The sequence below is a fragment of the Sorex fumeus genome, unplaced genomic scaffold (assembly GCF_029834395.1).
Source record: "Sorex fumeus unplaced genomic scaffold, SorFum_2.1 ptg000171l, whole genome shotgun sequence".
Taxonomy (NCBI): domain Eukaryota; kingdom Metazoa; phylum Chordata; class Mammalia; order Eulipotyphla; family Soricidae; genus Sorex; species Sorex fumeus.
Genome location: NW_026606228.1, coordinates 85,932 through 230,110, shown reverse-complemented (window position 1 = coordinate 230,110; position 144,179 = coordinate 85,932).

Below are 144,179 nucleotides of genomic sequence, written 5' to 3'. Positions count from 1 at the left end.
GTAACACTCTCGGAAGTGGGGTCGGTTGAGTCCCCAACAACCACACCCACAGTTGCCTTCATGCCAATTGCCCAACTACATTGTTTCATGACTACTCTCTGAGATACCAACCTATAAAAATTCCAGGTACACCATTTTTCAGATTGGAAACTCTTGGATCTTCTCAGAGAGTGGGTGTAGGTAGCCTCTCCCCAACCCCCATACTTCGAGAAACCCTGACAACCACACCCACATCCCACACTTACTGCCAGATAAATTCATCAGCCCATCTTACAGGTCTTGGGGTCCCCGGAATGGGCATCCCCCAGACACTTCCAATTTCCACAGTATAGACAGCCTAGTAGCAACATAGCAAATTAGATGGGGAACATAGCATAAAAGCTAATCTCAATAAACAAGCAACAAACAGCTTAGTAAACTACTAGAAAATGACTTGACCCCGTGGTGAGATATAACAATTTTCACAAATTTTCTCTTACTAAAGTATTATCTGATAATTGCATTAGCCATTTAGTTGTAACAATTAATATAAAATAAATTATTTGTGCCTGCTAAGGGGCCAGGCATGGGTGTGGGTGGGAAATTAGGGACAATGGTGAAGGAACAATAACACTTGTGGTGGAATTGGTATTTGAAAATTGAATACCCTGTCAGTTGTATTATGAACAACTTTGTAAACCATGGTGTTTAAATAAAGTTTTAAAAAGACAACTCTTTGTGATTTTTTTATTAGGAAATCATTTCTCTCTTTTTCTTTTTTCTTGTTTTTTTTAGTTTATGGGCCACACCAAGCTATGCTCAGAGATAATTCTTGGATCTGTGTTCAGAAATTACTCCTAACAGTGCTCAGGGTACCTTTTGGGATGCCAGGGATCAAACCTGGGTTGGCCACATGCAAAGAAAAGGCCTTACCCACTGTACTATAACTCCAGCCCTGGCAATAATATCTTATAGTGAATAAAGGAACAATGAATGATATAAAAATTAATGCACTGAGCTTTATCAAAATTTCAGACTTCTGTTCTTCAAATGATGCAGTTAGGAAATTTAAAGAGTAGTCACCAATTAGGAAAAAAGTTTGTGAAACATCATTCTGATAAATGCACGTATTCAGACTATATGAAGAACTCAAAACTCAATCATAAAAAACTTCTCAATTTCAAAATAGACAAAAAAGGGAGCCAGAGAGATAATACAGCATATAAGGCACTTGCCTTGCAAGAAGCTAACCCAGATTAGATCCCCAGCACCCATATGGTTCCATGACCCCCACCAGGAGTGAGTTCAGAGCCATGAATAAGCTCTGAGCATCTCTGAGTGTGGGTCAAAAACAAAGTGCAGAGCCAAGCAGTCTCTTCCTGGCTCTCTGTCCACTCCTGATGCCAGATGTCACACCCAAAACCCACCTCCAGGCGCCATCTTGGCACACCAACAGCCTGGGCCTAGAAACGCAGCAGCAGCAGCAGCAGCAGTGAGTCCCAGAGGGCACCACAGTGCTAGAGATTTCTCCGGGCCCCACACTGAGCTGATATCACTGGGGCATCACAGATGCAGCAGGTGCAGTCTTCCTGCCTATTCCAGATAGAATCCCAGCGACCGTGAGCTTACACAAGCAAGACCCAGGTATGGAGTTTCAGAACTAAATTTACAAGCTACATGGCAGCAGCAGAGCGGGGAAGTCTCTATCAGGCTCCCCTTCGGCTCCTGATGCCAGATGTCACACCCACAATCCACCTCCGTGCGCCATCTTGGTGAACCAACAGCCCAGGCCCAGAAACTCCCAACTGAATCTCAAAATGGATTAGCTCGCTACAGAGATGTCTCTGGAACCCAACCATTTACAATCTTAGAATTTGGAAAATAATATGCAAAATGAGCAATGGAAAATAAATGATCTAGCATCTGCCCCTGGAAGGCAGGCTTGAATGGTATTGGTAAAATTTGGTCAAAATATAATGGGGGGGATGGGGGTGGGAGGGATATTGGATTTGTGGTGGTGGAGAATGGGCACTGGTGGAGTGATGGGTACTCGATCATTGTATGACTGAAACTCAAGCACAAAAATTTGTAAGTCTACAACTGTACCTCATGGTGTTTCAATAATAAAAATTTAAAAATCTATAATGCCCAAAAAAGAGAGAGTATCTGAGAAATTGTCTTCCATAGAGGCAGGATGAAAACTGGGATGGGAGCGGGGTGGAGGGGTGGGATACTGGAGACATTGGTGGTGGAAAGTTTGTACTAGTGGAGGAATGGGTGTTCAATTATTGTATGGCTGAATCTCAAATATGAAAGCTTTGTAATTGTATCTCACAGTGGTTCAATAAAATAAATACATTAAAAAACAAAGCCAAAAATAGTGAAAATATTTGTGTGTTTTTAATTTATCAATATTTATTTTGTTTCTACATTTTAGCTGTTGGAAATTAAGTTGCAATAATGGACATTGGGGTGGATATAACATTTTAATGAAATAAAAACTGTGAAATAAAATATTAAAAGCAAATTTCTAACTTCTTCCAGTACACAAATGAATTTCTTCCAACCTAAGACAGACTTTGTTCCAGCCTAGAATGTTGCCTATTTTCCTTTTCCTTTTTTATGAAGCAAGGTAGTTTTTATTGGATGAAACTTTGTTAGAAAGAAGTGAGTAGAGAGAAGAGAGAAAGTACATGTTCAAAAGAGAGGACAGGCTTCTCCAGAGTGGATAAAGCAAAGAGATATATAGATAAGCAAGCCAGACTCATGCTCAAGGGAGAACATGGGCTTGAAGAGCCTAAAATGTTATTCTTAAATCAGAAAACTGTTTTCCTTCACTCATGCTGTCTTTGCCTTACCTAAAAAGTGACAACTGTTATTGTTATCCTGGCCCCTAATTAACATGAGTGTTAATTCCCCCTCATATCTATGAATTGTAAAGGGCTTTTTTAATGAATAGTTTTTATTGATTTTTATTTTAAAAAACTGTGATTTACAAAGTTGTTCATTATGCAGTTGTTCTAAGCATTTAGTGTTCCAACACCACCAGTGTGACCATCCCTTCACCGATATCCCCAATTTCCCTCCCAATCCTGACCTTAGGCAAAAAGATTTGAATAGACACTTCAACTGACAGTGAGTCGTGGAATTGCAGTTGGAACCTTATATCTAAAACTCAGTGATTAACAGTAAAAGAAATTATAGTTCCTAAATTAAAATTTAAAAAATAATAAAATGAGGTGGGGAGACAAGAAATGCATGTAGCAAATAAACACACAAAAGAACTGTCAATGTTATTGGTCATTAGGAAAACACAAAGTCAAACTACAATAAAATAAATACAAAACTATTAGAATCACAAAAGTTCAAAAGAATGACCTTATTCAAGTACCATGGATGTTGAATAGCTATAATGTTATAATTGCTAGTACAATTCAAAATGATATAGTAAAATTAAAAATGGTTGATCAGGCCTCTTCGCCCCCCAAGCTGTGCTGATCTTCTCCCAAACCCAGGTCAGTTCATCCGCCGGTACTCAAACCCGGGACTTAGATTTCTCTCTGAAAGCCCCCCATGTGTCCTCTTGGACAAGCGGTGCTGGTCTTCTCCCCTACCCAGTCTTTACTCCCTCCCACACACCAGGTACCCGTGGGGACGTGGCTTTTTCAGAAGTGGGAGTGGCTTCTGTAGAAGTGGGCGTGGCCTAATTTCAGTGGGCCAACACTCACGCGGTCACAGGTACTTTAGCCATACCAAGTAACCTAGTCCCCAATCCTACACACCAAAATGAAGAAACAACGCAAATCCCCACCACATAGAGAGGACAACAAAAAGAATTGAGAAGCCTCTGTCGATACTGCTCACCTAAGCACCTTTCTGACAAAGAATTCAGATACGAAGTCATGAAGATGTTCAGTCAACTCAATGAAACAGTCAGACAGATATTCAGTAACATGACAGAAAAAAATAGAAAAATTATGGGAAGAAATGAGAGCAGAAATGTCACGAATAAAAGATTTCGTAGATGAAATGAAAAACTCAGTTTGTGCCCTCAACAGTAGAATGACCGCAGCTGAAGACAGAATCAGTGAGCTTGAAGATCAGCTGCACCAAGCCAACAGGCAACAGCAAACAGTGGCAAGGCACCTCAAAATAGCTCAAGAGAGAATCAGAGTTCTAGGAGATGATTCCAAGAGGAACAACATTAGAATCATTGGACAACCAGAAGCTCAAGGAAACAATCCCAATGAAAACAACATGGTTAAACAAATCATTGCTGAAAAATTCCCAGAGTTCAACAATGCAGCCATTCAGGTTCAAGGAGCCTGAAGGGTGCCAGCTAAAAGAGACCCAAACAAAAACACTCCAAGACATATCATAGTTAGAATGACTGATGCTGCTGATAGAAATACAAACTGCAAGCAGCAAGGTCAAAGAAGGAAATCACATACAAAGGAGCACCCCTTCATTTCACAGAAGATATATCAGAGGAAACCCTCCAAGCCCAAATAGTGAAAAAAACTCACTTAAATGAATGCTTCACCAAGAATACTCTATCTAGCTAAATTCTCACTCAAAATCGAAGGAATGGTACACGATTTTCTAGATAAACAGCAGCTCAGGAACTTCATAGACTACAAACCAAGCCTAAAACAAGGGCTAAATGGTCTACTATAAGACAAGACAAACCGTACAAGCACAACAGACCCTTACAAAAAGATGACACAAAACCCCGTAACAATAATCTCTCTCAACGTCAACGGTCTAAATTCACCAATTAAGAGACACAGAGTGGCAAAATAGATTCAGAGACAGAACCCAACATTCTTCTGCCTACAAGAAACTCATCTCAGCAGTCAGAGCAAACACAGACTCAAAGTCAAAGGATGGGAAAAAATTCTGCAAGCAAACAGCTCCCTCAAAAAAGCTGGGGTGGCCATACTAGTATCTGACAGCATTAACTTCGCGTTGAAAAAGATTAGAAGGGACAGCGAAGGCTATTTTCTCTTCATCAAGGGATATGCACAACAGGAAGAAATCACACTCTTAAATGTATACACACCTAATGAGGGAACAACTAAATATTTAAAACAACTGTTAACAGATTTTAAGGAGGACATTGATAGCAACACAATAGTAGCTGGAGATTTCAACATCACCTTATCACCTCTGGATAGATCAACAAGAACAAAACTCAGCAAGTAAACATTGGCTTTGAAAGAAGAAATAGAGGAAACCTTAAGCATAAGAGAAAGAACACATGGAGGGTGCGGGATCCCGGAGGAAAAAAAAAAAGAAAAAACAGGTTCCAAAAAGAGCCAAGTTCACCCGCAAGTTCCAGATGGAGTAGGCGCCGCATCTCGCCTCCCCCAGATGGAACCCTGGTGACCAGAAGCCTCTACAAACACAGCTCGAGTATGCGGGAACGAGGACTTTTTCTCAAATCTGCCGGACTACACCTCCCAGGTAACCTCTGATTCCGGAAGTCATGCCCACAGCCCGCCCCCCAGCGCCATCTTTGAAACCTTAAGCATAAGAGAAAGAACACATGGAGGGTGCGGGATCCCGGAGGAAAAAAAAAAAGAAAAAACAGGTTCCAAAAAGAGCCAAGTTCACCCGCAAGTTCCAGATGGAGTAGGCGCCGCATCTCGCCTCCCCCAGATGGAACCCCGGTGACCAGAAGCCTCTACAAACACAGCTCGAGTATGCGGGAACGAGGACTTTTTCTCAAAACCGCGCGGCTGCTTACGCGGCCGCGCGACATCTCTCTATATACAAAGTGATCAATGAGAAGTAAACCACCCAATCTTTCTCCCTGAAAGTCAGAGTTAAGTTTGGAGCACGGCCACAGCCCCAGAAACACAAGGACTTAATGCAGAACCCAGCAGCTTAGAGCAGAAAAGTGAAAGGACTATGCGTTAATCCAGGCCATCAAGTCTGCCGGAGGGGAAAGGGTGTTGCCCCATTCGCCCTCTCTTCTCTGGAAAGAAGGATGGCGGCCGCATGGGAGCCTTGTGGACAGCAGGTATGAGCCGGGGGTGTGGGGGCGACTAAAACCTCATGGGAAGGGGGGGCGTTCCGGTCCGTCCTTCACGCCCTACCGAGGTCACCAGTTGCCCCCCACGAGCGGCTCTCCAGCACGGCCACAGCCCCAGAAGCACAAGGGCTTAATGCAAAACCCAGCAGCTTGGAGCAGAAAAGTGAAAGGACTATGCGTTAATCCAGGCAATCATTTCTGCCCAGAGGGGAAAGGGTGTTGCTCCCTTCCGCCCTCCTCCCTCTGGAAAGAAAGATGGCGGCCACATGGGAGCCTTGTGGACAGCAGGTATGAGCCGGGGGTGTGGGGGCGACTAAAACCTCATGGGAAGGGGGGCGTTCCGGTCCGTCCTTCACGCCCTACCGAGGTCACCAGTCACCCCCCACGAGCGGCTCTCCAGCACAGCCACGGCCCCAGAAGCACAAGGACTTAATGCAGAACCCAGCAGCTTGGAGCAGAAAAGTGAACGGACTATGCATTGACCCAGGCCATCAAGTCTGCCGGAGGGGAAAGGGTGTTGCCCCATTCGCCCTCTCCTCTCTGGAAAGAAAGATGGCGGCCACATGGGAGCCTTGTGGACAGCAGGTATGAGCCGGGGGAGTGGGGGCGACTAAAACCTCATGGGAAGGGGGGCGTTCCGGTCCGTCCTTCACGCCCTACCGAGTTCACCAGTTGCCCCCCACGAGCGGCTCTCCAGCACGGCCACAGCCCCAGAAGCACAAGGGCTTAATGCAGAACCCAGCAGCTTGGAGCAGAAAAGTGAAAGGACTATGCGTTAATCCAGGCAATCATTTCTGCCCAGAGGGGAAAGGGTGTTGCTCCCTTCCGCCCTCCTCCCTCTGGAAAGAAAGATGGCGGCCACATGGGAGCCTTGTGGACAGCAGGTATGAGCCGGGGGTGTGGGGGCGACTAAAACTTCATGGGAAGGGGGGCATTCCGGTCCGTCCTTCACGCCCTACCGAGGTCACCAGTTGCCCCCCACGAGCGGCTCTCCAGCACAGCCACGGCCCCAGAAGCACAAGGACTTAATGCAGAACCCAGCAGCTTGGAGCAGAAAAGTGAATGGACTATGCGTTGATCCAGCCCATCAAGTCTGCCGGAGGGGAAAGGGTGTTGCCCCATTCGCCCTCTCCTCTCTGGAAAGAAAGATGGCGGCCACATGGGAGCCTTGTGGACAGCAGGTATGAGCCGGGAGTGTGGGGGCGACTAAAACCTCATGGGAAGGGGGGCGTTTCGCTCCGCCCTTCACGCCCTACCGAGGCCACCAGTTGCCCCCCACGAGCGGCTCTCCAGCAAGGCCACGACTCCAGAACACAGAAACCAATTTCTTAACTAGCTGACTTTCAGTAGAAATACTTCCAGGGTCAATAGGTAAAATAGCAGAAATCCAAAACCAACATTTAATTCTTGAACCCAGCTGTAGAAAGCAAATCACTTCACAATGCTTTTTCAGCATGTCTGATTGGGGGGGGGGGGGTAAACTCTAAATAATAGTGGCGAATCTTTTATTGAAACAATCTAATCAAAGCGGATAGAGTGTTAACTAGAATTCATCTGCCTCACAGGGACGGGGAGGGGTGGGGGGTGGGGTTTTATTGGGGTTCTTCATGGGAAAAAATAAGTATTGGTAAAGGGAAATGTGTTTGATATTTGCATGACTGAGACATAAACCTGAAAGCTTTGTAACCTTTCCCACAGTGATTCAATAAATAAATTAAAAAAAAAAAAAATTAAAAAAAAAAAAAAAAAAAAAGAAAGAAGAAATAGAAGAGAAAGGGCTTATAGACCTATACAGGGATTACGCCCCGAAAAGAAAGAATACACATTCTTCTCCAGTGCGCACGGTACATTTTCCAAAATAGACCATGTCCTAGGCCACAAAACATACGTCAATAGAATCAATAAGATAGAAATAGTATCAACAATCTTTTCCGACCATGATGCACTGACAATAAATGAATCACACACAGACACGGAGAACCAAATCAAACACCTGGAAATTAAACAACTCAATGCTGAACAACGAATTTATCAGGAAGTAAGTCAAGGAAGAAATCAAAAGATACTTGGAAACAAATAAGAATTAAGACACAAGCTACCAGAACTTATGGGATGCAGCTAAAGCCGTATTATGTCGAAAATTTATAGTGCTGCAAGCTTATCTCAGGACGCAAGAAAGGATGCACATAAACAACTTGACTTCACAGCTCAAGATCTTAGAAAAGGATCAACAGAAGGAGCCCAAATCAGGCAGAAGGAAAGAGATCATAAAACTTAGAGCAGAAATCAATGACAGGGAAACTATAGAAAGAATCAGAAAGATTAATGAAACCAAGAGCTGGTTCTTTGAGAAAATTAATAAGATAGATAAACAACTAGCAACATTCACAAAGAAACAGAGATAGAGAACCCTGATAATGGAATCAGAAATAAGAATGGGGATATCACAACAGAGACCAAAGAAATTGAAAAGATCATCAGAGACTACTTTGAAAGTCTGTATGCCACGAAACAAGAGAAACTAGAAGAAATGGATAAATTCCTGGATTCCTATAATCTCCCAAAGCTGAATCAAGAAGATATAGAGTACCTGAATAGACCTATTAACATCAAGAAATTGGAACTGTAATCAAAAGTATTCCCAAAAACAAAAGCCCAGGTCCAGATAGATTCACCAGTGAATTTTTCCAAACATTTAAAGAGGACCTACTTCGAGTTCTTCTCAAGCATTTCCAGGAAACTGAAAAAAAAAAAACAGAAATTCTCCCAAAAAGTTTCTATGAAGCCCATACCTCTCTAATACCAAAAGGACACAAAGACACCACCAAAAAATAAAACTACAGGCCGATATCCCTGACGAACACGGATGCAAAAATTCTCAACAAAATGCAAGCAAATAGTAAAGTAAAAGGCCTGGAGCGATAGCACAGCAGTAGGGCGTTTGCCTTGCACGCAGCCAACATGGCCGACCCGAGTTCAATTCCTCTGCTCCTCTCGGAGAGGCCGGCAAGCTACCAAGAGTATCTCGCCCGCACGGCAGAGCCTGGCAAGCTCCCCGTGATGTATTCGATATGCCAAACACAGTAACAACAAAGTCTCCAATGGAGACGTTACTGGGCCCGCTCGAGCAAGCAAATAGAATTCAACAAATCGTCAAAAAGATCATACACCATGACCAAGTTCGATTCATCCTGGGGATGCAAGGATGGTTTAACATTCAAAAATCAATCAACATAATCCATCACAACAACAAAAGAAAAGATAAAAATCATATGATCATATCAATAGATGTAGAGAAAGCATTTGACAAGATCCAGCACCGGTTTATAATGAAAACCCTCACCAAAATGGGGACAGAAGGGACTTTCGTCAATGTAGTTAAAGCCATCTACCACAAGCCTACAGCAAGCATCATCCTCAATGGGGAAAAACTGAGAGCCTTCCCCCTAATATCAGGGACGAGACAAGGATGCCCAGTCTCTCCACTATGTTCAATATAGTACTGGAAGTACTTGTAATAGCGATTAGGCAAGAAAAAAGTATTAAAGGCATCCAGATGGGAAAGGAAAATATCAAGCTCTCACTGTTTGCAGATGATATAATACTATACTTAGAGAAACCTAAAACCTCTACCAAGAAACTCGTAGAAACTATAGACTTGTATAGTAAAGTCGCACGCTATAAAATAAATACCCAAAAGTCCATGGCCTTCCTATACGCAAATAGTGAAAGAGAACAAAGTGACATGAAGAAATAAATCCCGTTCACAACTGTGCCCCAGAAAATCAAGTACCTAGAAATTAGCTTAACTAAGGAAGTAAAGTACCTGTACACAGAAAACTACAAAACACTACTTCAGGAAATATTAGACGACAGGAGGATCTGGAAAAATATCCCCTGTTCATGGGAGAATTAAAATTGTCAAAATGCCAATTCTTCCCAAAGCACTGTACAAATTCAATGCGATCCCTATTACTATACCAATGTCATTTTTCAAAGAAATGCAGCAAACACTCTTGAAATTTATATGGGACAATAAGCCCCCACGAATAGCTAAAGCAATTCTTGGGGAAAACAAAATGGGAGGAATCAAACTCCCTAACTTAAACTTTACTACAAAGTAGTAATAATTAAAACACCATTGTACTGGAACAAAGACAGAGCTGTAGACCAATAGAACAGAGTTGAATATACTGACATCTCCCCCCCCAAGCATGTGATCATCTAATCTTCGATAAAGGGGCAAGAAAAGCGAAGTGGAGCAAGGAAATCCTCTTTAACAAATTGTGCTGGCAAAACCGGACAGCTACATACAAAAAAGTGGGTTCAGATCTCTGCCTAACGTCATGTACAAAAGTAAGATCAAAATGGATTAAAGACCTCAACATCAGACCTGAATCCATAAAGTTCATTGAAGACAAAATTCGCAAGACCCTCCATGATATTGAAGCGAATGGTATCTTCAAAGAAGTCACACCACTGGCCAAGCAAGTGAAAACAGAAATAGACAAATGGGACTATCTTTAATTAAGAAGCTTCTGCACCTCAAGAGAAACAGTGACCAAAATAGAAAGACAGTCTACAGAATGGGAAAGGATATTCGCCGAATACACATCCGACAATGGGTTGATATCAAGGATATACAAGGTACTGGTTTAACTCCACAAGGAGAAAACATCCAACCCCATCAAAAAATGGGGTGATGAAATGAACAGAAAATTTCTCAAAGAAGAAATCCAAATGGCTAAAGACACACAAGAAAATGCTCTGTATCATTAACCATCAGGGAGATGCAGATTAAAACAACAATGAGATATCATTTCACACCACAGAGACTGGCGCACATCCAAAAGATCAAAAGCAACCGGTGCTGGCATGGATGCGGCGTGACAGGGAACCTCCTTCACTGCTGGTGGGAATGCCGACTAGTTCAGCAATTTTGGAAAAAAGTATGGACGATTCTCAAAAAGTTAGAAATTGAGCTCCCAACCAAATAAAGGGTGCTTGGAGGATACTCCAAGGATGGGAGATGTATGTTGAAAGTAGACTATGGACAGAACATGATTGCCACTCAATGCCTCTTTTCAGACCACAACACCCAAAAGGAGAGAGAAAACAAAAGGGAATTCCTTGCCACTGAGGCAGGGTGGGATGGGGGGATGGGGGCGGGAAGGATACTGGGATCCATGGTGGTGGACAATGGGCACTGGTGGAGGGATGGGTATTTGATCATTGTATAATCGAAACCCAAGCACAAAAATTTTTTAGTCTACAACTTTACCTCATGGTGTTTCACTAATAAAGATATAAAATAAATAAGTAAATAAATAAATAAAATATTCTACAATATTATAAAAAAAAGAAATTGAGCTCCCATTTGACCCATCAATACCACTCTGGGAATATATCCCAGAGAGGCAAAAAAGTATAGTTGAACTGACATCTGCACTTGTTTGTTCATTGCAGCACTCTTTACAATAGCCAGAATCTGGAAAAAACCTGAGTGCCCAAGAACAGATGACTGGTTAAAGAAACACTGGTACATTTACACAATGGAGTAGTATGCAGCTGTTAGAAAAGATGAAGTCATGAAATGTACATACATTGGTACTAAATGGAAAGTATCATGTTAAGCGAAATGAGTCAGAAAGAGAGAGATAGACATAGAAAGATTGCATTCATTTGGGGAACATAAAGTAACAAAATAGGAGACTAACAACTAAGAAGTGGCCAAGATTAGTATCAGGTGGTTTGCTCCATGGCTTGGAGGCCAGCCACACATGCTAGGGGAAAAGGGAGATCAGACAGAGAAGGGTGCACCAAATAAAGGGTGTTGGGAGGATCCTCCCAGAATGGGAGAAGTATGCTGAAAGTAGACTATAGACCAAACATGATTGCCACTCAATGCCTCTTTTGCAAACCACAACATCCAAAAGGAGAGAGAGAACAAGAGGGAATGCCCTGTCACAGAGACAGGATGGGATGGGAGGGATTGGGGGTTGGATGGACACTTGGACCCGTGATCGTGGAAAATGGGCACTGGTGGAGGGATGGGTACTTGATTATTGTGCCAATAACTCATAAGCCTATCTCAATTCACACTGCATAGCAAGCAGAATAGTAATAGTGAACGTGAAGGACTAAACCACACTTGTCACAATGGTAAAGCAACGCAAAAGCCCACCAAACATTCTTATTGAAGAGTCTAGCCCAGATAACACCAACAGTACTGTAGTCTTAGAAAATCTCTCTAACAAGAAATTCAGAAGGGAGCTACTTAGGATGCTTAGGGAACTAAAAGAAACAATGGAAAGCAATGCCAATAGAAGACAAGAGGATTTGAAGGCATAAAAGAGGAAAATGCAATCGGAAATGTCAGATCTGAAAAATCTGGTAGGCGAATTGAAAAACTCAGTGGAAGGCCTCAGCAGCAGAGTAACAGCCACTGAGAACAGAATCAGTGAGCTCGAAGATGAAGTTCAGAGACTCTCCAGAAAAGAGCAGAAAATGGAAAAGAGACTCACAATTCAGGAACAGATGGCAAGAGAAGATCGTGATGAAGCCAAGAGGGGTAACATAAGAATTACTGGAGTCCCAGAGGGACAGGAAGAAGACCTTGATGAAGAAGAAACTTTCAAAGACATCTTTGCTACAATGTTTCCAGAGCTGAAGAAAACTTGTGACCACATTCAGGAGGCCCGAAGGGTACCAGCTAGAAGAAATCCGAATAAAAATACCCCAAGACACATTCTGATCAAAATGACCAAAACCTTAGACAGAGACAAAATTCTGAAAGCAGCAAGATCGAAGAAAGAAATCTCTTACAAAGGACCATCCTTAAAATTCACAGCTGATTTTTCTGATGAAACCCTCATGGCCCGAAAACAGTGGTGGGACATAGTAAAAAAACTCCATGAAATAAATGCCTCCCCAAAAATACTTTACCCAGCAAGACTCTCATTCATAATAGAAGGAACAACACACAGTTTCACAGACAAACAACAGCTCAGGAACTTCATAGACTCAAAACCATGGTTACAAGAACAACTAAATGGGCTACTTTAAGGCAAGAAAGGCCCCTCAAATACACCTTATTTCAACAGAACAATGGGACAAAATCCCATAACAAAAACATTCTGCTGCCTGAAAGAAACACATCTCAATAGTCAAAGCAAATACAGACTCAGAGTCAAAGGCTGGAAAACAATCCTACAGGCAAACAGCTCCCATAAAAAAGCTGGGGTAGTCATCCTAATATCAGACCACCTCAATTTCAGAGTAAAGAAGGTCATAATAGAAAGTGAACGCCATTTCTTATTGATCAAAGGATCTGTAAAACAGGAAGAACTTACAATAATAAATGTATATGCACCTAATGAGAGACCAGCAAAGTACTTAAAACAACTACTCATCGATTTGGAAAAAGACATCAATAGCAACACAATAGTAGTGGGAGACTTCAACACCGCTTTGTCACCTCTTGATAGATCAACCAGACTCAAGCTTAGCAAGGACATACTTCATCTGAGGGAAATAATGGAAGAAAGGGACTTAGTAGATATATACAGGACACTTCATCCTCAAAAAGCTGAATACTCATTCTTCTCAAGCATACATGGAACATTCTCCAAGATAGACCACATGCTGAGCCACAAAACATGCCTCCATAAAATTAAGAAGAGATTGTATCAACAATCTTCTCAGACCATAATGCGCTGATATTAGAAGTAAATCACACACAAAAACAGAAAACTAAATCAAACACCTGGAAATTAAACAGTGCGCTATTGAACAATGAGCGGCTTAGACAGGAAATCAAAGAGGAAATCAAAAGATTCCTAGAAACGAATGAAAATGAGAACACGAGTTACCAAAACTTATGGGACACAGCAAAAGCTGTGTTAAGAGGAAAGTTTATAACTCTACAAGCATTCCTCATGAAGGAGGAGCAAGCACACATAAATAACCTAACCTCACAGCTTAAGAGCTTGGAGAAGAACCAAAAAAAGGAGCACAACCCGAACGGGAGAAAGGAAATAATGAAACTCAGAGCAGAGATTAACGAGATGGAAACCCAAAAAACAATCCGAAAGATCAATGAAACCAAAAGCTGGTTCTTTGAGAAAATTAACAAGATCGATAAGCCTCTAGCAAAACTCACAAAGAAAGGGAGAGAGAAAACCCTAATAAACTGAATCAGAAATGAAAAGGGGGTCATTACAACAGAAACTACAAAAATTCAAAGGATCCTCAGGGAGTACTTTGAGAAGCTTTATGCCACAGAACATCAAAACCTCGAGGAAATGGATGAATTCCTAGACTCCTACAGACTCCCAAGGCTGAAAAAAGAAGACCTGGAATACCTGAACAGACCTATCACCATCAAGGAAATTGAAATGGTAACAAAAAGTCTCTCCAAGCACAAAAGTCCTGGCCCGGATGGATTCACTAGTGAATTCTTCCAAATCTTTAAAGAGGACTTACTCCCAATCCTTTTTAAACTTTTCCACGAAATTGAAATATCAAAAATACTTCCGAACAGTTTCTACGAAGCAAATATCACACTGATACCAAAAGCAGACAGAGATATCACAAAGAAACAGAATTTCATACCGTTATCCCTGATGAACACAGATGCAAAGATCCTCAACAAACTACTAGCAAATAGAATCCAACTACTCATACTCATCAAAAAGATCATACACCATGACCAAGTAGGATTCATCCCAGGGATGCAAGGATGGTTCAACATTCGGAAATCAATCAACATAATCCATCATATCAACAAAAGAAAAGATAAAAAGCATATGATCATATCAATAGATGCAGAGAAAGCATTTGACAAGATCCAGCACCCATTCATGATGAAAACCCTTGCCAAAATGGGTATAGAGGGGACTTTCCTCAATATAGTTAAAGCCATCTACCACAAACCTACAGCAAACATAATCCTCAATGGGGAAAAACTGAGAGCCTTCCCCCTAAGGTCAGGGACGAGACAAGGATGCCCACTCTCTCCACTGCTGTTCAATATAGTACTGGAAGTACTTGCAATAGCGATTAGGCAAGAAAAAGATATTAAGGGCATCCAGATAGGGAAAGAAGAAATTAAGCTCTCATTATTCGCAGATGACATGATACTATACTTAGAGAACCCTAAAACCTCTACCAAGAAACTCCTAGAAACAATAGGCTTGTATAGTAAAGTGGCAGGCTATAAAATCAATACCCAAAAATCCATGGCTTTCCTATATGCAAATAATGAAAGAGAAGAAAGTGACATGAAGAAAACAATTCCATTCACAATTGTGCCCCAGAAAATCAAGTACCTAGGAATCGCCTTAACTAAGGAAGTAAAGGATCTGTACAAAGAAAACTACAAAACGCTACTTCGGGAAATAAAAGAGGACACGAGGAAATGGAAAAATATCCCCTGTTCATAGATGGGGAGAATCAACATTGTCAAAATGGCAATACTTCCCAAGGCACTTTACAAATTCAATGCAATCCCTATAAGGATACCCACGACATTCTTCAAAGAAATGGAGCAAACACTCCTGAAATTTATATGGAACAATAAGCCCCCACGAATAGCTAAAGCAATTCTTGGGAAAAAGAAAATGGGAGGAATCAACCTACCTAACTTCAAGCTCTACTACAAAGCAGTAATAATCAAAACAGCATGGTACTGGAACAAAAGCAGAGCTGCAGACCAATGGAATAGAGTTAAATATACTGACATCTCCTCCCAAACATATAATCATCTAATCTTCGATAAGGGGGCAAGAAAAGTGAAATGGAGCAGGGAAAGCTTCTTTAATAAATTGTGCTGGCAAAACTGGACGGCTACATGCAAAAAAGTGGGCTCAGATCTCTGCCTAACGCCATGCACAAAAGTAAGATCGAAATGGATTTATGACCTCAACATCAGACCGGAATCCATAATGTTTATTGAAGACAAAGTTGGCAAAACTCTCCACGATATTGAAGTTAGTGGTATCTTCAAAGACGTCACGCCACTGGCTGAGCAAGTGAAAACAGAGATAGGCGAATGGGACTATCTTAAACTAAGAAGCTTCTGCACCTCAAAAGAAACAGTGACCAAAATACAAAGACAGCCTACAGAATGGGAAAGAATAATCACCGAATACACATACGACAAGGGGTTGATTTCAAGGATATACTAGGTACTGGTTAAACTACACAAGAAGAAATCACCCAACCCCATCAAAAAATGGGGCAAGGAAATGAACAGAAACTTTCGCAAAGAAGAAATCCGAATGGCAAAAAGGCACATGAGAAAATGCTCTACATCACTAATCATCAGAGAGATGCAGATCAAAACAACAATGAGATATCATTTCACACCACAGAGACTGGCCCACATCCACAAGAACAAAAGCAACAGGTGCTGGCGCGGATGTGGCGAGAAAGGGACCCTCCTTCACTGCTGGTGGGAATGCAGGCTGGTCCAACCCTTTTGGAAAACAGTATGGACCATTCTCAAAAAATTAGAATTCGATCTCCCATTTGACCCAGCTATAGCACTCCTGGGAATATATCCCAGAGGGGCAAAAATGTATAGTCGAAGTGACATCTGCAATTGTTTGTTCATTGCAGCACTCTTTACAATAGCCAGAATCTGGAAAAAACCTGAGTGCCCGAGAACAGATGACTGGTTAAAGAAGCTTTGGTACATTTACACAATGGAGTACTATGTAGCTGTTAGAAAAGATGAAGTTATGAAATATACATACAAGTGGTACTACATGGAAAGTATCATGTTAAGCGAAATGAGTCAGAAAGAGCGGGATAGACACAGAAAGATTGCATTCATCTGGGGAACATAAAGCAACAAAACGGGAGACTAACACCCAGGAAGGGCTCAGATTAGTACCAGGAATTTTGCTCCATGACTTGAAGGTCAGCCACATGTGCTAGGTGAGAAGGAAGCTCAGATAGAGAAGAGAGCACCAAATAAAGGGTGTTGTGAAGACCCTCCCAGGGTGGGAGAGACATGCTAAAAGTGGTCTATAGACCAAACATGACTGCCACTCAATGCCTCTCTGGCAAAACACAGTACCCAAAAGAAGAGAGAGAGAACAGGGAAGAATGCCCTGCCACAGCGGCAGGGTGGGACGGGGGTGGGGGATGGAGGGTGGGAGGGATGCTAGGACCCGTGGTGGGGGAGGATGGGCACTGGTGGAGGGATGGGTACTTGATCATTGTATAACTGAAACCCAAGCACAAAAATTTGTAAGTCTATAAGTGTACTTCATGGTGTTTCACTAATAAAAAATATGATAAAAAAATACTTCCGAACAGTTTCTACGAAGCAAATATCACACTGATACCAAAAGCAGACAGAGATATCACAAAGAAAAAGAATTTCATACCGTTATCCCTGATGAACACAGGTGCAAAGATCCTCAACAAACTACTAGCAAATAGAATCCAACTACTCATACTCATCAAAAAGATCATACACCATGACCAAGTAGGATTCATCCCAGGGATGCAAGGATGGTTTAACGTTCGGAAATCAATCAACATAATCCACCATATCAACAAAAGAAAAGATAAAAAGCATATGATCATATCAATAGATGCAGAGAAAGCATTTGACAAGATCCAGCACCCATTCATGATGAAAACCCTAGCCAAAATGGGTATAGAGGGGACTTTCCTCAACATAGTTAAAGCCATCTACCACAAGCCTACAGCAAGCATCATCCTCAATGGGGAAAAACTGAGATCAGGGACGAGACTAGGATGCCCACTCTCTCCACTGCTGTTCAGTATAGTACTGGTAGTACTTGCAATAGCGATTAGGCAAGAAAAAGATATTAAGGGCATTCAGGTAGGAAAGGAAGAAATCAAGGTCTCACTATTTGCAGATGATATGATACTATACTTAGAGAACCCAATAACCTCCACTAAAAAACTCCTAGAAACAATAGACTTGTATAGTAAAGTTGCAGGCTATAAAATCAATACCCAAAAGTCCATGGCTTCCCTATACACAAATAGTGAGAGAGAAGAAAGCGACATGAATAAAACAATCCCATTCAAAATTGTGCCCCAGAAAATCAAGTACCTAGGAATCAGCTTAACTAAGGAAGTAAAGTACCTGTAAAAAGAAAACTACAAAACGCTACTTCAGGAAATAAAAGAGGACATGAGGAAATGGAAAGATATCCCCTGCTGATGGGTCGTGAGATTTAACATTGTCCAAATGGCAATACTACCTAAAGCATTGTATAAATTCAATGCAATCCCTATAAGGATACCCATGACATTCTTCAAAGAAATGGAGCAAACACTCTCAAATTATATGGAACAATAAGCCCCCACGGATAGCTAAAGCAATTCTTGGGAAAAAGGAAATGGGAGGAATCAACCTCCCGAACTTCAAACTCTACTACAAAGCAGTAATAATTAAAACAGCATGGTACTGGAACAAAGGCAGAACTGTAGACCAATGGAACAGGGTTGAATACACTGACATCTCCCCTCAATCATACGATCATCTAATCTTTGATAAAGGTGCAAGATATGTGATGTGGAGTAAGGAAAATCTCTTTAACAAATTGTGCTGGCATCACTGGACGGCTACATGCAAAAAATGGGCTCAGAGCTCTGCCTAACCCCATGTACAAAAGTAAGATCAAAATGGATTAAAGACCTCAACATCAGACCAGAAACCATAAGATACATTGAAGACAAAGTTGGCAAAGCCCTCCATGACATTGAAGCTAATGGTATCTTCGAAGATGCCACGCCACTGGCCGAGCAAGTGAAAACAGAGATAGATAAATGGGACTATCTTAAACTAAGAAGCTTCTGCACCTCCAAAGAAACAGTGACCAAAATACAAAGACAGCCTACAGAATGGGAAAGGATATTCACCAAGTACACATCTGACAAGGGGTTGATATCAAGGATATACAAGGCACTGGTTGAACTCCACAAGGAGAAAACTTCCAACCCCATCAAAAAATGGGGCAATGAAATGAACAGAAACTTTCTCAAAGAAGAAATCCGAATGGCAAAAAAGCACATGAGAAAATGCTCTACATCATTAATCATCAGGGAGATGCAGATCAAAACCACAATGAGATACCATCTCACACCTCAGAGACTGACCCACATTCAAAAGAACAAAAGCAACCGATGCTGGCGTGGATGTGGCGAGAAAGGGACACTCCTTCACTGTTGGTGGGAATGTCGACTGGTTCAGCCCTTTTGGAAAACAGTATGGACAATTCTCAAAAAATTAGAAATTGAGCCTCCATTTGACCCAGCAATACCACTCCTGGGAATATATCCCAGAGAGGCAAAAATGTATAGTCGAAGTGACATCCGCACTTGTTTGTTTATTGCAGCACTCTTTACTATAGCCAGAAACTGGAAGAAACCTGAATGCCCAAGAACAGATGACTGGTTAAAAAACTTTGGTACATCTACACAATGGAGTACTATGTAGCTGTTATAAAAGATGAAGTCATGAAATTTACATACAAGTGGTACAACATGGAAAGTATCATGCTAAGCGAAATGAATCAGAAAGAGAGGGATAGACATAGATAGATTGCATTCATCTGGGGGATATAAAGTAACAAAGTATGAGATTAATACCCAAGAATAGCTGATATCAGCTCCAGGAGGATTACTCCATAGCTTAGAGGCCAGCCAGGCATTCTAGGGGAAAGGGCAGCTCAGAAAGAGAAGGGAGCACCAAATAAAGGGTGTTTGGAGGATCCTCCCAGGAGGGGAGATGCATGTTGAAAGTAGACTATGGACTGAACATGTTTGCCACTCAATGCCTCTTTTGCAGACCACAACACCCAAAAGAAGAGAGAGAACACAAGGGATTGCCCTGCCACAGAGGCAGGGTGGGATGGGGGGGATGAGGGTGGGGGGGGGATATTATCCATGGTGGTGGAAAATGGGCACTGGTGGAGGGATGGGCATTTGATCATTGTATAATAGAAACCCAAGCACAAAAAAATTGTAAATCTACAACTGTACCTCATGGTGTTTCACTAATAAAAAAAAAAACTGTACCTCATGTTGTGTCACTAATAAAAATTTTAAAAAATGGTTGATCAGGTCATTTAATTTTACTGAGGTAAAAACATTGGTTACAATACTCTAAATGGTGAAGCCAGAGATATAATGGGTAAAGCACTTACCTTTCATGTATTCAAGTACAGTTTTATTCCAGGCTTCTTATATGGACTCCCAAGGAATCACTCACCAGGAGTGATTCCTGAGCACATAGTTATGAGTAACCCCTGACCATAATCAGTATGGCACAAAATCAAAAACAAAGACTATATATGCTGTAGGGATAGAATGTTACCACATCATGACCACCACAAATTTTAGAAATTTTAAAATATATATATATAAATTTAAATATACATATATCATCTATGACCCAGCAACTCAACAATTAGGTTTCTGCCCAAGGGGAATAAAGATATACACTTATACAAATAAATCTAAACAAGAATTACACAGCTTTACCAGTTAACACTCCAAGATAGAAACAACAATGATGTCTATAAACATGAATGTATAAATAAATGGTAGTACATACATACAATAGAATATTACTTGGCATTAAAAATAAATTAAAACCTTGTTGTATCTCAAAAGCATTATGCTAAATAAAAGAAGTTAAACCCCAGAATATACATATTGTATGATTTCATTTATGTAATATTCCAGAGAGGTCAATCTACAGAATAGAAAATGTATCAGTGGTTGCCAAAGACTAGATTAGAGTGAATGGATTGACTGCAAAGTGTCACAAGAGAACTTTTTGAAATTATGAAAACATTTTGCATCTTGTTTCTGTGTTCTGTATTGGTACAATTCATCGTACTATACAATTTATATATAATAAAAGAAATAGAAAGAAAGAGAAAGAAAGAGAGAAAGAAGGACAGAGAAAGAAAGAAAGAAAGAAAGAAAGAAAGAAAGAAAGAAAGACAGAAAGAAAGAAGGGAAAAGGGAAAAACTCACCTCTGCAAGATACATGTGAATTCCAAACAGAAATTTTTCCATGATCACAGTGGTTCTTGTATCTGTGTTGCCCAACCCCATTCCTTGTCCACTCATCTCTCATTCTCTTCTCCATTTTCCAGAGGTGGCAAAGGTTGAAAAAAACTTGCCTCTCCAATCATCAACTGGGACTTAAAGGAAGGCAAATGTATTTTTTGGTTCAGCAACAACCAATTTCTTTTATTTTTAGCATGGGATTTTCAATACCTATTCACAGCCACCATTTTATTTTATTTTGGGTTCACACCTACCGCTGCTCAGGGTTTACTCCTGGACTGTGCTCAAGGATAATTCCCTATGGTGCTTAGGGGACCATATGAGATATCAATTGCTTAAACCAAGGTCAGTCACATGCAAGGCAAGAACCCTACCTGCTCTACTACGACTCTGATCAACAATATCTTATTTTTTTAAATTTTATTGAATCGCCATGAGATAGTTTCAAGCTTTCATGTTTGGGTTACAATCACACAATGATCAAACACCCATCCCTCCACCAGTGCACGTTCTCCACCACCAATATCTCAGCTAAACTCCCCCTTTCCCACCCTTCTCCTGCCTCCATGGCAGACATGATTCCCCATAATCTCTCTGTACTTTTGGGCATTATGGTTTGCAATACAGACACTGAGAGGTTATCATGTTTGGTCCTTTATCTACTTTCTGCACAGATCTCCCATCCCAACAGATTCCTCCAGCCATCTTTTTCTTAGTGATCCTTTCTCTATTCCAGCTGCCTACTCCCCTTTGCTCACGAGGTAATGGAGCTCAGCTATGGAGCAATCTATCTGTCCCATGTATCTACTATCCTTAGGTGTCAGCCTCATGTTATGGACAACACCTTATTTTAATTAATGGAAAAACTTTATCCATTGCTGATCCTGTAGGTATGCAAAAGTAACTCCATGGCTTGGAGGCCAGCTGTACATGCTAGGGGAAAAGGCAGCTCAGATAGAGAAGGGAGCACCAAATAAAGGGTGTTGAGAGGATCCTCCCAGGATGGGAGATGCATGCTGAATGTAGACTATAGACTGAACATGATTACCACTCAATGCCTCTTTTGAAAACCACATCACCCAAGAGGAGAGAGAGAACAAAAGGGAATGCCCTGCCACAGAGGCAGGGTTGGGAGATGTTGGGATGGGCAGTGGGAGGGATACTGGGATCAGTAGTGGTGGAGAATGGGCACTGGTGGAGGGATGGATACTCGATCATTGTATAACTGAAATCCAAGCACAAAAATTTGTAACTACAAATGTACCACATGGTGTTTCACTAATAAAAATTTTAAAAAGTAACTTCTTTCTTTGAAATCAAAAATAGCTTCTTCCTTTGAAATTCCTATTGTAAAATATATTAGTAGGGCACAATAACATTGTCAGACTCCTGTTTTGCACGGGAAAGTACTGTTTTCGATATAGGAATATTTTCTTTGAGCTACGAAGAGATCACCCTTTTTCCTTGCTTTGTGACTCAGCTCCTTTGAGTCAATACCCAATGATTGCCAGTGAACTCTACCTCTGTCCCCAGAACAGAAGACTGAGGGCAGAACCTCAGGAAGCCTGCAGAATCAAGCAACTCAAGTTGAGACTTCATAAATCAAGAGAGCAAGAAATAATATCCAGTTATAAGTCAATTTTATAGCTTCATTTTTTCTAACAGCTTCATATAATTCCATTGTGTAGAAGTACCATAGTTTCTTTAACCAGTCACCTGTTCTTGGGTGCTTTGGTTGTTTCCAGATTCTGGACATTGTGAGTAGTGCAGAAATGATAATAGAAGTGCAGATAGCATTTCTGTTTTGTGTTTGTGAGCACTGGGGTATATTCCCATAAGTGGTACATAAATAGATGGACATAAAGAGTATCATGATGAGTGAAATGAGTCAGTAGGAGAGGGATAGAAACAGAATAATTGCACTCATTTGTGGGATATGATAAAACATAATGAAACTATTACCCAAGGACATTAGAAACAAGGGTCAGGAAGATTTGTCCACAGTTGGAAGCCTGCCTCAAGTTCTGGGGGAGAAGGCAGTTGGGATATAGAAAGGACTACTATGACAAAGATAATAGGAAATTATCACTCTGGATAGGAACTGCATGCTGCAAATACGTAAAGGAACAAAAAATGATAGCCTCTCAGTATCTGTATTGCAAACCATAATGCCCCAAAGAGGTGAGAGATAGAGAGAAGGAAAGTGTCTGCCATAGAGACAGAAGGGGGGAGGGTGCCATGAGGGAAACTGGGACATTGGTGATGGGAAATGTACACTGGTGGAGGTATGGGTGTTGGAACACTGTATGACTAAAACCTGACCATGAACAACTTTGTAACTCTGTATCTCATGGTGATTCAATTTAAAAAATTGTGGACACAGCTCTCTAAGAAGACTAGTCAGGACCAGTTTCTACACCATAGAAACAAGTAGATTTCCAGGGAAGCTTAATAATTTCCATGAATAGCTGGTGGGAAGCAAGCTTCCATGAACTATAGTAGAATTTACCAGTGCTGATCATGCCAGACATTTTCCCAGGTGGCCAAAGTTGGGTTAGCAGAGATCTGGAAGTCCTGTATTGGGTTTTTTTAAAATGTAGGAGTACTGCTATTTATTCAGCCATTGATTAAGCTGATTGAACTGAGCATGAACTCCACATTACTTTTTAAATATTTTTAATTGGATATTCATTATATAGACCATTACAAAGCTGTTCATAGTTGGTTCCAGTCATACAATGATCAAGCAACCATCCCTGCACTAGAGTACATTTCCCCATCACCAATGTACCCCATTTCCACACCACCATCCCCCCAGCCCCGCACCGTCTATCCCCAGCCTCCCTCTATGGGAGGCACTTTCCTTCTTGCTCTCTCTATCCTTTTCTTTTTATGCATTCTGATTTGCAATACAGGTGCTAAGAGGTCATGGTGTTTGCTCAGGGCATTCAGAATTTTTATCAGAATGGTAAGCCTGGGGAGCTTGCCAGATTCTGCCATGCGGGCAGGATACTCTTGGTAGACTGCCGGGTTCTCCTAGAGTGAGAACTAGACTATAAGAGGTTGCATGGCCACAAATACAGCTACACACTTCCGGGAGGTTAATTTCATAGTCTCTGGATCATGGCTGTTGATGGGATTACACGGTGCCGGGGGCGGGGGGCAGTTGGTGGGTGTAACTGTCTAGCTACTGGAAGATGGGGGATCTGGGTGAGGAGGCCCAGTCCCGATCCGAGCAGGCTTGGAGATCTCAGCCATGGGTCTCGCACACCTGGGTTCCTCTGTCAGTTTCTTCATGCATGAGACTCATCCGAGCATGTGGAGAGTGGTCTTGAGCATGGCTGTGGCTGGGTTCTGGAGGTCTTCAGCTTCCAGGGCTCTGCTTGGGGCAGGGAGGGAAACTCAACCTGGCCCCCTCCAAGGGGCCCCGGTGAAGACAGCCAGGCCAGGGGGGCAGGAGACTCTGTGTTGTTCTCTTCCCGTGGCATATTCTATATGCCAAAACTCAGTAACAATGATGGATCTCTTTCCTCTGACCCTGAAAGAGCCTCCAATGTGTCACTTGCTAAAATCTCAGGACTAGGACAAATGGAGAAGTTACTGGTGCCTGCTCAAGGAAATCGATGAACAGAGGGATGACAGTGATACAGTGATTATAAAAGAATATTTTTAAAGTAACCTAGGTATGCAGGACCTGGAGCTAAGATCTCCAAACCTGCTTGCATCGGGACTGGGCCTCCTCCACCCAGATCCCCCATTTTTCAGTAACTTGGCAGTCACACCCACAAACTGCCCCTGGCACCATGTAATCCCAACAACGGACAAGATCCAGAGGCTATAAAAAAAAAACCTCATATAGTCTAGTCCACTGATGTATCTAAAGCAGCACACATGTGTATACTTGCTTGTATTCTCTTATACATATTTACTGTCCCTCTCAGAGAGCCCGGCAAACTACCGAGAGTATCACACCCACACGGTAAAGCCTTGCAAGCACCCCGTGACATATTTGACATGCCAAAAACAGTAACAATAACAAGTCTCATTCCCCTGACCATGAAAGAGACTCCAATATGGTACCATTAGGAAGGATGAGTAAGGAGAGGCTGCTAAAACCTCAGGGCTGGGACAAATGGAGACATTACTGGCTCCTGCTCGAGCAAATAGATGAACAACAGGATGACGGTGACAGTGATACAGTGGTAAGCCTGGAGTAGCTTTTCAATTAGGTGGCAACTTTGTGGTATGGATGTAACTGCTATGGCTTTCAGAAGTACAGGGAGGTAGGGTGAGGTGGCCCATCCCAAACCCAAGAAAGCCTGGAGATATCAGACACAAAACCCACATACCAGAATTTTCAACAGATTATATCTTGGTGAGGTCCATCCTGAGATGGTAGAGTCAGGCCAGTAGTAAGGAGGTGATTTTTGACCGTGGGAATCAAGTGGCTGCCAGGGTCTCTGTTTGGGTGAGCAGAGCCAATACACCCCCCTCCAATTTATCTGGTTTGTTCAGCCACTCACAGGTCCAAGCTTAACTTCAGCTTCTCATCTTTTTTGAGATTTATTTATGGGTCTCTGAAACAAGGCCAGTAGTGGAGCTTACAGGGTGGTACTGGAGTTGGTTTGTGGGGGTGACTGCCAGTGCTTCCATGAGTAATGGGAAGTTAGGGGAGGTAATCCACCCCAACTCTGAGAAAGCCTGGAGATTTCAGTCACAACAACTGCATATCAGAATTTTCAGCAGATTATATCATGGTGAGGTCCGGGATGGAGTCAGGCCGGGGGTACGGTGGTGATTTTGGATTCTGGAAACAAGTGGCTACTGGGAGCTCTGCTTTGAAGGCTACAAGGCCAACACCCCCTTTGATTTACCCCAGTCTGTTCAGCCATGTGCGGGTCCGAGATTAATTGTGGCCTTTGTGGTCTCTGAAATAAGGCAAACAAATAAGCTTGTATAACAGCCAGAGGTGGTTTGCGGGCATGGCTCCCACATACCTAAATTTTTGTCATTTAATTTCTAGGTAAACTTTGTCCCAAGTTGTTGGAATCTTGCCAAAAGCACAGTGGCAATTTGGGGATGTCAGGAAACCTGAAGGCATCATCAGGCTGCTGATGCACTCGCCCACAGGTACACATTGACCTGTTGGTGACACCATGCCCTTGCCCTCTTTTTTTAAGGATATCTCCCTCTCACCCCCATTTCACCCAAGTCACCCACAGGAATGTGTCAAGACAGTCAGGAATCAGCCAGCGACACAACCCACAAGTCACTTCAGGGCTCCACTTTTTCTGGTGGCAATCACCTCTCTCACCTCCAACAGCACTGTTTGAGAGAGGAGACGGGGCCTCTAATTGTCTAGAATCTAAACTCTGACCCCCGTCTGCAGGTAGGTAAATTGAGGACCTAAGAAGGGGAGCAACTTGCTGAATAACAGTTGGGGTAGTTGGAGAGACGGGTGTTAAAAATCAGCTTCATGCTGTTTATTCTACCACACATGGCTGCCTCTGGAGGGAATCAATAACATTTGTGTACAAAGCACTTGAGGAAAAAGACAAGATAGGAGATTAAATGAGATCACAGTAAGCTACAAAGCCTATACAAACAGTAGGGGTTTTATTGTTAGGCTCCTCATTTGTAGGAGATATTTTTAAAAGATCCAAGATAATTGCAAAATTTAACCTTTATCAGTGTAAAAGAATTCTGCAAAGGCACTGAGTTTCTGGACAAAATATTTTTAATTTTACCTGGTGGGAATGTGGCTATGTGGTTGCATCAACACTTCACCTTCCCTGGGGAGAGAAAATAACACGACATTAGAAACTACCATCAAATTACAGATAACCAATTCATATCCAGACTGGGGTGCACCAAGACCCACAAGAAATGTGGAGTACAAAGGCCAGACTTCTAGAGAGATTACAAACTGCTTAATAGGATATTTCCGCTCTGCAGTTTGATCATAAACTCCTTCGTGCAAAACCCAGGTATCCTTGGTAACTTTCCAGCATAGGCAAGCTCACAGCAGGAGTCTTATCTATCCCTGCTGATTGCCTGGTTGACTAGCATAGATATGCCCTCCTATACTGACTCTCAAGTGTTCACAGTGTTGCTTTTCCTCCATGTTTGGCATAGAGGAATCTGTACTGCATTTCAAACAAACAGTTCCCCTGGGGGCGCTGAGAGAACTTCAGTGATTTCCAGTATGTTTGGCCCTCTCTGGTCCTCAATAAGAGAGGGAGTTTCCCCTGAGGTACCTGAAGAAGTCATGTTTCAATGCCATCTAAAGATAATGCATGGTAGCACTGTAGCACTGTCCTCCCATTGTTCATTGATTTGCTCAAGCAGACACCAGTGACATCTCCATTGTTAGACTTGTTACTGTTTTGGCATATCAAATACGCCACAGGGTGCTTGCCAGTCTCTGCTGTGTGGGCGGAATACTCTCAGCAGCTTGCCAGGTTCTCCGAGAGGGATGGAGGAATCGAACCTGGGTCGGCTGAGTGCAAGGCAAACGCCCTATCCTGCTTTGCTATTGCTCCAGCCCATCTAAAGATAATAATTTAAAAAAATACATAGCATAAAATCAAAAGGTAAGATTTCCTTGGGCTGGAGCGATAGCACAGCGGTAGGGCGTTTGCCTTGCACGCAGCCAAGATAGCCGCCCCGAGTTTGATTCCTCCGCCCCTCTCAGAGAGCCCTGCGAGCTACCGAGAGTATCTCGCCCACTCGCCAGAGACTGGCAAGCTACCCGTGAGGTACTCTATATGCTAAACACAGTAACAACAAGTCTCATGATGGAGACGTTACTGGGCCCGCTCGAGCAAATTGATGAACAATGGGAGGACCCGTGACCTCGTGAAGATTTCCTTCATCTTCATAGCACTTTATCATATCACAAACCTTGCATCCTTGGAGCCGGAGGTACAGCAGGTACAGCACTTGCTTACTTGGGTTCAGTCCGTGGCATCTCATATGGTCCCAAGAGCACTGCCAGGAGTAATTCCAGTGCAGAGCCAGGAGTAACTCCTGAACATCACGAGGTGTGTCACAAAAAACCCCAAATAAACAAAAAAGAAACCTTACATACTAGAACAAAAAGGCGATAGATTAGCCCTCCTTAAGATGTTCAGAATAAGCCTTGCCAAAGCATGTCACTTTGGCACGTTGATTATTTTAAACTGGGGTCCATCAAGGCCCTGCAGTCTCATGAAAAATTTGAACCACTCCCTTACCTCCCTAGAAGAATGATCATTACAGGTATTATCTACAATTTGGATGATTGGTCTTTTGAAGTACCAGGGAATGACCCAGGGCCTCATCAGGCAAAGCCTGAACTCTCCTGCTTTGCCATCTCCTTACTCCAAAGAATTCGACCTTTTAACTGAAACAAAATTTCTATTTTTTTAATCACTGTGAGATAGATGATTGCAAAGCTGCTCATTACTGAATTTCAGTCATACAATATTCCAACACCCATCCCTCCATCAGTGTACAGTTCCCACCACCACTGTTTTCAGTTTCCCTGCCATAATACTCAGAACACTCCTCCTCTCAACTGTCCCTATGGCAGGCACCTTTCTTCTTTCTCTCGCTCTTTCCTTTTGTTTATTATACTTTGCAATACAGGTGCTAAGAGGACAATGCATTTGTTCAGGGAGTCCAGTATTTTTATCAGGGAGGTGCGGTTGGAGTAGCTTTTTTAACTTGGTGGCAACTTTGGGGTGTGGATATTACTGTGAGGGATTTAGAAGTACAGGGAAGTGGGGGAACATAGGCCATCCTGGCCCCAAGAAAGCCTAGAGAATTGTCACAAAACTCGCATACACAAATTTTCAGCAGATTTTATCAGTAAGGTTCAACCAAAGACAGTGAAGTCCAGCTGGGAGTCTGACAGTGATTTTGGATTGTGGGAGCAAGCACTTGCCAGAGGCTATGTTTGGGCAGGCACTAGGCTGACCTGATCCTCTCTGATCTACCCTGGTCTGTTCAGCCTTGTGCGGGTCCAAGATTAACTGCAGCGTTTGATCTCTTTCAAAATTTATTTATGGGTCAGTAGAAGAGGTTAAATGGTGGCACTAGATTTGGTTCATGGGCGTGACTGCGAATGCTTCTAGGAGTATAGGGGAGTGGGGGAAGGTAGCCCATCCCCACTCAGAGAAAGCCTGAAGATATCAGTCACTAAATCTGCATACCTGAATTTTCACCGGATTAGTATCTTGACAAGGTCAGGCCAGAGACAGTCGTATTTGACTGGGGCCTTGGAGGCAATTTGGATTGTGGCGGCAAGTGGTTTCTGGGGGCTCTGCTTCGGAAGGCAGTGGGCTGACCCATCCCACTCCAATCTAACCCAGTCTGTTCAGTTTTGTGTGGGTCCGAGATTAACTGTGGCTTTTGATCTCTTTTGAGATTCAGTTATGGATTTCTGGGGCAAGGCCAATAAATAAGCTTGTATGGCTGAGCAGGGAGTGGGTTGGTTTGTGGGCGTGACTCCCATATATCTAGGTTTTGGCTGCTAACCTTCTTGGAAAATTTGGTCCTGAGTTGTTGAATCTGGCCAGAGGCATAGTGGTGACTTCCTGGTATCAGGAAGACCAAGGACACCATCAGCTGTTGATGTACTTGCCACCCCATGTCCAGGTTGACTCATCAGTGGTGCTGCACCCTCTGAACCCCAGTAGTGATGTCAGTAGCGGCTCCAGCAGAGATCAGAACAAGACCAGGGCTTCTTTTTTTTCTTTTTTTTTATTAGTGAAACACCATGAGGTACAGTTGTAGGCTTACAAATTTTGTGCTTGGGGTTCAGTTATACAATGTCTCAGGTGTTCTAGGTTGGCCATAGCTCCAGTGAGACAGAATCTGACTGGGGGCACACACCCCCATCCTCAGTCTCCAGACAGCACTCAGGGAGGTTTTCTTCCATAATATGTTAAGGAGGGCACTGGAAGCGCTGTCTGGTCTGGGAAAAAGTGGTGGTGGAGATGCCCTGCCAGCAGTAAGTTGCGGTAGTCGGCCTCTTATCGTGGAAACCTGGGCACTCCCTCAATTCCAGAATCCATGCTCCTCAGTTATGCCAAGTTGGACCCGGAGAACCCTATTCATGCAAGCTAAACCCCTGCCATCATGGTGGCTGGCTGCCTATAGAGCTAAGAGCTGTGGTAGGTCTAGTAGCTCCATCTGTTTCGGAGTCCACAGGGCATTGCCACCATCTTCATGAGTCCTACTCTGGCTGATCCTTTGCCACAGGCACCAGTTTGTTTCCGCTTAAAGCCACTCTTTTTGTGAGAAAATATTTAAAGGGCACTTACAGTTATTCACACAGAAATTCTATGACCCCATCAGCCCACAGTTCAGAGCGCTGAGAGTTGCCACTGCTCTGCCAGCTCTGGCACCTGCTGCTGCTCCGCCTCCATCTTATCTCCCCTGAAACAACCTTTCTATTAAAGAAAAATTATAGGGTAAGGGCAAATAAGTAATTTCAGAGGAGCCAGTCTTCATCATATGAGTCACCCTCTCTTGGTTATGTGAGTCCCCTGCACCTACCTACTCTTTCTGTTAAACCTCAGAGCTCTGTCTGTCCCTTAACTCAGGATACTAACATTCTTATCTTACCCCATTGGCTTTAGAATCTACATCATATAGATACTATGTCTACAATCATATTTGTTTTTTTCTTCTCCCAGTAGACTATTATTTGCCCAGCCAAAGAAGAACACAGAGAGATCAGAGAAAATTTTCCTTCAAAGAAACACTTCTCCTACAGAGGAGTAGGAGGAAGGAGACCTGGGTTCACACCTTAAATTTGTCCTTCACTAGTTGTGAAATGTTGACACATATTCCTCCTCTCTGGGCCTAAGTCAGTAAAATGACATAAACCAAATTTTCCCGAGCTGAGTTTTGGAAGCTTAAATCTTTTCAAATATGGATATTTGAGAAAATAAGTGAATATATAATAAATTAGGCTTCTGGTGATAAAAGGAAATAAGATCTGATGCATCCAGGGCATAGATTATTATTTAGCACCTGCAATAAAATGTGCTGTTGGGGCAAGGGAAATAGCTCATAGACTGAAACATATGCTTTTCATACAGGACACATGAGTTCAATCCCCAGCGCCTCATGGTCCCCTAATCCCTACTGGAAGTGACCTGAGCACTGAGCTGGGAGCAACCCCTGAAAACCATGCAGTGTGGCCAAAAAAATTAGGCACAAAAGGAGCTATCAAGCCATGAAACAAGTGAGAGGAGGCTATAGACACATTGTTAAGTCAAATAAGCCAATTCTCAAAAGGTCTGTGCTTCGTGGTTCTAACTATATGATATCTTTGATAAAACTGAACTATGTTTATGGAGATAATATAAAAGTGTTTGGATAGTTATACATATTACAAACAGAAAAAGAAAAGATAACTTTAGAAAGTTAATTTAACCCAGAAAAAATGACAGATACAACACTGGAGAAATAGGGTATCAAATGTGGTAGGTATCATAGGTCATAAGAGATTTTTAGTTTTAGCCTAAGGAACAGAAGGTCATCCAAGGGTTCTGAGTAAGAAAACTACAATATAGATTTTCATTTTTATATATTACTATTATTGGTATTATTTATTTTGACCTACAACTGGTAGTTCTCAGGAGCTACTTCCAGCTCAGGCCTCAGTGGTGCTCAGTGGACCATGCTAATAATAAAACGTGGGGCATTCTAATGCAAAGCATGATCTCGGCCCTCTGAGATATATTCCAGACCCATCAAGTTTTCATTTAAAAGATGATTTAAATGAGCTAATGCAGATGTTCTAAGTCAGATAACACTAGACCTCTAATTTTTAGTTTCAATCCTGTTAAAATATAATTGCTTAATTTCCGTTTCAAGCTTGACATAATGACAGTGCAGAGAATTGCCACATAGAAATACAGAAGCAAGGGCCAGAGGGATAGTACAGCAGGTAGGGCATTAAATCCCCAACATCCCATATGGTCCCCAAAGCATCACCAGGGGTAATTCCTTCATGCAGAACCAGACATAACCCCTGAGCATCTCTGGGTGTGACGCAAAAAAGCATAAAATAATAAATAAAGGGGTATGACGCAAAAAAGCATAAAATAATAAATATAGAAGTGATCGCGGGCTGGAGAGATAGAACAGAGGGTAGAGTACCTGCATTGAATCATCTCGAATCAACTTGAATCAATAAATAAAGTGTTTGAATAACTTGGACTGATTTAATCAAGCTGGTGTTGATCTCCAGCACTCCATATGATCTCCTGAACCCATCAGGAGTGATACGTAAGCACAGAGCCAGGAGTAAGCCCCCACCATGGTTTTGTGTGCCCCCTCCAAATATAGAACTGGTATACCTGCTGATGGCAATGCTTCCCAAGGTGGGTGATACTCTCCCCTCAAAAAAACTCTGGAATAATCCTGGGGGACAGTCTCTTATGCAATTGAGGGCACTCTTTATTTACTGAAGAAAATATACTTATGGTTGAGGGTGTTGCTTAGTGATTCTTTTTCTGAAGACAGGGCTAATTTTGTTTGAGAATCCTCCTGTAACTAAAAAGAATACAATAGAAATCAAACAAAATTTTGCTATCATATTGAAGCATAGACCTCCCCAAAATATTCAAAACAGGTCCTTTCCAAGATATATCACTTTGACATATGAATTATTTCAACCTGAAGTTAGTCAAAGCCATATTGGCTCATGAGAAATTTTTACCAGTTCCTTAACTACCTAAAAGAATAAAATTGGTATTTTGCAAAAATTAAAAATTTTAAAGATGGGGACGTTGAGCCACACCTAGTGGTACTCAGGAGTCTCTCCTGGTGGTGCTTGGGAACCATATACAGTGGCAGTGACGCAATAGGGGTAAGCTAATAATCTTTCTATAGGAAAAACTTATATCTGTGGCCATACAAACAAATTTGCAGTTACAAAGCATCTGATATTTGTCATGAGTCACCTTCTCCTAGTTATAAGCATCCTCTACTTTTTGCTTGAAGTCCCAGGCACTCCCTTCCTAAGCTCAAAATATACACACTGTATTTTCCCATAGTTAATTTTGAAATCCTTATTTCTATGTAATTCCACCATATGAATATTCAATTGTTTTCTTTTTCTCCTACCAGCCTATCTAATGGTAATTTGAATAATTGGCCAGTCTGAAAAGAATCCAGAAGGAAACTACACACTTCTTTGCGATATACTCCCTGAAATGACTTGACCACCCCCCTATTATACTTCTTCAGGGGACTTTCTGGATAGCTTAGTGGCAAAGCATGAGGCCACATGTGTGATCCTGAACATTAGTGTTCTAGATCTCCAACACCGCATCAAAGCATAAAATTCCAATGTGCTGCAGCCAAGTTTGTGTGAATATTCCAACTAAAGTGCAGCCTTATGGGAAATCATCCCTTTAATAATAACCTCAAGGTTGTGATAGTCTGCTGAGTAAAATAAGTTTAGTTTATAATTAGGACTGCAAACTTGCACCCAAGCAAAATACAGGATAGCCTTTCAGCATCTTTATTGAAAACCATAATACCTAAAATGAGAGAGAGAAAGAGAGAGAGAGGGAGAGAGAGAGAGAGAGAGAGAGAAGAGAGGTACCTGCTATAAAGGGAGGCAAGGGTGTGGGCTGATTTGGGAGGGTGGGAGGTAAATTACACTGGTAGAGGGATAGGTGTTGGAACATTATATGACTGAAACCCATCATGAACATCTTTGTAATGCATAGTAGGGGGTTAACTAATGTACGACGGTGATAGAAATGAAGAGGGGGTTAACTTGTCCCTAGCAAAAAGCTTGTTGCTTGTCGTTGGGGTAGAGGAGTGACATAAGTCAGGGAAGGGATCACCACAACAATGATAAAGGGAAGTGATTACTCTGGATAATGCATAGGTGCTAAAAGGAGGTAAAGTGATATGCATGATACCCTATAAGTAACAATATTGTAAAACACTGCATAATAGGGAAAAGAAAAAGAAATGCCTCTCATAGAGGCTGACTAGAAGGCAGGAGGGAAACTGGGGACACCGGTGAAAGGTTTGGTGTTGGAAGATTGTACACCTGAAACTCAATCATGCATAACTTTATAGCTTTTTAATTCACAGTGATTCCATTAAAATTTAAAAATACATAAAGGTGCAGGGGTTAGAGCAAATGTACAGCAGGTAGGGCATTTGTCTTGTATGTGGCCAACCCAGGTTCAATCCCTAGCATCCTATATGACTCCCAAGTACCACTAAGAGTGATTCCTGAGAGCAGAGCCAGGAGTAAACCCTGAGCATCACCAGCTGTGGCCCCCAAATAAAACTAAATTAAATACATAAATAAATAAAGGTGCTTGCTGATTGTATATCATCTTATGGCCACTGCTATGTAAATATCCCAGCCCTTGCTCTACATGTACCTGCTAAAAGTCTGAATGTACTGTTAACGGAAACAATGGCTCCTGTGTCTGGAGCCTGGTCACTAATATGGGGAAGTAAAATTTGTGTTCAATAAATAGGCAGCTTGGACTGCCATCAGGTCTACTCACTCACCAGCCCTACTCCAGCAAATCCCAACTAAATCTCCCAGGAGATGCACACCAAGCAGCTAAACCTATGGAATTGCCTCCTCTCTCATCTCCTCCCCCCAGCTGCTGAAAACCTAGCAGGCTGGCAGGCAGGCCAAATGCTCTGGCAGCAGCAGCCATCCACTCCACTACAGCTACTCCATGAACCCAACTCCACCGCCTCATGTCTATTCCCTAGAGACAACAATCTCCAAATAATTTCAGATACCAGCGCTGGGGCCGAGAACTCTGATGTTTATTTCAGAGTTGAGGTGGGTAGATTCTCTACACCTCCCCCCATATTTCTGGAAGTCATAGCAATCCCATGCACCACCCACATCTGCCGCCTTGTTGACTCTTTGGCCCAGACCATAGATCTGGAAGTGTCTGGATTTGCAAAAATCTGCAGCACCTCCTGAAGCAACAAAAACTTAATAAAATCTTAGACAAGGACTGCCAACCTTGCAATCAAATATAACAATGTCCACATAAATTTATTTTCTATATATTTTGATATTAATATTGCAACTTTGTTATCTAATCAATTTTAATCCTGGAGTTGTATCAAAAGTTGTCGTTTTTTCTTCATTAAATAAATATTTAAAAAATGGGTAGCTTATTCCCTTGTTTGGGATTTTTGAGGCTAACTTGCAACCTGGATATTCCACAGACCACCTCATTCTTTGCTACTGACCCTGATGGACAGAGGTTAAAGGTGCCGACCCAATTATCTTTACTGTAAATTACCACACACCCCTTCTTCCACAAATATTGCAACCAAATTGTGTGAGCAACATAACCAGGAGACATCCTTCTACCCAAGTTATCTATAACAAAAGAAAAGAGAAGGGAAATACAACGAATACTCTTCACTTAGAGAAAATTAGTGAATTGTGTTGAAGATAGTAATTACAAGAATTCTCATTGTTGGAGTAGATACAGGAGTAATCCCTGAGCATTACCAGGTGTGGCCCTCCAAAACAAAACCAAAACGGAATTTAAACAATGATAGTTGTGAATTATTACCAATATATAAAATAGAAATCTGTGTGTCCATATTTATATAAACAATTCAATGAATAAGTACATAGGGAAGAAGTTGGCTCTATGTCACAAAGGTGCCCACTACACAAGCAAGAGAGATAGCTCAGAGTTAAGTACATGCTTCACATGTGGGAGGCCAAGGTTTGAACACTGGAACCCCCATGATCCCCTGAACATATGAGAAGCAACCTCTGATTACTGAACCAAGAGTAGTCCCTGCACTGGTCCCCACAAAAATGAAACAGAAGAAAGATGCCAAAAAATGTATTCTATCCAATATGTTGATCTTATGGTATGATGTCAATAATTTCCCCATTGACTACGAAGAGTTACGGTCCTTGAAACTGGATGCATACTTATCACTGTTTCATTAAATAGAGTGTAGTGGGGGGATGGATAAATGATACGGTGGGTGTGGCATTTGCTTTGCACATGACCGACCCGTGTTCAATCCCCAGCATTTCATCTGGTGCCCTGAACACCGCCAGGAGTGATGATCACTCTTGACTTGGAGTAACCCCTAAACTACGTTGGGTATGACACAAAACAAAATATATAAATATATATTAATTAAGTACAAAGAGAAAAAACAGTTATCTGTGTGATGAAGAAACCTGCAGACAATGAGATGACCAGGTGATCAAAGTTAACTTTATCACTGCCACAACAGTCTTGTGTTGTGTGCCCTGTCAAGACACACTGAGAAGACCACAGCATGTCTGGTATACTCCTGCGAAGAAAATATGTGGACAGATCTCCAAAAACTGATGTAGTACTCTGCAATTATAAATTAACAAATTGCGAGCTATTGTAAACTAAGACACCTCTATTAACATATTTTAAAGAAGAAAGAAAGTATGTGACTGAGTTTAGTCCTAAGGAAATGTGAGCCATCTTTTAAAACGTAAAACCAGCAGTTTCTAACATTTTGAGGGCATGAAAGGCCAAAATGACAGAAATATTTTACATTAGAGGGGTTGAAATAGACAAAACATCTAAATGCAAACACGTTCCTCAATGGAAACTTAAACCAGAAAGGAAAAAGAAGCATTGTTTGCAAAATTTCAAAGGGGTCTGGGGATTGGTGAGAAAGAGAACAAGTGAGCAAACCCTGTGAAATATTAACAGTTAAGAAATTATGGAAAGGAATGTGAAAGTTCTTTGTACTCTGCTTTGTGACTTTTAAACTATTTCAAAATATGTTATTTTTCAAAAACACAATTGCTTCTATTACCAAACCATTTCAGATTAAAGGTTTATTGCTTAACTCAACCATTGAACCAATTATGTTCTCTAGGACAAAGAGGTAAAGATATGGAATGCACAGCCCCAGATCACAGATATGCAAATCACATTGCTAACCAGGCCCCAATTCATACTAATTCATCAACATCTCCATGCCCTGTGCTGCATCAGCTCTCTGAAAGCCTACAAAGACAGCAGGAAGTGTGGAGTTCACTTCTAAAACTGCAGGTGCCCAGTGCACAAAGCAACCCTACCCCTGATGTGACGCAACAGAGGTATTCCTTAGTAATAATGATGTTTTTCTTTCATCTGTTTGTCTCTTGAAAAACTGTAACATCTCTCTCCACTCTCTCTCTCTAATTTACTTTCCAAATCGCTCTTATTTAAACAATATGAATAACTAAAGAATAGAAATTAAACCATCATGTGACAGACATTACATTTAAATTAGTATGGTCTTTACAATGATCTTGTAGAAGGTGTGGTCTTCTTTATAGAACTTCTCCAGCTCCATGTAGAACTTCTCAATTTCTCCTTCATCATAATTAGATGTTGGTGCATAGACAACGAAGATAGAAACTGCCGGCAGAGAGCCACAGCTATTCAAATGAAAACATCCTATTCGGGTTGTTAGGCATTCAAATGAATCAATGCTCATGGCCAAGTTTGTGTTGACAAGGACACCGACGCCTCCGACACCTCTTTTATCGCATGTTCCGAGGAAAAGTTCTTCTCCAATGTCGAAAATGGCACGATGAGATTGGTGCCTTCTTGTCTCGGTCAGACCAAAGATGTCGTACTTGATCTTTTGCGCTTGTATCATCAGGTCCTCGATGGATGTATCTGATGCTAGCATAAGTGCATTGAAAGTACAGATGATCATTTTTGTATTCCTTCGTTGTGGCAGCCTAGTTCTGCCTTGATATTTTATCGGCCTCTTCTTTCTCATCCTTCTCAATGCTGCCATATTGGTGAAGCCTTCAGTGTCAGGGGAATGAGACCCATTGTAATTACTGGTTTTGAAATATCCAATACACAACGGATAGCTTTTGAGGCTCTGCCGTGCAGAGGGAGTACTCTCAGTAGCTTTCCAGGCTTTCCGAGAGGGATAGAGGCTTTTGGGGCGACCTCTAATCACCCTTGTTGGTGTTACCATATTTGAACCCTATAAAATATGGTATGGCAATTCTGGAAGATGGGTATTTAGTGTCTTATAATGTGTAGCGAAGCGGCCGCTCGGGTCCAGAAAGCGTCCTGGAATGTGGCGGCGGCTGGGTAGTGGAGGTAGTGTCGGTAGTGGAGGTCTGCCAGTGAGGTATTTATCTGGTCCCGGTAGGGGTAGGGTGGGCAGAAGCCAGGAAAAGCATTCGTAACACCCGCCTGTCCTTCGCCAACTGCAAGACCAAGATGACTGCCCTCTTACGTCCTGATGGATCTATCACATCTTCCAGAACGGCAATGGAGAAGATTAACCATGACTTCTACTCAAATCTCTTCGATAGCCATGTCCACTTGCCGACATACCAAATTCCGCTGGATGGATATGTCGTTCCCAATGTTCTCCCTTCTGAAATCTGACACGCCATTTCGTCAGTAAAGAAACGAACAGCACCCGGCCTAGACAAGGTCAGACCTGAACACCTGAAGAACCTGCCATCAGTACTCATCAATACGCTGGCTCGGCTCTACACACGCTACCTGTCTGAATGCAAGGTTCCGGCCCAATGGAAAACCAGCAGGACTGTACTACTGTACAAGAAGGGAGACATCCACGACATTGGCAACTATCGCCTGATCTGCCTATTGTCTGTCATCTAAAAGTTGTTCACTCGAATCATCCTAAATAGGATTGGCAGAACACTAGATGAAGGACAACCATGTAAGCAAGCCGGGTTCCACAAAGGATTCAGCACCATCGACCATAGCCACATGATAACCAAGCTCATTGAGGTTTCTCGGGAGTTCAAGATGCCGCTCTGTCTAACGTTCATTGATTTAAAGAAGGCTTTTGATTCTGTTGAGATGGAAGCGGTCATTGAAGTCGTAGCCAATCAGGGCATTCAAGCTCAATACATCAAGATCCTCCGTGAGCTCTATTACGGATTCACTACCAGGATCTCACCATTCTACAAGGAAGTGAGCATCCATGTCAAGAGAGGGGTTCGGCAGGGTGATACCATTTCACCGAAACTCTTAAGTGCCACCCTCGGGAACACCATGCGATGACTGGAATGGGAAGGTATGCGAGTGAAGATAGACAGTCGGCAACTACACCACCTCCGCTTTGCTAATGTCAATGTTTTAATACACCAAACATTAGCCAAGCGGCACAAATGCTGGCCGACTTCGACCATGAGTGTGGAAAGGTCGGACTACAGCTGAATCTTACAAAGACAATATTTATGAGAAACAGTCTCGTTCCTGACGCCCCATTCGCTCTCAATGGAATGACCATCTCTGAATGCAACAGCTATGTGTACCTAGGTCGAGAAGTCAATGTGACAAATGACCTGGCACCTGAGCTGCGCAGGAGGAAGAGAGCAGCTTGGAACACCTTCAAGAGCATCAAAGAAATAGCTAAGAGACGAAGAACCTCCCTCTCCAGGCACATCTCTTTGATTCCACTGTTCTTCCTGCATTAACATACGCCTCAGAGACCTGGGCCCTACGCAAACAGGATGAGAACGCTATTCGGGTCTCCCAAAGAGGAATTGAAAGAGCTATGCTTGGAATATTACGTTTCACTCAAATGAGAAAAAGAATCCGGAGTTCCGACCTCCGTCGACGATCAAGAATCAGGGATGCTGTCTCATTTGCCAAGGTGTCAAAAATCAGATGGGCTGGTCACGTAATGAGATTTAAAGACGACCGCTGGACTAGAGCTGTTACCGACTGGATTCCACGGGATGTCAAAAGACCGCGTGGCCGCCCACCTACCAGATGGTCAGATTTCTTCATCGAGATCATGAACGATTGGTTTGAGGCTCTTCGTGTTCCTAGAGTGAACAGATGCCATTGGGCTACACTACCATGCGACAGGGCAAATGGAGATGTTACTGGCGCCCGCTCGAGCAAATCAATGATTAACGTGAAGTCAAGTGATCAAGTGATCAAGTGATGGTCTTTATAGCCTTGTAATGGTAATATACATTTAGGAATATGAACACATTCTCTCCTTGCACCATGAATTTTGATATATAATACTATTTTTAGAAAATGTAGCAGAAAATGCTGATAAGAATATGCTATATATAATAAAATGATGCAAATATGGGGCTGGAGAACAGCACAGCAGATAGTTTGCCTTGCATGCAGCCAACCCAGGTTTGATCCCTGGCATTCCATATGGTTTCCAGGAGTGATTCCTGAGGAAAGAGCGAGGAATAAGCCATGAATAAGCAGAGTGTTGCCCAAGAACCAAAGAGAAATGAAATGATTCAAACTATACTAATGTTTGCTATTTGTGCATTCTTTCAACAATTATTTACCAGTGAACTACATGAACCAAGTATGAAATAGAGTAATGTTCAAGTGTTGACATAATTGACATAACCAAATGTTTCATAACTATTAAAGTACTTAGTACAGAGGCCATGGTAGTAATAGCTCAAATGATGGAACTTGCATATCTAGTGTGTGCAAGACTCTGAGTTCAATACCCCACACCACATGATATTCCCCCCCAGAATTGCTGGGTATATCCATGGTACCCTCAGATACACCCGAGCACATTTTTGGGAAAGCTCCCTATAGAAACTACTGAATAAACATACTCACAGGAAAGTTAATGAAATTAATCAAGTAGTACTTGATATTAATAACAATACTAATTAATATTACTATTAATTGATATTAATACTAATACTTGATACTAATATTGTTTTAGTATTGATGTTGATAATTATACTTGATATTAATCAAGTAGAACACAAATTTTTTATGATAGATGTAAAATGATATCTAAACTGACTATTAGAACTCTAGAGACTTTATTAGATACTTGAGTATCTCATTTAAAAGTTCATTAATGGGGCCAGAGAGATGGCACAGCAAATTGAGCACATACTTTGCATCAGAGGGCTCAGATTTGATCCCCTGCACTGTAAAGTCCCCTCAGTACAGATGGAAGTCACCCCAAGGACAGAGAAAGAAAACAATCTGGAAGACAACACCACGTGCAGTCCAGTTAGAAAGACATACTCTTCCAAGGGTAAATGAAGGGACCATAACCCCTAAGCACAGATGTGATTAAATATTTTTTATTTAAATAAATAAATGATCAGAGAAAAATAGTATTATATTCCCCAGGCTACAGATATAGAAACTGAGACTCACGTGGATTATGAAAATACAACACCGAAGTTAGTTCTGCAACTAAGTTTCTTCCTCTTTTTTCTTTGGTGGCAAGGATCAAACTCAGCTCCTCATACATGCAAGGTATTTGCTCTCGTTTTAAGCTATATGTACAGCCTGCAAACTAGTATTTTTATCTGTCTTGTTTACTCCTCTATCCCTAGTGTCTGGAACAATGCTTCAAAGTGTAGCAGATTTTCACTACCTGAAGTGATTTAAACCTTATTTTGGACCCAGTGTCCCTGTAGATAAAAAAAAATACCCTTATTCAAACATGCTAGACAGACCAGAAACACAGGAAAGTGGGTTTTGAGGAGGGCTTAGTTACTTTCTAGACGGTTATGATTTGAAGGCCTTGCAGCCTTTTCTCTCTCTTTCTCTTTTGCTGCCTGCCCTCTGGTGGAGACAAGAATGAGTAGCAAGCATCAAGGAAGAAAGGGTCAGGGTCATCACTGACTGTATAGATTGCCAGTGTCTGTATGTCTAGGTGGTATTATTTACTATCTATATGTGAGTATTTAACTAGCATCCGACTTTATCTATTTCTCCTTAGTATGCAGACAGCTATCTAGGCTTTCACGTAATTTGGAGATTAAGATTGAGATGGGTAGCGCAGAACACATTCTACTGACAAAATTTTAAGAACTCTGTTAATAACCTGCATAATTTTTCTCCTAAGATTGATTTGTGTAGCCTATCATTTTAATTTCTTTATTTTTTATTTTTGTGCCACATTCTGCAGTACTCAGGGCTACTCCTCACTCTGTGTTCAGGCATTACTCCTAGCAGGCTCTAGGGATCAAATAGGGTTCTGGGTATAGAATCCAGGTTGGCTGCATGCAAGGCAAGTGACCTACCCACTGTACTATCTCAGGCCCCCTCCTATAATTTTTAAAAATATCTAAGAGTCAATAAATTTATACTTTAGGGGCCAGAGAGATCATACAAATGTTAAAGTGCTTGTCTTGCTCTTAAGTAATGTCAGTTCAGTCCCTGGCACTACATATGATCCCCCAAGAACCACTAAGAGTGATCTCTGAGCTCTGCTGTATGTCGCCCCCAAACCAAACAAAAGCATCAACACAAAGATAAAAGTATGCTTTATGGTATTCCCTTGTGAAAATGCTCACACCCCCATACTCTGGGTATATCCGAGTATCTCTATTCCCAGTTACTAAAATTATTAATTGGGCTCCAAACAGAATTACAAGATCTTCAAGAAAATGTCAGAGTTTAAACTGTGTATTTTCGTGGGATGTAGAAGACACCTTTCTCCTCTCCTTTAAAAAAACTATTCTACTTCTACAAAAATAACTAAAATAAATTCACACTTTATGAATTTTGTTTTAATTTCATGGATAAAGACATTTTTCATATTTAAAAACCTATCGATTTATCTTTTTTCTGAACACACACAAAATAAATATCACAAAAATTACTGCAAAGCTTTTGAATAAATTTTACCAAAAGTATGTTTAAATGAGACTTTTCAGAGAATTGTAAACACAATTTTGAAGAAACCACCAACTGCAGTCCAGTTGGAAAGACAGACTCTTCCAAGGGCAAATGAAGGGACTATGACAAGAATGCTGGGTGAGGAGCAGAATCATGTTCTTTCATAAGCAGTTGAAATCAAAGTCCAGTTCAAAGAGAAATTTTGCTGCTGAGCAGGAGATATGTGATCTGTGAATTCAGATGCTTCAACCAGAGAAGCAGTGCATTAAATTTGAGCTCCAAATAAGTTATGCCAAAGAATCTATGCCAGTTCTATGTCTGGAATCTCAAAGGAGAGCCTAAATGTTCCAATGAAAAGGTCATGTTGGAACCAATTACTCAGCCTCCAAAGTTGTTAAAATCATTATTAATGGGATACCAACCAGAATTCTAAGATCTTCAAGAAAATGTCAGAACTTAAACTGCATATTTCTATGGGGTGCAGAAGACAAAAAATTGTATTTATCTCTGAAAACCACTGGTTTTCTCAAACTACCCCTTCATCTTTTAAATGCCTGAAATACCAAGTAAATGCTTTCTCCCCCACCCCATGGCTATTAATACATCACAAGCACAGATGTCTCCATAATCAGTGTTGTTTATGATAGAGCTGCTTTTCAGACAAGCAACCCTATGTCATGTATTCCTGAGTGGTTAATAACAATATAGTCCAATATCCGCCAGGTTATAACAGTACATATGACCTCTAAAAATAAATTTTATGAAGCTGAAAAATACTACTATTATGAATTATTTCAATTAGAGAAACTAGTGACAATTTCTACATTAATGTTTGTGCTATTTTTGTTAAACTTTATTCAATGAAAGTTGTTTTCTGAGAGTGATTGAGAGTTTCCTAGAGTCTCTCTTTTCTGTCACTTAATGAAAGCATGTGGAGTTAACTCCCATGATTGACAGAAAGAGATCAGCCTATTAAGCAGTTGGAAAGCCCTCCCCAGTGATTAGCACGGTGCTTGGCAAATAGTAAATATTTAATAAATATTTGCTGAATGATGGAATGAATCACCCTTATATGAGCTGTAGATTTTGGGGTTTTGAATAACAAAAGACAGCTTTAGCTAACTTAGGAAAAAAGAGGAATTTATCTAATGAATACAGAAAAGCAAAGAGTTTTAAGAAGAAGGTCAAAGCAATCACAGCAGGTAGGGCATATGCCTTTCATGCAGCTGATCCCGGTTGAATCCCTGTCATCCTATATAGTCCCCAAGGCCTGCCAGGAATGATCCTTGAGCACGGATCCAGGAGTAAGTAAGCCCTGAGCATGGGCTGGGTGTGATTCATAAAAAATAAAGTATTGAAAGAAGAGACTAGATGACTGAGGAAATGGCTCAGATTTCTGTTGTGCATGCTTTTCATGGAAGAGCCCCAGATATTGTTTCCTGGCACTACATGTCCTCCTGAACACTACCAGTAATATCCCCCTCTAAAAAGCAAAGGCTGTAGCACTCAACTCTGCATAAACCAGAGAAGTACAAAAGGTATCAAGCAAGAACCACTTAAGCCTTCAGGCAGTCTTATTTCTTCCTTTTTCTTGCGGGAAGATCCACACCTGATTATACTCAAGGACTAACCCCAGCCAGGTGCTTAGGGTCACTCCCAGTGGAGCTTGGAGACCAACCGGTGTCAGGAATAGAATTCAGGATTTCTGCATGCAAAGCATGTTCCATTGAGCCATCTCCCAGCCCGAAGTTTGTTGATCTTTTTACTTATGAATCAAATTTAAGATAAAGCATCTAATTAATCTAGCTTGGGTACACTTTGCTGCTCTAAAGGCAGGACAGGACCTTGTGTCCTAATATTTCCTTAGATTTTTATCTAATGTAGGGGGGTGTGTTACCTAAAATAAAATTAGAGTGCTATTGTCCAAAGAAGGTAGAATGAATGAAGAAATTTAAGGAGGAAAAGGGAGGAAGAAAAGGAAAGAAGCAAGGAAGGAAGGAAGGAAGGAAGGAAGGAAGGAAGGAAGGAAGGAAGGAAGGGAGGGAATGAAGGAGGAAAGGAAGGAAGGAAGGAAGGAAGGAAGGAAGGAAGGAAGGAAGGGAATGAAGGAGGAAAGGAAGGAAGGAAGGAAGGAAGGAAGGAAGGAAGGAAGGAAGGAAGGAAGGGAATGAAGGAGGAAAGGAAGGAAGGAAGGAAGGAAGGAAGGAAGGAAGGAAGGGAGGGAGGAAGGGAGGGAGGGAGAGAGGGAAGAAGGAATTATTATTTTTTGATGTCAGAAATTGAACTCAGGGCTTCACACATACAAGACAAGTGTTCTACCAGTGAGCCACATTCCCAGCAGGATAAATTATTTTTCTAAGAACTAATTAAGATAAATTTAGGCACAAGTTAAAAAGTAAGTACTTAGAAGAAGAAATTGCTAATGAATATTTTATAGTATTTCCCCGGAGATCTAGGCTTTTGAAAATATTCACAGGGAGTGCCATAGACTCCAGAACAAAGAAATTGCTTTTAAGAGGGTATTAGCGTAGGTGCATCTTGCTACATGTTATTAATGCAATTCAGGGAACCAAGTGGAGGTTAAATTTGTTCACAATTGTTGATAAGGTTGTTGATAAGGTGTAAAGATTCTTGGTTCCTTTCCCCACCTTTACACCATTCAGTGTACACCCTGCTTAGATAACCCTAATAGCACACAAGCGGGTGGAGAGATTCAACAGCATAGCTTTCTCTTGGTTCCTATCCAAGTGTACACCCATCATGGCTAGGATCTATAGGACCTTCCTGAATTGCCCTTGCCCACAACCAACTGGAAACCATACAACCACAGATGCAAACACTCAACAGCTGTCTTTTACCCACTTCACACACTCAGAGGGCTGCTGAGAACCCACAGGATTTATTTGAATGCTAACAGATCTATATAAAAGTGTCTCTAATTAGAACAGAGGACAAAACTATACCCCTGCCTGTCCTGCTAAAATATCTTCACAAGGCAGTGGAGACAGTCAGAGATCATCAGACTCAAAAAAAAAAAAAAACATCAGCCTAATAGTGTAAGCAACATGTTGAGTTGACACACAGATCTTCTAAAATCTGAAGCTCCATAGTCAGCACCCACAAAAAATTGAAACAATGAAAAAGCAAAGGAATTCATCTGCCTCAGAGGACAGGGACAGAATTCCACGTAAGTCTTTGAGCAAATTCTACATCCTGGATGAGGAGAACCCTATCCATACGATGGTAATGAAATTTAAGGGAATAAGGTCGAAAGAAAGAATTCAGTATGTAGGGTGTCTTGCATGCAGTACACCTCGGTTCAATCCCTGGCACCAAATATGGTCCCCCAGCATCACCAGGGGTGATCCCTGAGTGTAAAATCAGGAGTAATACCTGAGCACTCTCAGGTGTGCCCCTCCCCAATGTTTTATAAAAATATTAAGGAAACACTGGATGATAAATTCAAGAAGTCCAAAGAATAATTGGTTCAGGATATTAAATAATTCATGCAAATAGAAATGAAGGGGATAAATAATAAAATAGCAAGTCACAGTCACAGCAACAGAATGTTAAATATCAAAAAACTGTCAGAACTTAAAGACAAAGCACAAGCTATGAACAATAATCAAACGGGGGGAAGAGAGAGATAGATTTCATCTATTTATAATTGAATCACTGTGAGATACACAGCTGCAGAGCTGTCCATGATTGGATTTCAGACATACAATGTTCCAACACCCATCCCTCCACCAGTGTACATTTCCAACCACCAATGTCGAGAGTTTCACTCCCACCACCCTCCCCCTGCCTTCCACCAGCCTGTCTCATGGCAGAAATTTTTCTTCTTTCTCTATCGCTATTCTTTTGGGCATTACAATTTGGAATACAGATACTGACATATTATCATGTTTGTTCCTTTACCTACTTTCAGCAAGCAGTTCTTAACCAGAGTGATCATTTCCAACTATCATTGTCATAGTGGTCCCTTCTTTATCCCAACTGCCTTCTGCCCCAGCATATGAGGCAGGTTTCCAACCATGTACCAATCCTCCTCGTCCTTGTTTCTAATGGAGAGACCATTTTTAAAACGGAGCAAGCATAAGATAACTAATGGACAAGAGCAAGGGAAATGATCTTTGAATTATAGGAATACTCAAAAGAAAAGAAAAAAAGAAAGGGGAAGAACAAGACCATCTCTGGAGGAAGATCTGTGCACAGATTTAAGAGACCCAAAGTTTACAAAACAGAATAGACTTGGGCCCAAGTGATAGTACAGAAGTGATAGTACAGCAGGTAGGGCATTTGCCTTGCATGCTTCCAACCCAGGTTCAATCCCCAGCATCCCATATTGTCCTCCAAGCACACCAGGAGTAATTCCTTTGTTCATGAGTAACACCTGAGCATCACCAGGTGTAAGCCAGAAAGACAAAAAAAAATAGACTCAAACAGAACAGCACCAAGACACAATGCAATAAAATGCCAAGAACCAAAGAGAGAAAGATTACTTAAAGCATCAAGAGAGAAGAAAAATCATATACATGGAAAATAATATGAAATTCACAGAGTATCTTTCATGCAAAACTGTACAAGCTAGAAGGGTTTTGAAGTACTGAATGCTTTTGAAGCAAGAATGACATATTTGAGTAACAAGGTTCAACATAGAATCCACTACCCTGCAAATTTATCATTTAAACTTAAGGGAGGGATAAAAATATTCTCAGACAAATAAGAGCTGGTGAAATTTGCTACATGTAAATAAACATTGCAAGGATTACTTAAGGGTCTTCTATAAAAAATAATTAACTAAAAAAAGAACCAAATCCCACATAGAAAAGTAGCAACACATTCCTTTTTATCAATAATCTCTGTGAATGTCAATAGACTGAAATTCCCCTTAAGGGGCATAGAGTTGACCGAATAGATCAGGGAAAAAATGAACTTTCTGTTGCTTACAGAAAAAACACTTACATTCACAATATAAATAAAGGCTCAGAGAGGATAGGAAACATTTATATAATCTAATGGTAGGAGATGAGGACAGAGACAGCTATACTTACATCAAACCAAAACAAAAATCAAGCTAAAGAAAGTAATGAGATAGTTAAGGTTCTGTTTATGCTATGTGCTTATTTTGTGAAGCTAGTAAACTTCTGGTTAAGGGAGTACTTCATCAAGAAGCCCTGATTCATCAACATATGTGCACTGAATGAAAGGGGCTACAAATTTTAGAAAGATATCGCTGATATAACTGAAAAAAAGCATCTACCATAAGTGCCTTGGGGAAACAGTGCAGAATCCCATCACAAGGAGTGGATGGAGATAGGAGCCCTCAAGCCTCAATAGGAATACCCACCTACATAATCTCTCTGACAAGGAATAGAGAGAAAATGGTGAGGGTGTTTAATGAGCTCAAGAAAACAGCACTGAAACCTGCATATGCACTTTCACCCCTGGCTACTCTGGCGACTTCTCATCTCTGGGATCCCTGAAACCACACCAAAACACTACCTATCTTACCTTGGTATTAGCTAACTAACACCCATGGCAGGCCTCCTTTACTGCAATGAAACCTACCATAAAACACAGGCTGGCTTGATCTTCATTAGCCTCTCTAGAGGCTTATAAAATTCGCTCAGGAGTGCTCTCTTTCCAATGAATCCCATTTCAGCCTAATTCTCCTCTTGGACTCTTTTTCTTATTTTTCCACAACCCCATCCCTAGACCTTTTATTTACCGGGCTCAAAAAAAGTGGAATCCGGTAAAACACAGGAGGATATGATAGGAAAATTAAGAAAACTACAAGTAGGAATGTCATTAATTTTTTAAAAGGTAGGTGAAATAGATGAAATGAAAAACTCAGTAGATGCCCTCAACGGCAGAGTAACATCAGCTGAAGACAGAATCAATGAGCTTGAATATGAGATGTAGAAAACCTACAGGCAATAGTAGAAGATGAGAAAAGACTTCAAAATAAATCATGAGCAAACAAAAGAACTATGTGACGAATTCAAGAAGAACAACATAAGAATCACTGGAGTCACAGATGAAGGCAACTCCAATGAGGAAATAACAGTCAAAGACATAATTGCTGAAAAGTTTTCAGAGCTGGAGAATGCAGGCATCCAGATCCAGGAAGCCCAAGGGGTAACAGCTAAAAGAGACCCTAATAAAAAGATTCCAAGATGTATCATAAACAGAATGATGAAAACTATAGATAGAGATACAATACGGGAAGCAGCAAGATCAAAGGAAGAAACTACATTTTTCAGAAAAGAGTATCTCTTAGATTTACAGCAGACCTTTCTATTGAGACCCTCCAGGCCCAAGGTCAATGGTGGGATATAGTAAAAAGAGTTAATGAAATGAAGGCCTCACCAAGAACACTTTACCCGCTAGACTCTCATTCAGATTTGAAGGAATCATGCACAACCTCACAGATAAGCAACATCTGTGATCAGTATTTTCATATACTCAAAGCCAATTTTCTTTTCTTTTTTCTTTGATTTTCTTTTTGGGTCACACACAGCACTGCACAGGGGTTACTACTGGCTCATGCACTCAAGAATTACTCCTGGTGGTGCTTGGGGAACCATATGAGATAATGGGAATCAAACTGGGTAGGACACATGCAAGACCAAAACCCTACTGACTGTGCTATCTTTCCAATCCCTCGAAGACAATTTTAAAAGAAGACCTGAAGTGGCTACTTTAAGATAAGACAAACCACACAAATACACCAACTTTCTCAGAAAGATGGACAAATAATGACAATAATCTCTCTCAATGTCAATGGTCTAAAGGTGCTAATTAAGAGAAACAGAGTGGCAAAATGAACTTTAAAATGGAATCCAACATTCTGCTGCCTATAAAAAACACATTTATTTTATTTTTTAGTGGAGGAGCACTGCTATTTATTCAGCCATTTATTAAGCTAATTGAATTGTACATGAACCCCACATTACATTTTTTAATTGTTAAGAAACACATTCAAATAGTCAGAGCAAACACAGTCTCAAAGTGAAATGCTGTAAAGTAATACTTCAAGTAAATAACTCCTTAAAAAATCCTGGGGTAGCCAGATTGTATCCAATGACATACATTTCAGGCTCCATAACCTTACAAGAGACAGCGAAGATCATTTCTTAATAACAAATATGGACATCAGAAGAAATTACACTCCTAAGCATATATGCACTTAATGAGGAACCAAAAACACTAAAAACAACTGCTAATAGACTTCAAGTAGGATATAGATAGCAATGCAATAGTAGTTAGAGAGTTTAACACAATTTTTTCACCACTTGATAGATCAATGAAAAATGGAAGTAGATATATACGGGGCTTTTCATCCCCCAAAATCCATATACACATTCTGCTTCAGTGCACACCGGACTTTATCCAAGACAGACTACATGCTGGGACACAAACATACCTCTACAAAATCACTGTCACTGTCCTCCCGTTGTTCATCGATTTGCTCGAGTGGGCCCGAGGGTGGAAATTGTATTAAATATCTTTTCAGATCATGATGCACTGAAAATAGAAGTTAATCACACACAAAAATGGAGAATCAAATCAAGCACCTCGAAATTAAGCAGGTCGCTACTGAGCAACCAGTGGGTCAGAAAGGAAATCAAAAGATTCCTTGAAACCAAAGAGAGTGAGGAGACAAACTACCAGAACTTGTGAGACATAGCAAAAACAGTGTTAAAAGGACAGGTTATAGCTCTATCCTGATGAAGCCTGGCAAGCTACCCATGACGTATTCAATATGCCAGAAACAGTAACAGAAAGTCTCACAATCCGTTGTGAGACGTTACTGGTGCCCGCTCGAGCAAATCGATGAACAACGGGAGGCAGTGCCACAGTGCTACAGCGCATCCTGTAGCATTCATCAGGAAGGATAAAGGACCCACATCAATAACTCGACATCTTAGCTTAAGATTTTGAAAACTGACTAGCAAAAGGAGTCCAAACCAGGCAGAAGGAAGGAAATAAAACATAGAGCAGAAATTAACAAGCTGGAATCCCCCCAAAAAACAATCCAAAAGATCAATGAAACCAAGAACTGGTCCTTTGAAAAAATAAACAATATTGATAAACCACCAGCAAGACTCACAAAAAGGGGAGATAAACCCTAATAAACCAAATTAGAAATGAAAGGGGGCATCACAACAGAAATTCAAAAGATAATCAAAGATTATTTTGAGAATCTTTACACCACGAAACAAGAGAACATAGAAGAAATGAACAAATTCCTGGATTCCTACAACCTCCCAAAGTTGAACCAAGAAGATTTGGAATACCTGAACAGACCTATCACTATCAAGGAAATTGAAATGATAATCAAAAGTCTTCCCCCAAACAAAAGATCCGGCCCTGTTGAATTCACTAGTGAATTATTTAAAACTTTTTAAGAAGACCTAATGCCAATCCTTGTTAAGCTTTTCTATGGAATTTTTTTTTGCTTAGTCTTTTGACAATGAAAAGTTATTTTATTTTTTATTTTTATTTTTTAATTTATTTTTACCATTTTTTAACATTTATTTAATTTTTAGTATTTATTTATTTATTTTATTTTGATTAGTGTGTGACTCAAAAAGCAAAAAAAAATAGTCAAAGTGACCTCTGCACTTGTTTGTTCATTGCAGCACTGTTTACAGTAACCAGAATCTGGAAAACACCTGAGTGCCCGAGAACAGATGACTGGTTAAAGAAACTTTGGTACATCTACACAATGGAGTACTATGTAGCTGTTCGAAAAGATGAAGTCATGAAATTTACATACAAGTGGTACTACATGGAAAGTATCATACTAAGCAAAATGAGTCAGAAAGAGAGGGACAGACATAGAAACATTGCATTCATCTGGGGAACATAAAGTAACAAAATAGGAGACTAACGCCCAAGAATAGCTGAGATAAGTACCAGGAAGTTTACTCCATGGCTTGGAGACCAGCCACACATGCTAGGGGAAAAAGCAGCTCAGATAGAGAAGGGGGCACCAAATAAAGGGTGTTTGGAGGATCCTCCCAGGATGGGAGAAGCATGCTGAGAGTAGACTATAGACTGAACATGATTGCCACTCAATGCCTCTTTTGCAAACCACAGCACCCAAAAGGAGAGAGGGAACAAAAGAGAATGCCCTGTCACAGAGGCAGAGTGGGATGGGGGGAATGGGGGGTGGGAGGAATACTGGGATCCATGGTGGTGGAAAATGGGCACTGGTGGAGGGATGGGTACTTGATCATTGTATAATTAAAACCCAAGCACAAAAATTTGTAAGTCTGCAACTGTACCTCATGGTGTTTCACTAATAATTTTTTTTTAAAAATGATACTTCATAATTTATATCTTTACCTACTGAATCAATATATTTCCTCATTCTTATCAAAAAAAGTCCATGCCTTTCCTATATACAAATAATCAAAGAGAAGAAAAGATATTTAAAAAATCCTGTTCATATAAAATAACATAATATGAGAATAACATCCAAGGACAGTAGAAACAATTGCCAGAAAGATTTTTTTATTGAAGCACCATGACATACAGTTACAAACTTTCATGGCTGAGATTCAGTCATACAATGATCGCGCACCCCATCCCTCCACCAGTGCGCATTTTGTACCATCAGTGTTCTCAGCATCCCTCCCACCACCCCCACCCCATCCCACCCATGCCTCTGTGTCAGGCACATTCCTTCTTACTCTTTCTTTAATTTAGGGCATTATGGTTTGCAATACAAATACTAAGAGGTCATCATGTTTGGTCCTTACTCTACTTTTGCACGCACCTCTGATCCCAAGCGATCTCTCCAAATATCATTGACTTAGTGGGCCCTTCTCCATTCCAACTGCCTTTTCCCCCTGCACATGAGGCTGTCTTCCAAACTATCCTCAAGGGCTAGGAAGATTGCTCCGCTGTTGGAAACCTGCCTCATGAACTGGGGGAGAAGGAAGCTGGGATAGTGAAGGGATCACTAAATCAATGATGGTTGAAGGGATCACTCGGGATGGGAGGTGTGTGCTGAAAATAGATAAAGGACCAAACATGATGGCCTCTCAGTATCTGTATTGCAACCATAATGCCCCAAAGTAGAGAGAGAGAGTAAAAAGGAAAATGCCTGCCATAAAGGTAGGGGGTGGGATGGGGTGGGGGGTGCAGAGAGGAGTACTGGGGACATTGGTGGAGGAAAATGTACACTGGTGGAGGGATGGATGTTCGATCATTGTATGACTGAAATTCAATCATGAAAGCTTTGTAACTGTATCTCACTGTGATTCAATAAAAAAAATCCTGTTCACAATTGTGCCTCAGAAAATCAAGCACCTTGTAACCAGATTAACTAAAGAGGTTAAGGACCTATACAAAGAAAACTACAGGAGGCTGGAACAATAGAACAGGGGGTAAGGCATTTGCCTTGCACGCAGCCGACCCAGGTTCGATCCCCAGCGTCCCATATGGTCACCCGAGCACCGCCAAAAGTAATTCCTGAGTGCACAGCTAGGAGTAACCCTTGTACATTGCCGAGTGTGACCCCTCCCCTCAAAACAACACCAAAAAAAAAGAAAACTACAAAACACTACTTCAAAAAATAAAAGAGAGCATGAGAAAATGGGGACACATCCCTTGCTCAGGGATTGGAAGGATTAATATCACCAAAACAGCAACAGTCCCCAAAGCATAATGCACTCCCTTTAAGGATATCCATGGCTTTAAAAAATAGATCAAATACTCCTGAAATTTATATGGAATAATAAATCCTTAGGAATAGCTAAATCCATCATTGGGATAAAGAAAATGGAAGACATCACAATCCGCAATGTCAAACTGTACTACAGAGCAGTAATAATTAACACAACATGGTATAGGCCCTCAGATTGTTGAGATAAAGTTGAAAATCCTGACACAGACTCTAAAATGTATGATCATTTAATCATTGACAAAGAAGCAAGAAATATTAAGTGTAGCAAAGAAAGCCTCTTCAATAAGTGGTGCTGGGAAAACTGGGCAGCTAGATGCAAAAAAATGAACTCACACCTCTTTCTAATGCCATGAACAAAAGTCAGATCAAAATGGATTGAAGACCTCAATATCAGGCCTGAATCCATAAGATACATAGGGGATAACATAGGCAGAGCACTTCATGAAATTGAAGCTAAAGACATCTTCAAAGATGAAACAGCACTGACCAAGCAAGTGAAAGCAAAGATAAACGGGACTACATTAAACTAAGATGCTTCTGCACTTCTAAGGTAATGGTGACCAAGATACAATGACAGTCCACAGAATAAGAAAATTTATTTACCAAATACCTATCTGATAAGGGGTAAGTGTCAAAGATATATAAACACTGGTAGAATTTTATAAGAAAAAACATCCAACCCCATCAAAAAATTGGGAAAATAAGTGAACAGAAACTTCCTCAAAAATGAAATTCAAATGGCCAAAAGGCACATAAATAAAATGCTCTTCATCACTAATCATCTGGGAGATGAAGAGCAAAACAAGAACAAGATATCATCTTACACCACAGAGACTGGCACACATCCAAAAGAACAAGAAGAACCAGTGCTGGCTCAGATGTAAGTAGAAAGGGGCTCTTATTCATTGCTGGTGTGATGCTGACTGGGCCAGCCTTTATGGAAAACAATATCTGTATAACTTAAAAAGCTAGAAATTGAGCTTCCATATGACCCAGCAATACCCCTCCTGGGAATATACCTTAGGGGCCAAAGAACACAATGCAGAAAAAACATCTGCACTTCTATGCTTATTGAAGCACTATTAACAATATCCAGAATCTAGAAACAACCCGAGTGCCCAAGAATAGATGACTGGATAAAAAAAAACTATGGTGCATCCATACAATGGAATACTGCACAACGCCAGGAAAAATGAAGTCATGAAATTTGCTTATAAACGAATGGACACAGAAAGAGAGGGACAGACATAGAATGACTGCATTCATTTGTGGCATATAAAGTAACATAATAGGAGAATAACACCTAAGTATTGTAGAGATAACGGACAAGAGGATCGCTCCAAGGCTCAGAAACTGATCTCATATGCTGGGGAAAAAGACAGGTGGGATGGATAAGAGACCACTAAGTAAATGATGGTTGGAGGACCACTTTGGATGGTAGATGCGTGCTGAAAGTAGACTATGGACCAAACATGATGCCTGCTTAGTACCTATATTGCAAATCATAAGACCCAAAAGGAGAGAGAGAGAGAATAAGAAGGAATGTGTCTGTCACAGAGGCAGGGGGTGGGAAACGGTGGGAGTGGCGGGAGGGTTACTGATAACATTAGTGGTGGAGAATGGGCACTGGTGGAGGGATAGGTACTCAAACATTGTTTGAATGAAACATAATCGCGAAAGTTTGTAAATCTGTAATTGTATCTCATGGTAATTCATTAATATTTTAAAAATTTAAACTAACTCTATAAAGCAGTTATTTCATGAAACAGAAATAATTAGAGATAAGTCATCATAATAACAATTGTTTGGGGCTGGAGCAATAGCACAGTTGGTAGGTTGTTTGCTTTGCATGAGGCCAACCCAGGTTCGATTCCCAGCATGCCGTGAGGTCCCCTGAGCACCGCAGGGGTAATTCCTGAGTGCAGAGCCAAGAGTAACTCCTGTACATGGCCAGGTGTAACCCAAAAAAAGCAAAAAAAAAATTGCTGCTAGCATTTATTAGATTCTATGTTACTCACTATTAGTCAACAATTAAAAAATTAATTTATTCTCAATAAATAAATAAATAAATGGGCATGGATAGATATGGAGAGTATCATGTTGAGTGAAGTGAATCAGAAGGAGAAGGATAGATATAGAATTATTGCGTTCATTTGCAGGATGTAAAAAAGCATAGTATGTGACTAATACCCAAGGACAGTAGAAAGGACAAGGTGGACTGGCCCATGGTTGGAAGCTTGCCAAAAGCATGGGAGGATACGGCAGTTAGGATATAGAATGCACTATTATGACAATGATAGTTGGAAATGATTGCTCTAGACAAGAACTAAGTATTGAAAGGCGAGGTAAAAGGATACACGATAACTTTCAGTACATGTATTGCAAATTATAATGCCCAGAAGAAAAGAGCAAGAGAGTAAGAGTGTGAGAGAGAAGAAAAGTGCCTTCCATAGAGACAGGTTGGGGTGGAGTAGGGAAATTTGGTACATTGGTGGTGGGAAATGTACACCGGTGAAAAGGGATGGGTGTTGAAACATTGTAAGCTGAAACTCAATCATAACCAAATTCGTAAACTTGTATCTCACAGTGATTCAGTTTAAAAAATAAATAAAGCACATTGGTAGAAAAACAATAGTAATAGGATACTTAAATACCCAACTTTCTCCACTGGAAAGATATATCAGTCAGAATATCAGCAAAGAAACGAGAATTCTAAATGATAAAGTGGAAGAACTGGGAATGAGTGATATGTGCAGGGTCCTCTATCTTCAAAAAATGAATATCCATTCTTCTCTAGTGCACACAGATCAGTCTCCAGGGTCACCCACATACTAGGGCATGACAAAACAAACATAAAGTCATAAAAAATATAAATCATATTAAGTACTTTCTCAGATCACAGTGATATGAAGGTTGAAATTAAACATAAGAGAACATTATGGGGGAGGCGAGTCAATATTACAGCCTGTAGGGCATTTGTGTTCTACAAGGCTAACCTGGGTTCAATCCCAGGCACATCATATGGTCCCTATAGTCAGCCAGAAGTGATTCAAGAGTTCAGAAAAAGGAGTAAGTCTTGAGCACTACAGGAAGGAGAAGGAACAGGAGGAGCAGGAGGAGGAAGAGGAAGAGGAGGTAGAAGAGGAGAAGGAGAAGGAAGAGAAAAAAGGAGAGGAAGAGGAGGAGGAATAGGAGAAAGAAGGAAAAAGTAGAAAGAGGAAGAGGAGAGGTGGCGGAGGAGGAGTGGAGTAGGAGGTAGAGGAGGAGAAGGAGAGGAGTTGGAGAAAGGGAGGAAGTGGAGGGGTAGAGAAAGAGAGAGGAGAAGGATAAGAGTTGGAGAAAGAGGGAAGAGGAGAAGAAGAAGAAAGAAGAAAGAAGAAGAAGAAGAAGAGGAGGAGGAGGATGAAGAAGAAGAAGGAGGAGGAGCAGGAGGAGGAGGAGAAGCGGGAGGAGGAGGAGAAGGAGGAGGAGGAGAAGGAGGAGGAGAAGGAGGAAAAGAAGAAGAAGAAGAAGAAGAAGAAGAAGAAGAAGAAGAAGAAGAAGAAGAAGAAGAAGAAGAAGGAGGAGGAGGAGGAGGAGGAGGAGGAGGAGGAGGAGGAGGAGAAGGAGAAGGAGGAGAAGGAGGAGAAGAAGAAGAAGAAGAAGAAGAAGAAGAAGAAGAAGAAGAAGAAGAAGAAGAAGAAGAAGAAGGAGGAGGAGGAGGAGGAGGAGGATAAGGAGGAGAAGGAGGAGAAGGAGAAGGAGGAGAAGGAGGAGAAGGAGGAAAAGAAGAAGAAGAAGAAGAAGAAGAAGAAGAAGAAGAAGAAGAAGAAGAAGAAGAAGAAGAAGAAGAAGAAGAAGAAGGAGGAGGAGGAGGAGGAGGAGGAGGAGGAGGAGGAGGAGGAGGAGGAGGAGGAGAAGGAGAATCTATAGGACACAGTGAAGTTTGTACTAATGGGGGAAATTCATAGCAATAAATGTTTACATCAGCAAAAAAGAAAATTCAAATATCAACATCCTAAACACACATCTTAAGAGCCTAGAAAATGAACAAGTAAAAAATGAGTAGAAATAAGGAAGTAATAACAATTAGAACATAATAGGCAGCGCGTCAGTCTCATAATCTGAAGGTCCTGAGTTCGAACATATATATATATCAAGTAAAGTATACAAAGGCAAATAAAATCAGGCGCTGATTATTTGAAAAGATAGATAAATCCTTCACTAGGTTCATAAGAAATAAATAGAAATAACACTAAAGATCTAAACAGAGAAGAAATGAGAGAAATTATAACAGACCCTTCTGAAATACAAAGTATCATCAGAGATTATTAGGAAAAACTCTATACTGTGGAGCTAGAGAAACTTTAATAAATTAGACTAATTCCTAAAATCATATAACCTCCCAAAACTGAGTGTAGAGAAAGTAGAAAACTTGAACCGGATAATTATAAGCAAGGATTTGAACAGTAATTTAAAATCTCCTGGTCAGATGGGTTCACTGACAAGTATCATAAAATCTTCAAAGAAGCCTTATAACCCATACTCCTCAAGGTATTCCAGAATATTAAAGATCCAAAATAGGGGATAGTGCTGCCAGCAGGTCAACCTGTACCTGTGGGGTATCAGCAGTCTTCAGCAGTGCATCAGCAGTCTTCCTGACACCCCCAAATTTCTTTCAGACTTCCTGATACCCCCAAATTGCCACTGTGCCTTTGGTCAGACCCAAACATCTTGGGGCCAAGTTTACCAAGAAATTAAATGGCCAAAAGTTAGGTATGTGGGAGCCATATCCACAAACCACCTCTGGCTCAGCTGTACATGCTCATTTATTGGCCTTATTTTAGAGACGCATAAATCTTGATGGAGATCAAAAGCCGCATTTAGGGCCAGCAGCACAGTGCGCTGTGGGCAAGCGGGCATGCACTGCAGGACATATGCCAGTAGTTTATTTCTCTGGAACAGATGGAAACAAGAGTCACAATCGAGAGATACACAAAAGAATTCTAACCAAGCAGCTCACTGCAGAGATGCCCCTGGACTTTAAGACAGGCTGACTTCACTGGGGTGCCTCAGACGTGGGTGGGAATCTCTCCACCTGCCCTCTAAAAACCCCAGTGGCCGCCAACTTCCCAGTGAGAAGTGCAGGTACACGGGTTCAGTGACACCAGGCCTCAATGAATAGGGGATGGGTGGTTCTTCTCAATCTCCATCCCCATGCGACCTTGGAGGTCAAACCCACAAACTGCCTCTGGCTGCTACTTATGCTCCTTAATGGCCATGATCCAGAGACAGACAAAAGAATCTGAACCGAGCAGCTTGCTGCAGAGATTTTTCCAGACCCTAATTATCTAAAAGTTTAGAATTCCAGGAGCACGAGGCCACTCTTGTGGCTGTGCGAAATCTTGGGGGAGATTGTCTGCCATAGAGGCAGGGGGAGGGGTTGTAGGTGGGGGATACTGGGGACCTTCTTGGTGAAAGCTGTGCACTGGTGGAGGGTTGGGTGATCGATCATTGTATGACTAAAACTCAAACGGGAAAGCTCTTACTGTATCTCACAATGATTAAATAATAATAATAATAATAATAAAAAAATTAACATTCTGAATTTTAAAAAAGTAATGAGGAGTTCATGCCCAATTCAATCAACTTAATCAATGGCTGAACAAATAACTCCTACATTAATAAAAAAAAAAGGTCCAAATTAGCTAATCCTTCCCGACAACTTCTACAAAGCCAGCGTTACTTTATTATTCGAAAGAGATAAAGATATTACTAAAAAAGGAAACCAGACCAATTTCACTGATGGATATCAATTTTTAAAATCTTTTAAAAAATGTTAACAAAGGAAATCCAACAACGTACCAACAGAATCACTCACCATGATCAAGTGGGATTCATACCAGGAATGTAAAGATGTTTTAACATATGCAAATCAATTAATGTAATACACCATATCAACAAAATGACAGATAAAAATCATAGGATTACATCAGTCATTTCAGAGATGGATTTTGACAAAATCCAACACCCATTCATAATAAAACTTTCAACAGAATAGAATAGAAAGAAACTTCCTTAATATAATAGCAACCACAAAAATCCACATCCAGTATTATAATCATTGGTGAAAAATCAAAACCTTTGAAATCTGGCACAGAAAATAATGTCCACTTTCTCTGCATAGTAATATTCAGTATATTACTAAAAGTCCTAGCTGCAACAATTAGACAAGAAAAAAGAAATCAGAGGGATCCAAGTTGGAAAGAAAGTCAAATTGTCTGTTTGCAGATGACATGATGAGATACATAGAGGACACTAAGGATTCCACCAAAAGCTTTTAGAAACACACAGCTAAGTATCAGGGGAAAAAGTCTTTTGCATTTCTATATGCATATAGTTAACTAGAAGAGAACATGAAGAATACGCAATTTAAAATATTGTACAAAAACAAGTACTAAGAATCAACTTAACAAAAGAGATAAAAGACCTTTACCTGTGGAACTAAAAGTAAGTAATAAAAGAAATAGAACAGTACCATAGTAAATGGAAATATATTCCATGTTTATTAAATAGAAGAATCAATGTTGTCAACATAAACGTCCTACTTAAATAACAGTATAGATTTAAAGCAAGCCCAATAAAATTCCTGATGATATTCTTTTTTTTCCTATTTGGTCTTTTACTCATTTTTATTGAATCACTGTGAGATATAGTTACAAAGCTTTCAGGATTGAGTTTCAGTCATACAATGGTCAAACACCCATTTCTCCACCAGTGTGCATGTTCCACCACCAATGTTCCCAGTATCCCTCCAGTCACCTCCACCCCATCCCACCCCCTGAGTCTGTGGCAGGCATCTTCCTTCTCACTCTCTCTCTACTTTGGGGCATCATGGTTTGCAATACAGATACTGAGGGGCCAGTTGATAATATTGTTCAAGGACTGAGAATGGTCATTAATGAAATTTGTATGGAACCATAACATACCCCAAATAGCCAGTCATTTTGAAAAATAAAAAAAATTGATAGGTATATGTTTTTGTGTTGGGGCCATAACTAGTGATGCTCAGAGGTTACTATGGCTCTGCACTTAAGGATCACTCCTGGGGGAGCTCAGGGGACTCTATGGGGTGCCAAGAATAGAACCCGGGTCAGATGTATGCAAATCAAGTGCCCTACCTGTTGTCCTATATCTACAGCCTCCTAAAACTGAAAGGCATTATGTTTCCTGAATTGAAACTATAATTACAATACTATAGTAATCAAAACACCATGGTACTGGAATAAGATTAAGGACCAATATGATAGAACTGAGAATCCAATAATGAAATCTCTGACATATCAACAGCTAACTTAGAACAAAGTAGTTGCTTCCATGAACTAGAGTAAAGATATCCTCTTCAACAAACAGTGTTGGGAACACCAGATAGCTACATAGAGAAAAACATAAAACTGGGTCCATGGCTCATACCTTACATAAAATTAAATTCAAAGTAAATAAAAAAATTTGAGATAAGACTAGATTCCATAAATTCAAGCAGAATATACCAGGACTTGGACATTAAAGATATTTCCAACAATATGATCCCATGATCTGCACTACCTCCACTACCCAGCCACCGCCACACTCCAGGCTGCTTTCCAGATTCTCGAGCCGAGACTCATGCACAGGTGAAGCCCCACAGAACCAGGTAAGCAGTGCTCTGTGACCTTGGATACCAGGCTCAAAGAAAACTGGAAATAGAAATCCTAGGCCTGCTAACACCAATCTCCAGCGACCAGGGATTAAACAAGAAGCCCCACCCTACCCTGCCCTACCTGCTTCCACCAATCTCCAGCGACCCAGGGATCACACCCAAAAGCCCCACACTGCCAGTGCCAGATAAATACTTCCTCTACTGAACTCCACTAACTCTGCTACCCAGCCACAACCACGCTCCAGGCCACGTTCTGGACCACGTGACACATCATAAGATACTTAATACCCATCTTCCAAGATTACCGCACCATATTTGATGGGCTTCAAATATGGTTTGAACCATGGGAACACCTGAGAGGGTGATTAGAGGCCACCCCAAAAGTCTCTATCCCTCTCGGAGAGCCTGGAAAGCTACTGAGATCATCCCTCCAGCAGGGCAGAGCCAGTAAGCTATCCATGGCGTATTTGATATGCCAAAAGCAGTAATTACAATGTGGGTCTCATTCCCCTGACCCTGAAAGAGCCACCAATATGGCAGCATTAAGAAGGATGAGGAAGGAGAGGCTGATAAAATCTCAAGACCAAACTAGGCTGCCAAATCGAAGAAGGACAAAAATGACTGTCTGCACTTTCAATGCACATATGCTGGCATCAGATGCATCCATTGAGGACCTGATGGTGCAAGCACGAAAGATCAAGTAGCACATCATTGGTCTGACCAAGACGAGAAGGCATCAACCACATCACGCCATTTTCAGCACTGGAGAAGAACTGTTCATTGGAACATGAGACAAAAGAGGCATCTGTAAAATCTTAGCACATTGAAGGTTGTGAGTTCACGGGCTCTCTGGATGGCTCTGTCTCACTGCCCGCATGCGGTGCTCTTGAGCCACTGTGTGTGGCCTGGATCAGGATGGCTGTTCTCTCTCTAAAGCTTGAGCCCCTCTCACTCTGACTCTGGATCTCTGCAGCCCGAGCTCTCTCACTTCTGACTCTCTTCTTCCAAGCTTACTGTCTTAGTTTATATAGCAATCACATAAGCCGGTGACACAAAGGTAGATTCACTTAACTTAATCACTTAACTTCCCGTTAGTCGTCGATTTGCTCCAGCGGGCGCCAGTAACGTCTCCATTTGTCCCTGTCGCGTGCTAGTGTAGCCCAATGGCATCTGTTCACTCCGGGAACATGAAGGGCCTCAAACCGATCGTTCATGATCTTGACGAAGAAGTCTGACCATCTGGTAGGTGGGCGGCCACGCGGTCTTTTGACATCCTGTGGAATCCAGTCAGTAACAGCTCTAGTCCAGCAGTCGTCTTTAAATCTCATTACGTGACCAGCCCATCTGATTTTCGACACCTTGGCAAATGAGGCAGCGTCCCTGATTCTTGATCGTCGATGGATGTCAGAACTCCAGACTCTTTCTCTCATTTGAGTGAAACGTGATATTCCAAGCATAGCTCTTTCTATTCTTCTTTGGGAGACCTGAATAGCATTCTCATCTTGTTTGCGTAGGGCCCAGGTCTCTGAGGCATATGTTAATGCAGGAAGAACAGTGGAATCAAAGAGATGTGCCCGGAGCCGGAGGTTCTTCGTCCTCTTAGCTATTTCTTCGACTTTCTTGAAAGCGTTCCAAACCGCTATTTTCCTCCTGCGCAGCTCGGGTGCCAGGTCATTTGTCATGTTGACCTCTCGACCTAGGTATACATAGCTGTTGCATTCGGAGATGGTCGTTCCGTTGAGAGCGAATGGGGCGTCAGGAACGAGGCTGTTTCTCATAAACATTGTCTTCGTAAGATTCAGCTGTAGTCCTACCTTTCCACACTCACGGTCAAAGTCGGCCAGCATTTATTGGACACTACTTCCACTACCCAGGCGTCGCCACACTTCAGGACGCTTTCTGGACCCGCGCGGCCGCTTTGCGGCCACGAGACACATCATAAGACACTAAATACCCATCTTCCAGAATTGTCGTACGTATTTGATAGGGTTCAAATATGGTAACACCTACAAGGGTGATTAGAGGTCGCCCCAAAAGCGTCTATCCGTCACGGAAAGACTGGCAAACTACCGAGAGTATTCTGCCCGCACGGAAGAGCCTGGCAAGCTATCCGTTGTGTATTCGATATGCCAAAACGAGTAACTACAACTGGTCTCATTCACCTGACCCTGAAGGCTTCACCGACATGGCAGCACTGAGAAGGATGAGAAAGGAGAGGCCGACAAAATCTCAAGGCCGACCTAGGCTGCCACAATGAAGGAAGACAAAAATGATCATCTGTACTTTCAATGCACGTACGCTAGCATCAGATGCATCCATCGAGGACCTGATGGTACAAGCGCGAATGATCAAGTACGACATCATTGGTCTGACCGAGACAAGAAGGCTCGAATCTCACCATGCCGTTTTCGACACTGGAGAAGAATTGTTCCTTGGAACATGTGATAAAAGAGGTGTTGGAGGCATCGGTGTCCTTGTCAACACAAACTTGGTCAAGAGCATTGATTCATTCGAATGCCTAACAACCCGAATCGGACGTTTACATTTGAATAGATGTGGCTCACTGCCTGCGGTTTCTATCTTCGTTGTCTACGCACCAACATCTCATTATGATGAAAGAGAAATCGAGAAGTTCTACATGGAGCTAGAGAAGTTCTATAAAGAAGACCACACCTTCTACAAGATCATTGTGGGTGATTTTAATGCCAAGATAGGACCGAGAAGATCAGCTGAAGAACTTCACATCGGGACCCATGGCCTAGAATGGAACGAACAGGGTGAGAGACTGTCTGAGTTCATCATGTCGACCAAGACCATTCATGGTAACTCACAGTTCCAGAAGGCAGAATCTAAACGATGGACATGGGAGTCTCCCGGTGGACGATTCCACAACGAAATAGACCACATCATATTCAATTGACGGTTTTGCCTGACTGATGTCGCTGTTGTCCCAAAATTTCGAAGGGGATCGGACCACCGTCTCCCTCATGCAAAATTCTACTTCATAGAGTGGGGAGAAAGTACTGCAAAGTTCAAAAAGAGAACTCCCAGAATGACCACCAACTGGGAACTCTTTGGTACTATTGCGGCAACATGGGAAGATGCCATTGTTGACAACATTGATGAGGAATACGATCGACTGGTTCAGCACCTCCATGAATGTGCGAGGAATGCCAAGAGAGAGACAGCCACAAAAAATCGCCTATCTTCGAAAACTCTTGAGCTAATTCGCCAGCGTGGTTTGGCACATGCCTCAGGCAACTGCAAGCTAATGTCCGAGCTCGCAAAGCAGTTTAGAGATGCGATCAAGGAAGACCTCAAAGAGAGAAGAGCAGAAGTACTGGTAGATGCGGCAGAGGCCAGGAAAAGTATTCGTAACTCCCGCCTGTCCTTCGCCAACTACAAGACCAAGATGACTGCCCTCCGACGTCCTGATGGATCCATCACATCCTCCAGAACAGCAATGGAGAAGATTATCCATGACTTATACTCAAATCTCTTCGATAGCCATGTCCACTTGCCGACATACCAAATTCCACAGAATGGATATGTCATTCCCAACATTCTCCCTTCCGAAATCCGACACGCCATTTCGTCGGTAAAGAAACAAACAGCACCCGGCCCAGACAAGGTCAGACCTTAACACCTGAAGAACCTGCCGTCAGTACTCATCAATACACTGGCTCGGCTCTTCACTCATACCTGTCTGAATGCAAGCTTCCGTCCCAAAGGAAAACCAGCAGGACTGTGCTACTGTTCAAGAAGGGAGACATCCATGACATTGGCAACTATCACCCAATCTGCCTATTGTCTGTCATCTACAAGTTGTTCACTCGAGTCTTCCTAAATAGGATTGGCAGAACACTAGATGAAGGACATCCATGAGAGCAAGCCGGGTTCCACAAAAGATTCAGCACCATTGACCATATCCACACGATAACCAAGTTCATTGAGGTTTCTCAGGAGTTCAAGATGCCGCTCTGTTTAACGTTCATTGATTTAAAAAAGGCCTTTGATTCTGTTGAGATGGAAGCGGTCATTGAAGCCCTAGCCAATCAGGGCATTCAAGCCCAATACATCAGGATCCTCCGTGAGCTGTATTGTGGATTCACTACCAGGATCTCACCATTCTACAAAGAAGTGATCGGTGATGTCAAGAGAGGGGTGCAGCAGGGTGATACCATTTCACTGAAACTCTTCAGTGCCACCCTCGAAACATCATGCGATGACTGGAATGGGAAGGAATGGGAGTGAAGATAGATGGTCGGCAACTACACCACCTCCACTTTGCTGATGACATTGTTTTAATAACACCAAACATCAGCCAAGCGGCACAAAAGATAGATTGAACATCACAAATCAACAATGAGAGGTAAGACCATTCCTCCAGGAGATTAACTCAAGGATAAAATCTCATCTAAAGAGATTACTCCCTATTACTAGGAGATCCACTCAAGGGTGAGATCCCAACGAGGGTGTCTTCTTTCCTCAGCTAGTAATTTACTTAAATAATTGTAGTAAATCTACTTCTAATATTTCTAGAAATGCCATTCTGCATGAGCACAGTAAGAGATATAAACATCTCAGTATGCATTCCGCAGTTCTCAGACCAGGTTAGTCTTCATAGCCCCAGCAGGGTCCTAATCTCGTCGTTACTTACTTTTGGATCATGACAGCATTTGCCCATTACCATGCCCTCAACTTATAGTTGAGTATTATGGCACGTTGGCCTGGCCCATTTCCATGCCAGGGTATCTCACAGCTTGCCCTTAGTCCATTCAATCCCTCGTCGGGACCCTGCTTTTGGGGTGCTAGGAACTAAGGGCAACTGAGTCAAGAAAGCAGATGTCCAGGAGTAAATATTATATGGAGTCAATCAACTCCAAAGTTACAAAGCATAGTATTAACTGTCTTCCTGTGTCCATACAGAAAGGACATTGCTTACAATACAAGTTCAGTGTCCTTAGAAGGATCTGATCTTACAAGCTAACAGAAAATGACTAGGGGGAGGAGAGTATAGAGACGAGTTTACAGATAAAAAGAGGAATGGGAGTGACTCATGAGCACTGGTATGGGTGTGACCTAGGCTACTTGAGGAAGGAAAAAACAGTGTTATTCTACAGTGTTATTCTACAACCCAAATTGGATGATTACACTAGAATAGATGTGGCTCACTGCCAGAAATTTCTATCTTCATTGTCTACACACCAACATCCAATTATGATGAAGAAGAAATTGAGAAGTTCTACATGGAGCTGGAGAAGTTTAATAAAGAAGACCACACCTTCTACAAGATCACTGTCAGTGATTTTAATGCCAAGATAGGACCGTGAAGATCAGCTGAAGAACTCCACATCGGGACCCATGGCCTAAAATGGAACAAACAGGGTGAGAAACTGTCTGAGTTCATCATGTTGACCAAGACCATCCATGGTAACTCACAGTTCCAGAAGCCTGAATCTAAACATTGGACATAGGAGTCTCCCAGTGAACGGTTCCACGATGAAATTGACCACATCATATTCAATCAACGATATTGCCTGACCGATGTCTCGGTTGTCCCAAAATTCCAAACGGCATCAGACCACCATCCCCTTCGTGCAAAATTCTACTTCATGGAGCAGGGAGAAAGGGCTGCAAAGTTTAAGAAGAGAACTCCCAGAACGACCACCAACTGGGAGCTTTTTGGCACTATTGCGGCAACATGGGAAGATGCTGTCCTTGACAACTTTGACAAAGAATACAATTGACTGGTTCAGCACCTCCATGATTGTGCGAGGAACACTGAGAGAGAGATAGCCACAAAAAGATGCCTGTTTCCAAAAACTCTAGAGCTTATTCGCCAACGTGGCTTGACACAAGCCTCAGGCAACTGCAAGCGAATGTCCGAGCTCTCAAAAACAGTTTAGAGAAGCGATAAAGGAAGACCTCAAAGAGAGAAGAGCAGCAGTGCTGGCAGATGTGGCAGAAGCCAGGAAAAGCATTTGCAATGCCCACCTGTCCTTTGCCAACTACAAGATCAAGATGACTGCCCTCCAACGTCCTGATGGATCTATCACATCTTCAAGAAGGGCAATGGAGAAGATTATCCATGACTTCTATTTGGATCTCTTTGATAGCCACGTCCACTTGCGCACATACCAAATTCCACAGGATGGATATGTCATTCCCAACGTTTTCCCTTCTGAAATCCAACATGCCATTTCATCAGTAAATAAACGAACAGCACCTGGCCCAGACAAGGTCAGACCCGAACACCTGAAGAACTTACCACCAGTACTCATCAATACACTGGCTCGGCTCTTCGCATGCTACCTGTCTGAATACAAGGCTCCATCCCAATGGAAAACAAGCAGGACTTTGCTACTGTACAAGAAGTGTGACATCCACGACATTGGCAACTATCACCCTATCTGCCTGCATTCTGTCATCTACAAGCTGTTTATTTGAGTCATCCTGAATAGGATTGGCAGAACACTAGATTCAAGACAAGGTGGGTTCTAAAAAGGATTCAGTATGATCGACCATATCCACGTGACAACCAAGCACACAAGCACATTGAGGTTTCTTGGAGTTCAAGATGCCGCTCTGTCTAACGTTCATTGATTTAAAGAAGGCTTTTGATTCTGTTAGGACTGAAGTGGTCATTGAAGCCCTAGCCAAATAAGGCATTCAAACTCAATACATAAGGATCCTTCATGAGCTGTATTACGGATTCACTACCAGGATCTCACCATTCTAAAAGGAAGTGATCATTCATGTCAAGAGAGGGGTCAGCAGGGTGATACCATTTCACGGAAACTCTTCAGTGCCACCCTCGAGAACATCATGCGATGACTGGAATGGGAAGGTATGCGAGTGAAGATAGATGGTCGGCAACTACACCACCTCTGCTTCACTGATGACATCATTCTAATAACAACAAGCATTAGCCAAGTGGCACAAATGCTGGCTGACTTCGACCGTGGGTGTGGAAAGGTCGGACTACAGCTGAATCTCATGAAGACAATGTTTATGAGAAATGGTCTCGTTCCTGACGTTCCATTCACTCTCAATGACATGAACATCTTCGAATGCAACAATTATGTGTACCTAGGTTGAGAAGTCAACAGGACGAACGACCTGGCACCTGAGTTGCGCAGGAGGAAGAGAGTGGCTTGGAACACCTTCAGGAGCATCAAAGAAATAGCTAAGAGGACACAGATCCTCTGGCTCTGGGCACATCTCTTTCATTCCACTGTTCTTCCTGCATTAACATATGCCTCAGAGAACAGGGCCCTACGAAAACAGGATGAGAACGCTATTCAGGTCTCCCAAAGAGGAATCAAAAGAGCTATGCTTGGAGTATCACACTTCACTCAAATGAGAGAAAGAATACGGAGTTCCAACCTCCATCGATGATCAAAAATCAGGGGTGCTGTCTTGTTTGCCAAGGTGTCAAAAATCAGATGGGCTGGACATGTAATGCAATTTGGAGATGACCGATGGACTAGTGCTGTTACCAACTCATTCCACAGGATGTCAAAAGAACGCTTGGCTGCCCACCTACGAGATGGTCATACCTCTTCTTCAAGACCCTGAACGATCGGTTTGAGGCTCTTTATGTTCCTAGAATGAGCAGACACCATTGGGCTACACTAACACATGACAGGGACAAATGGAGACATTACTGGCGCCGACTCGAGCAAATCAATGGTAATGGGATGCCAAGTAATCAAGTTATCAGTTCAACTATTTCTTTGAGCTCATTGAACATCCTCACCATTTCATCTTGAATTCTTTATCAGGGAGATTTTATTTTGGGAATTTCTGATGAGCCTTCGGGGCTTCTTTTTTATACACTCCTCATGGTTGGGATCTGTGCTGTTTCCCCATGTTGTTGTGGTAGTATGGAGATGGATCCCTCCAATTCACTATCAGTGTCCCCCTCTCACTGCAAGGGAGGACTCTGGATGAGCTCAGACAATGCCAGTCTCCTCTTTCCCCTTGAAGGATATTACCTTTCTCTTTGGTGCTGTTGTGTTACTTACGTGGGTCCTTTTGTGCAGCCTTGGGGGATGTGTTCTTTTAGATTAGGATTGTACAAATTCTTCTGTTCACCATTATTTTGGGGAGTTTCGGGAATATTTTTATTGTAGTAGGCTAGTGGACTATTTATTAGCCTAGTGTGGTTGGGGTAGCTAGGCTGCCCTCGTAGAGTTAGGTAAAGAAGGCTGAGATATTAGACCAATGCACTATGAAAGAGGAAATTAACTGATGGTTGCATGAGCAACTGTGGTCAGAGGCCATGCCCACTGCCTCCACTGTACCTGTGGGGGAGGGGTCGCACATTGGTGATGGGCCTGGGTTACAGTTCCACTTCTGGTACATTTCTAAAAATTGCAGGTGTCCCCTCTCCCTTTGTGCTCATTTGGACACCTTAGTTGAGGAGGGATCTTCCATCTCACTGTTGCTGCTCACTAGGTCCACCACCCCAGAGAAGCTCTGTTGTTTGGGACCCCTGGTATCACAATAAGGCAAGCAGTCTCTGGTGCACAATAGCCATATGTGTGCAAATATCACACTTGAAGTGTATGATCCTGGGAAATGTGAGCAAGCAATGCAACTTAGAGTGTGTAACACCTGGTGAGCACCATAACCAAAGTGTGTGTGAGAGAGGGGGGAGAGAGGGGGGGAAGAGAGAGGAAGAGCGAGGAAGGAAGAGAAAGATTCCAGGTTATCCCAACAGAAGTAGAAACAGTAAAATGAATGGAAGTGATAGGAAAATTTAAAAACAGTCACTGTCACTGTCCTCCTGTTGTTCATCGATTTGCTCATGTAATGATGGGCCCAGTAACGTCTCCATTGTGACAATCGTTACTGTGTTTGGTATATCAAATACGTCACGGGTAGCTTGCCAGGCTTTGCCGTGCAGGTGAGATACTCTCGGTAGCTTGCCAGGCTCTCCGAGAGGGGTGTAGGAATCGAACTTGAATCGGCCATGTTGGCCACTTGCAAGGCAAACGCCCTACCACTATGCTATCACAAACAGTAATTACATGAAACTTTATTCTCTGCTTCATCTAGGAAATATGATAGGAGGCAACAGGTAAACATTCTAGGAAAAGTAGCAATGACACCTAGAGAAGTCGATATTTAGAGACAGAGAGTAAACTAATAGTGATCATGTCCCTTCATCCAGTCACCACTGAGGTCAATTCACTCTCCCATTTTTGCATTTTTGGGTTTTGACTCAATAAATGTGCTCCCTTCCACCCACAGCTGAATTCACTTCAACCTAGTTCCAGTTGAATCTCTGCCACCTGTGACTTCTAGAGTCCCAATTAAGAAAATGGTTTAAACAATTATCTTCCTGTTACCTTAAAGTTATTTTATCTCAGTATTTCCCAAATCTTTTATCAGTACAAAAATGTTAACTGATAACATTTGTATGGAAAACTGGACAGGCTTTGTAAATGTCTAGATGGAACTCATTGATGAGCCCCATTACTGTTTTGTATCATATAAGATAAAAAGAAAATTTTAAAAAATTAAATATTTGCTATGACTTAGAAATTAAAAAATTTCAAACATTCTATGGAAAACTGAGTTTTTATTCTTCAATATCAGTGTGTATGATATTCACTCTCCCATTTTTGCATTTTTGCAAATGCAAAATGAGGGTTGAGTTTTCCTCCCCGCCCTGAGCAGAGCTCCGGCAGCCGAAGACCTCCAGAACCAGCCACAACCATGCTGAGACCATTCTCCACATGCAGGAAGGTACTGGCAGAGGAACAAAGGCATGCGGGTCCTGGGGCTGAGATCTCCAAGCCTGCTCAGATCGGGGCTGAGCATCCTCCACCCAGATCCTCCATCTTCCATTAGGCAGGGATCACACCCACCAACTGACCCCCTGGTGCCCTGTAATCCCATCAACAGCCAAGACCCAGAGACTACAGAACCCAGCTCCCGGAAGTGCACAGCCGCATTTGCGGCAGCACGACATCTTATTATCTCATTCTTACTTTTGGACAACCTGGCAGGCTACCGAATGTAACCTGCTCACACGGCAGAGTCTGGCAAACTCCCTGTGGCGTACCCAATGTGCCAAATACCAGTAACAATGATGGGTCTCATTCTCCTAACCCTGAAAGGGCCTTGAATATGGCACTTAAAAATCTCAGGGCTAGGATGAAGGAGACGTTACTGGTGCTTGCTCGAGGCAATTGACGAACAACAGGATGATCGTGATCGTGATCAATGTGTAGTTTTTTTGTTAGTTTGTTTTGATTTTTGGGGGCTGGAGCTATAGCACAGCGGGTAGGGCGTTTGCCTTGCATGCGGCCAACCCAGGTTACATTCCTCAGTCCCTCTCGGAGAGCCCGGCAAACTACAGAGAATATCTTGCCCACACGGCAAAGTCTGGCAAGCTATCCATGACATATTCGATATGCCAAAAACAGTAACAACAAGTCTCACGATTTGTTGTGAGATGTTACTGGGGCCCGCTCGAGCAAATCGATGAACAACGGGAAGACAGTGCTACAGTGCTACAGTTTTTTTTTATTTTGGGCCATACCTGGTGGTGCTCAAATCCTACTTTTTGTCTGGAAGTTATTCCTAGTGTTGCTTTGTGAACTACAAGGTTCTGGGGATTGAACCTGGGCCTTCTGCATGCAAAGAATGTTCATAACCCATTGAACCATTTCCCTGGCCCTCACTATAATAATTATACAGGTGATGTGCCTGAAATTATTATACATCAATTCCTATTGATAATTTAGTCACATCTCTGTTAATTCTTCATGGTCACATTTACAAAAAAAAAACTTTTGTTTCAGCAAATAGTTAATAGACAATATAATCCTTGTTTTACAATCATTCCAAAATATATGACAGATGCATTACAAACTTCCCCTTTGTATTCCTTAATTGATAAATAGTATGATGAATATCTTGTGATAACACAAATTGATTTCAAACACAACAAGACTTTTTCTTGTCAAGCATAGTATTTCAGAATAATGAAGTTGCTACAATTTGAAGAAAGCATATGTGGTAACTTTGTGGCTAACTTGAGTGAAACTAAAAAGATATATCTGGGGTTGGAGCTATTTTGTTCATCCAGGTAGGGCAAGTACCTTGCCTGTTATCAACTGGGTTTAATCCCTGGCATCCCAAATAATGCCCCAAACACTGCCAGGAGTAAATCCTGAGTGCAGAGACATGAGTGACCACTGAGCATGGTCAGGTGTGGCTTAACATTTCCCCTACCTACCAAAGACATATTGACAGGAAAAAGAAATAAGAATTGTTATACGTGAAGACAGGGATCTGAGTTTGAGTTTGGTTCCTGGAGCTGCATGTACCTGGAATTCCTCTCTCCTTATTCCTTCCTAATCTCCTCAAATCTGTCGCGTGATAGTGGAGTATACCTTGTTGGCAGTTTAGTATGTAGCACTGCTGCAGTGAGCCTATAAGTGCCCTTAGTATTAGTTGCTAATGAAAACTATAAGGCAAATTTCCAGAATATGTTCTACAGCACTAATCTTCTGTAAAAAAAACACATGAACTAGACTACGAGCTGCTGGTGGTGGCTCATTTTGGCTCACCACGCCCTGCCTGATTACTACAACCCTAATGTATCAAGGCCTACTGAGTTGAAAGCTCTGAATCATCTATTAAATCTTTCATTAGAACTACACAAGGAGGTGAGGAGAACTCTCACCAAAAGAGGTGTATCCTGGGGACAGAGAGATAGCACAGCAGGTAAAGCACTTGTCTTGTACACGGCTGAACTAGTTTGATCTCCAGCATCCTACATGGTCTCCCGAGCCCACAAGGAGTGATCCCTGAACGCAGATCCAAGAATAAGCCTTGAGCACCACTGCATTTGCCCTCAAAACAAAAACAAAACAAAAACAAGAGGGGTATCTTTCAGGAAAGAAGTATCCCAATTGCATACTTTCAATCTCTAAAGTCAAATTGATGCTTTTCTGCAGTCCCACCAGCATTCCGATGCTCTTCCTTGTAAAACTATACTCTTCTTCTCAGGAGAAAGAGTTTCAAAGTTTAGATTGCTTCTTCTAGATGCAGATAGAGGTTTTCCACAAACCAGTCTTGGCAAAATTTGAAGCGGAGAACTCTGGGTGCCACAGCCAATTCATAGATGAATGCAACATGTTTTCCATTATGACCTTCAATACCCAAGGAAACTGTGCATGTGCAAAACTAAACCACTACAGTAGCAGGGATGGATTTGGACTACTTAACTTCTAGCAGTGTTGTGTTGTAGCAAAAGCAACAGTAAGTGGAGAAAACATTTCTAAGTGGGCTAAATAGGCTTTTAGCTTGCTTTTCTCAGATCAACAGAAGCCAGTATTCATTCTTTGAAATGAATGTGCACAGCTAATATTCATAGAACTCTTGTGAGAGGGAACATACTCAAGAAGGAAAAAATATATTTCAATAACAAGGGAGATAAAGGGTTAGGGATTATTTAATTAGAAAAGTAATCATTTTTTACTTTGTCCTAAACATATATTTCAAATATGTTCTTTTCCAAAACAATTGCCCTCAGTTACAGCTTCTAGCACATCTGGCCTATGAGATGACATACTATAGCAGTGAAAAAAGTATAAACATTGCCTTTGTGGACTTCAAATCTCACTGAAAACCTCACATCCCCCAGGAGACTCTGTTAATCCCTGCTCCTTCGATCTCTTTAATCCTAGGTGTTTTTGGTAAATGAACACAGCTACTGAGTTCTCTCATCTGTTCAAATTGATGGACTTAATCCAATAGTTGATCACTCAATCTGTTTAATTGTTTCCCTGTGCCTCTGGTCTACCTAGACAATTTGAAGAAAAGACACAAGTACAAAGGTTTGTTGGCACAAGGATCAAGCTCCTGGGAGTTTCCTTTTCTTCTCCCTGGAGTTACAAATGTCATTTAGGTCGATAAACTTCTACCTGGATTCATAGCCAAGCCTCTATCTACTTTTAGCTGGGCTGGTTTTTAGCTCATCCATCTGGTATTCATGTCATGTCAACTCTCATGCTTTCTTCTCTATACTACTCTGAGCAGTTTAAGATTTCCCCACAATAGCATTTACCTACTTCTGTGTCTTTCCCATTGTGCTAAAAATTAACTGAATTCATACTTCATTCTTCACTGTTCTTCCTAGCATAGTAGCACTTGATAAATGTTTGTTATGTAGTAGCATTTGATAAATACTAGTTGCACAGTGACCCAAATTATTTGACTTGGTACCCTGAGGCTGGAGCAATAGCACAGCCGATAGGGCATTTGCCTTGCACTTGGTCAACCTGGTCGACCCTGCCGACCCAGGTTTGATTCCTTCGCCCCTCTCGGAGAGCCCGGCAAGCTACCAATAGTATCTCACCCGCACGGCAAAGCCTGGCAAGCTACTCGTGACGTTTTCGTTATGCCAAACACAGTAACAAGTGTCACAATGGAGACCTTACTGGAGCGCTCAAGCAAATCGATGAACAATGGGAGGACAGTGACAGTGACAGTGACCCTAAGCAAATTTTTTCCTTTCCTCAAGTCTCAATTTCCCAATCTATAAAAAGAGATCTGTGGGTTAGATTTTCTCCAAAGGCCTTTCTGCTTTGACTTTTTATGGTTTACTTTCCTGAAACTTCAGTTTCATTCCCATTAATATTCCTCACAAATAACTTTTTTTAATATTTATTTATTTTTTAATAGTGAGGCACCATGAGGTACAGTTGTAGACTTACACATTTTTGTGCTTGGGTTTCGATTATACAATGATCAAACACCCATCCCTCCACCAGTGCGCATTTCCCACCACCTCGGATCCCAGCATCCCCTCCCCCCACCCCCAGCCCCTATCCCACCCTGCCTCTGTGGCAGGGCATTTCCCTCTCTCTCCTTTTGAGTGCCATGGTCGGCAAAAGAGGCATTGAGTGGCAATCATGCTTGGTCGACAGTCTACCCTCCGCATGCTCTCCCATCATGGGCGGATCCTCCCAACACCCTTTATTTGGTGTTCCCTTCTCTTTCTGAGCTCCCCCTTCCCCTAACATGTGTGGTTGTCCTCCGGGTCATTGAGTAAAATTCCTGGTACTAATCTCTGCCATACTTGGGTGTTAGTTTCCTATTTTGTTACTTAATGTTCCCCAGATGAATGCAATCTTTCTATGTCTATCCCTTTCTTTCTGAGTCATTTCGCTTAACATGATACTTTCCATGTAGTACCACTTGTATGTAAACTTCATGACTTCGTCTTTTCTAACAGCTACATAGTACTCCATTGTGTAAATGTGCCAGAGTTTCTTCAACCAGTCATCTGTTCTCGGGCACTCAGGTTTTTTCCAGATTCTGGCTATTGTAAAGAGTGCTGCAATAAACAGACAATTGCAGATGTCACTTCGGCTATACTTTTTTGTCTCTCTGGGTTATATTCCCAGGAGTGGTATTGCTGGGTCAAATGGGAGCTCAATTTCTAGTTTTTTGAGAATCATCCATACTGTTTTCCAGAAGGGCTGAACCAGTTGGCATTCCCACCAACAGTGAAGGAGTGTCCCTTTCTCACCATATCCGCGCCAGCACCGGTTGCTTTTGTTCTTGTGGATATGGGCCAGTCTCTGTGGTGTGAGGTGATACCTCATAACTTTACCTTCCACTTTCAAGTAAAGTAAAAGTAAAGGCCCTCCCGTTGATCATCGATTTGCTCGAGCGGGCCCAGTAACGTCTCCATTGGAGACTTTGTTGTTACTGTGTCTGGCATATCGAATACTCTCGGTAGCTTGCTGGGCTCTCCACTTTCATATTACCAAAATTATCTGAAGTGAGATCTTGCAAAATATTCAGTTGATTTCAAAATTAGTTTGCATAGCTACCCCATCTTCATTTTATTACTTCTTGTCACAAAGAAAAAACTTCCTGTTCTATCTAAAACTCAGTCATCTATCTGTACTCTATTGCTTGCTGCTGTTTTTATTTGGCTCTTTTCATTCATTAATTCAATAAATATTTGTTGAAAATATACTATGTGCTAGACACTTTATTAGGCCTGAAGCATTAAATTATAAGCAAGTTTTTTTTTTTGGCGGGGGGGCATACACAGCAATGCTCATGGACTCACTCTTGGTGCTGCTGTGGCTTCCTCCTGCCTCTACGCTCAGATTCAGTGATCACTCCTGGCTAACTCCGAGGATTATATGGGGTACAAGACACTGAACCTAGGTCAGTCACGTGCGAGGTAAGTGCCCTGACTGCTGTAATAACTCTCTGGCCCCTCAAGATTCTTTTTTCTTTTAGTAAGACAAAATTTAAAAAGATGATGAATGGTGAAGGAGGAAGCTTATCCTAAATTGTCCAGGTGAATCTGATGTAATATCAAGTGATCTTGGAAGAGAAAGGCTGAAGGAGATTTGAGACAGAAGAATAGAAAGCAACAAACCATGGAGATGTATTAGAATGAGGTGGCCCCAAAGCAATAAATTCTGGCAGGCACCAGAAGTTGGAAGAGGCAAAGAGTAGAATCTCCCCTCAAATTTCCAGAAAGTCCTGTGAAAGCTTTTCTTTTTGAGTGGTGGGGGAAACACCCAGCGGTGCTTAGTGCTGACTCCTGTCTCAGTGCTCAAAAATTACTCCTGGCTGTGTTTGGGGGATCATACGAGATGTTGGGAATAGAATCCAGGTTGACTGCCTACAAGACAAGCACCCTACCTGCTGTACTATCAGTACAATCCTGAAAGTCTTGAATTTGGTACTGTAAAATACATTTGGATTTCTGTCCTCCAGAGATACTGTCTGTAGCACTGTAACACTGTCCTCCCATTGTTCATCGATTTGCTCAAATGGTCACCAGTAACATCTCCATTGTGAGACTTGTTGTTACTGTTTTTGGCAGATCCAATACACCATGGGGAGCTTGCCAGGCTCTGCCATGAGGGCGGGATACTCTCAGTAGCTTGCCAACCTCTATGAGAGGGACGGAGAAATCGAACCCGGGTTCGCCGGGTGCAAGGCAAATGCCCTACCTGCTATGCTATTGCTCCAGCCCCTCCAAGAGATACAAGACAATGAAATCTGTTGTTTTGGTGGAGTAATTTGTGGGGGTGGGATTTGGGGCCACTTCTGCTGTGTTAAGAGCTTACTCCCAGCCCTGTGCTCAGGGGTTACTTCTGGTGATGCTGGGGAAACCATATATAGCACCAGTTATTATGGAAATAATTTCAGCTATGTGCAATGCAAGTGCTCACCCACAATAATATCTCTGTAGTCCGAAACTACTAAGTTTTTGATAGCTTGTCACAATAGCCCTGGGAAATAAATGCACTCCTCCAATTCATTCATCAGAATAACTGTTTTTAAAACTGTGTTAAACTGAGCTGAAAGTACAAAAATGTGCAAGTTCTGTGGAAGTGGGGCTCCTGGCTAGTCCTTGAGCAAGCCAACACTGCAGCAAGCCCCAGTGAGTATTACAACCATAAGATGCATGGCTCAGATAGTCTGATCCTCCAGGGAGTACAGGTGCAAACACCTGAAACTAAAAGAGTACAAACCTCAATGAGCACCTAGGAAAGGTGACATATTCATCATGTGTCTGTGCATGTAGCTTGTTCCTTCAGCTCTATCCAGAAGTCCACTTTCCCATAATCAAGTGTTTTTAATCCATTAAGGAACCCCAGATATTCTTTTTTTACTCCAGAATATTCTGTCCTTATTAGAGCCCTTCCTAGTTCTGTTTGGACTACATTGTGCTGTGTTCTCAAGGTGAAATTTATTCTACCATTTGAACAGCATAGAAAAAAATCACTTACTCTTTCTCCCAAAGTTTCTTTGGAAATTTTATCTTGTTTTCTTTATTATTTTGTTTCGGACCACAGCAGGCAATGTTTAGAGTTTAATTCAGGCTCTGTACTCAGGCATCACTCCTGGTGGACTTGGGGGACCATCTGGGGTGTTGCAGACTGAACCTGTATGTGCCACATGTGTGTACTATCACTCCAGCCCTTTATTTATTATTAGATTTTTTATTGACTGATACTCTGTGCTTTATAATACTGTTAATAATGGTTTCTCTTTTACCTAATTCCAACACCACACCCATCACCAATGTACCCACCTCCTTCCTCCAAGGACCCCAAAGCCCCTCTTTTTCAACCCCCTCTTTCCTACCACCAACTTAGTTGTGTGGATCAGTTCTCCTGTTTCCTTTAAATACTATAAATTTAGCCTTTGACTCTGTGTCACCTCTTCTCTCCCTCCAACCTTGCAGCCATCTCTTTTTCAGACTAAACACACTTCTGAGGTCCTTCAGTTAATGGAAATTCCATAACTGACTAGAGTCAGCTTTTGAGGGAATGAACTAAATCTTAAAATCAAGCATGTAGTATGTGTTTATGAATTGCCTTATTAACATGATTTCTGTACTAATTTTTCTCCTGGTCAGCCTTCTTAATGCAGTAAAATTGTTATTGGGTTAAATCATGTACATAGACTGGTGTAGGAGATAGTGGGTGTCTGGGATGCTGAAGAGAGTCCAGTGAGCTCAGGACAGTAATGAGGACATGGCAATAATAACTCCTTAAAAACTGTTGGTCTCGGCCATCTTGACAGCATTCAGCCGAAGAGAAGGACTACATGGAGGGCGGGATCCACAGATCCCGAAGGGGGAAAAAAAAATAAACAGTTTCCAAAAAGAGCCGAGATCATCGGGAAGTCCGAGATGGGGTAGGTACCGCATCCCGCCTCCCCCAGATGGAACCCCGGTGACCAGAAACCTCTACAAGCACAGCTCGAGTATGCAGGAACTAGGACTTTTCCTCAAAACCGTGCGGCCGCTTATGCGGCCGCGCGACATCTCTCTATATACAAAGTGATCCATGGGAAGTAAACAACCTAACGTTTCTCTCTGAAAATCATAGTTAAGCTTGGAGCACGGCCACAGCCCCAGAAACACAAGGACTTAATGCAGAACCCAGCAGCTTGGAGCAGAAAAGTGAACGGGCTATGTGTTAACCCAGGCCATCAAGTCTGCCAGAGGGGAAAGGATGTTGGTCCCTTCCGCCCTCCTCCCTCTGGAAAGAAAGGTGGCGGCCACATGGGAGCCTTGTGGACAGCAGGTATGAGCCGGGGGTGTGGGGGTGACTAAAACCTCATGGGGGGGGCGTTCCGGTCCGTCCTTCACGCCCTACCGAGGTCACCAGTTGCCCCCCACGAGCGGCTCTCCAGCACGGCCACAGCCCCAAAAGCACAAGGACTTAATGCAGAACCCAGCAGCTTGGAGCAGAAAAGTGAACGGGCTATGCGTTAATCCAGGCCATCAAGTCTGCCAGAGGGGAAAGGGTGTTGGTCCCTTCCGCCCTCCTCCCTCTGGAAAGAAAGATGGCGGCCACATGGGAGCCTTGTGGACAGCAGGTATGAGCCGGGGGTGTGGGGGCGACTAAAACCTCATGGGAAGGGGGGCGTTCCGGTCCGTCCTTCACGCCCTACCGAGGCCACCAGTTGCCCCCCACGAGCGGCTCTCCAGCACGGCCACAGCCCCAAAAGCACAAGGACTTAATGCAGAACCCAGCAGCTTGGAGCAGAAAAGTGAACGGGCTATGCGTTAATCCAGGCCATCAAGTCTGCCAGAGGGGAAAGGGTGTTGGTCCCTTCCGCCCTCCTCCCTCTGGAAAGAAAGATGGCGGCCACATGGGAGCCTTGTGGACAGCAGGCATGAGCTGGGGGAGCGGGGGCGACTAAAACCTCATGGGAAGGGGGGCGTTCCGGTCCATCCTTCATGCCCTACCAAGGTCACCAGTTGCCCCCCACGAGCGGCTCTCCAGCACGGCCACAGCCCCAGAAGCACAAGGACTTAATGCAGAACCCAGCAGCTTGGAGCAGAAAAGTGAAAGGACTATGCGTTAATCCAGGCCATCAAGTCTGCCAGAGGGGAAAGGGTGTTGCCACATTTGCCCTCTCTTCTCTGGAAAGAAGGATGGCGGCCGCATGGGAGCCTGTGGACAGCAGGTATGAGCCGGGGGTGTGGGGGCGACTAAAACCTCATGGGAAGGGGGGCGTTCCAGTCTGTCCTTCACGCCCTACCGAGGTCACCAGTTGCCCCCCACGAGTGGCTCTCCAGCACGGCCACAGCCCCAGAAGCACAGGGACTTAATGCAGAACCCGGCAGCTTGGAGCAGAAAAGTGAAAGGACTATGCGTTAATCCAGGCCATCATGTCTGTCCGGAGAGGAAAGGGTGTTGCCCCAGTCGCCTTCTCCTCTCTGGAAAGAAAGATGGCGGCCGCATGGGAGCCGTGTGGACAGCAGGTATGAGCCGGGGGAGTGGGGGCGACTAAAACCTCATGGGAAGGGGGGCGTTTTGGTCCGCCCTTCACGCCCTACCGAGGCCACCAGTTGCCCCCCACTAGCGGCTCTCCAGCACGACCACGACTCCAGAGCACAGAAACCAATTTCTTAACTATCTGACTTTCAGTATAAATACTTCCAGGGTCAATAAGTAAAATAACAGAAATCCAAAACCAACATTTAATTCTTGAACCCAGCTGTAGAAAGAAAATCACGTCACAATGCTTTTTCAGCATGTCTGATTTGGGGGGGGGTAAACTCTAAATAATAGTGGTGAATCTTTTATTGAAACAATGAATCTAATCAAAGCAGATAGAGTGTTAACTAGAATTCATCTGCCCCACAGGGACTGGGAGGGGTGGGGGATTGGGTTTTATTGGGGTTCTTCATGGTAAAAAAAAAGTATTGGTAAAGGGAAATGTGTTTGATATTTGCATGACTGAGACCTAAACCTGAAAGCTTTGTAACCTTTCCCACGGTGATTCAATAAATAAATAAATTAATTAATTAATTAAAAAAAACTGTTGGTCTCACTTTTACCAAATCCTCACAAATCATACCAAAATACCTGAAGTTTGTTTTACTGGCTTTTCTTTAAATTGCTTCTGAGGCATATGGTAGCATTATGCCAGTTGTACCTGTGAAGAAAGACATCATAGTCACCCCCACTGTCATATCCGCAATGATTGGCTGCCAAGAAATATTAATTAATTTTTCCTTAGTTAGTTTTTGGTATTTAGGGCACAATCAGTGGTACTCAGAATTTACTCCTGACTCTGTGCTAAAGGATAACTCCTGTTCAAGGGACCATTTACAGTGCCAGGGGTTGAATGAGGGCCACCAATGAGCAATACAAGTTTTTTATCCTCTACACTATTTCTGTGGCCCAGAATGTTGATCACTGAAAAAAATTTCCTTTAAAAGTGTGCAAAATGTTAGACTAGGAGTTATCTCAAGTGGTAGAACATAAACCTTACATTTCTGAGATTCCAAGTTTGTTAACCAGGATCTTTTGGCTATGGTCCTGGTGGCCCTCAATCATCATTGAGCACTACCAGGAGTGATAATGTTTCATCTTCCTCCCCACAGCACTCCCTCCTTTTCCTCCTCTTACTCCACATAGCACTGCCTCCCCATACTGTTAGAATGAAAGCAGATTTTCCTGTGCTGAGGGGTTCTTAAGAACTGTATGAAAAATTTGCATACAAAACTTGGTAGATGAAAAGTTAGAGTTTACTGCACAGATAAAGGTAGATGGGTCCGGGTCCCTCCCCAGATATCCAGGCCTCTCCTTTTATCTGTGAACAACATCACCATTCCTGTCCCACACCGTCTACTTGCTTCCTGTAAACAATGGTCTGGTCCTGTCCCTGCACCGCGCGCTCTCTGTCTCCCATGTACTCATTCCTCAGTCTCCAGCCACCACATACATGTGGGTGAGATCCCTGTGCTCTACATCTGTCTCTGGGAGTCCTAGCTTATACCCTGTCATTCGGATTGACTTTCCCTAGTTTCTAGCCATGGTTACGTGTGCATGGTTGAGACTCTTGTGCTCAGTACCTTGTCACTACCTGGGCGTCGGAGCCCTGTCTATACTTGAACTACTCTGGGTTTCTGAGCTCTATCTGCATTCTGCCTCTCTTTGGGCCTATGAAGCCTGCCTATACTTGGCCATGTTTCTGGAGTGCACAGCCCTACTGGAGAGAAGAGAGAGTCTAGAGGGCATTGTTGAGAGAGTGAATGAGAGAGAGAATGAGAGACAGAGAGAGAACGAGCAAGAGAGAGAATGAAAGAGAGAGATGGGTCTGGGGATTTCTTTTAACTACTGCCACACTTCTGCTCCTGCTGTAACACCACTGCCTTTTCTCCTCCACATAGTACACCTTATGTTTCTCCTCACTGCACTCCCCTATATTATAAAAATGTGAAGAGAACAAAAACCCATAATATCATAATCCAAAGGCAACCATTGCAAACATTTTGTGTATAGAATTTATGTTTTTCCAAATTTAAATTTTGGGTCAGAGTGGGTAGGACAGTGGGAAAGGAGCTTGCTTTGCATGTGGCTGACCTGCATTTGGTCTTGGCACCCCATACAGTTCTCTGATCCCTGCCAGATGTTATTTCTGAGCACAGACCCAGGAGTAAACTCTGAGCACTGCTGGATGTGACTCCCAAACAAAAAAAACACAATTAAATAAGTCAATAGAGCAGAGTGCATACTTTTGCATTCAGTAGGCCCAGATTACGTCTCTGGCACCACACATGGGACCCTGAGAATCACCTGAGTGACCCATGAACCACAAGCCAGAAATAGTGCCTGAGCACCACAAGGTGTGGCCCCCAGATCAGAATTAAATAGACCAAAAAATTTAAATTCTGAATGCTATTTGACTACAGTTTTTACTTTTTCTGGCCTTAGTTTTCTTATATGAAAATGGAGATGATAATGATAGTCTAGCAGGGCCATTGTGAATAACTGAGGAGATAATTCACATAAAGAACCTGACCTACAGTTTCTCTTAAGTTTATATTTATTATTCTTTTTATCAGGTTATTGCAATTTCAAATAATTATATTAACCACTCTTCTTATCCTTCTTATAATTCTTTTCCTACTTAAAAAATAGGCGACATGCCTCAGAGATGACTCTGGACCCTCTGTCAGGCTGTCTCACAAGGGGCAACCTGGGGGGGGTGATTGAGTTCCCCTCCCCACCCCAACAGAGTGCGGGCAGCCAGAAACCTCCACAACTCAATCACTGCCATGCTCATGGCCGATCTGCACAAACTCAACTGAGCCTCATCCATGAGCTAATCGACTGAAAGACCCAGGTATGTGGACTTGTGACTGAAATCTTCACACCAATTCAGGAATGGGAGACCTCCCTCAGATATTTCTGCTTCTGGTAGCTTGGCAGTCAGCCCAAGAACTGCCTCTGGCACCATAAAAACTCATTAACAGCCATAATCCAGAGAATCACAAATGAATTTCTAGAAAGAGAGCAACAGAAAAGCAACATGCTGCAGAAATGCCTTCAGACCCCAAAGTTACCATACATTTAAAAGCAAAAATTAAATTTAACCTCAGCTTTTAAAAAAGCCCAGCAATAGAGATTGGGCAAAATAGTTACTATTTTGACTATTGGGAATGTAGATTCATTGTTTGATTTTCTCTATTTGAGTTTCCCACAGCAACAACAAAACCTTTTTTTATTGAATCACCATGAGATACAGTTACAGAGCTTTCATGTTTGAGTTTCAGTCATACAATGATCAAACACCCATCCTTGTACCAGTGCATATTTTCCACTACCGATGTCCCCAGTATTCCCACCATTCCAACCCTCCCCTTGCCTCTATGGCAGAAAATTTCCCCATACTCTCTCTCTACTTTTGGGCATTATGGTTTGCTATATAGATACCGAGAGGTTATCACATTTAGTCCTTTATCTACTTTCAGCACACATCTCCCATCCGGAATGTGTGATCCCTTCTCTATTTTAACTGCCTCCTCCAGCTCATGATGCAGACTTCCAACTGTGGCACAATTTTCCTGGCCCTTGTATCTACTGTTGTGGGTATCAGTTTCATATTACAACAAAAACTTTTGAGGGGTCCAGGATATGACTCAGTGGTAAAGGACTTGTCCTGCATATGTGAGATCCTCGGAGCAATCACTGGCACCACCAAAAATGTATAGTTTAAAAGACAAAAATGGAAAATTACATGGATTCATATTTTCCATAATCCCTTGTTACAAACTCTTTCTATGACACAGGAGTCCAAGGGAACAGATATTGAATATTAGGACTTACAAATATGAACTGAAGCCCATAACTCAAGTTATTTTGAGTGGTAGCTTTGTGACTATGAGCATTACTTTTTGATAACATAGTTTGTGGCTACTGAGGCATAATGTTCTCCATAAAAGGCATATGGCCTGTGAGAATTGGCCAGGGAAGCAGAGAGGTCTGCGTGGAAAGGCTAAAGTGTGATGATCTGACAGTACTGTTGAATAGTTCTGGCAGTGGGCATTTTCTGGTTCTAACTAGTTGCTGATTTTCTTTTGCTTCATGTGAGCATCTCCTTGTCAGCTCTGTGGGACTATTATTAACATTCCGAGAATTTCACGTGCCAAATAATATACCACTGATAGCTTGATATCTTGCTGTGTGCATTTTTATAATAGAAATAAATATGCACTACAAATTTGATATTGTTGGTGTGAAGAGCTGGCTGTTAAAATTTTTGTTTTGTTTTGGTTTAGGGCCACACTTGGAAGTGCTCAGGACTTATTTTCTGTCTCTGTTCTCAGAAATCACTCTGGGGTGTTTAAATATAAAATAAACTATTGTGGGCAGGCTATGTGGGCAGGCTTGGAAAAATTGGAGACAATACTGGAGGGAAAGTAATAATGGCGATTGGATTGGTGTTGGAATATTGAATGCCCACAACAAATCATCATAAACAACTTTGCAAACCACCATGTTTTAAAATTTTTTAATATCTAATTAATTTTTAATTGAATAACAATGAGATACACAGCTACGAAGTTGTTCATTATTGGTTTCAGTCATAGAATGTTCCAACACCCATCCCTTCACCAGTGCACATTTCCCAACACCAATGTCCCCGGTTACCCTTCTTCCCCCACTCCCATCCTGCCTCCGTGGCAGGTACTTTTCTTCTCTCTCTCTCTCTGTCTCTCTCTATCTCTCCTTTTGGACATTTATGATTTGCAATACAGATACATAAAGGTTATCATGTAACTTTACTTACTTTCAGCACTTAGTTCTTGTCCAGAGTGATCATTTCAAACTATTATTGTCAGAGTGGTCCCTTCTCTATCCTAACTGCCCTCTGCCCCCGCCACCTCCACATGTTTGTGGGAGGATTCCAACCATGGACCAGACATCCTGACCCCAGTTTTCCCTGGCCTCCTTGTATATTAGTCTCATACTATGTTTTTATATATCCCACAAATGAGTGCAGTCATTCTATGTCTGTCCCTCTCCTTCTGACACTCTTCACTCATTATGATACTATCCATGTCTATTTATGTCCATCCATTTATAAGCAAATTTCGTGACTTCATTTTTGGCTTATGGCTGTATAGTATTCCATTGTGTAGAAGTACCAAACTTTCTTTATCTTGTCGTTTGTTCTTGGCAACTGGGATTACTTTCAGATTCTGACCATTATGAATAGTGCTTTGATGAACATAGAAGAGTAGATGGTGTTTCAGCTGTTTTTTGGGGGGGTTGTTTTGTTTTGTTTTGTTTTGTTTTGCATCTAGGGCATATTCCCTGAAGTGGTGGTATTGTTGGGTCAAACGGGAGCTCGGTTTCTGGTTTTCTGAGTTATATCCATATTGTTTTCCAAAAAGGCTGAACCAGTCAGCATTCCCACCAGCAATGAATGAGAGAGCCTTTCTCCTCACATCTGAACCAGCACTGATTGTTCTTGTTCTTCTTGATATGTGCCCATATCTGTGGTGTGAGAGGATATCTCATTATTGTTATGATTTGCATCTTCCTGATGAATAGTGATGAAGAAAATTTTTTTCATGTGCCTTTTGGCCATTTAAATTTCTTCTTTGAGGAGTTTTCTGTTTCTTTTCTCCACTTTTTGATGGGGTAGGATGTTTTTTCTTATAAAGGTCTACCAGTGTCTTTAATGTTTACACCTTATCAGATAGATATTGAATAAATAAATTTTCCCATCCTGTGTACTGTCTTTGTATCTTGGTCACCATTTCCTTAGAGGTTTAGAAACTTCTTAGTTTAATATAGTCCCATTTGTTTATTTTTGCTTCAACTTGCTTGGTCAGTGCTGTTTCATCTTTGAAGATGCCTTTAACTTCAGTGTAATGGAGGACTCTGCCTACATTTTCCTCCATGTACTTTATGATTTTGGATCTGATGTTGAGGTATTTAATATGTTTTGATCTGATTTTTGTGCATGGCATTAGAAAGAGGTCTGTGTTCATTTTTTGCATGTAGCTACCCAGTTTTCCAGAACCATTTGTCAAATAGGCTTTCCTTGCTTCACTTAATATTTCTTGCTCCTTTGTCAATGAGTAAATGATCACATATTTGAGGGTCTGTGACAGGATATTCAACTGTATTTCATTAATCTGAGGGGTTGTCTTTATTCCAATACCATTAGTGTTTTATTTACTACTGCTTTCTAATACATTTAATACAGTTTGAAGTTTGGGGAAAAGTGATGCCTTCCATTATTATTTTTCCCAAGAATTGCTTTTGCTTTTTGTGGGGTTTATAGTTCCATATGAATTTCAGGAGTGTTTGATCTATTTCTTTGAAAAATGTCATTGGTTTCTGTGAGTTTCAAATAAAAGCATGGGCACCTGGTCACGCGGGGGACTCGAGCAATCGGTGGCTGAGAACTGCCTCCCCTGGCTGGCCCATGGTGATGGACGGATGAGTGACTGAGGGAATGGAGGAACAGGAACTGAGCCCTAGGCTGGTTCTTAGACAGTTTATTTCTCTCTCTTCCTCAGCATAGTCCGATCTCTTCCTTATGGTGGAATCGTAGTCATAGTTTTCGTTGTAGTCCCAGTCATCATAGTTCTATCATCCTAGTCTCCTCATAGACCTCAAAGTCCTCTACTTCATTATATCTTCTTTCTCATCTTGTTTTAGTCTTATAGTCCTCTACTTCCAGTAATTGTTGTCATCTAGTCCCCATCTAGCCCTCATAGTCCCAAAGTCCCAGAGTCTCCAAAGTCTCAGTTCTCATTCTCCTTCTAGTCGCTGACTTTCTGGTCTCCTCGTACTCCTTACAGCATAGTTATATAGAAATCATGAAGTGTGAGGATACACAAAGGTGGGGTTGAACATTTTCATAACAAGAAACAGAGGTAAAGCCACTCCTTCGGGGGAAGTTCTAGAAGATTTACTGAAGGACAAAATCTCATCTGAGGGTTCAGCACTACAGATTATTAGTAGATCTGCTCAAGGAGGTACTCCATCCAGGGTGTATGGCTTTATCCTTTCCTCAGCTTGTAATCAATTTAAAACAATCGTAACAAATTCACCTCTTACTAATATATCTAGCAATGTCATTTTGTATGAACACAGTAAGAGATATATTAAGCTTAAAGGTGGCTCTTCCTGGGGACATCTCACTGTATATTCCAGACCACAGTCCTCAGGCCAGGTTAGTCTTTCCTAATCCCAGCAAGGTCCTTATTCAGTTACTTCTTTTTGGGTAATGACAGTTTGTCCATGACTGTGCTCTTAACTTGTAGTTAAGTATTATGGCACTTGGCCTGACCCATTTCGATGCCATGGTAGCTCACAGCTTGTCCTGAGTCCATCCAGTCCCTCATCGGGACCCTGCTTTTAGAGTGCTAGGAACTAAGGGCTAGGAACTTGACTTAACTGAGGCTTAAGTCAAGTAAATATGGAAGTCCAGGAGTAAATATTATTTGAAGTCAATTATCTCCCATGTTAAAAAGCATAGCATAAATTATCTTCCTGAGTCTATACAAAAAGGACATTGCTAAATAAACCATGCAAATGACATAAAGCAAAGAGAAAAAGCAATATAGGATTATTAGTGCTTGATGGAATTGGGTGTGCCTCAGGGGCACTGTTGTGGAAGTGGTTTAATAAACCTTAAGCCTTGTGGGAGGAGTAAGGACAACCCAATGTTATGCAGCAGGATATTTATAGATACTTCATTGAATCTGTATAATGCTTTGGGGAGTATTACCATTTTGACAATGTTAATCCTCTCAATCCATGAGCAGGGGAATTGTCTCCTCATGTTCTCTTTTATTTCCTTTCCTTTTGGGGGGGTGTCACATCCAACGATGATCAGGGGTTGCTCCTGCATTCAGAAATTTCCCCTGGCAGCGCTCAGGGAACCATATGCTGGGGATCAAACCGGGGTTGACTACTGCTGGGCAAACACTCTACCAACTGTTGTGGACAACCTCTCAGATTAATGGAATAGAGTTGAATATCCTGACACTACAAATGGTGCTATTGCTCCAGGCCCCTCTTTTATTTCTTTTTTTTTCCCTCCCACCCCCATCCCCCCATCCCCCCTGTCTCTGTGGCAGGGCAATCCCCTGTATTCTCTCTCTCCTTTTGGGTGTTGTGGTCTGCAAAAGAGGCATTGAGTGGCAAACATGTTCAGCCCATAGTCTACTTTCGACATGCATCTCCCCTCCTGGGAGGATCCTCCAAACATCCTTTATTTGGTGCTCCCTTCTCTATCTGAACTGCCCTTTCCTCTAGGATACCCGGCTAGCCTCTAAGTTATGGAGTAATCCTCCTGGTGCTGATCTCAGTTATTCTTGGGTATTAATCTCATACTTTGTTACTTTATATCCCCCAGATGAATGCAATCTTTCTATGTCTATCCCTCTCTTTCTGACTCATTTCGCTTAGCATGATACTTTCCATATTGTACCACTTGTATGTAAAGTTCATGACTTCATCTTTTCTAAGAGCTACATAGTACTCCATTGTGTAGATGTACCAAAGTTTCTTTAACCAGTCATCTGTTCTTGGGCATTCAGGTTTCTTCCAGTTTCTGGCTATTGTAAAGAGTGCTGCAATGAACAAACAAGTGCAGATGTCACTTCGACTATACATTTTTGTCTCTCTGGGATATATTCCCAGGAGTGGTATTGCTGGGTCAAATGGGATCTCAATTTCTAATTTTTGGAGAATCGTCCATACTGTTTTCCAGAAGGGCTGAACCAGTGGACATTCCCACCAACAGTGAAGGAGTGTCCCTTTCTCGCCACATCCACGCCAGCATCGGTTGCTTTTGTTCTTTTGAATGTGGGCCAGTCTCTGAGGTGTGAGATGGTATCTCATTGTGGTTTTGATCTGCATCTCCCTAATGATTAATGATGTAGAGCATTTTCTCATGTGCTTTTTTGCCATTCGGATTTCTTCTTTGAGAAAGTTTCTGTTCATTTCATTGCCCCATTTTTGGATGGGGTTGGATGTTTTCTTCTTGTGGAGTTTAACCAGTATTTTGTATATCCTGGATATCAACCCCTTGTCAGATGTGTATTCGGTGAATATCCTTTCCCATTCTGTAGACTGTCTTTGTATTTTGGTCACTGTTTCTTTGGAGGTGCAGAAGCTTCTTAGTTTAAGATAGTCCCATTTATCTATCTCTGTTTTCACTTGCTCGGCCAGTGGCGTGGCATCTTTGAAGATACCATTAGCTTCAATGTCATGGAGGGTTTTGCCAACTTTGTCTTCAATGTACCTTATGGTTTCTGGTCTGATGTTGAGGTCTTTAATCCATTTTGATCTTACTTTTGTACATGGTGTTAGGCAGAGTTCTGAGCCTATTTTTTTGCATGTAGCCGTCCAGTGATGCCAACACAATTTATTAAAGAGGCTTTCCTTACTCCACTTCACATTACTTGCACCTTTATCAAAGAATAGATGAGCATATGATTGAGGAGAGATGTCAGTGTATTCAACCCTGTTCCATTGGTCTGCAGTTCTGCCTTTGTTCCAGTACCATGCTGTTTTAATTATTACTGCTTTGTAGTACAGTTTGAAGTTCGGGAGGTTGATTCCTCCCATTTTCTTTTTCCCAAGAATTGCTTTAGCTATTCGTGGGGGCTTTTTGTTCCATATAAATTTCAAGAGTGTTTGCTCCATTTCTTTGAAGAATGTCATGGGTATCCTTATAGGGATTGCATTGAATTTATACAATGCTTTCGGTAGTATTGCCATTTTGACAATGTTAAGTCTCCCGAACCATGAGCAGGGGATATCTTTCCATTTCCTCATGTCCTCTTTTATTTCCTGAAGTAGCGTTTTGTAGTTTTCTTTGTACAGGTCGTTTACTTCCTTAGTTAAGCTGATTCCTAGGTACTTGATTTTCTGGGGCACAATTGTGAACGGAATTGTTTTTTTCATGTTGCTTTCTTCTCTCTCACTGCTTGCGTGTAGGAAAGCCATGGACTTTTGGGTATTGATTTTATAACCTGCAACTTTACTATACGAGTCTATTGTTTCTAGGAGTTTTTTGGTGGAAGTTATTGGGTTCTCTAAGTAGAGTATCATATCATCTGCGAATAGTGAGAGCTTGATTTCTTCCTTTCCTACCTGAATGCCCTTAATATCTTTTTCCTGCTTAATCGCTATTGCAAGTACTTCCAGTACTATATTGAACAGCAGTGGAGAGAGTGGGCATCCCTGTCTCGTCCCTGATCTTAGAGGGAAGGCTCTCAGTTTTTCCCCATTGAGGATGATGCTTGCTGTAGGCTTGTGGTAGATGGCTTTAATTATGTTGAGGAAGGTCCCCTCTATACCCATTTTGGCTAGGGTTTTCATCATAAAGGGGTGCTGGATCTTATCAAATGCTTTCTCTGCATCTATTGATATGATCATATGCTTTTTATCTTTTCTTTTGTTGATATGGTGGATTATGTTGATTGATTTCCGAATGTTAAACCATCCCTGCATCCCTGGGATGAATCCTACTTGGTCAAGGTGTATGATCTTTTTGATGAGTAGTTGGATTCTATTTGCTAGTAGTTTGTTGAGGATCTTTGCATCTGTGTTCATCAGGGATATCGGCCTGTAATTCTCTTTCTTTGTGGTATCTCTGTCTGCTTTTGGTATCAGTGTGATATTTGCTTCGTAGAAACTGTTCGGAAGTGTTTTTGATATTTCAATTTCGTGGAAAAGCTTAAAGAGCATCGGGAGTAAGTCCTCTTCAAAGATTTGGAAGAATTCACTAGTGAATCCATCCGGGCCAGGGCTTTTGTGCTTGGGGAGACTTTTTATTACCATTTCAATTTCCTTGATGGTGATAGGTCAGTTCAGGTATTCCAGGTCTTCTTGGTTCAGCCTTGGGAGTCTGTAGAGGTCTAGGAATTTATCCATTTCCTCGAGGTTTAGATGTTCCGTGGCATAAAGCTTCTCAAAGTACTCCCTGAGGATCCTCTGAATTTCTGTGGTTTCTGTTGTAATGACCCCCTTTTCATTTCTGATTCGGTTTATTAGGGTTTTCTCTCTCCCTTTCTTTGTGAGTTTTGCTAGAGGCTTATCGATCTTGTTAATTTTCTCGAAGAACCAGCTTTTGGTTGCATTGATCTTTCGGATTGTTTTTTGGGTTTCCATCTCGTTAATCTCTGCTCTGAGTTTTATTATTTCCTTTCTCCTGTTCGGGTTGTGCTCCTTTTTTTGGTCCTTCTCCAAGCTCTTAAGCTGTGAGGTTAGGTTACTTATGTGTGCTCGCTCCTCCTTCCTGAGGAATGCTTGTAGAGCTATAAACTTTCCTCTTAACACAGCCTTTGCTGTGTCCCATAAGTTTTGGTAACTCGTGTTCTCATTTTCATTCGTTTCTAGGAATCTTTTGATTTCCTCTTTGATTTCCTGTCTAATCCACTCGTTGTTCAATAGTGCACTGTTTAATTTCCAGGTGTTTGATTTAGTTTTCTGTTTTTGTGTGTGATTTACTTCTAATTTCAGCGCATTATGGTCTGAGAAGATTGTTGATACAATCTCTACCTTCTTAATTTTATGGAAGCAAGTTTTGTGGCTCAGCATGTGGTCTATCTTGGAGAATGTTCCATGTACGCTTGAGAAGAATGTGTATTCAGCTTTTTGTGGATGAAGTGTCCTGTATATATCTACTAAGTCGCTTTCTTCCATTGTTTCCCTCAAATGAAGTATGTCCTTGCTAAGCTTGAGTCTGGTTGATCTATCAAGAGGTGACAAAGCGGTGTTGAAGTCTCCCACTAGTATTGTGTTGCTATTGATGTCTTTTTCCAAATCTATGAGTAGTTGTTTTAAGTACTTTGCTGGTCTCTCATTAGGTGCATATACATTTATTATTGTAAGTTCTTCCTGTTGTACAGATCCTCTGATCAATAAGAAATGGCCTTCACTGTCTCTTATGACCTTCCTCACTCTGAAATCGATGTGGTCTGATATAAGGATGGCTACCCCAGCTTTTTTATGGGAGCTGTTTGCCTGTAGGATTGTTTTCCAGCCTTTGACTCTGAGTCTGTGTTTGCTTTGACTATTGAGATGCGTTTCTTGCAGGCAGCAGAATGTTGGGTTCAATTTTCTAATCCATCCTGCCACTCTATGTCTTTTAATTGGTGCATTTAGCCCATTGACATTGAGAGAGATTATTGTTATGGGATTTTGTCCCATTGTTCTGTTAAAATTTGGTGTATTTGAGGGGCCTTTCTTGCCTTAAAGTAGCCCATTTAGTTGTTCTTGTAACCATGGTTTTGAGTCTATGAAGTTCCTGAGCTGTTGTTTGTCTGTGAAACTGTGTGTTGTTCCTTCTATTATGAATGAGAGTCTTGCTGGGAAAAGTATTTTTGGGGAGGCATTTATTTCATTGAGTTTTTTCACTATGTCCCACCACTGTTTTCGGGCCATGAGGGTTTCATCAGAAAAATCAGCTGTGAATTTTAAGGATGCTCCTTTGTAAGAGATTTCTTTCTTCGATCTTGCTGCTTTCAGAATTTTGTCTCTGTCTAAGGTTTTGGTCATTTTGATCAGAATGTGTCTTGGGGTATTTTTATTCGGATTTCTTCTAGCTGGTACCCTTCGGGCCTCCTGAATGTGGTCACAAGTTTTCTTCAGCTCTGGAAATGTTGTAGCAATGATTTCTTTGACAGTTTCTTCTTCATCGAGGTTTTCTTCCTGTACCTCTGGGACTCCAATAATTCTTATGTTACCCCTCTTGGCTTCATCACGATCTTCTCTTGCCATCTGTTCCCAAATTGTGAGTCTCTTTTCCATTTTCTGCTCTTTTCTGGAGAGTCTCTGAACTTCATCTTCGAGCTCACTGATTCTGTTCTCAGCCGCTGTTACTCTGCTGCTGAGGCCTTCCACTGAGCTTTTCAATTCGCCTACGAGATTTTTCAGGTCTGACATTTCTGATTGCATTTTCCTCATTTCTGCCTTCAGATCCTCTTGTCTTCTATTGGCATTGCTTTCCATTGTTTCTTTTAATTCCCTAAGCATCCTAAGTAGCTCCCTTCTGAATTCCTTGTCAGAGAGGTTGTCTAACACTACAGTACTGTTGGTGTCATCTGGGCTAGACTCTTCAATATGAAAGTTTGGTGGGCTTTTGCGTTGCTTTACCATTGTGAGAGGTGTGGTTTAGTCCTTCACGTTCACTGTTACTATTCTGCTTGATATGCAGTGTGAGTTAATATAGGCTTATGAGTTATTGGCTACTGTGTTTCTAGTGGCTGAGCTAAAATAGAGAAGTTTCCATCTAAGAAGTTAGCTTATGATTCCTATGGCATATGTAGTGGGAAAATATTTCGCGGCCGTGTTAGCGGCCGCGGCTCCGGAAAGAGTCCCTGGCACTGGGCGAGGAGTTGGGAACGCCTCCTGTTTGGAATTGGAGCCGTTCAGCTTTGTTGCCCAGAGCTGGGCCTCTGTGCCCGTCCCACGCAGATCAGGGGTTGAAAACTGGCTGTCTAGGTGCTGTTTCTAGCTGCACGTGCCCAGAGAGGGACCCAGGCCCTTGGGGGCGGGCTGTACCTGTTGGAATTGGAGCCGTTCAGCTTTGTTGCCCAGAGCAGGGCCTCTGTGCCCGTCCCACGCAGATCAGGGGTTGAAAACCGGCTGTCTAGGTGCTGTTTCTAGCTGCACGTGCCCAGAGAGGGACCCAGGCCCTTGGGGGCGGGCTGTACCTCCCTCTTTTATTTCTTGAGTAGCATTTTGTAGCTTTCTTTATATAGCTCCTTTCCATCTTTAGTTAAGCCGATTCAAAGGTACTTGATTTTCTGACACACAATGTAAATGGGGATGTTTTTAAAAAATATTTCTTTCTTTTTTATTATTTGTATATAGAAAAGCTATGGATTCTTGGGTACTGGTTTTGTAACCTGCCACTTTACTGTACAAATATATTGTTTCTTGGAGGTTTTCTTGTAATCTTTAGGGTTTTCTGAGTACAGTACCGTCTCATCTGCAACTAGTGAGAACTTGACTATCTGGATGCCCTGGATATCTTTTTCTTCCCTAACTGCTATGGAGAGTAATTCTAGTACTATATTGAATAGAATTGGTGAGAGTGGGCAACCTTGTCTTGGATCTGATCTCAAAGGCAAGGCTTTTATTTACTTATTTAGTTATGCATTGAATTACTGTGAGATAGACCCTTACAAAGTTGTTCATGATTAGGTTTCAGTCATACAGTGTTCCAACACCCATCCCTCCACCAGTGTACATTTCCTAGCACCAGTGTCCCCAATTTCCCACCCAACACACCCCAATACCACACCCAGCCTGCCTCTATGGCAGGCACTTCTCTCTCTCTTTCTCTCCTTTTGGTCATTGTGGTTTGAAATACAGATAATTGAAAGGCTGTCGTGTGTATCCCTTTACCTACATTTAACACTCAGTTCTTGCCCAGCATGATTATTTCCAACTACTGTTGTTATACTTGTCCCTTCTCTATCTTATGTACTATCTGCCACACACACACTTGTGGTAGATTCCAACCATTGACCAGTCATCCTAGCCTCTACCCTTTGTTTTTTCTGGCCTTGAATATTAGTCTTCCACTATATATATATATATATATATATATATATTGTTTATACAAACAAATAGATAGTCATTCTATATCTGCCCCTCTCTTTCAACTCATTTTACTCAGCATGATACTCCCCATCCATATTTTAAGCAAATTTCATGACTTTATTTTTCCTAACTGCTGTGTAGTGTTCCATTGTGTGGATGTACCAGTTTCTTTATCCATTCTTCTTTTTTAGGGCACTCAGGTTGTTTCCAGTTTGGGGCTATTGTGAATAGTACTGCAATGAACATAGGAGTGCAGATGGTGTTTCTTCCATGTGGTTTTGGCCCCCGGAGTATATTCCCAAAAGTGGTATTGCTGGGTCAAATGGGAACTCAATTTTGTAGATGCACCAACGTTTCTTTAACCAGTCATCTCTTCTCGGGCACTCAGGTTTTTTCTATGTTCTAGCTATTGTAAACAGTGCTGCAATGAACAGACAAATGCAGATGTCGCTTCGACTATACTTTTTTGCCTCTCCAGGGTATACTCCCAGGAGTGGTATTGCTGGGTCAAATGGGAGCTCAATTTCTAGTTTTTTGAGAATCATCCATACTGCTTTCCAAAAGGGCTGAACCAGTCGGCATTCCCACCAGCAGTGAAAAAGTGTCCCTTTCTCGCCACATCCATGCCAACACCGGTTGCTTTTGTTCTTTTGAATGTGGACAGTCTCTGTGGTGTAACATGATATCTCATTGTTGTTTAGATCTGCATCTCCCTGATGATTAATGATGTAGAGCATTTTCTCATGTGCCTTTTAGCCATTCGGATTTCTTCTTTGATGAAGTCTCTGTTCATTTCGTCGTCCCATTTTCTGATGGGATTGGATGTTTTCTCTTTGTGGAATTCAACCAGTACCTTGTATATCCTTGATATCAACCCCTTCTTGGATGTGTATTTGGCGAATATCCTTTCCCATTCTGTAGACTGTCTTTGTATTTTGGTCACTGTTTCTTTTGAGGTGCAGAAGCTTCTTAGTTTAAGATAGTCCCATTTGTCTATTTCTGTTTTCACTTGCTTGGCCAGTGGCATGACATCTTTGAAGATACCATTAGTTTCAAGTCATGGAGGGTTTTGTCAACTTAGTCTTCAATGTACCTTATGGATTCCGGTCTGATGTTGAGATCTTTAATACATATTGATCTTACTTTTTAAAATTTTATTGAATCACCATGAGATATTTATAAGCTTTCATGTGTGGGTTACAATCACATAATGATCAAACACCCATCCCTCCACCAGTGCACATTCTCCACCACCAATATCCCCGGTATACCCCCCCTTTCCCACTCTCCCTCTGCCTCCATGGCAGACATGATTCCCCATAATCTCTCTCTACTTTTGGGCATTATGGTTTGCATGATCTTACTTTTGAACATGGTGTTAGGCAGAGATATGAGCCCAGTTTTTTGCATATAGCCGTCCAGTTTTGCCAGCACAATTTGTTAAAAACGCTTTCTGCTCCTTTATCAAAGATTAGATAATCATATGTTTGGGGGGGAGATGTCAATACTGTCAATTCAACTCTATTCCACTTGTGTGCTGCTCTTCTTTTGTTCCAGTACCATGCTGTTTTAATTATTACTGCTTTGTAGAAGAGTTTGAAGTTAGGGACGTTAATTCCTCCCATTTTCTTTTTTCCAAGAATTGCTTTAGCTATTCGTGGGGGCTTATTGTTCCATATAAATTTCAGGAGTGTTTGCTACAGTTCTTTGAAGAATGTCATGGGTATTCTAATAGGGATCGCATTGAATTTGTACAGTGCTTTGGGAAGTATTGCCATTTTGACAATGTTAATTCTCCTGATCCATGAACAGGGGATATTTTTCCATTTCCTCGTGTCCTCTTTTATTTCCTGAAGCAGTGTTTTGTAGTTTTCTTTGTATAGGTCTTTTACTTCTTTAGTTAAGCTAATTCCTAGGTACTTGATTTTTGGGGGCACTATAGTGAACGGGATTGTTTTCTTCCTGTCATTTTCTTCTCTTTCACTATTTGCATATAGGAAAGCCATGGACTTTTGGGTATGGAACTTATAGCCTGCAACTTTACTATACAGATCTATCGTTTCTAGGAGTTTCTTGGTAGAGGTTTTAGGGTTCTCTAAGTATAGTATCATATCATCTGCGAATAGTAAGAGCTTGATTTTTTCCTTTCCTACTTGGATTCCCTTGATATCTTTTTCTTGCTTAATCGCTATTGCAAGTACTTCCAGTACTATATTGAACAGCAATGGAGAGAGAAAGTAGGCATCCTTGTCTCATTCCTGATCTTAATGGGAAGGCTCTCAGTTTTTCCCCATTGAGGATGATGCTTGCTGTAGGCTTGTGATAGATGGCTTTAACTATATTGAGGAAAGCCCCCTCTATCCCCAATTTGACAAGGATTTTTATCATAAATGGGTGCTGGATCTTGTTAAATGCTTTTTCTGCATCTATTCATATGATCATATGATTTTTATCTTTTCTTTTGTTGATATGATGGATTATGTTGATTGATTTCTGAATGTTAAACCTTACTTGCATCCCCGGGAATAATCCCACTTGGTCATGGTGTATGATCTTTTTGATGAGTTGTTAAATTCTATTTGCTAGTATTTTGTTGAGAACCTTTGCATCCATGTTCATCAGAGATATCGGCCTGTAGTTTTCTTTTTTTGTGGTTTCTTTGTTTCTTTTTGGTATTAGAGAGTTATGGGCTTCATAGAAACTGTTTGGGAGAATTTCTGTTTTTTTCAATTTCCTGGTAAAGCTTTAGAAGAACTGGCAATATGTCTTCCTTAAATGTCTGGAAAAATTCACTAGAGAATCCATCTGGACCTGGGCTTTTGTACATCTACACAATGGAGTACTATGTAGCTGTCAGAAAGGATGAAGTCATGAAATTTACATACAAATGGCACTACATGGAAAGTATCATGCTAAGCGAAATGGCTCAGACAGAGAGGGACAGACATAGAAAGACTGCATTCATCTGGGGAACATAAAGTAACAGAATAGGAGACTAACACCCAAGAATAGCCGAGATACATATCAGGAGCTTTACTCCATGGCTTGGAGGCCACCCGCACACTCTAGGGGTAAAGGCCGCTTAGATAGAGAAGGGAGCACCAAATAAAGGGTGTTGGGAGGATCCTCCCAGTATGTGAGAAGCATGCTGAAAGTAGACTGTTGACCGAACATAATTGCCACCCAATGCCTCTTTTGCAAACCACAGCACCCAAACGGAGAGAGAGAACAAAAGGTAGTTCCCTGCCACAGAAGCAGGGTGGGATGAGGGGGATGAGGGGGTTGGAGGGATACTGGTATTAGTGGTGGTGGAGAATGGGCACTGGTGGAAGGATGAGTACTCGATCATCTTACAACTGAAACCCAAGCACAAAAATTTGTAAGTCTACAACTGTACCTCATGGTGTTTCACTAATAAAAACAAACAAAAAAAAAAAACAAATGGGAACTCAATTCCTAGTTTTTTTGATAAATGTCCATATTGTTTTCCAAAAAGGCTGGGCCAGTTAGCATTCCCACCAACAGTGAAGGAAAGTCCATTTCTCCCCTCATTTGCACCAGCACTGGTTGTTCTTGTTCTTTGGGATGTGTGTCAGTCTCTGTGGTGTGAGGTGATATCTCATTACTGTTTTGATTTGCATCTCCTTGATGATTACTAATGAAGAGCATTTTTTCACGTGCCTTTTTCGGAGGGAAGGTTTTTTGTTTTTCCCCATTGAGGGCTTGTAGTAGATGTCATTGACTATACTATTGAAAGTTCTTTCAACCCCCATTTTTGAGTTTTAATCATGAATGGGCTCTTGATCTTGTCAAATGCTTTCTCGGCATCTATTTGTATATGCCAGGGTGGTTTCAGGGTACAAAAATTAAAAACTGTAATGCAGTCTTAATAGTCTTTATTATTGTCATATAACAGAATGATAAAACCCTACAAAATGAACTCAGTTTGTGTAGAAAATAATTTGACAGAAATTAAGGAAGACTTAAATGAAAAGACAGTTTCATCAGAAAAATACCATAAAAGCTGGAATAAAAAGGAACTATCTCAATAGGATAAAGGACATCAGTGAAAAATCCACAGTTGACATTATACATAGTGAGAGACTAACAATTTGCCCTCTAAGAGCAGAAAGAAGACAAGGATGTATACTTTATGAACTGCTATTCAGCATGTTATTGGAAGTTCTAGTCAGGGCGATTAGGCAAGAAAATTATCACTAAAGTTAAAGAGTAACAAAAATATCTTCATTGATACATGACATGATCTTATATATGGTAACTTTATATATATTCTCAAAAGAACCCACAAAATAACTATTATGGCTAAAATTTTTTCATAAATTTACAGGGTCAATGTATAAACATAAATTATATTTCTTTATACTATCAATGAACAATTTGAATAAGTTTAAGAAGACAACTGTGTTTACAATAGTGTCAAAAATAATGAAGTACATAGGTAAAAAATTAAGTACATAAATACAAAATCTAACCGGGGAAATTAAATTGAAAATAATAGGTTTCTGAAGGAAATTAAAGGAGACTTAAATGGAAAGACACCTAATTTTATGGATTCAAAGGTTTAATATTGTTAGGATAGCATAACATCAAAGGTGGGGCCCTTTTCACGCAAGAATTCTGGGTTTGATGACTGGAACCACATGGTCCCCGCAGCACTGTTAGGGGCAAGAACAGTGCTGAGAGTCGCCTCAGAAAGTTTCTGCTGTGGCCCCCCAAACGACTTCCTCTCAAAAGAATCAGAAAGATACACAAAGTGATCTGCAGATTCAGTGAAACCTATTTCAAAACTTCAGCAACATATTTTTTGCATCTGTAAGAAAACTAAGCCTAAAATTCTTATGTAATTTTATGAACACAAAATAGTCAAAACTCTCTTGAACAACAAATTTTGAGACTCACACTTTGTGATTGCAAAACTTACCACAGGACCATAATGTTAGTTCAGCGGGTAGGGCGTTTGTCATGAATGTGGCCATCCTGATTCTATCCTGGGTACACCATACTGATTCCAAAGCCTGGCAGGAGTTAACTCTAATGGTAGAATCAGGAAAAGTACTGAAGACAGTGGGTGTAGCCCAAAATATAAAATATTAAAAAAAAACTGCAAAGCTACAATAATCATAATGTTGTACTGCCTAAGTATACACAGAGAGACCAATCAAATAGAACTGAGACTCCAGAAATAAACTTGATATATAATATAATTGACTATATAATCAACTGATTTTGGCAAGGATGCCCTTGCCATTCGGTGAAGAATAGTCTTCAATGAATGGGGTTGGAAAAACTGAACGGAAAAGAATGCAGTTTGAATTCTAAGTGAGAAATAGCAAAGATCTGGAGTATTTGCATTGCATTTGGAAGCCTTGGGTTCCATCTCAGCATCACAAGGTCACGTGAGCCCCTAATTTGAAGTAGTCTCTGAGCACTGCTGAGTGTGTCTCCAAAACAAAATGAACACAAGTCACTGGAACTGGGGATGTGGCTCAGTGGTAGAATGCTTTCATTGCATGTGTAAGGCCTTGGTTTTGATTATCAGTATGACATGATCCATTAGCACTGGGATTGTCCTTCTCTTTTGCCTGCCCTACCATCATAGGCAGTTGTGGCCCTCAACAAATGCAAAAGGGACTGGAGATGAGACACTTTCCTTGTATTCAGCTGACTTAGATTCAATTCCTGAAACCACACATGTTCCCTGTGCATTTTCAGGGGTTATACCTCAGCACAAAGTTAGGAACAACCTCTGAACACCACAACAATTGACTACAAGCACCAAAAACAAAACAGCAAACAAAGAAGCAAGAAAGAGTTAGACCCCCTATTTTTAACCTCATTTTTATTATTTTTTTTTTATTTTATAAAGTAGTTCACTCATATGTAAGACTCGGCCTGAGTGTGTTAAAAGCAGCCTGGAGTGTGGCGGCGGTTGGGTTGTGGAGGTTGGCTGCCGGGGCTGTGTCCCATAGGGTGGGAGAACTATCACCCGACCCCCTCTGGGGCGCCTTGAGTGAAAACAGCCTGGCACAGAGTCTGGTGGCATGGTTACGGGGGCCTCATTTTATGCTCCCTCCCCGGAGAAGCAGCTGTGAGTTCTGGAGAATGGCCCATGAGGAGAGTATCAGACAGAAGCAGGAGGTGGCTTATGGGCATGACCCCTAGGTTGCCGGAGACTGGGGAAGCAGGGAAAGGATCGCTGCTACCAGATCCCATTTAGCCTGGAGTCTAAGGTCACAAAGTTCTGTATTACCTGGGTTCCATGGGACTTTACTCATATGTGAGACTCAGCCGGAACATGTGGAAAGCGGCCTGGAGAGTGGCGGCGGTTGGGTTGTGGAGGTCAGTAGCCGGGGCTGGGTCCCTTGGGGCAGAAAGTACTATCACCCAACCCCCTCTGTGACTCCCCGAGTGAAAAAAGTCTAGCGTGGAGTCCAGTGGCATGGTTATGGGGGCCTCATTTTATGCACCCTTCCAGGAGAAGGAGCTGTGAATTCTTGACGGTGGCCAATAAGTAGATTATCTGGCGCTGGCAGGAGGTGGCTTATGGTCGAGACCCCTGGGTGGCCTATAATCTATCTATCTATCTATCTATCTATCTATCTATCTATCTGTCTGTCTGTCTGTCTGTCTGTCTATCTATCTATCTATCTATCTATCTATCTATCTATGTGTATATATATGCCTGAATTAGAATACCTGTAAAGGTGATTAGGTGATTATGGAGGCCCCCAAAGCCTCCATCTCCTCGGAGAGCCCGGAAAGCTACTGAGAGTCTCCCGCCCACATTGCAGAGACTGGCGTGCTACCAGTGGCATACTCAGTATGCCAAAAACAGTAACAATGACAGTCCTCATTCCCCTGACCATGAAAGAGCCCCAAATACACCATCGGGCTACAATAGCATGCAACAGGGAAAAACTGACACATTACTGGCATGCTCTCAATCAAATTGATGAACAACAGGATAACAGTGATACAGTGATAAAGTAGTTTACAATATTTGATTATATTTAACATTCAAACACCAATCCCACCACCATTACACCTTCCCACTACCATATTTCAGATGTTTCCATCCTGAACCACAACCTGCTCCTAAGGAGAAGCAAAATAATACATTTTGTATCACTTATTATGAAAAACTGCTGAAAATGCTACAAAAAAGTTTCCTTAGAAGAAGAGTTGAAGATTGTTGTATTTAACCCAGGGGTCATTAAGCCCTTCTATAAGAGATCACTAACGTGTGGTCCACTACCCAGCCACCGCCACACTCCAGGACACTTTCCGGACGCTCGAGCAGAGACTCATGCAAAAGTGAAGCCCCACAGAACAAGATAAGCAGAACTCTGAGACCTTGGACTCCAGGCTCAATGGACCCGGGGACAGAGATCCTCTGCCTGCTCCCACTAACCACAGATGAAGAAGGGATTAAAACCAGGAGCCCCACCAAACCCTGCCCTGTCTACTTCCACCAACAGCCAGGCAACCCAGGGATTGGAGTACGCACAGAAGACCCACCCTACCGGTACCAGACAAATACCTCACCAGAAGACCTCCAATACCTCCACTACTTATACACCCAGCCCCCACCACGCTCCAGGGCACTTTCTGGACACATTATAAGACACTTAATACCCATCTTCCAGGATTGCAGCACCATATTTGATAGGGTTCAAATATGGTTTGAACCACGGAACACATACAAGGGCAATTAGAGGCCGCCCCAAAAGCCTCTTTCCCTCTCAGAGAGCCTGGCAAGCTACCGAGAGTATTTTGCCCACACGGCAAAGCCTGGCAAGCTTTCCGTGGTATATTCAATATGCCAAAACCAGTAAATACACTAGGTCTCCTTCTCCTGACCCTGAAAGAGTCACCAATACAGCAGCGTTGAGAAAGATGTGGAAAAGGAAGCTGATAAAATCTCAAGGCTGAACTAGGCTGCCAAAACAAAGAAACACAAAAATGATTGTCTGTACTTTCAATGCACATATGCTGGCATCAGATGCATCCATCAAGGACCTGATGGTACAAGTGTGAAAGATCAAGAATGACATCATTGGTCTGACCGAGATGAGACAGCATCAATCACATCATGCCATTTTCAACACTGGAGAAGAACTGTTTCTCGGAACATGTTACAGAAGAGGCGTCGGGAGGTGTCAGTGTCCGTGTCAACACGAATTTGGCCATGACCATTGATTCATTCGAATGCTTAACAACACGAATTGGACGATTACACTTGAATAGATGTGGCTCACTGCTGGCAGTTTCTATCTTCGTTGTCTACGCACCAACATCAAATTATGATGAAGGAGAAATTGAGAAGTTCTATATGAAGCTGGAGAAGTTCTATAAAGAAAACCACACCTTCTACAATATCATTATTGGTGATTTTAATGCCAAAATAGGACCGAGAAGATCAGCCGAAGAACTTCACATTAGGACCCATGGCAGAGAATGGAATGAACAGATTGAGAGACTGTCTGAGTTCATCATATAGACCAAGGCCATCCATGATAACTCACAGTTCCAGAAGGCCAAACATAAACATTGGACATGGGAGTCTCCCAGTAGATGGTTCCACAACGAAATTGACCACAACATATTCAATCGACGGTTTTGCCTAACCGATGTCGCTGTTGTCCCAAAATTCCAAATGGGATCGGACCACCATCTCCTTCATGCAAAATTCTACTTCACAGATGGGGAGAAAGGAATGCAAAATTTAAAAGAACTCCCAGAACGACCACCAACTGGGAGCTCTTTGGCACTATGCTGAAACAGGGAAGATGCCGTTGTTGACAATGTTAACGAGGAATACAATCGACTGGTTCAGCACCTCCATGATTGCGCAAGGAACACCAAGAGAGAGATAGCCACAAAAAAATGCCTGTCTTCGAAAACTCTTGAGCTTATTCGCCAATGTGGCTTGGCGCATGCCTTGGGCAACCGCAAGTGAACGGTTGAGCTCACAAAGCAATACAGAGATGTGATAAAGAAAGTCCTCAAAGAGAGAAGAGCAGACGTGCTGGTAGATGCAGCAGAAGCCGGGAAAAGCATTCGTAATGCCCACCTGTCCTTCGCCAACTACAAGACCAAGATGACTGCCCTCTGACATCCTGATGGATCTATCACATCTTCCAGAACGGCAATGGAGAAGATTATCCATGACTTATACTCAGATTTCTTTGGTAGCCACGTCCACCTGCCCACATACCAAGTTCCACAGGATAGATATGTCATTCCCAATGCTTTCCCTTTCGAAATCCAATACACCGTTTTGTCATAAAGAAATGAACAGCACCTGGCCCAGACAAGGTCAGACCCGAACACCTGAAGAATTTGCCATCAATACTCATCAATACACTGGCTCGGCTCTTCACACGCTACCTGTCTGAATGCAAGGTTCCGTCCCAGTGGAAAACCATCACGACTGTACTACTGTACTAGAAGGGAAACATCCACAACATTGGCAACTATCGCCCGATCTGCCTATTGTCTGTCATCTACAAGCTGTTCACTCGAATCATCCTGAATAGGATTGGCTGAACACTAGACGAAGGACAACCATGAGATCAAGCCAGGTTTCGCAAAGGACTCAGCACAATCGACCATATCCACATGATAACCAAGCTCATTGAGGTTTCTCGGGAGTTTAAGATACCACTCTGCAGGGGGTATGGTGCCGCCAGCAGGTCAATCTGTACCTGTGAGGCGAGTGGACCAGCAGCCTCATGGAGCCTTTAGACTTCCAGATACCCCAAAATTGCTGCTGTGCCTTTGGCCAGACCCCAAAAACTTGGGGCAAAGTTTACCAAGAAAGTAAATGGCCAAAAGTTAGGTATGTGGGAAACACACCCACAAACCACCTCTGGCTCAGCTATATAATTGGAGGCAAGGCCTCTTTGGTTCCTGATTGAACTGCTTAATGGACATGATCCCAGAGACTCAGAAACGAATCTCAGAACCCAGTGGCTTTAGGTAGAAATGCGTCTGGTCTCTGCAGTAGGCTACCGGTGCTAGGCCAACCCAGGTGGGAATAGGTTTCGTGCCTTGGCCTGTTCCCCCTGGTGGCCCAGTGGCCGCCATCCATCTGAGGCCACTGGATAGTCACATTTGAACCCCCAGTGACGAGACACACAGGGCCTCACGGGATGGGGGTGGAGCCGGGCTTGTCCTCCCCACCCCAATGAGACTCCAAGTCATCGCCCACGAATGGCCTCTCTGGCTCCTGATCAAGCTGCTTAATGGCCATGATCCCAGAGACTCAGAAACAAATCTCAAAACCCAGTGGCTTTTGGCAGAAATGCATCCGGACTCCACAGTACGTTACTGTCGCCAGGCCACCCCAGGGAGGAAAGAGTGTTGTCCCTACGTCTGCTCCATCTTGGCGACTTGGTGGCTGTCATTCTCCAGAGGCCATTGGACAGTCAGGCTTGGGCCCGCAGTGACGAAACTTGTTGGGCCTCACGGGATGTGGGGGGAGCCGGGCCTGTCCTCCCCACCCCAACGAGACCCCAAGTTATCGCCCACGAACGGCCTCTCTGGCTCCTCATCAAGCTGCTCAACGGCCATGATCCCAGAGACTCAGGAGCAGATCTCTAAACCCAGTGGCTTTTGGCAGAAATCCCTCCAGATTTAAGTGTTAAAATTTCAGAATTTCAAAACCACATGGCCCTACTGCAGCCACACGACATCATATGTTAGTCATAACCAGCAATAGAACACAAATTGTCTATTGTTGCCTTTTCAGCAGATCTGAGCGTTGGGGTAAAATCTCAAATAATGGTGGGTCTGGTGTCGAATTAGTGAATGTGATCAAAGTAGAGAGAGAGTAATGTGGAAATCATCTGCCCCACAGTCAGGGGGAGGGTATGGTATGGGGTTATACTGGGATTTTTGGTGGTGGAGAATGGGCACTGGTGAAGGTACGGGTGTTTCATTGTATGACTGAGAATTAGACCCAAAAGCTTTGTAACTGCTCTCACGGTGATTCAATAAATAAAATTATAAAAAATGGGAAAAAAAGTAAGGTGGAGTTCATGCACAATTCAATCAGCTAATCAGTGGCTGAATAAATAGCAGTACTCCTACCAAAAAAAATGCCACTCTGTTTAACGTTCATTGATTTAAAGAAGGCTTTTGATTCTGTTGAGACTGAAGCGGTCATTGAAGCCCTAACCAATCAGGGCATTCATACTCAATACATCAGGATCCTTCCTGAGCTGTATTATGCATTCACTACCAGGATCTCACCATTATACAAGAAGCGATCATCCAAGTCAAGAGAGGGGTTTGGCAGGGTGATACCGTTTCACCGAAACTCTTCAGTGCCACCCTCGAGAACGTCATACGACGACTGGAATGGGAAGGAATGGAAGTGAAGATAGACGGTCGGCAACTAAACCACCTCTGCTTCGCTGATGACTCATTCTAATAACACCAAACATTAGCCAAGTGGCACAAATGCTGGCTGACTTCGACCATGAGTGGGGAAAGGTCAGACTACAGCTGAATCTCATTAAGACAATGTTTATGAGAAATGGTCTCATTCCTGACATTCCATTCACTCTCAATGGCACAAACATCTCCGAATGCAACAGTTATGTGTACATAGGTCAAGAAGTCAACATGACGAATGACCTGGCACCTGAGTTGCACAGGAGGAAAAGAGCGGCTTGAAACACCTTCAAGAATGTCGAAGAAATAGCTAAGAGGATGAAGAACCTCCAGCTCCAGGCACATCTCTTTGATTCCACTGTTCTTCCTGCATTAACATACGCCTCAGACACCTGGGCCTTATGAAAACAGGATGAGAACTCTATTAGGGTCTCCCAAAGAGGAATTGAAAGAGCTATGCTTAGAGTATCACGTTTCACTCAAATGAGAAAAAGAATCTGGAAGTCCAACCTCCATCGATAATCAAGAATCAGGGATTCTGTCTCGTTTGCCAAGGCGTCGAAAATCAGATGGACTGGACACGTAATGAGATTTGGAGATGACAGCTGGACTAGAGCCATTATCAACTGGATTACACGGGACTTCAAAAGACCGCTTGACCGCCCACCTACAAGGTGGTCAGACTTCTTCATCAAGACCCTGAACAATCAGTTTGAGGCTCTCGTGTTTTTAGAACAAACAGACGCCATTGGGCTACACGAGCATGCAACAGGGATGAATGGAGACATTACTGGTGCCTGCTCGAGCAAATCGACGAGTAACAGGAAGTCAAGTGATCAAGTGGTCAACTGTGGTTAAAGATTGAGCCTTGTGTACTTATGTGTGTGTGTAAAAAAATATTTCCCCCGAAGTTTGGTTGCCTTCTACTTTGAACACTGTTTAATGTGGTGCAGTACTCTTGGTGTATGGGTTGGGTGTTTCCTATGAAATGTCACATGGTGGTCCTAGGTTCACTCATGGGTGAAACTCAGCTAAGCATGTGGAGAGCAGTCGTGATCATGGTGCGTTGAATTCTGGAGGTTTTCGATGTAGAGGGGTCTCACCCCTCTCCGGGGTGCCCCAAGTGAAATAGCCTGGCGCAGGGTCAGGTGGCATGGTTATAGTGAATTAGACCCCCTATATTATATACAAAACTTAAGAGAAAATTGAGATTCATAAACAAATCTTGAAAGAGATCAACTAGCAGCAACAATTTCTTGGACACCTGTTTCTGGCTGAGACCTCCAGGGTGCCCTCAGAGGGGAGTGCGCCAGTTCTAACCTAAACAAATTCCTGGAAGCAAGTCCCACAATCCAAAACCTCTGCCATGCCTCTGGCCAGACTGTTCAGTTAATATTCTGAATTTTCTTCAGTGTGCAATATCTCCAAACTCTACACTGACATTCTAGTAGTAGCACAACATATTTGGAGGGGTTTTAACACAGAAACCTACCAATCATGCAAACCATAATGCCCAAAAGTAGAGACAGAGTATGGGGAATATTATCTGCCATGGAGGCAGGAGGAGGGTGGTCAAGGGAGGGTATACTGGGGATATTGGTGGTGGGGAATGTGCACTGGTGGAGGGATGGGTGTTTGTTCATTGTGTGATTGTAACTCAAACATGAAAGTTTGTAACTATTTCATAGTTATTCAATGAAATTTTAAAGCATTGGAAGAAGAGCTTAATAAATCCTCAGATAAGGACTTACTACTGTCTTCATGGTGAGATACAACAATTTTTACAAATTTTCTTCTACAGAAATGTTTTTTATTCATTCTGTCAGCTATTTAGTGGTAAAAAGTAATATAAAATAAATTATTGTGGGACTTATACAGGGGCAGACTTGAGGCGGGTTGTTGGGAAAATGGAGACAATAGTGGAGGGAAGGTGACGGTGGTGGTGTGATTGGTGTTAGAATATTGAATACCTACAACATACTATCATGAGCTACTTTGTAAAGCATGGTGTTTAAATAAAGTGGGAAAACTAAGACAAAGTATATCAAGGAACTAAATGTAATAGCTATGAATCTCTCCAAAGGAAATACTGATATTTATCCTTGTAATCTTGAATGAAGCAATAGTTTCTTAAATATGACACCCAAAACACAAGCAACAAAGGCAAAATGGGTAATTTGGACTATCTAAAAATGAAAAAAAGTTTGCTTCAATGAAAATACCAAGAAAGATACAGCTGAGGCTATAGAGATAATACAACACGTTGTGTGCTTTCACACCACCGACCAAGGTTCATTCCCTGGCATCGTGTTTGGTCCCCTGAGCACTGCCAGGAGTAATTTCTGAGCACAGAGTCAGGAGTAACCCCTCAGCATTGCTGGAACCAAAAACTAAATAAAAAAGAAAGATATAATTCAATGAAGATAAAATATTTGACAATCTTATGTATGATAATGTTCTAGTATCCTGAATATATGAAAACAATTACATATTATAATCAAAAGAAAAACAATAATCAAAATGGGAAAAGAAATTTTTCAAATGGTCAATAAGCACATGAAAGATATTCAACATGATTATTCATTATGAAAACGCAAACCAAAACCTCAATGAAATAGGGCTGAAGAGATAGCATAGTGGTTAGGGTTCTTGCCTTGCTCGTGGCCGATCTGGATTCAATCCCTCGAGCATTCAATCCCTCGAGCATTGACAGTAGTTCCTGACAGTAGGAACCCTGAGCATTGCCGGATGTGCCCCATCGCCTCCGAAAAAAAAAAACCCACCTAGTGAAATATCACTTCATGCCCTCGTGTTTACTATAGTTAAAAAAAACAATTTGTACAGCAGAGGCTTTGTCAGCACTAACCAGAAAGTTGACTCTGACCTGGACTTAACAGTCTATCCTCTAGAACAGCAGAGGGTGGTGAAAATACAGAAAGATCCTCCACCCTGGGAGCATTGGAGCAGGGGGAACTGTGGGCATGACTTTCTCATCATTCTCCATCTCAATAATGGGAAAATGACCAGAATTTCAATCTGAAGGCTCTCTGCAAAAATGCACAGGGGTAGACCCTGGGGGTAATCCCCCTGTGCCTCCCCCAGCCCAGCTTCCATATCACCTGCCAGACCACCAAGTGTCATGAGCATGCTCAGTCCCCCACACGTGGGTGAGAACAGATATCCCAGGGATATAACTCCAAATGGCACAGATAAACCCCTAATAGTGTCACTGTCACTGTCACTGTCCTCCCGTTGTTCATCGATTTGCTCGAGCGGGCCCAGTAACATCTCCATTGGAGACTTTGTTGTTACTGTGTTTGGCATATCGAATACATCACGGGTAGCTTGCCAGGCTCTGCCGTGCAGGTGAGATACTCTCAGTAACTTGCCTGGCTCTCCGAGAGGGGCGGAGGAACCGAACTCGGGTCCACCATGTTGGCTGCGTGCAAGGCAAATGCCCTACCGCTGTGCTATCGCTCCAGCCCCCAATATTGACTAAGATGAAATGCTGCTGGTTCGAAAATTGTTGGAGCCTGAGACCCCCGAAGCAAATCTTGTCTTTGAGCTAGTGTCACTTGTTTCTGAGGAAACTCAGGGTGACCCAGGAGACTTGAAGAGCACCCCACTCCCTGCGAGGCATATGCTAAAATTCTTCTGCCCCCCTGAGAGGCTGATCTGCCTGTACTGTTCCCCCAAGAACTCCTTTGGCAAAAAAAAAGAAGGAAAGAAAAGAACAGGAAGGAAGGAAAAGAAGAAAAATAATCCTTCTGGCAATAATGTGGCAAATCTCTAACATGATTTCTGTGAAAATAAAATGGGGTTGCTGCTGTTGAAACCTGCTTGTCATCTCCTTAGTGAATTAAATATAGGGTTTCCATGACTCAGCAACTCCAGTCCTCGGGCTGTGCTTGAGAAACTAATGAGCATATTTTCATTTCATTTCATCATCCCGTTAATCGTCGATTGCCTCGAGCAGGCCCCAGTAACGTCTCTTTCATCCTAGCCCTGAGATTATATTCACGGCTCTTTAGGAGAATGAGACCCATCATTGTTACTGGTATTTGGCATATTTGGTAGGCCACAGGGAGTTTGCCAGACTCTGCCCTGTGGGCAGGCTACATTCGATAGCCTGCAAGTTTGTCCAAAGTAGGAATGAGATAATAAGATGTCGCGCGGCCGCGACATCTTATTATCTGGATTTTATAGTCTCTGAGTCTTGGCCACTGATGGGATTACACGGCGCCAGGGGGCCAGGTGGTGGGTATGACCCCCGCCTACTGGAATTTGGAGGATCTGGGTGGAAGATGCTCGACTCCAAATCGAGTAGGCTTGGAGGTCTCGGCCCCGGAACCCGCGTGGCTTTGTCCCTCTGCCAGTACCTTCATGTGTGCGGAGAGTGGTCTCAGCATGGTGGTGGCTGGTCCTGGAGGTCTTCGGCTGCCGTAGCCCTGGTCGGGGCGGGGAGGAAAGCTCAACCCGCTCCCCTCCAAGGGACTTCGGGAAGGAACACCCAGGCGCGGGGGCAGAGACTGCACTGTTCTCGTTCGGGATCTGGATTTTATAGTCTCTGAGTCTTGGCCGCTGATGGGATTACACGGCGCCAGGGGGCCAGGTGGTGGGTGTGACCCCCGCCTACTGGAATTTGGAGGATCTGGGTGGAAGATGCTCGACTCCAAATCGAGTAGGCTTGGAGGTCTCGGCCCCGGAACCCGCGTGGCTTTGTCCCTCTGCCAGTACCTTCATGTGTGCGGAGAGTGGTCTCAGCATGGTGGTGGCTGGTCCTGGAGGTCTTCGGCTGCCGTAGCCCTGGTCGGGGCAGGGAGGAAAGCGGGGAGGAAAGCTCAACCCGCTCCCCTCCAAGGGACTCCGGGAAGGAACACCCAGGCGCGGGGGCAGAGACTGCACTGTTCTCGTCCGGGATCTGGATTTTATAGTCTCTGAGTCTTGGCCGCTGATGGGATTACACGGCGCCAGGGGGCCAGGTGGTGGGTGTGAGCATATGTTCACACAAAAATTTCAACACAAATTGCAGCATTATTCAAAGTATTTGAAATGTTGAAACAACCCAAATATCTACCAACTTGAATGGATCATAAAATGAAATTTTATATGTATATCAGTATTATTCAGCCATAAAATGAATGATGGGCTGATAAGTAACCCAATGTTATTGAGCCTTAACAACATGTGAAGGGGCCGGGCATGCGGCTCAATTGGAGCACTCATGACTGTATGAGGCCTTGTGTTTGATACCCAGTATGGTGTACACCAAACCCATCAACATACTTCCCGGTAAGTAAAAGTAGTCAGACATAGGCACAATTGCATTCCATTAACATGTAAATGTCCAGAATAAGTAAACCCTATGTTGATGCAAATTTTAGTTTGTGTAGAATGTAAATGGATGGTTGCTAGGGGCTTGAGGGTTGAGAAATGGAAATGACTGCTTATATGCATGGGATACTTTGAAGGATGATGAAATGTTCTGTGATTTATGTAGTGAATTATAGCTGCATAACATTGGGAATGTAATAAAAGTCCTTTAACAAAAAGAGTTGCCTGTTTAGGTCCAATAGCTTTAATTCTATTGTATTGTTCATATTTTATTAATTTGTGAAAGTTGTATATATTTGGTAGACATTAATCCATTTTTATATGTGGCAAATATATTTTCTCCCAGTCTGTTACTAGTCTATTAAATTTTTTCATATTTCCTTAAGTTGTAAAGAATTTGGATGTTTTACATAGTATGATTGGTCAATATTTTTCATTATGACTTTTGAATTTTTAATTTAAGAAAACATATTCCATCCCAAGATTACAAAAATGTTTTCAACATTTCCTTCAAATGCTGTTGAACTTAACTTTAAGTGTAGATTTTGAAAACATCTGGAATCTTTATGTTTCCTGTAAACAGAGAGATTCAACTTAAATGTTTTTCAAATGGCTCCACATAATTTATCGAATCATTCATGCTTTCCTTACTGACTTGAAATGTTTCCTGTACATAATCTTGATAATAACATTAAAATGTAGAAGTTATTCACTGTTTTTATTTGAAAGGTTTTTCCTTTCCTATTACTTGGTTGTTGTGGCTGTTTCTGCAATGACCAGGAGTTCTATAGTTGGTTGTGGTTGGATGCTTTGACTGCAGTGCTTGCTGGGTTTCACAAAATTGATTGTGTTGCTTATACACATTTCTTTGCAGTTCACTAAAAATCACATACTATGCTGTGGTGCTTGGGATTCCCAAATAGCACAGGCACTGGGATCGCACTGAGGCTTGTGGGGGACAGTGTTTGGGATCAAACTGCTGGTCTTACTGAACTCATGCTTGCAAGGTAGGCACTCTGCTGCTGAGTTATCCTGAGACTACTTGTTTAAATTTTCTACAGAATAATACGTTACAACTCATGGTCAGCTTAGACTATTCTATTTGAATTATAGATAGGAAAAATAATAGAATTTATACCAATGTCTAGCACTGTCCTCCTGTTGTTCATCGATTTGCTTGAGCAGACACCAGTAACCATTGTGAGACTTGTTGTTACTTTTTTGGCAGATAGAATACACCATGGGGAGATTTCCAGGCTCTGCCACGCGGGCTGAATACTCTCGGTAGCTTGCCAGGCTCTCCGAGAGGGGTGGAGGAATCTATCCCAGGTCGGCTTGTGCAAGGCAAACCCTCTACCCGTTGTGCTATCGCTCCAACCCTTATACCAATGTAGTTATTTTAATTACCCTCCAAGGCATTTTGCTCTTCTTAAATTCTTTCATTACCCCAATTTTATATTATAGGTGTGTATTTTTCTGGACTATCAAAACAAAATACCATTGATTTGATGGCTTAAATAATAGAAGTTTGGGGTCAGAGAGATAGTCCAACAGGTAAGATGCTTGCCAGCTTCCACCCTCAGCATTCTATATGATTTCCCAAGCACTTCCAGGAATGATTCCAAGTGCAGAGCCAGGAGTAACCCCTGAGCATCACAGGGTATTGATCCAAAACAAAGCAAAGCAAAACAAAACAACAGATGTTGTTTTGCCACCGGTAAGGAGACTAGAAATTGAAAGTCAAAGTGGTGGTGGAAAATGGGCACTGGTGGAAGGATGGGTATTTGATCACTGTATAATTGAAACCCAAGCACAAAAATTTTTAAGTCTACAACTGTACCTCATGGTGTTTCACTAGTAAAAATTAAATTAAAAAATTCCTAAAAGGCTAAAAAAAAGTTTCAGAAGAAATGAAGTTTGGATTGCAGGTGGCTGACTTATTTTTTTCTTCTTTTTTTGTCGTTTTGCATCACACCCAGCGATGATCAGGGATTACTCCTGGCTCTTCACTTGGAAATTACTTCTGTTGTTGCTCAGGGGAACATATGGGACGCTGTCAATTGAATTTGGGTAAGCCACATGAAAGGCAAAAGCCATACCTGCTGTACTATTGCTCCACCCCTAGTGGCTGACTTTTTGCAGTGTTCTCACGTGGCCTTTCGTTGATGAGTGCAGGATGGAAGGAGGGAGAAAGAGAGAGACTCCATAGTTCTCTGGTGTCTCTTCTTATAAGGATGCTAATTCTATGAAATTAAATTTCCATCCTGTGGCTTCATTTAACAACAGTTAACTTCCTTAGAGACCCATATACAAATACAGCTATTTATCCATACTAGAAGTTAGGGCTTCAACACATAAATTTTAGTGGACACAAACATTCCACTTGTAGTAATCCTCCCTTGGCGCTTCATTGTGTAGCTTTCTCATGTACAAAAATACCTTCTTTCCACTCCGACATCCTCCAAATGCTTAACCTATTTCAGCATCAACCTTAAAGTCTAAAGTCCAAGTTCTCATTCAAATACTATACAATTCGATAAGGTTTAGACTCAGAAATCATTCTGCAGCAAGTCCTTCACCCCCAGTTGTGAACTTATGAAGCCAGATACAAACTAGATCTTTCTGATATACAATGGTAAGACAGGCATGGGATAGACATTTCCATTCCAATGGGAATAAAGGGTAACATGTCCCAAGCAAGTTCTAAATCGAGCAAGGCAAATTCAACTGGGACTTAAGCCTTAAGAATAACAATTTTCACTCTTCCTCTTCATCCCCAAGGCTGTACTGGCCTTCCTCCCCACCCAGGTCAGTTTATCCGCCAGTATTCAAACTCGGGACATGGTTTTTTCTGTGCAAGCACCCCAGGTGTCCTCTCGGTCCCTGAGACAAAAGCAGCCCTGAGCCTCTGCCTCTTCCTCTTCGTCCCCAACACTGTGCTGGTTTTCTTCCCCACCCAGGTCAGTTTATCCGCCGGTATTCGAACTTGAGGTTTGGCTTTCTCCATGCAAGAGCCCCAGGCGTCCTCTTGGACCCTGGGACAAAAGAAGCCCTGAGCTTCTGCTTCTATCTCTTCGGCCCCAACGCTGTGCCCGTCTTCTTCCCCACCCAGCCTTTACCCCCCACACACACACACCCCAGGTTTCTGTGTGGGCGTGGCCTCTTCAGAAGTGGGCATGGCTTCAGTAGAAGTGGGCGTGGTCTAATTTTAGGAGGGCAGCCACTCACTCGGCCACAGGTAGTTTAGTCATACCAAGAAATCTAGTGTAGCTCTTCCTCTTCATCCCCCAAGCTGAGCTGGTCTACTCCTCCCCACACAGGTCAGTTTATCCACCGCTTCTCAAACCTGGGACTTGGATTTCTCCCTGCAAGCCCACCAGGCGTCGTCTGGGACCGTTGGAGATAAAGCAGCTCTGAGCCTCTGCCTCTTCCTCTTAGTCCCCCAAGCTGAGCTGGTCTTCTCCCCCACCCAGTCTTTACTCCCCCCCTCCACATCCCGTGGGGGTGTGGCAGCTTTAGATGTGGACGTGGCTTCTGTAGAAGTGTGCGTGGCCTAATCCTCAGCGCCGCAGGTAGTTTAGTCATACCAAGGAATCCAGTCCCCATACTTACACTCCAACATGAAAAACATAAATCCCCACCACAAGGGGAGGTCGATGCAAAGAGTCCAGAAGCCTCTGTATGTGCTGATCACCTAAGGGACCTCTCTGACAAAGAATTCAGATATGAAGTCATGAAGATGTTCAATGAACTCAATGAAACAATCAGACAGATATCCACTAAATTGAAGGAGGATGTGAAAGAAACAATGGATTGGACAATCGAGAAAATACAGGAAGAAGTGAGAGCAGAAATTGGAAAGCTATGCACAAAAATGTCACGAATTAAAGATTCCATAGATGAAATAAAAAACTCAGTATGTGCCCTCAAAAGTAGAATGACCACAGTATCACACTTCACTCAAATAAGAGAAAGAATCCAGAGTTCCAGCCTCCATCAACGATCAAGAATCAGAGACACTGTCTCATTTGTCAAGGCGTCGAAAATCAGATGGGCTGGATACGTAATGTGATTTGGAGAGAACCGCTGGACTAGAGCCATGACTGACTAGATTCCACGGGACATCAAAAGATCACGTATCTGCCCACCTATGAGATGGTCAAGACCCCGAACGAACAATTTTAGCCTCTTTGTGTTTCTAGAATGAGCAGACACCATTGGGCCACACTAGCACATGACTGGGACGAATGGAGACGTTTCTGGCACCCGCTCAAGCAAATTGATGAGTAACGGGATGTCAAGTGATCAAGTGATCCAGTGATAGTACTGCAGGCATCAAGGTCAAAGAAGTAAATCATATGCAAAGGAGTATCCATTTATAGCAAATTTATCAGGTGACACTATCTGAACTCAAAGATAGTGGTGATATATAGTGAAAAAACTCAATAAAATGAATGCCTCACCAAGAATATTTTATCCAGATAGACACTACTCAGACTGTAAGGAATGATACACTACTTAGTGGATGAACAACAGCTCAAGTACTTCATAGACTCTAAACCAACCTTAAAAGAAGTACTGAAGGGACAACTGTAAGACAAGACAAACCTCACATAAACAACAACCTTCTACAGAAAGTTGACACCCATGACAGTAATCCCTCTCAATGTAAATGGTTTAAATGCACCAATTAAGAGACACAGAGTAGCAAAATGGATTTAAAAACTGAATCCAACATTCTACTGCCTACAAGAAACACATTTCAACAATCAGAGCAAACACAGACTCAAAGTCAAAGGATGGAAAACAATCCTTCAAGCAAATGACTCCCTAAAAAAGCCGGGGTGGCCATAGATCAAGACAACATAGATTTCAGGCTGAAAAAGATTAGAAGGGACAGAAAATGCAATTTTTCAATAATCAAGGGATATGTACATCAGGAAGAAATTACACTCCTAAACATATATGTACCCAATGAGGGGGCAGCAAAATACCAAACAATAGAGTTATGATGATTGCCCTTAGGCTATGTGGATAGTGCCAGGGATTAATCTTGAATCCTAGGGCACAATGAGGTAGCGTAGAGCAATGGAACACATGCCTAGAACGCATAGTATTCTAGGTTTGAATCTAGCCCTGCAAGACCTCTCTTGCATCGCTAGATGTAGCAATTTCCCAGCACCACTAAGAGTCCACTACCCCAAAAATCCTTGTATCCTCATGTTTAAAAATCATGTTCTTCTGTCTGTGACCCATCCCTGGGCTCCAAGGAAGAATACTTTGAAAAGATCTGGGTTTAATACTTTTAGAGCTACTGTACTATATATATTTTATAGAGCTAGTACACTATATGTCTTTAATAAATTCAGATGCCTAATATTTTTCAAAATATAACTATTAAAGAAAATTATATTTATATCACCTTCAATATTTGTACATCATCTTTATGTAACATTGCTCTCAAAAGACAGCCTGTAAAGAACATTAATTTCACAAAATATGTTTCAAAAATAGAGAGAACATGAGAGAACATTAAATTAGTTTGAAATATAACTCATAATGCTAGAGGTATCATTTTTTAAATCAAATTAACTGTGTTTGTACTCAAAATACATGGCTTCTAACTAAAGTATGATAAATTCTGGGGAAGTATCTGATTAGTCAACATTAGATTATATGGCTTCATTTGGACTAAAGGTACAGATTCTGCTACTGGAATCGTGGTGACTAAGGCAATTTTGACTCGTAGCCCTCATTTTTTGTCCATATTTATTTCTACTTTTCAGCATGCTTTTGATGTGGAAAATACAATACTGGAAAGTTTCTAGAAGAAAATGGTACTAGCTTACAGTTACATGTTACCTGTAATGTTACATGTTACTTATAACAACTGGTCACAATACTCCAATTGTTATAGGACTAAGGAGACAAAAGTTCTCCCCAGTCTGACTATTTAGCAAAGATACCAAATTGCCTTAAAGGTAATCTGAAGATGGATAGATGAGTCCTCTGATTTAACAGACTTTAACAACCCTGATTTCTTCTCAGAGGAAGTGAGGTTCACGTTATACCTAAATAAATCAGGATCAGGATAGGGATAGGCTCTGCTGAGGTACAACCTTCAAATCTTAGTGACTGAAACAGCATACCTTTATTTCTTAGTTGACATAAAAACAAATGTTTATTTCTTATGCTTCATATCTGTCATGAGTCAGCTGAGTTCTCTATTCGTTAATGTGAGCATTGAACCAGCATGATGGAAAGAGAAAGTTCCTGAGATTCTCCATTTATAACTTAGTCCTCTCATCAAGAAGTGGTATAGCATTACTACTGCCTGAGTCAGCTTTCGGGGTTATAACAAAATCCCATAGACTGTGTATTTTCACGGAATTCTATTTCCCTCAAATCTAGAGCATAGAAAATATAAGATCAAAGAGTAAACTGATTTTCTTCCTGATGAGACCTTATTCCTGGTTTTCAGATGGATTTCTGTTTGTTTAGATAGTGGATAGGAGTGTGGGGAGAGAGACAGAGAGGAGCGAGACTATCTTATGTCTTTTGTTTCAATTACTTTTTTCTTCTATTTTCTTTTTGCTTTTGTGTCACACCCAGCAGTGCTCAGTGATGACTCCTGTCTGAACTCATGGATAAATCCTGGCAGTGCTGGAGGGACCATATGGGATGCTGGAAATCAAACGTGAGTTGGCTGTGTGCAAGATAAATGCCCTACCTACTGGACTAGCACTCTAGCCCCTATTTATTTTATTTTTTAATTATTTGTTTAATCATCTCTTCTTATAAAGACATAAATACACGTTTGTTGGAACCCCAAATTCATGACATAATTGTGTTGCAAAAACCCTCACCACAGGCCAGAGAGCACAGAGACTAAAGACTTTCATGTGGCTGACCCCAGCTCAATCCCTGGCACCAGATATGACCCTCTGAGCACCTCCAGGAGTGGCACCTGAGTGTGAGCCAAGAATAACCCCTGAGTACAACCAGGTCAGTGTTCACAAAAATAAACATGTAAAAAGAAGAAAGAGAAATCCCAGGAATGGTGCAGCATCAAGTGCCAGAACTGGGAGAGGGATGGCAATTCTCAGCACTCTGAACAGCCGATGGAGTCATACAATTTCTATGTTAGCGAATGTGGGTGCCCATTGGATATTCTGTCTCAGGGAGCGCACCATTAAACAGAACCGGACAATCACCCATTGTGGAACACCGGCCTGGAGTGCAAGCGGTGAGGATGGCAGCAGCTGGCAGATTAGATGCCATCTAGCAGAGCTACCACAACTCTCAGTGCTATTAGCAGCAGCAGAGTTTAAACGTTTTACTCACGTCAGAATGGATATAGAAATCAATTTTACTCATGTCAGTGTGGATATATTTTATTTATGAAGAAAACTGGCTGTTTTTAGGAAGTAGTAAGTTAATAAAGAGGTCAAAATACTTTTACTTTGACCTATAAGTGTTCTAAAATATAGAATGTAAGTGTTGGGTATCGTATACAACACACCAAAAAAACATACCTTTCCAGAATTCTTCTTTGATCCTGACCGATGCCATTGTTGGGGAGATCCTTGCAACTTCAGCACACGGTTGTGTTAGAGGATGTTGTTGTGGACTTCACCTGGGGAGAGTGACAGCTCCTGGATGATGAGCAGAGGACCCTGTAGAATGAATGTGATGCAGGAAATGATAGTCACCAAGAGTCACTGTGTGAGTGAAGCTCTCAGTGGTTTCCTACCTTTGTTTATATTTATTAATAAACATCTTATTAATAATTCAGCTCTGAGCTTTTTGAAATATAATGTGATCATTCCACCTCTAATCAAAAGTCCATTGTGGTCTTCATTTTATTAAATTTAAAAATAATTTAATAGATGTATAAGGGCTGGATATCACAGTGGGTAGGGCATTTGCCTTGCATGCGGCCAATCCAGATTCGATTTCTCAGCCCCACTCAGAGAGCCCGGCAAGCTAATGAGAGTATCCTCGCCCTCATGGCAAAGCCTGGCAAGCTACCTGTGACTTATTCGATATGCCAAACACAGTAACAACAAGTCTCACAATGTTACTGGGCCTGCTCAAGCAAATCGATGAACAATGGGAGGACAGTGACAGTGACCGATGTATATAGTTATAGTAGTACTTAACTTATAATCTTGAGTCTCAAATTTAGTACTCTACACCACAGTATTCATGAGCTCCACCACAGTCTTTTTGACACTTCTGATATGGTCTTCATTGCCTACCTCACCCACACTACTTTTCTTATGATGTGTAATCCAATGCCAATGGTTTGACATTGTTCCATGCAGATTATTTATGTTATTATTAAAACATCTAAATATCTGTTTGCAGATCATTTATTAAAGAATTTTATGTGGTCGAACAGCCTCTCTGGCTCCTGATCAAGCTGCTTAGCGGCCATGATCCCAGAGACTCAGAAACAAATCTTGAAACACAGCGGCTTTTGGCAGAAATGCGTCCAGACCATGCAGTAGGTTACTGTCGCCGAGTCACCCCAGAGGGGAAAGGGTGCTGTCCCTCCACCTGCTGCCCCTTGGCGGCTCAGTGGCCGCCATCCTACAGAGGCCATTGGACAGTCAGGTTTGGGTCAACAGTGACAAGACACATTGGGCCTCATGGGATGGGTGTGGAGCTGGCCCTTCCCCCCCCACCCTAAGGAGACCCCGAGTCACCGCCAACGAATGGCCTCTCAGGCTCCTAATCAATCCATTTAATGGCCACGATCCCAGAAACTCAGAAACAAATCGTGGAATCCAGGGCCTTTTGGCAGAAATGTGCTCAGTCCCCTCAGTAGGTTACTGTCATTGGCCACCAAAGGGGGAAAATGGTGCTGTCCCTCCACCTGCTCCCCCTTGCGGCTTGGTGGCCGCCATCCTCCAGAGGCCATTGGACAGTCAGGTTTGGGCCTGCAGTGACGATACTCAGGGGGCCTCACAGGATGGTGGTGGAGCCTGTCCTTTCCTCCCCATCCCAACGACACCCCGAGTCTCCACCCACAAATGGCCTTTCTGGCTCCTCCTGATCAAGCTGATTAATGGCCATAATCCAAGAGACTCAGGAACAAATCTCAAAACCCAACAGGTTTTGGCAGAAATCCCTCCAGATTTAAGTGTTAAAATTTCAGAATTTCAAAATCGAGCAGTCACTACTGCAGCCACACAATATCATATGTTATTCATTACCAGCAATAGAAAACAAAATGTCTACTATTACCTTTATAGCAGATCTGAGTGTTGGGGTAAAATCCCAAACAATAATGGTGCATCTGGTGTCAAAATATTGAATATAATCAAAGTATAGAGAGAGTAATGTGGAAATCATCTGCCTCACAGGTAGGGGGAGGGTGTGGGATTGGGGGTATACTGCGTTTTGGGGGACTGGAGAACGGGCACTGGCGAAGGTATGGGTGTTCCATTGTATGGTCTAGACTTAAACCCTAAAGCTTTGTAACTGCTTTCATGGTGATTCAATAAATAAAATTACCAAAAAAAATGAAAAAAAAGAATTTTATGTGGAATCTCAGGTTGACATCTTTGTAAACACAAAAAAGATAGCATCAGTCTATCTCTCGCGCTTCTCGTATTTGGTAGTCTCATGCCACTTCCCCCACCCCGGGGAGGTCGATGGCGTTGGGCAGGCAAAGGAAGGAAACGAGGGCCAGGCTGGTTGGTGTCAGTTGCAGTTTATTCCATTCCCATCTCCATTCTCCTCTGATTCTACTCCTGCCTCTTCCTGCCTCATGCTACTTCATTCTCCTCCTCGATCCCCCTTCATCCTCCTTCCGGCTCTGGAATCTGGATCTGGATCTGGATCCCCTTTCTCCTTCTTCTGGAGTCTGGATCCTGATCCCCTTCTTCTCCTGCTCTGGAGTCTGGAACCTCCAGCCCATTCTTACAGTCTAGTTAAATCCCAAAACCATGAGGGGTTGGGGTAACAATTACACATAGGTGTGGTCACAATCAATAGGGGTAAAGTTCTTTCCCTCTGGGAAAGTCTGTTCTAGGACAGATTCTCATTAACAGGTCAACCCACCCTAGAGCAGAATCCCCTGGGTGTGTTTCTCCTCTCCTTGTCCAACAAAAATATAAGCATACATAATATAAATCATTTTGTATGGATACAGCAAGAAATACATTCGTCGTCGATTGCCTCGAGCAGGTCCCAGTAACGTCTCTTTCATCCTAACCCTGAGATTATATTCAAGGTTCTTTAGGAGAATGAGACCCATCATTGTTACTGGTATTTGGCATATTTGGTACACCACAGGGAGTTTGCCAGACTCTGCCCTGTGGGCAGGCTACATTCGATAGCCTGCAAGTTTGTCCAAAGTAGGAATGAGATAATAAGATGTCATAAAAGATGTCCTGCTAAGATGTCACGCGGCCGCAAATACGGCCGCGCGGTTCCGGGACCTGGATTTTATAGTCTCTGAGTCTTGGCTGTTGATGGGATTACACGGCGCCAGGGGGCCAGGTGGTGGGTGTGACCCCCGCCTACGGGAATTTGGAGGATCTGGGTGGAGGATGCTCAACTCCAATCCGAGTAGGCTGGGAGATCTCGGCCCCGGAACCCGCATGGATTTGTCCCTCTGCCAGTACCTTCAGGTGTGCGGAGAGTGGTCTCAGCATGGTGGTGGCTGAGACCACTCTACATTAAGCTTCTAGAATTTCTCTCCTAAGGACATCTCAGTTTCAGACTACAGTGCTCAGGCCAGATAGTCTTTCCTATCCCTAGAAGGGTCCGAGTCTCGTCGTTACTTTTGGATCATGACAGCATTTGTCTATGATCAAATTCTTAACTTATAGTGGCACTCTGGCCTGGCCCATTTCGATGCCAGGGTAGCTCACAGCTTGCCCTAGTTCCATTCAGTCTCTCGTCGGGACCCTGCTTTTGGGGTGTTAGGAATTAAGGGCAACTGAGGCTTAAGTCGAGAAAGCAGATGCCCAGGAGTGAATAATAGTCAAAGCCAATTAAATCCTAAGTTACAAAGCATAGTATTAACGGTCATCCCGTATCTATACAAAAACGACATTGCATTAAAGTAAACTATTCAAAAGACATAAGAAGAGGAGAAAGGCAATATTAACTTACAATACAATTTCAGTATCCTAGAATGATCTGACCTTACAAATTAACAGTCTGATTGGGGGGAAGCTAATTAACTGGTTGGGGAAGAGAGCAGAGAGAAGTGGTTACAGATAAACAAAGGGATGGGAGTGACTTGGGAGCACTGTGATGGGTGTAATCTGATAAACCTAAGCTCCTTATGGCAAGAAGAAAGGACATAGCAATGTTATCCTACAGACATCAGACACCTGATGTTTTTGTATACTTTGACTCAGTGTTTCTAGGATATAGTATAGAAATTAATTTACAGATTCTTGAAAGATGAGTTGAAAAGGGTTTCTGGAGAGTCAAACCAAGGACGAAACTACAATGCAGTGACATTAATTAAGCAGAATGAAAATCTCATGCGGTTGGTCAGTGAGATATCATAGGAGTTAAGGCTTGTACTCAGCCATCCGCAGTTTAATTCCTGGCACCACATATGGTCCTCTAAGTACTGTCAGGAGTGATCCCTAAGCACAAAGCCAGGAGTACCAAAAGGTATGGTATAAAAGCAAATGAAAAAAATGCATAGGGGCAAGAGAAAGCAATCTCTACCCTAGTTATAAAGTTCTCTTTGTAGTTTTTGTGTTGTTAGGGCACTGTAGCACTGCGCTGTACTCCCGATGTTCATCAATTTGCTCGAGCAGGGCACCAGTAACGTCTCCATTGTGAGACTTGTTGTTACTCTTTTTTGCATATTGAATACATCATGGGTAGCTTGCCAGGCTCTGCCATGTGGGCAGAATACTCTCAGTAGCTTGCCAGGCTCTATGAGAGGGGGTGAGGAATCAAACCCAGGTTGGCTACTTGCAAGGCAAACGCCCTACCCGCTATGCTATCGCTCAGGCCCATTGCTAGGGCATTAGGGCATATGAGGCCAAGAATGGAACTCAGGACCCCACACCTGCAAGGCATATACTTTACCACTTGAACCACATCCCTAACTTCCTAAAGCTTCATTTTTCCTTTCCAGAAATTGCTGGTGGAAGTTTCCATCTAGACCAGTTGATATGTTTAGACATTAAAATGATTACAAAGACTAAGGAAGAAACTTCATTCTCAGAGAAAACTTACAACAATAACCCAATATTTTGGGGGCCAGAGCAATAGCACAGCAAGTAAGGTGTTTGCCTTACACACAGCCAACCTGGGTTCAATCCCCAGCAATCCATATAGTCCCCCAAGCCCACCAGGAGTAATTCCTCAGTGCAGAGGCAGAAGTAACCCCTGAGCACCACCAGTTATGGCACAAAAAACAAACAAAACAAAACCCCCCGAACAATAATACAATATTAGTATATGTCTATGCCTTATTCAAAAAGACATCCCTCACTTTCTGAAATCCAGGTCAGGAATGCATTTCTGTCCTGGTTTTCTTTACCAGTGAACCTAAAATCATCCGCAACCAGTGTAAGTCAGACTCTGCCACCTCTGACTTGGTGAATTAAATAAAGTATTCCATCTCCCTTCACACAAACTTTCATCCAGTCCTTTAGCTTCCTGCTTATTAACTGTTAAACCCTGGGTCAAAAAATGGTATAAAACTAGCCATTAGTACTCATAAAATGATACTCAAATGAGCAGTGATAGAGTGGGGCTGGAGAGATAGAACAGGGATTAAGACATATTCCTTGCATGAGGCTGACCCAGTTTAATCCCAAAACCACATGTTCCCTTTAACACCACTGGATGCAGCCCTAGAGGCCTCTGTGTACTGTGAGGTGTGGTTCTGGAAGCACCTGAGTGCTGGCTATGTGGTACAGGTAATCCCCAGTATCACAGTGGCCCAGCAGCATCGCATCCTTGGCCGCTCACATTGGCTCAGAAGGAGGCCTACAGGCCTCCTGAGCACTACTTGAGGCCCAAAAAGAAACAAAAAGAAGATAATGGTAAAGAAAAATTGCAAACTCAAGTATAAATTTGAACTATTCAAGCAGTACTACTAACCAACTGGGATCTGAGCCTTATCCCCATCCTGAACTTGGCTGCTTTGCCCTAAGTGAATCTGGATATTTATGCTAAATGCCCTAGGGAAATCAAACAAGATTTGCAAGAGTTCCAGCCCAAGAAAAACTGGCAAAATAACTAAAAGCTGAGGTGTTGGAATATAACTCCAAATATTTTAGGCTTAACACTGTTGCTGTTGCAGAAACAACTCTTCAAATTGTGATCCAGACACTTCATTTCTTCAACATGTGAATAAATGACTCTGATCACCCCTGGACAGTGCAGAACTATTGGACACTTTACAACAAGCACTGCTCTGGGTTCAGGGGTGGACTGAAATCTTAGTACAACAAATAAGACTTTTGTGTTTGTAGTTATTACTCTTTCTATTTCAAATTTTTGTGTTTTTGTAAACAGAAAAGGGGAAGATGTAGGATGACATTGCTTTGTCCTTCCTCCACAAGGAGCTTAGGTTTATCTGGTTACACCCATCACAGTGATCCTGAGGCACTTCCATTCCATTGTGTTTATCTGTAAACATTCTTCCCTATGCTCTCCTCCCCACCCAGTTAATCAGCTTTACCCCTAATCAGACTCTGTTAATTTGTAAGGTCATATTCCTCAGAAATCTGTGATTTTATATGTATGAGTGAAATATTGTCTTTCTCCTCTCCTTATGCCTTATGAACAGTTTACTTTAAAGCAATGCCCTTTTTGTATAGATACAGGAAGACCGTTAACACTATGCTTTGTAACTTAGGATTTGATTTGCTTTGAATATTATTCACTCCCGGGCATCTGCTTTCTCGACTTAAGCCTCAGTTGCCCTTAATTCCTAACACCCCAAAAGCAGGGTTACAACGAGGGACTGAATGGACCCAGGGCAAGCGGTGAGCTATCCTGGCATCGAAATGGGCCAGGCCAAGGTGCCACGATTCTTAATTATAAGAGTTTGATCATAGACAAATGCTGTCATGATCCAAAAGTAACGACGAGACTAGGATCCTGCTAGGGGTGGGAAAAACTATCTGGCCTGAGCACTGTAGTCTGAGATCGAGATGGCCCTAGGAGAGCAATTCTAGAAATTTAACATATTTCTTACTGTATCCATACAAAATGATTTATATTATATATGCTTATATGCTTGTCGGACAAGGAGAGGAGAGACACACCCATGGGATTCCGCTCTAGGATGGGTCGTCCTGATGGATCGTCCTAGGAGTGGCTTTCCCTGAGGGAAAGAATTCTACCCCTATTGATTGTGACCACAGCTACACAATCACAAATCACAAATCATCCTGTTAATCGTCGATTGCCTCGAGCAGGCCCCAGTAACGTCTCCTTCATCTTAGCCCTGAGATTATATTCAAGGCTCTTTAGGAGAATGAGACCCATCATTGTTACTGGTATTTGGCATATTGGGTAAGACACAGGGAGTTTTCCAGACTCTGCCGTGTGGGCAGGTTACATTCGGTAGCCTGCCAGTTTGTCCAAAGTAGGAATGAGATAATAAGATGTCATAATAGCATTTGCGGCCGCGCGGTTCCAGGAGCTGGTTTTTATAGTCTCTGAGTCTTGGCCTTTGATGGGATTACACGGCGCCAGGGGGGCAGTTGGTGGGTGTGACCCCCGCCTACTGGAATTTGGAGGATCTGGGTGGAGGATGCTCGGCCCAAATCCGAGTAGGCTTGGAGATCTCGGCCCCGGAACCCGCGTGACTTTGTCCCTCTGCCAGTACCTTCATGTGTACGGAGAGTGGTCTCAGCATGGTGGTGGCTGGTGACCACACCTATGTGTAATTATTACCCCAACCCCTCATGCTTTGGGATTTAACTGTAATAGTGGGCTGGAGGATCAGAAGGAAGAATGTTTACAGATAAACACAATGGAATGGAAGTGCCTCAGGAGCACTGTGATGGGTGTAACCAGATAAACCTAATCTCCTTGTGGAGGAAGGATAAAGCAATGTCATCATACACTGAGGCACCAGAAGAATCCTGACACCAGCAGATACAAAATATCTGATATTCATTCATTCCCACATGTTTATGAATACCTATCTATTGCCTCTGCTGATTGTTAGATTTTTTGGTGTTTTGTTTTTGCTTGGGGGGCCAAACCCAGAAATGCTCCAGGACTACTCCCAGCTCTGTGCTCAGGAATCACTCCTGACTGGGCTTGGGTGACCATATGGGATGCTGGAGACCAAACCCGGGTTGGCCATGTGCAAGGCAAATGCATTACCCACTGTGCTATCTTTGTTACTCCAGTTGCCTCTGCAGTGTTCTGGAAATTTGAAAAGACAAAATATCTGCCCTTTGGGCATTTATATTCCACTAAGGAAGACACATAAACTGTTAATTATGATACTGTGAAGACAGTGCTATAACAAAATAAAGAGATTTGTGGGAACACAAAGCAGCACCCCCTGACAGTTTAGGAGTCTTAAAGAGTGAACCTGGTAACATAAATTGAATTCTAAAGATTGCATAGTTTTCCATATGAATAATATGAATAAAAGAATGTTCCAAGCAGACAGGACAGTATTACAAAGTGAGAAGATGAAAGACATAGCTATAGAACTGTAAAAAGCTATATGGCTTACTATATGGTATACTCTATACTCTACTATATAGTAGAGTGTAAGAGAGTAACATGAAACTGCTGGAAAGTAGAGCTAGAGAAATTATTAAGAAACATCTATTGGAGAGCTCTGCAAAGTATGGAATCAAAATGTGAGTTTTATCCTAATTGCAATAAGAAATGTAAGCAGAAGAATGAAGTGGAAAAGTGTACATTTCAGTGATTGGGTCTGGCTGCAGTGAGGAGAAGGGATCATAAGAGGACAAGAGTAAAAGAAGGAATCCCAGTCAAAGGGTAATTTGGGACCCAAGCAAAAATTATGTTAACCTGGCAAATAATATTAGAGAGTAGAGACTAAGCAAAGTTGATTAATTTGAGAGGTGTATAGGATATTGGCTTGACAGGATAAAAGACGAGAGGTCTTTTGGTACAGGGAAATAACCTCTGTCTTATTCTCTAGATGTATAAGGAACCAGAAGAGGATCAGATGGGTTAGCAAATGAGAAGCCTTTTAAAATGTGTTGAGATGAGAGAGAGATAGTATAATGGGTAAGGAGTTTGTATGCTGATGACCCCTATTTGTTCTTTGGCACCACAATGGTCCTCCAAGCACAGATCCAGGAGTAGCCACTGCTCACTGCTAAAGAGGCTCAAAAACCCAACCTCACTCAAAATAAAAGTGTGCACAGTAGAAATACAATAATTATGTAGGTCCCATTTGAACAAAGAAGAAAAGGATCATAAATTCATATTTTATAAGACTTTTCTGAGGAGTAAAACTAAGGATTTTTTTTACTCTTGTAAGGCATGAGACATTAAAGAGAAACAGAGTAGGGGGAGATTTCACAGGACAAGGAGGTGATGACCCTAAAAGAAAGATGAAGTTTTCAGAGAGGATATGTTTATAGATAAACCTGTGGATGATACCTCTCAAATTACAATATTCTATGTCATTAAAAAGTGTGTGTTTCGGGGTGGGTCTCAGTGTTTGCTTCTTTGATTAATAAAAGCACAAAAGTTAGAAAAATGATCATCTCTTATTTGATTAGGGGAAGGGAAAAGGGACTAAAGGAAAGACAAAATTTTCTCTTCAACCTCCAGCTCTTAGCTCAAAATAATCTACATACCCAGGTGAGTATGAATTGAAATTGAAGAGAGCAGTCCTGAGAATACTAGAGTGGTTTCATTCAGACAACTTCAGAGGACATGGATAACTTTCGGGTCTTTGGCCTGAGCCATGAGTTGGTCTGTTAACTGTGCTGGGAAATAGAGGGAGTGAAAATAAGAGAAATCTTAGTGGAAGATAAGAGATCTAGAAGTTATCAGCATAATTTGTGATTGGAATTATTGTCACAGATTGAAATGAAACCACTTAGCCTTACCTCTTGAAGTGTGGCCCAGGGATCTGCCACATAGGATTCACTGTGGGAGTTTGTTAGAAATGTAGTATCTCCATCCACACCACAGACCTACTGAATTCAAATCTGCACTTTAACAAGGTCCCCAGTGATCTGCATGTATATTAAAGCCTGAGTGGCAGTTCTCTATGGGGCATATACATTTATCAGCCAGATTCTTGGTAAGAACTGCCTACAAGGCACTTTTTTCCTCTCTGAAATGAAGTTTTTTATGTGCAATAAACTAAAAGTTGTAAAGTAAAATTGCTTTCACATATAAACTTATTCATGATAGGCATTACAGAGAAGAGATTCAGAAGCCATGGAATCACACAAAATATGTGTACCTTAGTTAGAAAAAGAGGAGATGCATTTTGATGAGGAAATCAGCCCCCATGATAGACTTACATGTCCCACAAACTGCTAAAGAAATCAAAGTCTCAGCAAACTGGTAGATCCTTATTCTACTTGAGAATTGAGATATCACTTAAATGCAGTAGACCAACAGTTTGCAGATGGCTGTTTGAGGTTTCTTAGCTATAATATTTCATATTACCCCCATATCCCTACCAAGGAATTCCTAAAATATTTGCAATTTCTTTCCCTGGATCTTGTTGGAGTTTTCCCAGAGAATCTGCATAGGATGTTGAGCTAAGAATGAATTTCTCTAATTTGCTTAATACCTCAAAGCATGGTTATTAGATACAGAATTTTTCGGACCACTCCTGGAATTTTTCAGGGCTTACTCCTGGCTCTGTGTTCAGGGATCACTTCTGGCAGAGCTCTGGGTACCATATGAGGAGCTGGGAATTGAACCAATGTTGACAATGTGCAAGACAAGCATCCTACCCACTGTACTATCACTCTGGCCCTAGTTGTAAAGTTTTATTGGTAAATTGTATAAATGAAAATTTTATAGGTGCTGCCTATATTAGTCATGGTACTTTAGTAAAAAATAATCCAAGTGTGTTTGTGTGTGTGTGCGTGTGTGTGTGTGTAAAGAGGAAAATTCCTTGTAAGGAGTTGGCTTACAGATTCTTAAATAATTGTGGGGCTGACAAATTTGAATACAGAACCAACTAACAGATTAGAAATTTAGGTGAGTTGCTGTTATATTTTTAGGTCTGAAATATACCAAGCAGGCCAGCAAGATGAAACATAGGCACCTATATTACAGTAGTTTCAGTCTTTGCTTTGAAAGCCTTCAACTGATGTGTTCCAATCACATTATGGAGAGTAAAGTATCTTACCTAAAGTCAAATGATTATAAATATTAATATGATCTAAAGAAAACTCTTAAGAGTAGCTGGTAGCTGGATCAGTGGCTAAATAACCTGCGTTGCAAGTGTAGGACTGAGAGTCTGAGCTCTGGTGCTATCACATGCACTGAGCATGACCCTGTTTTTGTTCAGCCACACCCAGTCGTTACTCCCAGTCCTGCACTCAGCAATCACTCCTGACAGAACTCATAAGACCAAATAAGGTGCCAGAGATGGAACCCAGGTTGACCATATTCAAGGCAAGCACCCTATCCACTGCACGATACCTTCTGGCCCTCTTCACATGCTTTTTATGACACAAGAACTTGTAAGATAGCAAAAGAATCTCAGGCAAGCACCTCTAATGAGGAGACTTCTAATGTTCATTAATTTATAGTTTTCTTCTCCTACCAAGCTTAGGAAATTATACTTCTCAATTCATTGTGAAGATGGTCAGGGCTATAATGGAAATTTTGGCAAGTGGGTTGTGGGCAAATATGGCATCTATCATCCCCCAAATGGAATACTGTTTGTATAATAACCTGAAATTCTTTTTTACGATATTACAACAATCATGTTTAACACAAGCATTTAAGGTAGAATTACTGGGTATATCTCCATCTGCTAACACAATAGCCACTATGTAGAGATAGAATTATATACGGATAGGGAGTCCCTCAGACTGATATTAGATTGAGGAATATATGAAATTTTGTTGCATTAAGGCACTAATATTGGGAGTTGTAATTATATCATACATTGTTCCATCCTCAATATAGTGTCCCTGTAATGTTGGGGATCATAACTAGCACAGGAAACTGAGTAGAGGATATTATTCTAACCAAAAATAGATAATTGGTCATGCTAAGCAAAATAAATCAAAATAATTTTCATCAGTCCTAACCAAAATTATTCATTCTTCTCCTTAACTAAAAAGCATCTGTATCCTTCCACATTCTTGCCGGAATTCTATATTATACACACCCATTTCCTACCTAAACTCAGTATATAAATGTCATTATGTTAGAAAAATTATTCTAAAATTTATTCTTTTAAAATCCTTTTTGAAACATCCTCATTCTTCTACCAATAAACAAATGAAAATTTACTGGACAGTCAGCACTATTTTCAAATTTGATAATCAAGAGTAAATCCCTGTAGGTGCTACCGTCTTCCTTATTCATAAGATATTGTATGTCTTTGATGTGTTAAATATTTCAGTCTGGGGGTTCTTAGTGAAAATACAAGACAAAAAACGTAATGCTGAACAGTTGACTCCATTATACTAAAAGCCATCAACCAAAATGATTCCATTTCTGGCTTGTCCTGGTAGAATGGAAAAAGCATCATTGGAATAAAATATTGCCACATAGGTGCCTGATTTTTACGTAAATGTGTTGGCAAGGCCTATTTAGCAACAGACAGCTTTTATGAAAGTCACATTATAGGATATCAATTCTAATTCCATTTAAAATATCCAGGACTGGGAAGGGGAAAGATGGAAGAAGTCAGTTGGAATTTGCCTGCTATGATGGAAAGTCAACAAAGTGTCTAGGATGAATTGTGAGTCACAGGAATTTAAAAAATACATTAGTGGATAAAGATTGAGAAAGCTGTTATTTTAAAGTTACAAGCACAGATCTTGAGGAGTGAAAATGTGAATTCATCTTTAGTTGAAAGTGCCCTTTTGGAGGAGATGGTGGGGTGAACACTTAAATAGGTTTAGTTCTATGCAGTAAAAGCAAGTAATGATGTGTTGTTCATGAGAAAAACAATGAAGTTATCTGAATAGTTTTTAGATTGATGCACTGTTTTAGATCTGATCAGACAAAGTGTAGCAAAAATACTTGGATGTAACTGAACTAGCAAGTGCCAAATGTCTGCAAGGCAATATACCAAAAAGGACGTTTTCAAGGATAGGGGATTGACTCAGTAATAGCATGAATATCTCCCCTGAGAAAAGGGGAAAGGAGAAGGAAGAGGGAGAGAGGAAAGTAGAAGGAATCTTAAAGCAACAGCATCAAAAGTGGGAAGAAGAGATGATCAGACACTTCTCCAAAGAAGACATGTAGGACAGAGAGATAGCTCAATCAGCTGGTATACATGCTTTTTGTGTAGCAGGCCCAGGTTCAGACACCAGTACTGCAGGGTCCTCTGACTATCACCAAAAGCAACTCCTCAGCAACTGGGACTAGTCCCTGGGACTAGTGCTGCTTGTTATGGTTCCCAGCAAACAATAAAAGAGACATATAGATGATCAATAGTCATATGAAATGCAAATCAGAACAATGAGGTGCTATCACCTTATATTAGAGAAAATAATCTATATCAAAATATCCAGAAAGAAACATTTGGTGAACAAGAAATCCTGATGCATTGTGGTAGGAATGTAAACTGGTTAACTTCGATGGACAACAGCATGGAGATTTCTCCAAAAATTAAAAATAGATACCAAATATGTCCCAACATCTCTACACTTAGGTATCTATGCCTAGAACACAAAACACTAATATGAACATATATGGATACCTATGCTCACTACAGTGATATTTACAAAAGCCAAGATCTGGAAACGGTCCAAGTGCCCAAGGTCAGATGAATGAATAAATAAGTTGTGGCATATAAACACAATTAGACCAATATTTAGTTGTAAGAAAATATGAAATCTTAACCTTTTCTATCATCTAGATAAAAGTACAGGATGTCATGGTAAGCAAAATAAATCAGAAAGAGAAAGACAAGTTCTGGATGATCTCATTTATATGTGGTGTGTAGAAAGAAAGAAAGGGAATAGTGTATGATGAAATAAATCCTTAGATTCTGACAACAGAAATGAGATTACCTATGAGGGACAGAAGTGGAAAGGAACAGGCCTATCTATGGACATTGATGGAAGGATATTGGAATTTTTGTAGTGGGTATGGTGTGGAAATATTGTATCCGTAAAACATAAATATTTACATTATTATAAGGTAATATTTTTTTAAAATGTAAACTAATGAGTGACAGAGATAGCTCAATGCTTTGGAGTGGGAAAGCATCTTATCTGTGGGAGTCCAAGTTTAACCCCAAATACTTAAATAGTGCTCCAAACACCACCAGTAGTCACAGTTGAGCACAGACCCAGAAGTAGCTCCTGAGCATTGCCAGGTGTGGGCCAGTCACTACCACTGCACCACCTCCAAAAAAATGACTAAGAGCCAGAGAGATAGCTCAAGTGGCTGGGACACATGCTTTGCATGCAGAAGACCTGGATTTTATGCTCACCATACATGGTTCTCAGAGCACTGTGAGTTTCAAAAGAAAGGCATGGGCACATGAGGGACTTGAGCATTTGGTGACCAAAAACCTCCTCCCTAAGACAGATGATGGCAATGACTGGTCAAAGGACCAGGAGAACAAAAAGAACAGGGCCCCAGGCCAGTCAGTAGTCAGACTATTTCTCTCTCCTCCCCAGCATAGTAGTCTTATCTCTCTCCTTACAGCACAATCATAGTCGTAGCTTTGGTCATAGTCCCAGTCATTATAGATCCATCATCCCAGTTTCCACATAGACCTCAAAGTCCTCAACTTCCAGTCATTGTCATCATCTAGTTCCCTTTTACCCCATACAGCATAGTCACACAGAAATCATGAAGGGTGGGAGTACAGCTAGGTGAGGTTGAATATTGTCATAACAACAAACAGAGGTAAAACCACTCCTTCAGAGTAAATTCTAGGGGATTAACTCAAAGATAAAATCTCATCTGAGGGTTCAGCACTCTAGATTACTAGGATATCCACTCAAGGGTGGTATTCAATCTAGGGTGTATTGCTTTATCCTTTCCTCAGCTAGTAATTCATTTAAACAATCATAATGAATTTACTCCTTTTAATATTTCTAGTCACTTTGTATGAACACAGAAAGAGATATAGTAAGCTTAAAGGTGGGCTCTTCCTGGGGACATCTTGCTATATATCCCAGACTCCAATTCTTGGCCAGGTTAGTCTTTCCTAACCCCAGCATGGTCCATATTCAGTTACTTCTTTTGGGGTCATGACAGAGTTTGTTCCATGATTGTGATATTAACTTATTATACTTATGGTGCTAAGCTTTTCCCCTTTCTATTCCAAGGTAGTTTACAGATTGCCTTGGGTCCATCCAGTCCCTTCTTCGGGACCCTCCTTTTGGGAGTGTTAGGAAGTTAAGGCAACTGAGGCTTAAATCAAGTAAATATAATGGATGCCCAGGAGTAAACATTATTTGGGGTAAATTAATTCTCATGTTACAAAAGCATAACATTGTCTTCCTGTGTCTATACAAAAAGGATATTGCCAAATCATGCAAAGGATGTAAAGGAAAGATAAAAGCAATATAGGATTATTAGTGCTTGATGGAATTGGGTGTGCCTCTGGGTCACTGCTGTGTCAGTGGCTCAATAAACCTAAGCTATCTGTGGAAGGAGCAAGGACAACCCAATGTTATCTAACAGAGCACCACCAAGATTAACCCAAAATACTGAACCATCAGTGGACGCCAAGCATCACTAGGGTTGGTTTCAAAACCAAACAAAAATCAGTAATATACAAAATGTTTAATTACCAGCTCTTGTCCCTTTCTAACATTCTCTCTGGCCACTTTCCATACTCTCTTTCTCTCATCATTTGCTTATCATTCCCCAAACCATCTTGTCTTTTCACAACACATTTGACAGGGTAGGCGAGAGGCACACTTGGCAATGCATTGCAGTAATGCGGTAACTCTCAGTTCTGTCCTCAAGGATTGTTCTCAGCAGTGTTCCAGGTATCAGGTGATGTTGGAAACTGAACCTCCAGCATGTAAGTTATGCACTTGGCCGTTGAACTATCTTTCCAACTGCACAATCCACATTCTTGTGTTGCACTTGTTATTCCTTCTACCTGGAAGCCCTTTACTTCCTCTTCAACCTTTTTCTACTCAATTCTTTATTTTTTAATTTTTATTAGTGAAACACCAAGAGGTACAGTTGTGGACTTACAAGTTTTTGTGCTTGGGTTTCAGTTATACAATGATCATATACCCATCCCTCCACCAGTGCCCATTCTCCACCACCAATGATCCCAGTATTCCTCCAACCCCTCCATCCACCCATCCCACCCCGCCTCTGTTGCAGGGCATTCCCCTTTGTTCTCTCTCTTCTTTTGGGTGCTGTGGTTTGGAAAAGAGGCATTGTCTACTCAATTCTTTAAAATCCAGTCACATCTATAATTTTTCCATCATTCATCTTACTCCATGATGCTTCTTATTCTGCAAAGATTATATGAAATCTTTGAGTCACAAACTATTCTATTTATATATGTATTTCTAACGTCTGGGCTGGAGTGATAGCACAGCGGTTAGGGCATTTGCCTTGGAAGCGGCCAACATGGCCAACCCGAGTTTGATTCCTCCACCCCTCTCGGAGAGCCCAGCAAGCTACCGAGAGTATCTCGCCCGCACAGCAAAGCCTGGCAAGTTATGCGTGATGTATTCGATATGCCAAACACAGTAAAAATCGTCACAATGGAGATGTTACTGGGCCCACTCGAACAAATTGATGAACAACGGGAGGACAGTGACAGTGACAGTGATTTCTACTGTCTAAGACAATGAGTACACTGATATGTTCAGCTAATAATTGTACAATGTACAAGTCTATTCAAAAAATAACCATGTGGGCCCCAACACTGTGCTGTTCTTCTTCCCTTCCCAGGTCAGTTAACCCGCCAGTATTCGAAACCATGACTTAGCCTTTGCCGTGCAAGCGAGCAGGTGTACTCTAGGACCCTAGAACAAAAGCAGTCCTGAGATTCTTCCATTTTGTCCCCAACACTGTGCCTGTCTTCTTCCCATCCCAGGTCAGTTAACCCACCAGTATTTGAACACGGGACTTGGTTTTCACCGTGCAAGCACCCCAGGCATCCTCTAGGACCATGGGACAAAAGCAGCTCTCAGTCTCTTCCTCTTCATCTCCAACTCTGTGCCAGTCTCCTTCCCCTCCCAGGTCAGTTAACCTGGGACTTTGCTTTCACCATGCAAGCGCCCCAGGCCTCCTTTTAGGAACCTGTGACAAAAGCAGCCCTGAGCCTCTTCCTCTTCATCTCCAATACTGTGCCGGTTTTCTTCCCTTCCCAGCTAGTATCCCAGAAACACCAGGTTCCCATGGGGGCGTGACCACTTCAGAAGTGCACGTGGCTTTGTAGTAGTAGGTGTGGCCTATTATAGGCCGGCGGGCTATCAGGTGACCGCAGGTAGTTCACTCATACCAAAAAATCTAGTGTGACCTGCTGTTCAATATAGTACTGGAAGTACTTGCAATAACGATTAGGCAAGAAAAAGATATTAAGGGCATTCCGGTAGGAAAGGAAGAAATCAAGCTCTCACTATTAGCAGATCATATGATACTATACTTAGAGAACCCAATAACCTCCACCAAAAAACTCCAAGAAACAATAGACTTGTATAGTAAAGTTGCAGGCTATAAAATCAATACCCAGAAGTTCATGGCTTTCCTACACGCAAAAAGTGAGAGAGAAGAAAGCTACATGAAAAAAACAATCCCGTTCACAATTGTGCCCCAGGAAATCAAGTACCTAGGAATCAGCTTAACTAAGGAAGTAAAGGACCTGTACAAAGAAAACTACAAAATGCTACTTCAGGACATAAAAGAGGACATGAGGAAATGGAAAGATATCCCCTGCTCATGGGTCAAGAGACTTAACATTGTCAAAATGGCAATACTACCAAAAGCATTGTATAAATTCAAGGCAATCCCTAAAAGGATACCCATGACATTCTTCAAAGAAATGGAGCAAACACTCCTGAAATTTATATGGAACAATAAGCCCCCACGAATAGCTAAAGCAATTCTTGGGAAAAAGAAAATGAGAGGAATCAACATCCCTAATTTCAAACTCTACTACAAAGCAGTAATAATTAAAACAGCATGGTACTGGAACAAAGGCATAACTGCAGACCAATGGAACAGGGTTGAATACACTGACATATCCCCTCAATCATATGATCATATAATCTTTGATAAAGGTGTAAGAAATGTGAAGTAGAGTAAGGAAAGCCTCTTTACCAAATTGTGCTGGCATCACTGGATGGCTACATGCAAAAAAATGGGCTCAGAACTCTGCCTAACACCATGTACAAAAGTAAGATCAAAATGGATTAAAGACCTCAACATCAGATAAGAAACCATAAGGTACATTGAAGACAAAGTTGCAAAACCCTCCATGACATTGAAGCTAATGGTATCTTCAAAGATGCCTTGCCACTGGCCGAGCAAGTGAAAACAAAGATAGATAAATGACTATCTTAAACTAAGAAGCTTCTGCACCTCCAAAGAAACAGTGACCAAAATACAAAGACAGTCTACAGAATGGGAAAGGATATTCGCCGAATACACATCTGACAAGGGGTTGATTTCAAGGATATACAAAATACTGGTTGAACTCTACAAGAAGAAAACATCCAACCCCATCAAAAAATGGGACAATGAAATGAACAGAAACTTTCTCATAGAAGAAATCAGAATGGCAAAAAAGCACATGAGAAAATGCACTACATCATTAATCACCAGGGATATGCAGATCAAAACCACATTGAGATACCATCTCACACCCAGAGACTGGCCCACATTCAAAAGAACAAAAGCAACCAATGCTGGCGCAGATGTGGCGAGAAAGGGACACTCCTTCACTGTTGGTGGGAATGCCGACTGGTTCAACCCTTTTGGAAAACAGTATGGACTATTCTCAAAAAATTAGAAATTAAACTCCCATTTGACCCAGCTATACCACTCCTGGGAATATATCCCAGAGAGGCAAAAATGTATAGTCGAAGTGATATCTACACTTGTTTGTTCATTGCAGCACTCTTTACAATAGCCAGAAACTGGAAGAAACCTTAGTGCCCAAGAACAGAGGTCTGGTTAAAGAAACTTTGGTACATTGACACAATGGAGTACTATGTAGCTGTTATAAAAGATGAAGTCATGAAATTTACATACAAGTGGTACAACATGGAAAGTATCATGCTAAGCGAAATGAGTCAGAAAGAGAGGGATAGACATAGAAAGATCGCATTTATCTGGGGAATATAAAGTAACAAAATATGAGATTAATACCCAAGAATAGCTGAGATCAGCACCAGGAGGATTACTCCATAGCTTAGAAGCGAGCCAGGCGTTCTAGGGAAAAGGGCAGCTCAGATAGAGAAGGGAGCACCAAATTAAGGGTGTTGGGAGGATCCTCCCAGGAGGGGAGATGCATGTTGAAAGTAGACTATGGACTGAACATGTTTGCCACTCAATGCCTGTTTTGCATACCACAACACCCAAAAGGAGAGAGAGAACAAAAGGGAATGCCCTGCCACAGAGGCAAGGTGTGATGGGAGGGATGGGGGTGGGAGGGATATTATCCATGGTGGTGGAAAATGGGCACTTGTGGAGGGATGTGTATTTGATCATTGTATAATCGAAACCCAAGCACAAAAAATTGTAAATCTACAACTGTACCTCATGGTGTTTCACTAATAAAATTTTTTAAAAAAATCTAGTGTGACATCTCAGTCCCCATACCTACACACCAACATAAAGAAACAACGCAAATCCCCACCACGTGGGGACGAAGATGAGGAGACCAGAAGTCTCAATAAGTGCTACTCACCTAAAGGACCTCTCTGAGAAAGAATTCAGATATGAAGTCATGAAGATGTTCAGTGAACTTAATGAAACAGTCAGACAGATATCCAGTAATATGACAGAAACAATCTAGAAAATACGGGAAGAAATGAGAGCAGAATTGTCAGAATCAAAGATTCCGTAGATGAAATAAAAAACTCAGTCTGTGTCCTCAAAAGTAGAATGACCACAGCTGAGGACAGAATCAGTGAGCTGGAAGATCACCTGCGCCAATATAACAGGCAACAACAAACAATGGCAAGAGACCACAAAATAGCTCTAAAGCAAATCAAGTCCTAGGGGATGATTCCAATAGGAACAACATTAGAATCATTGGAGTACCAGAAGGTCAGGGAAACAATCCCAATGAAAAAGCCATGGTTAAATAAATCATTGCTGAAAAATTTCCAGAGCTAGACAATGAAGCCATTCAGGTTCAAGGAGCCCAAAGGGTGCTGGCTAAAAGAGACCCTAACAAAAACACTCCAAGACATCTCATAGTTAGAATGATCCTGGCTGCCGATAGAGGCACAATACTGCAAGCAGCAAGGTCAAAGAAGGAAATCACATACAAAGGAGCACCCCTTCTAGTCAAAGCAGACCTATCAGAGGAAACCCTCCAAGCCCAAAGGCTATTGTGGGATATAGTAAAAAAATCTCACTGAAATGAATGCTTCACCAAGAATATGCTATCAGGCTAAACTCTCACTCAAACTCGAAGGAACGGTACACATTTTCTAGATAAACAGCAGCTCAGGAACTTCACAGACTCAAAACCAAACCTAAAATAAGGGCTAAAGGGACTACTAAAAGACAAGACAAACCCTACAAACACAACAGACCCTTACAGAAAGAAGATACAGAACCCCATAACAATAATCTTTCTCAAGGTCAACGGTCTATATTCTCCAATTAAAAGACACAGAGTGGTAAAATGGATTCAGAGACAGAATCGAACATCCTGCTGCCTACAAGAAACTAATCTCAAAAGTGAGAGCAAACCCAGACTAAAAGTTAAAGGACGGAAAACAATCCTACAAGCAAACAGCTTCCTCAAAAAAGCTGGGATGGCATACTAGTATCCAACAATATCAATTTCAGGTTGAAAAAGATTAGAAGTGACAGCGAAGGCTATTTTCTCTTCATCAAAGGATGAGTACAAGAGGAATAAATCACACTCTTACATGTGTATGCACCTAATGAGGGAACAGCTAAATATTTAAAACAAGTGCTAACGGATTTTAAGGAGGACATTGCTAACAACACAATAGTTGCTGGAGACTTCAACATCGCCTTATCACCTCTGGATAGATCAAGAAGAACAAAACTCAGCATGAAACAATGGCTTTGAAAGAAGGAATCGAAGAGAAAGGTATTATAGATTTACACAGCACTTTACACCCCAAAAAGACAGAATACACATTCTTCTCCAGTGCGCATGGAACATTTTCCAAAATAGACCATGTGCTAGGACACAAAAGATACCTCAATAGAATCAGGAAGATAGAATTAGTATCAACAATCTTTTCAACCACGATTGCACTGAGAATAGAAATGAATCACATACAGACATGGAGAACGAAATCAAGCACCTGGAAATTAAACAACTCAATGTTGAACAAAAAGTGGGTCAGGAAAGAGGTCAAGGACGACATCAAAAGTTACCTGGAAACAAATGAGAATGAAGACACAAACTACCAGAACCTACGGGATGCAGCTATAGCCGTTTTAAGGGGAAGATTTATAGCTCTTCAAGCATATCTCAGGAAGGAAGAAAGGGCCCACCTAAAAAACTTGACCTTACAGCACAAGATCTTAGAAAAGGATCAAAATAAGGGGCCCGATTCAGGCAGAAGAAAAGAGATCATAAAATTAAGAGCAGAAATCAACGACATCGATACCAAAAAAAATCAGAAAGATCAACGAAACCATGACCTGGTTCTTCGAGAAAATTAATGAGACAGACAAATCACTAGAAACACTCACAAAGAAAGAGAGAGAACCCGAATAAACCAAATCAGAAAGGAGAATGGGGATAACACAACAGAAACCAATGATATTCAAAATATCATCAGAGACTACTTTGAAAGTCTGTATGCCATGAAACAAGAAACCCTAGAAGAAATGGATAAATTCCTGGATTCCTATAATCTCCCAAGGCTGAATCAAGAATACATAGAGTACCTAAATAGACCTATTAACTTTAAGGAAATTGAAACTGTAATCAAAAGTCTTCCAAAAAATAAAAGCCCAGGTCCAGATGGATTCACTAGCGAATTTTTCCAAGCATTTAAAGAGGACCTATTGCCAGTTCTTCTCAAGCTTTACCAAGAATTTGAAGAAACAGAAATTCTCCCAAACAGTTTCTATGAAGCCCATATTTCTCTAATACCAAAAGGAAACAAAGACACCACAAGAAAAGAAAACTAGAGGCCGATATCCCTGATGTGTGGGAAGCTGGCCCTTTAACTGACCAAGAGCCTACGTGCCTGTGCACCTGACCTGATCTAAGTGACCCTTAGCAGGTGAAGCCTATGGTATGGCTATCTTGACCTACGTGACCCTCAGCAGGTAAAACCTATGCTTTGTATGGTTATCCTGAGAAAACAATTGTCATGGCTGTAACTGACAATGATTAACTTAGTATAAGCCTTGTAATGCATGGTATGTTAAACTTATAGATTCTGTAACTTTCCTAACCACATTTTGAGCACGACCCTTTGTGTAGCTGCCTCACTATATATACCCCCATCACCCTCAATAAAGCCTGTCCCTTTTTCTCTCTGTTTCTGAGCTGCATTCTGTCTCTTGTGTCTTGTGTTCATTCGGCCGGTCCTTCCCTGCACCTACGGATCCTAGGGCCACTTCCGCAGGCCGGAGAGTGGTTTTGCGGGCCCCCCCGCAACTGGCGCCCATGCGGGGCGGTGTCTGGGAGACGACCTCTGAACTCCCCTTCAGGAAGCGGTGGCCATCGGGATCTACGGAAAGGTAAGTGCGCGCCTAATCAAAAATACCCGTCTCGTTTGAGGCCGAGAGGGTATTAGCCCCTGCCTCGTTATAGAGGTTGACGGGGTGGTATAAGGGGAGAATTGAGTGTTCAGTCTCATATGAGGTATATGAGACGGTCACTGAGTTGGATAAGGCTCCCCCGCGCTCCTTTGTTGTGTCCTTTGTGGAATGTGTGTGTGTGAGTGAATGAGCGGTCAGGGGCATCCTCGCCTCTGATTCAAGTCTGTGGTTCCAAGACTGGGCACCCTTAAGGTTCCTGAAAAGGCTATGGAATCCCGTTGGGCTGTCTGGTTCCACGGGAAACATCCGCCTTTCTCTTATGGCTACGTTTCCCACTGGCCAGACAAGCACCTGAGTGGGTCCCTTTGTCGGGCCTCCCCCCGTGTCTTGAGTTTGTTTTTCCCAGGTATTCACGCGGGGCTTCAGCCTTCCAGTGACCCATCTCCTGTCTCGTCTCTATTCATGTTTTCTCTTTTCTGCCTTCTAGTCCTCCTGTCTGTGTTACAATTGAGTGTTCAGTCTCATATGAGGTATATGAGACGGTCACTGGGTTGGATAAGCCCCCCCCCCCCCCGCGCCCCTTTGTCGTGTCCTTTGTGGAATGTGTGTGTGAGTGAATGAGAGGTCAGAGGCGTCCTCGCCTCTGATTCGAGTCTGTGGTTCCACGGCTGGGCACCCTTAAGGTCCCCGAAAAAGGCTATGGAACCCGGTTGGGCTGTCTGTGGTTCCACGGGAAACATATGGTCTATGGTGGTGCTGACTTACACGTTGGCCGCAATTCACCTTTGGCTGATCCACTATGGCTAAGTTTCCCACCGGCCAGACAAGCACCTGAGTGAGCCCCTTTGTTGGGCCTCCCCTGTGTCTTGCGTCTGTTTCTCCCAGGTATTCACGCAGGGGACAGCCTTCCAGTGACCCATCTCCTGTCTCGTCAATTTTTATGTCTTGTCTGCCTTCTATTCTTCTCGTCTGTCTTACTTCCTCTTTTCTTCCTATATTTCTCATTTTCTATTCACATGTATCTGTATCTCTGAACTAAGCAAGAAGGAATTGTTTGTTCGTGGTTTAAAGACCTCCCTTAATCTAGGCAAAGAAAAAGGACCTTGTCAATTTCTTTCTTCTTCTTGAAAACGTGTACATAAGAAATGTAGGGGCTGTGACTGTCTTAAATCCCCATCCAGGCCTTTTCCTACTGGCAATAAAACTTAGAGACATTCTTAAAGGGCTACTGCCCTTCTGCTCCACAGTCCCTGGCTCTCGGCCTCCTGCTATCCCCTCCCCCTCTATCAGCCCAATCTTGTTTCTGATGGCCTGGTTAGTGGAATCCCTCTCCCTCTCACTCTCTCAGTCACTTTCTCAGCTCCTTACCCCCGTCTCCCTTTTCAGGCGTTTCCTCCCTGCGGGCACAGGTCGAGCACTTAAAAGCCGCTAGGGCGCTCCCCGCTAGAAGACTCCCGTGACAGGATGAGGGGTTCACAGCCGCGATTCCCAGAATAAAATCGCGTCCCCCGCAGAAGAAAATCTGTGCAACATTAGGTACTCGTCAGTTAAGCACATCCACGTACCCAGATTTGAAAGCGCCGCCTTTCTCTTTCCCTCTCCCTCCACCCTCCTTTCTTAGGACCTTGGGAAATTCGCTTAGCAAAAGGGAACTCTTTGTTGTGGGTCTTAGGGACTCTCTCCCAGTTCCAGTTACTAGCACTACAGAGTAGCTTTGTCATGTTAAATGAGATAGAGAAAAAAATACCAACTTGGGAGTGCCTGAATGATTTCTATCTGACCCTCAGCCCAGGAGAGGTCCCCTGAGCCTTGTGGATTGTAGGGCATTTTGAATCGGATGTAGAGGATGCTGTGAAAAATTCAGAGACCTTCTTATGAGAGAAAAGCCTCTCGGGCCTCCTCTCCCATGAAGAAGCCCATATCCCGGTGCCCCTTGGTTACTATCCCCATGCCGGTTTCTGAGACTAATATTCCTCGCTTATACCCAGTTCTTAAGGACAATCCCACGGGTCCACCCTCTGCTCCCCACCATGACTCCCCTTCTGTCCTATCCACAGAGGATGAGGCAGACCTCCAGCAGGAGGCTGCAGGATATCAAGAGCCCAAATGGCCCCCACACCTCCCTACCTTTTCTTCCTGACCTCCCCCTTACAACCCTAAAATGTATTTGCAAGAGAAAATTGACCTCTCTTTGGCTGCAGAATTCGAGTTATGCACTGCTAATTAGTAACTTGATCTGGAAAACCTGGCGCCAGGAGAAGACTTGGAAGAACTGAAACCCTAAGGTGAAAATTGCCCTTTGAGCAAATTTGGAAATCTCTGTGTGACTGGTGAGTGTGGTGCACACCCGTGTAAGTGGAGGACC